The 144,179-nt window shown below is 40.8% G+C and overlaps 36 non-coding genes across 36 annotated transcripts; all 36 read right to left on the minus strand.

The window, feature by feature from the left end:
* Window positions 1–49,620: 49,620 nt before the first annotated feature.
* Window positions 49,621–49,706, minus strand: TRNAR-UCU (transfer RNA arginine (anticodon UCU)). The gene is given in 2 exon segments: window positions 49,621–49,656; window positions 49,670–49,706. It is a non-coding gene; the product is annotated as a tRNA-Arg (tRNA).
* A 1,319-nt stretch (window positions 49,707–51,025) lies between these two features.
* On the minus strand, window positions 51,026–51,111 carry TRNAR-UCU (transfer RNA arginine (anticodon UCU)). The gene is given in 2 exon segments: window positions 51,026–51,061; window positions 51,075–51,111. It is a non-coding gene; the product is annotated as a tRNA-Arg (tRNA).
* Window positions 51,112–52,245: 1,134 nt separating this feature from the next.
* TRNAR-UCU (transfer RNA arginine (anticodon UCU)) lies at window positions 52,246–52,331 on the minus strand. The gene is given in 2 exon segments: window positions 52,246–52,281; window positions 52,295–52,331. It is a non-coding gene; the product is annotated as a tRNA-Arg (tRNA).
* Window positions 52,332–54,058: 1,727 nt separating this feature from the next.
* On the minus strand, window positions 54,059–54,144 carry TRNAR-UCU (transfer RNA arginine (anticodon UCU)). The gene is given in 2 exon segments: window positions 54,059–54,094; window positions 54,108–54,144. It is a non-coding gene; the product is annotated as a tRNA-Arg (tRNA).
* A 1,533-nt stretch (window positions 54,145–55,677) lies between these two features.
* Window positions 55,678–55,763, minus strand: TRNAR-UCU (transfer RNA arginine (anticodon UCU)). The gene is given in 2 exon segments: window positions 55,678–55,713; window positions 55,727–55,763. It is a non-coding gene; the product is annotated as a tRNA-Arg (tRNA).
* Window positions 55,764–57,303: 1,540 nt separating this feature from the next.
* On the minus strand, window positions 57,304–57,389 carry TRNAR-UCU (transfer RNA arginine (anticodon UCU)). The gene is given in 2 exon segments: window positions 57,304–57,339; window positions 57,353–57,389. It is a non-coding gene; the product is annotated as a tRNA-Arg (tRNA).
* Window positions 57,390–58,707: 1,318 nt separating this feature from the next.
* TRNAR-UCU (transfer RNA arginine (anticodon UCU)) lies at window positions 58,708–58,793 on the minus strand. Its single transcript is given in 2 exon segments — window positions 58,708–58,743; window positions 58,757–58,793. It is a non-coding gene; the product is annotated as a tRNA-Arg (tRNA).
* Window positions 58,794–60,104: 1,311 nt separating this feature from the next.
* Window positions 60,105–60,190, minus strand: TRNAR-UCU (transfer RNA arginine (anticodon UCU)). The gene is given in 2 exon segments: window positions 60,105–60,140; window positions 60,154–60,190. It is a non-coding gene; the product is annotated as a tRNA-Arg (tRNA).
* A 1,123-nt stretch (window positions 60,191–61,313) lies between these two features.
* On the minus strand, window positions 61,314–61,399 carry TRNAR-UCU (transfer RNA arginine (anticodon UCU)). Its single transcript is given in 2 exon segments — window positions 61,314–61,349; window positions 61,363–61,399. It is a non-coding gene; the product is annotated as a tRNA-Arg (tRNA).
* Window positions 61,400–62,939: 1,540 nt separating this feature from the next.
* On the minus strand, window positions 62,940–63,025 carry TRNAR-UCU (transfer RNA arginine (anticodon UCU)). The gene is given in 2 exon segments: window positions 62,940–62,975; window positions 62,989–63,025. It is a non-coding gene; the product is annotated as a tRNA-Arg (tRNA).
* A 4,819-nt stretch (window positions 63,026–67,844) lies between these two features.
* On the minus strand, window positions 67,845–67,930 carry TRNAR-UCU (transfer RNA arginine (anticodon UCU)). Its single transcript is given in 2 exon segments — window positions 67,845–67,880; window positions 67,894–67,930. It is a non-coding gene; the product is annotated as a tRNA-Arg (tRNA).
* Window positions 67,931–71,755: 3,825 nt separating this feature from the next.
* On the minus strand, window positions 71,756–71,841 carry TRNAR-UCU (transfer RNA arginine (anticodon UCU)). The gene is given in 2 exon segments: window positions 71,756–71,791; window positions 71,805–71,841. It is a non-coding gene; the product is annotated as a tRNA-Arg (tRNA).
* Window positions 71,842–72,964: 1,123 nt separating this feature from the next.
* TRNAR-UCU (transfer RNA arginine (anticodon UCU)) lies at window positions 72,965–73,050 on the minus strand. The gene is given in 2 exon segments: window positions 72,965–73,000; window positions 73,014–73,050. It is a non-coding gene; the product is annotated as a tRNA-Arg (tRNA).
* A 1,741-nt stretch (window positions 73,051–74,791) lies between these two features.
* Window positions 74,792–74,877, minus strand: TRNAR-UCU (transfer RNA arginine (anticodon UCU)). Its single transcript is given in 2 exon segments — window positions 74,792–74,827; window positions 74,841–74,877. It is a non-coding gene; the product is annotated as a tRNA-Arg (tRNA).
* A 1,134-nt stretch (window positions 74,878–76,011) lies between these two features.
* On the minus strand, window positions 76,012–76,097 carry TRNAR-UCU (transfer RNA arginine (anticodon UCU)). Its single transcript is given in 2 exon segments — window positions 76,012–76,047; window positions 76,061–76,097. It is a non-coding gene; the product is annotated as a tRNA-Arg (tRNA).
* A 1,135-nt stretch (window positions 76,098–77,232) lies between these two features.
* Window positions 77,233–77,318, minus strand: TRNAR-UCU (transfer RNA arginine (anticodon UCU)). The gene is given in 2 exon segments: window positions 77,233–77,268; window positions 77,282–77,318. It is a non-coding gene; the product is annotated as a tRNA-Arg (tRNA).
* Window positions 77,319–78,648: 1,330 nt separating this feature from the next.
* Window positions 78,649–78,734, minus strand: TRNAR-UCU (transfer RNA arginine (anticodon UCU)). Its single transcript is given in 2 exon segments — window positions 78,649–78,684; window positions 78,698–78,734. It is a non-coding gene; the product is annotated as a tRNA-Arg (tRNA).
* A 1,311-nt stretch (window positions 78,735–80,045) lies between these two features.
* Window positions 80,046–80,131, minus strand: TRNAR-UCU (transfer RNA arginine (anticodon UCU)). Its single transcript is given in 2 exon segments — window positions 80,046–80,081; window positions 80,095–80,131. It is a non-coding gene; the product is annotated as a tRNA-Arg (tRNA).
* A 1,123-nt stretch (window positions 80,132–81,254) lies between these two features.
* TRNAR-UCU (transfer RNA arginine (anticodon UCU)) lies at window positions 81,255–81,340 on the minus strand. Its single transcript is given in 2 exon segments — window positions 81,255–81,290; window positions 81,304–81,340. It is a non-coding gene; the product is annotated as a tRNA-Arg (tRNA).
* A 1,540-nt stretch (window positions 81,341–82,880) lies between these two features.
* TRNAR-UCU (transfer RNA arginine (anticodon UCU)) lies at window positions 82,881–82,966 on the minus strand. Its single transcript is given in 2 exon segments — window positions 82,881–82,916; window positions 82,930–82,966. It is a non-coding gene; the product is annotated as a tRNA-Arg (tRNA).
* A 1,540-nt stretch (window positions 82,967–84,506) lies between these two features.
* On the minus strand, window positions 84,507–84,592 carry TRNAR-UCU (transfer RNA arginine (anticodon UCU)). The gene is given in 2 exon segments: window positions 84,507–84,542; window positions 84,556–84,592. It is a non-coding gene; the product is annotated as a tRNA-Arg (tRNA).
* Window positions 84,593–85,726: 1,134 nt separating this feature from the next.
* TRNAR-UCU (transfer RNA arginine (anticodon UCU)) lies at window positions 85,727–85,812 on the minus strand. The gene is given in 2 exon segments: window positions 85,727–85,762; window positions 85,776–85,812. It is a non-coding gene; the product is annotated as a tRNA-Arg (tRNA).
* A 1,135-nt stretch (window positions 85,813–86,947) lies between these two features.
* On the minus strand, window positions 86,948–87,033 carry TRNAR-UCU (transfer RNA arginine (anticodon UCU)). Its single transcript is given in 2 exon segments — window positions 86,948–86,983; window positions 86,997–87,033. It is a non-coding gene; the product is annotated as a tRNA-Arg (tRNA).
* A 1,330-nt stretch (window positions 87,034–88,363) lies between these two features.
* Window positions 88,364–88,449, minus strand: TRNAR-UCU (transfer RNA arginine (anticodon UCU)). The gene is given in 2 exon segments: window positions 88,364–88,399; window positions 88,413–88,449. It is a non-coding gene; the product is annotated as a tRNA-Arg (tRNA).
* A 1,343-nt stretch (window positions 88,450–89,792) lies between these two features.
* On the minus strand, window positions 89,793–89,878 carry TRNAR-UCU (transfer RNA arginine (anticodon UCU)). The gene is given in 2 exon segments: window positions 89,793–89,828; window positions 89,842–89,878. It is a non-coding gene; the product is annotated as a tRNA-Arg (tRNA).
* A 1,539-nt stretch (window positions 89,879–91,417) lies between these two features.
* TRNAR-UCU (transfer RNA arginine (anticodon UCU)) lies at window positions 91,418–91,503 on the minus strand. The gene is given in 2 exon segments: window positions 91,418–91,453; window positions 91,467–91,503. It is a non-coding gene; the product is annotated as a tRNA-Arg (tRNA).
* A 1,536-nt stretch (window positions 91,504–93,039) lies between these two features.
* On the minus strand, window positions 93,040–93,124 carry TRNAR-UCU (transfer RNA arginine (anticodon UCU)). Its single transcript is given in 2 exon segments — window positions 93,040–93,074; window positions 93,088–93,124. It is a non-coding gene; the product is annotated as a tRNA-Arg (tRNA).
* A 3,456-nt stretch (window positions 93,125–96,580) lies between these two features.
* Window positions 96,581–96,666, minus strand: TRNAR-UCU (transfer RNA arginine (anticodon UCU)). Its single transcript is given in 2 exon segments — window positions 96,581–96,616; window positions 96,630–96,666. It is a non-coding gene; the product is annotated as a tRNA-Arg (tRNA).
* Window positions 96,667–97,979: 1,313 nt separating this feature from the next.
* Window positions 97,980–98,065, minus strand: TRNAR-UCU (transfer RNA arginine (anticodon UCU)). The gene is given in 2 exon segments: window positions 97,980–98,015; window positions 98,029–98,065. It is a non-coding gene; the product is annotated as a tRNA-Arg (tRNA).
* Window positions 98,066–99,606: 1,541 nt separating this feature from the next.
* TRNAR-UCU (transfer RNA arginine (anticodon UCU)) lies at window positions 99,607–99,691 on the minus strand. The gene is given in 2 exon segments: window positions 99,607–99,641; window positions 99,655–99,691. It is a non-coding gene; the product is annotated as a tRNA-Arg (tRNA).
* Window positions 99,692–101,020: 1,329 nt separating this feature from the next.
* Window positions 101,021–101,106, minus strand: TRNAR-UCU (transfer RNA arginine (anticodon UCU)). Its single transcript is given in 2 exon segments — window positions 101,021–101,056; window positions 101,070–101,106. It is a non-coding gene; the product is annotated as a tRNA-Arg (tRNA).
* A 5,617-nt stretch (window positions 101,107–106,723) lies between these two features.
* Window positions 106,724–106,809, minus strand: TRNAR-UCU (transfer RNA arginine (anticodon UCU)). The gene is given in 2 exon segments: window positions 106,724–106,759; window positions 106,773–106,809. It is a non-coding gene; the product is annotated as a tRNA-Arg (tRNA).
* A 2,470-nt stretch (window positions 106,810–109,279) lies between these two features.
* TRNAR-UCU (transfer RNA arginine (anticodon UCU)) lies at window positions 109,280–109,365 on the minus strand. Its single transcript is given in 2 exon segments — window positions 109,280–109,315; window positions 109,329–109,365. It is a non-coding gene; the product is annotated as a tRNA-Arg (tRNA).
* Window positions 109,366–111,835: 2,470 nt separating this feature from the next.
* Window positions 111,836–111,921, minus strand: TRNAR-UCU (transfer RNA arginine (anticodon UCU)). The gene is given in 2 exon segments: window positions 111,836–111,871; window positions 111,885–111,921. It is a non-coding gene; the product is annotated as a tRNA-Arg (tRNA).
* Window positions 111,922–114,386: 2,465 nt separating this feature from the next.
* On the minus strand, window positions 114,387–114,472 carry TRNAR-UCU (transfer RNA arginine (anticodon UCU)). The gene is given in 2 exon segments: window positions 114,387–114,422; window positions 114,436–114,472. It is a non-coding gene; the product is annotated as a tRNA-Arg (tRNA).
* A 1,195-nt stretch (window positions 114,473–115,667) lies between these two features.
* Window positions 115,668–115,753, minus strand: TRNAR-UCU (transfer RNA arginine (anticodon UCU)). The gene is given in 2 exon segments: window positions 115,668–115,703; window positions 115,717–115,753. It is a non-coding gene; the product is annotated as a tRNA-Arg (tRNA).
* Window positions 115,754–144,179: the final 28,426 nt, after the last annotated feature.

Raw genomic sequence — 144,179 nt, forward strand, 5'->3', positions numbered from 1 at the left:
TTCCAGTAGCTCCGTGTAACCATCTTTCTTTTGATTCAATTGTTCACGGAGTAAATCACAGTCACGCCTGGCAATTTTCAGGGCGTCTTCAGGGCTGGTCAAGGGATCGTCACTCACTGGTTCTGGCTCCGCTTCCCTGGGATGACTGGTTGAGGGTTCCTCACTGTTGGCACCGGACAGACACTTCTTTGGGATACACGACTTCTGCCTTTGACCCTCTGGATATTCGGTTATACGCGGGACGAATTCTCCATTTTCTCTAGCCTGCAGGGCAACTCGGTCCCCTTTTTCTCCACAGGATCTGCCGACGTGTCTGTTACTTCCACGGTAAGTGAAGAACCGCTTTTCTTTTTCTTCCTTTTTGATTTGGATGACACCGTCCCTTCAAGGATACTGGGGTCTCCATCTTCATTTGAAGTTTTAGCAGCGTCACTGGATCCACCCGGCTTTTCTTGCAACTGTAATAGCTGACAGAAATATTCGGTGATCCACTGCTCCCACTCTGTCTCCTGCTGATCATATTCGTCATCAAAGGGAGCGGTCTTTTCTGTTCGTGCCGAGTTCAGGCACCCCCACCATTCTTGGGGTGTTTTGTGGGTGTGACTCGGTTCGGGTACCCGTAAGAGATGTCTTCCTCTTTATTGGACTGGAAGGGCAACTCTTCAGTGGGGTAGGATTCATTACAGGAACGCTGCATCTTGTCCTCCATTTTTAGGCTATCAGGTGTCATTTTCTTCCTGACCTCAGGAGGCGCTATTGCAGCTGTTGCCACTGTATTTGCTAGAACCCCCAATTGTGATAGTCCTACAGATGGGCATATTTTGCTTGTAGATCGTAGCTCTCACAGGCATCTCTGTAGATTTTTCTTTCTTGGGTAATTTTTTTTTTTTTCAATATCAGCAGTGCTGTGCATGCATTTTCTTTTATCAGGTATAAAAGATTGTGCAGTTGCTAGGTAAAAAAGTATATTTGCTATACACCATTTATTTGCTAGGTGCAATCCCTCCGCTTCAGCAACAGAATTTGGTTTTCTGCCTGAGTTCAGTAATTTTCAGTCTCATCTTTGGGTATTATGGCATTCACACTTCCCACTTTGGGTGTCTGTTTTGCTCCCAAGATAATAGGCATACTTTTTTACTTGCAGAAAAAAAAAAATTCTTTGCAGTGGACTCAACACTCAGCAATTGGCTTTGAAAAAACTTTTTCTTTATAAGACAATTTTAGACTCAGCATTTGTTTGCTAAAAATTCCCTTGCTTCAGCACAGTCTTGTATCAATTTTCACACTTTTCTGCATATACTCCATTCACAGCTGGTAGCCCTATGCGGTGTGGCAACCTTTATTTGCAAAATCAGTACCACTCGTGGGTCACCATCTGTTTTCACTGCTTCAGTTAAACTTTTGAAAACAAGAAAAACCTATCCCTTTTTAAGGGCTGACTCACTTCTTGAACCCTGACTATGGCTGAAAGGCAAAGACCCCTATTTCAATGACCATATTACGCTTTGTGATAGGCAAATAAAGTTTTAGCTGCTTCAGCAGTCTCTCTCCTCTTGGAATTGGGGTAAAGAGTCCATCTGTGTTTTTGTAAGTTTCAATGCAGTGTAAGTTTCAGTGCAGTGGTGTGTCCCTTTAATTCTGATCTCTGCTGCATGAGGTTTTTTTTTTTTTCCTCTAAGTTTCTCAGACTTGTTTGTAGGCAAAAAAGCATAACAAAAATTTCACATAAAACTCTCCGGTCCTTTTTAACTACAAAGACACCTCTTGTCCCACTTCTGACACCATATGTGGATGGACGTTCACAGAGGTACACAATTAGGAGGCTTTATAGTGTGAAATTATAATAGGCTTTATTGTGCCTGTTCCTTTTCATCAGGAAATTATCCAAACACAGGGGGGGGATCAAAGCTTCCATTCACTTGGGAGTATTTCTAGTGAAATCCTATGTAATTAGTTCACATCTCCCTTAGTCAAGCAGTTCTCGCAGCCCCAAAACATATAGCATGAAAATAAGCAGATATAAGCAGTCTCTTAAGACTAAAAGTCTTATCTGTTTCTTGGAGGGAAAATCTCACTTTCTGGTTCAGCTTCAGGTGCAGTAGTTTTCCCTGTGTCTTGAATTCAGCTCTGCTGTGCAGAGCTCAAGACCGCTCAGCTCCAGAGATCTGGGTTTCTTTTGGTCAGTCTCTCCTGGGACTCAAGAACCTCTGCTCTGTCTCTCCAAAGGTCAGCTCTCAATCAGAGCTAGGGAGGAGTTACTTCCTGTCTCAAAGGCAGGCTTTTTCTACTACCTGTAATCAGACAGGTGGTGCTAGTTAATTTGCTACCAGAAGTTAAACACCACACTGCTGGATTAGAGGCATCTTTGTGAACAGGGATAAGTCCCCTGTTACAAGGTGTTACGCACCCAGGGATACCTACATCCATAGTCTCGGACCGAGGCACGCAATTTATATCAAAATTTTGGCGGGCTTTCTCCAAGAGGCTTGGCATGGCGCTATCCTTCTCGTCAGGCTATCACCCCCAGACTAATGGGCAAACAGAAAGACTAAATCAAACGCTGGAACAGTACCTACGGTGTTTTATTTCCGATTCCCAGGATAATTGTGTTGACCTGCTACCTTGTGCAGAATTTGCAACCAATTCACTTCGAAATGAATCCACACATGAAACCCCGTTCTTCGTGAATTATGGTTTCCACCCAAGTCGACTGTCAATCTCAAACATTCCGATAGGAGTGCCGGCGGCTGATGAACGGGTAACTACTCTTCAGAAGTCATGGATCAAGATTCAGTCCGTGCTTCTTAGCGCCACTCAGAAATTCAAGTCTCAGGCAGACCACCGTCGTCAACAGGCCCCTAATTACAAGCCAGGGGACCGAGTTTGGCTTTCGTCCAAGAACATCAAGTTGAAGTCTCCGACCCCGAAATTGGCACCCCGATTCTTAGGGCCTTTTCTGATCCAGGAACATATCAATCCTGTGGTATTTCGTCTGCAACTTCCATCTTCCATGAGGATTCCAAACGTATTCCATGTTTCCTTGCTCAAGCCATTCGTCCAGAGCAAACGGTTCCCTGCTAAGACCCATAGACCCAAACCAGTCACGGTCCAAGGACAACCTGAATTTGAAATCCAGACAATCATGGATTCTCGTGTATCCAGAGGAAAGATACAATTCCTTGTTCACTGGAAGGGTTATGGCCCAGAGGAACGCTCTTGGGTACCCAAGGAGACATCCATGCTCCAGTTCTCTTGGACTGCTTCCACAAGAAATTTCCACAGAAGCAATGGATGGATCGTCCTGAGGTCGATCCTGTAGGGGGGGTACTGTAAGGAATCGGGGGCCACATCCCATGCGGCGTGACCCCTCCTTACCCACTACCAGTACTGCAGCGGCTGCTGCCACTGCCCCCCGTCGCTACCCATGCCGTCGCCCAGTGCATACCTTGAATTCTGCCGTCGCCATCTTGGATTCTGGCACTGGTGTTATAGACTCTCAGCTGGGCTCTACTATTTCCTGGTCTCTCAGCCACTCACGAGCAGCTCCTCGACACGCCTCCGCCATGCCCCTCATCCGGATTGGTCACTGTCGCTTTAAATATCCTGCTTTGCCTTCACATCCTTGCTCTGCATAGCTCCTTGCTTCCTGTGTAGCCTGGAAACTGTGTTGTGCTCCTGTTTGTCTTTACTCCTACAGATTTGAACCGGCTTGTCTGACTTACCTCTCTGGCTCCCGACTTCGGCTTACCAATCACGATTCTTACCTCTCAGACCCTTGGACACGGAAACGGATTTAACTACAGAACTCTCTATACTCCTGAACTCGGCAAGTACAACGACTATTCTAAATCTTAATCCAGGACTGGCCACGCTACAACCACATCCCGGACCCGCTCCCTCTGCTGTCGGTGTGTATATTCAACATCCCACCTCAATACAGGGGACTGGCCTGGTCTGCGGGCTGCACAGCCTGACACTCCCACAGCGAGACCCTTGTCCTTGACGCCATCCAGGCCCCAGGAACAACGGTAACCCTCGGCCTTCCTTGGTTGCAGAAGAACAACCGTCCAATTGACTGGGTCTCACCTACCCCCATCACATGGAAACAGAGGTCAGGGATGTCTCCAAAACTCTTGGCTAACACAATGACTCAGGATTCCATTCTTCCCCCCGTGTACCAGCCTTTCCGCAAGGTCTTTAACAAGGTCCGCTCAGAACAATTGCCTCCTCATCGGTCCTATGATTGCCCCATCGATTTGGTCCCAGGATACACCTTGCCCAAGTCCAAGACTTACCCATTGTCGATACCTGAGTCTCAAGCCATTGAAGACTACATAAAGGAGAATCTTGAGAAAGGATTCATACAGCCCTCCAGTTGCCCGGCGGGAGCGGGGTTCTTCTTCGTAAAGAAAAAGGATGGTACTCTGAGGCCATGTATTGATTACCGGGGCTTGAACGGTATCACCATCAAGAACCGCTATCCTCTCCCCTTGATCACAGAAATCTTTGATAAACTGCGAGGGGCTAAGATCTTTTCCAAATTGGATCTCAGTGGGGCTTACAACTTGGTCCGCATCAGGCAGGGCGACGAGTGGAAGACGGCCTTCAACACCCGCAGTGGGCATTATGAGTACCTCGTCATGCCTTTTGGTTTATGTAACGCCCCGGCCGTCTTTCAGGACTTTATTAATTACGTATTTCGTGAGGTGCTCAACATCTTTGTTATTGTCTACTTAGATGGCATTTTGATCTTCTCCAATAATCTCCAGGATCACATTCGTCACACCTCGTACATCCTCTCACATCTACTCAAACGTCACCTGTACGCCAAACTAGAGAATAGTACCTTCCATCAACGCTCTACCCAATTTCTGGGCTACATTATTTCGGACAAAGGCTTTTTGATGGATCAAGGTAAACTCCAGGCAGTTACGGAATGGCCCAGACCAGAAACTCTGAAGGCTATCCAGCGCTTTTTAGGATTTGCGAACTACTATCGGAAGTTCATTCGTAATTTCTCCACCCTCGTGGCCCCAATCACAAGGGGCTGACCCTACTTTCTGGTCCGCCGAAGCTAACTCCGCCTTCCAGGCCCTTAAAGAGGCATTCGTCACGGCACCGATCCTGCGCCACCCCAACACGGATCTTCCCTTTGTAATAGAAGTTGACGCATCGGACAGCGGTGCAGGGGCAGTACTATCACAGAGGTTCTCGCCCCAGGATAAACTTCACCCTTGTGCGTATTTCTCCAAGAAATTCTCCTACGCCGAGAGGAATTACGACGTCGGCAATAGAGAGTTATTGGCCATTAAGATGGCACTACAAGAGTGGAGAAATCTGTTGGAAGGGTCAAATGAGCAATTTTCTTTCTTAACGGACCACAAAAATGTACTGTACCTGTATATTGAAGGAGCATGTCGCCTCGGTCCTCGACAAGCTGTCTGGGCATTCTTCTTCTCTCGCTTCAACTATCACCTATCCTACATCCCTGGAACGAAGAACGTGAAGGCAGATGCGTTGTCCAGACAATACTCCTCGGAAGACAGGCCTGAGGCATCTTTGGAACACATCCTACCTCCCAAAAGAATTTTGGCTACTTCCACCTTCAAATCGCTAGATAAGATCAAAAGGGACCAGCAACAGATCCCTTCAAACACGGCGATCCCCTCTAACAGGCTCTTCGTCTCGCCCAGATTCATTCCAGAAGTCCGAGATTGGGGACACTCTTCTAAACCTGCAGGTCACCCAGGCTTCAGAAGGACGTTAGACTTAATTAGTCGGAACTTTTGGTGGCCCAGTATGTCTAAAGACATTGCGGAATACACTCGCGCTTGTCCTGTATGCGCCCAGAACAAGACACTTCCATAGAGACCTCAGGGACCACTCCTCCCATTGCCAATGCCTGCTCGTCCATGGTCCCATATCTCAATGGATTTCATAGTCGATCTCCCTAGGTCTAGGGGCTTCAACACGATTTTAGTTGTCGTAGACAGGTTTTCGAAGATGGCCCACTTCATCCCCCTCAAGGGACTGCCCTCCTCTCCTGCCCTAGCAGTCATTTTCCATGAGCATATCTTTAGGATCCATGGCATTCCGTCTTCCATTGTCTCTGACAGAGGATCCCAGTTCGTCTCCAAGTTCTGGAGGACCTTCACTAAAAGACTGGGAATTGTCTCTTCCTTCTCCTCTACATACCACCCCCAGTCCAATGGACAGACAGAGAGAACTAACCAGTCGCTGGAGAAATACCTCAGATGTTTCATCTCCGATTCCCAGGACGATTGGTCCCAACTCCTTCCATGGGCAGAGTACGCTGTCAATTCGGCCCGAATCGACTCCACCCGAGAATCTCCATTCTTTGTCAATTATGGGTTTCACCCTCCCTGCTTACCTATTTCCAATGTTGCTTCAGGGCTACCGGCAGTAGACGAACGGATTTCCACTCTCCAAGACGTTTGGTCCAAGGTACAATCGTCTCTCCACAAGGCTGCCAATACTGCTAGACTTCAGGCCAATCGCCACCGTCGGCCGGCACCCAACTACAAGCCAGGGGATTTAGTATGGCTCTCTTCAAGAAACATCCGCTTGAGAGTTCCTTCCCCTAAATTGGCTTCTGGGTTTTTGGGTCCCTTTCCCGTCATGGAGCAGATTAACCCAGTGGCATTTCGCGTTAAACTACCACCCTCCATGAGGATCCCAGACGTTTTTCATGCCTCGCTATTAAAACCCCACATTTCCAATCGTTTCTTTTCTAAACAGACCAGCAAGCCAGATCCAGTCACGGTACTCAATAACGAAGAAAACGAGGTACAAGCCTTACTGGAGTCCCGCATCTCCAGGGGTCTGCTTCAGTTTTTGGTCCACTGGAGGGGTTTCGGACCCGAGGAGAGGTCTTGGGTTCCGCTCAAAGACATCCATGCGCCCAGTCTCCTGAAGACTTTTAGGAGGAAATTTTCGGAGAAGCCGTTCTTGGATCATCCTGAGGCCGATCCTGAAGAGGGGGGTACTGTTAGGAATGTGAGCACACAGCGCCACAGGTGGAGCTCATGGCTCTCTCTTTACACTGCTCAGACCCTTCTGCTACAACCACGCAAGCCCCCTTCAGCTGCATCACTTACCCCTCGGCATGGTGGGCCGCTCCACGAGGTACTTCCTCCACGTTCTACGCCGCAGCCGTCGGCGCTGAATCGCCGCTCCTCACGCACACGTGCACCCCACTTTGCTTCCGCTCATGTGCACGTCGGACTTACAGCGCACACACAACAGCCCCTGAACTTATCCCCGCTCAGGCTCTGCCCCCAAACACTGCACGGTTACAATCTACCTCTTGCTGGGTGTCACCTGGGCTCTAAGAACAGCAGCCAATGCGCTGAAGCTCCCTGGGCTCCTCCAGGCACGCCTCCTCTCCTGGTTGGCTGTTCCAGCTTTAAATACCCTCTCTGTCCTGTGCTTCCTCGCTCGTCATAGTTTTTGTATGGGTGTTTCACAGTGCTTGTTCTTTGATTCTCTCGGTTTTGATGTGGCTTGGCAGACTTCCCCCTTTGGCTCTCGACTTCGGATTGTTCCTGTTTACGTACCTTCTGGCTCCCTTCGACCATGGCTCTTACCTCGATTCTTCCATACTTCTCCTACCGCTGATCTCGGTAACGGCAACGACCATTCTTCTTGAAAAAACGGTACCGGCAAGTATTCACGCAATACTCCCGATCTGGCCTGGCACCATCTAATACCACAACCCGGACACGTCCCTCGCTCTGTCGGTGTGTGTATTCATACCTGCCACCTCAGTTCTAGGGACAGGTCTGATCTGCGGGCTACTCCGGCGTAACAGTGAATCGTGTTCGGCGGAACATCATGTTCTAAGAGCACTTTGCGTTCTTAAAACGACTTATCACAGCTTAGTGCATAGCCCCCTTTGACTTTAGGAAGCATAAACAATTTGGCTGTTCTTCATAGCAAAGTAGTTGTTACTCAATACTTATACTGTAAGTACCCCGCTATTCAATACAGTTAGAAGTGGGGAAACACTCAGTTAAGGCATCACATTCTATTTATTGTGTATCACCCTGCTTCTTACTATATTGAATAGTTTATAAGGGTTCTTTGCAAGTGCTTTTTCAAGTTTGAGAAGTTAAACTGTGACATATTATTGTTTTATGAACATACTAATGATTACGAGCAGCCTTTAAGACATTGATAAAACCGGGAAAACAAGTGGCCTACAGCAAAACTCTGAGAACGTTGTGCATTAAATCCGATTGACTCGAATATCACACAACGGGACACAGACTGACACATGGAATCTCATGGTTCAATCAGGTTAAATAAACAAGAAGGTGAAAAGTAACAAGAAACAAATAACCAACATTAAAGCAGAATTTCCTCTTGCCCTTTTTGTTATATATAAATCCAGCAGTTCCTTTCATTTTCAGCAATTCAATTACTGATCTAAGCTGCCGATCAATGCCGTTTTCCTGTGATCGATTGTCGAAGATCCTGTTTCCCAGGGCATGTAATATGGCTGCCGATTTCAAAAGAGGAAGTGGTGTGGCTTTCCAGGTGGTTGCTATAGCAATATTAATACATTAAAAACGATCAAAAAGGGCATTGTGTCCAAATATAGAGTAACTAGTTGTACGATCTTTAAGCATCCAATTGGGCTATTTTCAGCCGAAATTCCCAACTGACTTCAATTAGTAATTTCGACTGCTAACCGGCCAAATGGCCACTTTGTCTGACATAGAATTCCGTTAAACTCACTCTTAAATGACTCCTTCTAGATGTAGCCAGGTCCCCCTCTGGTTATTACCTTTAGCTCTTCTGGCACTAACCTCCGCGGCGGTCGGGGATTCCCCGTGGGCTCCGGTGGGGAGGATGAGGTGCAGGGCAGCTGGGGGAAGAGAAGCGGCTGCATCTAGGGCGATCGTGTCGCCGTCGGCTTCCGTAGCAGGGTGTCGACATCTTGCGCAAGGTTCGCGCATGCGCAGGGCGGCGGCCATGTCAGGTTGCGCAGGGCGCTTGTGGCGGCCCAGAGAGACAGGTTTAGCAGGGAACTACAAGTCCCATGAGCCTGAGGAGCCTGAGACATGTGATGCATGGCAGCCAATCGCGCGACAGGATTCCGCTGGAGACAGTTGTAACAGTTTGGAACGCTGCAAGGGTGTGGCAGTTGATGCTGGGAGATAGAGAGGGGAGGAGGTGCATGTGCAGGGGTCAGTGACCCTCTGCACTAGGCCAGTATACCTCTAGGCCCCAGCTAAGTCCCTGAGTCACCACAAGTTTGTGGCTGCTGTAGGGAAAGGCCCCTTAGGTAGGGACCTTGCCCTTTTAGTGCTCAGTGACAATTAGGACACAGCTGCTGTGCTGAGTAACCTGATACTCCTAGTCTGGGACCAGACTATTGGACTGCGATAAAGACTATCTTCACGTTGGAGGCCCTCCCTGCGGTGGGAGCTCATCGCGGAGGACATCGTGGGATCGGCGGATCCGTTGTTTCTTCATTATCGTGCCCGTGTGTGGACACACCTGGCAGGTACCTCTCTATCTACGTGCAATAACAACTCTATACAGTACAGGCGCTGATCACACCTAGAGGGGTGGGCTCCGTTTTGGGACACTTGGTGGGTTAAGTGACCAAGGGGGTTTCACTGATACTGTGGACACAGTATGGGGTTGCACAGTGGTGGGATAAGGCCCTGCGAGGTGAAGGTATAGCTGTACTCAGTAGTGCACTGTTTATTCTATGCTAACTCAGTTCAAGAGAATCGTAAAGGTTGTTATTATCATCTGTGGATTGTTATTATTGATTCTTGTCCAGGGTAATCTCATACCCTAGGGATCCTGGGTAAGTGGAGGTGCTGCTAGTTATTATATTTGTTGCCCCAGGCTCCCAGTGGCAGAGGCTCAGATCTCTGTGAGTCAGCAGGTGAAGCTAGCACAAGTAGACCCTTTTATGTTAAAGGGAAAGAGGGCTACATACTATATGATTATATTCAGTTTTTGAAAAACGTAATGAGTGACTAGAAACAGATCAGATGATGTGCTATACAGAAAAACAAGATTGGAACATTTTGTTGTACAGAGCTTCTCAGCACACAACCCTCTTGGACAAATGAATTGGCAGCAAGGTTGCCGTGGCAGTACTGTATTAGTTTCAGCTGTAATGATCATCCTTAAAACAACTGTTAGGTCATGTATCTGTTAATGCCATCTGGAAATGAGACATTGAGCTACTTTTATTTGCTTATTAGCAGTTATAAGTAAGTTGTAGCAAGCAGACAAAGTACTATAGCAACAAGAAGAAAGTATAGTTTGCCAAAATAAAGCTGAATAATTGAAAAAATATATGAGAAAGCTATTGACTCAAAAATGAAGCTTTGAGATCCTTTCCAGCCACTGCATGCCGACATGATGTGAAATACTGTACATTGCAACAAACACCATGGAAATGTTGGAAATTAACATTCATTAACACAACACACATTTTTGTTTCTTGATATTATTCTTGCACAAAAAGATTGAGATTTTATAATTTGACCAAACAATTACGATGATCCACATGTCAGGATAAACCCTCTTATTCCATCATATGTCGTTTTAAGCAGCTGCCTCTAATTGTTAGTCTTCACTATCTCCTTTTAAACAAATCTCCAAAAGCTCTTGAAACAATTCTCTCAAGAATATCCAGAAATCACAGATGAATGTGAAGCATTTAATGCACAAAAAGAAGTAACGTCCATTTAAAAAGGGATAGCATGTGGGGAAGGGTGGACACGCAAAGCGTCTCATAGCATGGATGCATGTCAGTCTAGCTTTAGGTCAGGGCAATGCACTTCATGAGTTTTCAATTATAAATCACTTGGCACAGTTCAGAGATTTAACTCAGAGGATCTCTAAATATACTAGATATCCAGGATGCCTACAAAAAATAAGAAATATCCTTTCCGAGATGTACCCAATTTCTTTAGAAAGAGGCCCGAGCCTGAATGTGCGGTTAAAAAGGGGGCCTCACCACACGGTGGCTAAGAATCGGAACCCATGGACGAGCTTGGCCCACAACTCACCACAAAGAGAGACTGAGTTATATAAAAACCTCCTTTTCAAATGGAAATGCAAAAAGCTGTTAAAGATTTGATGGCAGACGTGAGTCACCTACAGTTGGATAAAGAATGAATGATCTTGAGACAAAAGTACTGTAAGTCTCTGTAACACAGAGCGCCCACATGGAGGAGATCCAGATTATGAATGGCAAGATTACTCAACTCAGAGATTCAATAACATCAAGAAAATAGATCGCTGTTACAATAAGACTGCAAAGACATGTGAGTGATTGGAGTAGACTTTTTATTCAGCCACAAAAATGCAACAAATAACAGAGCATTAACTTCAGCATATAAACAAATGAAAAATAAGTCTTTAGCAGGCCTTTTCCCCTTTCCCAGGGAGGGCAGTTGAGGATATACAAAGAGCAAAAGTATGTGTTTCAATGCTAACAGGCTATTCTTCTTCCACAGCTCCAGTGTGTGTCTTTAGTTTAGACAGGACCTCCGAACAAGTCAGAGCTCAGGGTTTTTAAAGCCCATTGAGGAACCTCAAGATGGGATTAACAAGGTCACTGCTGGACTCCAGAGCTAAGAATAAGACTCCCATGCCTGATATTGGGATGGTGCATAAACCCTGCACCTTATTCCCCTGTTTATGTGGATGGGGCCCCACACAGCTTAAACCCGACCTTCAACCCCTGTTCGAGACAGGAAATCTGAGTTTGTGTTTTCCTTCCCAGACCTGTGTTGAATTTCAAAAAAGAAGGGTTGGAGGGCAATATTCCACCTGGTTAGTCTAGCATTGGAGTCTTTCATTGAATTTAACCACTCTAGGGGAATGTGATCCATCTCCAGGGTAAAATGTACTCACAAAGACAGAAAAGCCCATACTAATACTTTAAATAGAGGGAAGGGGTGAGCTTAAATCCTGGGAGGAGGGGTCACTGACCTCCAGACAACTGATGCCAGTTGAAAATTCAAATGAACAAACACACAATACTAGCAAGCTCAGTCCCCCAAAACCCACCATATATGTATATGATGTGGTGGGGTTTGGGGTTCTGAGCTTGCTGGGATTGTGTGTTTGTTAAAATGGACTCCCACCAGGTTATGCCTTAAGGCCTCAATCACTCACTTTGTTGCTTTTTAGTGGAAAAATTCCAGCACTCCTACTAATTGGGCTAAAATATACTAGTGATAGTTTAACATTTAGAGCCTAACTCTGTGTAACAAAGGAGTCATTTGGTTGCATCTTTTGATCAAAACATGATCAAGCCTGCCAACCACATCAAGGTAGACTCTGTTTAGCAGGTACCTACAGTACACTGAATATATACCATTTCTTATTGCTCTATGCAGGGTCACAGACAGATTACCTGGGGCCCAAGACTAGAGTTATGACCACCCCCACCCTCCCCTGTTTAGGTCGTCTTGGGAGCCCCACCTTTTCCCACCTTGCAAGCCCTCTCTATTTCCCCCCTCTTCCCATGTATTTCTCTCCCCTCTTTCTCACTACCGCTCTTCCTCACTCACCCCCTCTCTCCTCTAACTATTCCCCTCTCCATCACATAACTCACTCTCACTCATTCCGTCCATCTCACACTCATTCACCTCCCCACCCACCTCCCATGTATTTCTCTCCCCTCCATCTCACTCTTACTCCCTCTTCCTCACTCACTCGCTCTCCATCTCTCTCCTTTCATTCTCCCGGTCTATTAATTACCCCACTCTCACTCAATCCCCCCACTCCCACCTCTACACACACAACCCCCCTCACAAAATATATCCCCCAAAAATCCCCACCCCCAAATATATACAAACCCACCCCTCAAATACATACACCCCACCACCCAAATACATAAAAAAAACTCCCTACCCTATAGTGATACCTCACAAGTCAGCATCTCTGCAGAGATGACACCACACAAATCACACATGTATGCACAAATGGGATGCACACTAATAGTGCTCTACCTTAAAAGTTCATGCAAATTGTACTCACAAATTGCACATTCTTTGATGCTTTACAGGTGGTGAAATTGTCTGGCACAGCTTTCAAGGTTGAGTCCCAGGTAACTCCGATCCAGCGAGATCATGTGCGGCTGGCATTCCTCCTCCAGCATCTCCTCCCGGGCTGTGTGACGTCACTTCTCTCTTGCACTTCCCTCCCGCCTACTGACATCACAAGGTTGATCCAGAAACTCAAACTAGCGTCCTCTCAAGCTGTATTGCTCTGGTCAACATCCAAGCCTCACAAATTCCACCTTACACAATGTTTTGGAAGCAATAACACCAAGAGCAGCAGTAACTGTGATATTGAACACCAACATGAGAGAAGAAATATTAAGGACAATGGGAGGAATGTAAGACTTTCTAAAATACTTATCAAAAATACTAGGATCCATATCCTTTTTTACTCTGCATACTAATTTTGTGGGTGAAGCAGGTTTTGATTTGGAGTTATTATCTGCCAAGTGTAGGATAAATTCGACCAATCCAAGCTATGGACTCCAGAGTAGAGGATATCCCGGAGGTAAATACTTGGTCAAGAGTGTGAACGACAAGTTGGGATGGACCTAAAAGTAACAAATCAAACTGGCTACACTTAAGTGCTTCTAGAAAAGTGTCATCCAGAGCAGTCAATTTGCTCTATCCAGAGATTGAAATATCCTGCAATAAGGCAGATGTAATTGACTAAGGATATAAACATTAATAAATCCAGGAATTTTTGAATAAATGTCTCGTTATTCCCTGGAAGGTTGTTACCACCAAAATGATGGCTGAGGTTTTAGCGTTGATCAATTTTGCGCCGAGGAATTCAAAGTTAATGGCTTTAAAGGAAGAGCCTTTGCCCAGAAATGGCGGTTCGGAGGAGATTTGTTAATGAGAGCAATTCCTCTTCCTATTTTGTCAATGGCTCTGGGGGTTTGAATGACTGAGTATTCTTGAGGAATGGCTTCATTGGCGGTACAAAAAGTTCTTTCCTTTAGCCAAGTCTCTGTCAAACAGAAATCTGGCTTATGCTCAGATAGGATTTTACACATTTCCATTTTGTGTGTGGGTACTGACCTGGCATGAGTAAAGCACAGGAAATTTCCCCCAGAGTGTTCCATATGATAGGTGGACAAAGAGTAGGAATAGCATCAAGAGAAAGGGGTGATCTAGAACCTAAAATGGTTACGTTCGATATTGAGGTTGGATTACCCTTTCTGTCCAATAATTTATTCATATTAAGGTAAGATGGTAGATTGAAAGGCAAGTTGATAAAAAGTGTACAGTAAGAGCATAATTAATGATTTACATATTACTGTCTGATACACGTGACTGTCAAATTCCTCCATACTCTTTCAAACCTCCAACCATCCCACCCAAACCCAAATGGTAAAACTTGACATAAGTTTGGATGTAAAACAGCCACAGCTTTTATTAACACAACATTAACCTTGTCAGCTAACCTCAACATAACACATTAAACTTGAAACCAAAATGCCAGCCATTAACAAAATAACCAGTTGGCATTAAAACCATAGACAGCCATAGGTTAACGCAAGCCCAAGTTGCAATGCTAAAGGTGTGTGTGGTTCCCTTCAACTGCCCCAAAACAACAGAAATATCCACCACATATGCCCTAGCTGGCAAGGACATCTCACCACTAGCGATGCAATTTTTCCCCTAAAATGTCCTCCGCTCCCCATCAAAGCCAGCACCCTCTCTATACCATCCTGTAAACCCGGATGAAAAATATCCAGACCTATGTTGGTTGAATGCACACCCTCATGCAACAGGACCCTATTGCCACCTTTGCAACTCCCTGTGCCTAGCAACCACATTTCCCACTATCCTTACAAAGCAAGAAATTGCCACACTCACTTTCCTTCTACATGTCTCCATTGCCATCCAATCCCTCGCATCCCTCCAAAAAACTCGTTACAGTTTTAGACCAAACCAAACATATCCTTAAGCAAAGCCAAAATCCTAGCAAGAGCATATCTAACCATACTGTAATTATCAACTCGGCCCTGGTATGAATAATTAAACTAATAAGGCCTCTAACTTAATCTATCAATTTGGGCAGCAAAAAAGTCCATCCTAAATCCCTAATCCTTCTCCACCATACCCTAATTATTCCCATCACGTGATTTCTACCATAAATTCTTCCTTCAGCTCATTTTGCTGCCTAATACTTTTTTGGGCAGTGGCCAATAATTCATACTGCTGGAGCTGGCGTTCCTGCTTAAAACACAACCAAACAAAAGGTCCACTCACATAACGAAATACAAGGAATATAAATCTTGTTACTTTTAGACTGCCAATGCCCAATTTTCATAACTTCTCGTTCATTCAACCCTAAATGGGTATCCTCTGTTGCTGCCCCGATTCTAAAAGAATGCATACCAAAGTTACCTGGGTGCATTCCCACTTTCTGCAAATCCATTTTAAAAATACTACTGGTACCTTTTTTAAGGTAAACCATGTACTAACAATAAACCCTCTATTTGCATTGTGAAATATAAAACTCTGTTATCAAAACAACTGGGCAGCACCTAAAGCAAATAATGTTTACCATATCCGTTTACCTTTCCTGTTTGATTTTGATCTCAGAATTAGAAAAGGCATATCCCCTCCGAGAATTAACACATCATCCTTCAGTAGTCCCCCTACTTTCACAGCACTTAAAGCCACAACTCACTAATTCTCATTGCCCCAAAGAATGCAAACAAAAAAGCAGCCCAAAACAGCGCCTCATAACATAAATAATGAACATTATTCAAAACGCCCCCAAATTTTCCAAGTAAATTTAACGCAACAGATATTAATTTCGCCGTAACATTTTCCCAACCCATAACAAGCCTTTGAATCAAAGATTATTTTAGGTATATCTTTCCATACCACTAATTTAAAAAAGAAAGCTAAACCCACATGTAAGAAATTGTCTTTTTCTAAAAAGAAGCTTAAGCAAGCATATGAATGAACGATTACAGGACAATTGAATTTCTACCATGAAGAGAAATTAAGATATAATTAACTATCGGGGTATGTTTCTGTGAGTTTATACGCAGACCCCTCCCTTAATTTTTATTCAATTGCATGTGATCAGAGTACTTAAGACAGAATATCTTGGCTTTGAAGCGATATGGCTGTGTCCCATCATAAATGTAACATCAAAAGTGTGTGGCAGAGTTAATTTTGGAGTTGAGATTGGAGGTGAAGAGTTGAGGAAGATCGGGACTCTGCCCAATAACTTTGCAACTGTGAGAACTTTACTTTCGATATGCTGTGATTCTTTGTACTCTTTCTATCTACCAGTACCTGGGAAGTCTTTCCTCATGCATCTCACTATGCCCTCCCTATTGCTTTTTCTGTTTACTGTTTCCTCACTTCTTTGTGAATGTCTCTCTTCTCTCCAACTTCCCCACTCCCCACTGCACCATTATTTATACACCTTTCTTCCATCAACTTCTTTACCCCTCAATAAAAAACACCCACACAAATCCTCTATTCACACCCTTTATCTACTCCTTCCTGCTGCTGGGGATCTCCCCTAATCCTGAAACCAGACATACACACCTTATTTCACCCATGCCTCCCTGCCATCTCTTCCCCTGTAAATTGTGTTAACCCTCTCATTTTAATACTGACTAACCTTAAAAAATTTTTTGTATGTAAGTACTTATTTTCAAAATAAAAATGTTGTTTTTGTGTGCAACGCAAGAATGCTGGATTCTGTTATCTTGGAGTAAATCTATAGAAAAGATGTAATTAAGGACATTTAACACCACCCATTTATATCCACTACGCCGCTTTAAAAACCCACCTACCTCAACTGATACAGGTACATCATCAACACTTGCAGCTGGGAATCATCATCCTTGAGACCATTTACCTGCTGTGCCAAAGCCAACCATTATTCCTATACCCTGCTGTAGCCACCCATATAACTGGGGCTAAAGAATCCTTGAACAAACTCATAATTCAGGTTCCACAGAAACCCTGGGCAACTCTAACCCTCTGCTGCTGCCACTGGATAAAATCTCCAAAACAGCTGGAACATGCCAAGCTATAAACCAGATGTTCCATTCCAAGCAATGAAGGACATGAAGCAGCTTAATTACCAGTAAGGAATAAGATGTCAGACCATTTACAACTTGACCTACACCTATGTTATATGGCTAAAAAAACACCTTTCTTTCCTTCAATATTCCACCCCATGTCTACATTGCTACTGTTATCGGGAATAGCTCCAACACCACCAAATTCCTTTTTTAAACCTTACTCTGCCCAAAACTGTGACCACTGTTCCGAGTACTATTCCGTGTACTATTCACATGTATAAAGTGATGCAGACTCTTTATCCCCTTAGTTGCTCAAGACAAACTCCTACAGAAAAAACTTGTTCAAGCAATGATTGTACAGTAACTGCTTCAGCATCACTTTTCTTGCTCCTTTCAAATTTCCAATCAATTCCACCAACATTCTTCTTTCTTCCAGAAACCTAGTAACCCTCTCGTTGGTATGAATCTCGATCCCAAGAAATGACAAAACAGCTGTAGATCTTTCAGGTCTTCTTTGCCAATAGCACCCCAAGATGTTTAACTATTGCGTGGAAAGTATTCAACAAATGAAAACATAGCTCCTTTCCTGCAGGACCAATGAAAAGAAAATCATCCATAATGCAAAAACGATTAATTTCAACGCATATAACGTGCTGAAAACGTTTAAATAATAACATGAAATAGAACACCCCATAGGCAAACACATCAACGAAAAACGGATTATTAAAATACCAAATTATCTAGAGCTGGATCCAGAATGGATCTGCCATTATAACCCAGTGAAACCTCCTTTAATAACTTGTCTTTCACTAACCTTTCATTCTGCCAGACTGATTTCAGATTCCCCACAAATATGTCTAGTGCTTTTCCTGAAACAGAAAACAAAAGCCTACTGTAAAACCTTCCATAATTTAAGCCTCCAGGTACGTGAAGTACAACTTTAATCAAGACTCCATTTCTCAAAAGCGCTCTGGCGTCCTTGCCCTTATTTGCAGTTTCTTTGCCCCCTGGTCTAACCACAACTCCTCTTTCTTTCTTGAAACACTGTAAGGCTGATGGTGCCCCCACAATGTGGACACTCATATCTGAACTTGCAGAAGTTGCAACACCTACAAGGGCTCTCGTTGAAGAACCAACAAATCCCTGCCCTTTGTCTCACAACACTCTTTGTCCAGAAGTGTTGGCCACCACAGGAAAGGGCAAAGGCCTTTGTGGCATCAATGACAGCCATAGGTCAATGTCTTGAACATCCCAATTACTGTTTTTTCAAACTGCCATTTTCTTACGAAACTGTACGTCATATTTCCATCATGCAAAACCACTGTATACATGATTTTTGCCCCAAATCTTATTCATATAGCAAAATAATGGCAAACTTTGGTAGGGGGACACTCTCACGAAGCACACTAGCCAATATTGCAAAACCTTGTGACAAATTACCAAATGTTTTTGGAAGCTGCTTTTTCTTTTCCGCACAAAATATATACTTGCTTCCCCTATCTGATCTCTCTAACAACTCACTAGCCACAGGTAACGACAGAATATCCATGAATTCCCCTCTCCAAATCCTTCCCTTCTACAGGTAAGTGCATTCCTAAAGGACTCACACAGCACACACAGGCCTCCTTATGCAATGTCTCTGATACATGCATTGCAATCATCTGACATCTACAGTATCTAACTGATTCTCTCTAGCCACTAACTCAACACCTGGCTCTTGTACATCATGCCAGTCTGCTGCAAAGTAGTTCAAACTTACTCAACAATGCCTGTAAAACTCTTACTAATTCCCCCATATTATTTTCATCTTCCCTACTCTGCTACCTTCTCTCTACAACCCCAGCAGCTACTGTATCTCCTCCCCCCTAGTACCTCTTGAAACCCTGGATAGGCCATACTTCTCTTTAGTTAATTTCTTCTGTCTTCATATGCTGTCTTGTCAATGCCTCTAGCTGACACGCTGTGTGCCAGAAGAAACTTACATACTCCACAGGTGCTCCTCTTCATCTTCTGCTTTACAGACCAGCTGCTTTTTTCTGGGCCTTCCTGCAAGATGTTTTCCAGTTCTGTAGCACCACATGGTACCGCTGAGCTGCTGTCACCCCAGCACACCTCATGTTATTATCCAGCACACCCAATGTGCATGTGGTCTCTCCCCTCTTTGTTCCTTAGGTGGGACGGCTGTGACTTACCTCCAGCCATCTTCTCAGGTGCTCCCTCAATGCCCATCTTCTCTTGGGTCGGGCCCGTCCAATATGTAAAAGCCTGGAATTCAGATGCTGCCTCCAAGAACAAGCGCAGTTTAAAGGAAATTCATTTTTTAGTGCTGAACTGGATGGAAAAAACGAAAGTTAAGAGATCAAATAAGGATTACAGAACTTTTTTGGGGGTTCAAGCTCCTGCAAAATGGAACAGAAGTTCAGTAAGGGTCCCAGAGGATATTTATCTTCCTTCAGGTCCAGATCATGGGAAAGATCTTGTTGACACCAGAATATTATTCAGAGCAGACACCAAACATGTAGGAGGAAGGTTGAACCATTTTATGTCCAGGTGGCAGCCGCATCAGATAACTCTCGATAGTTGGGTCCATCAACTAATCGAGAGGGATTACTCCATAGGATTTGTAGAGGTCCCTTCAAGAAGATTTATTGTGATGCCTACATCCATTTTTTCCAATCAAATGGAGAGCTTTGATAGAAATGAGCGGGCACCCTGCTGGAGGAGGGCAGAGGAGCGGAACGGAGCTACCAGGGAAGGTGAGGTACTAGCCGCGGGCACAGCGGGTGTCCGGGTGTGGGGAGCGTCACTGCAGGGGCTTGGGGACCGCACGGGCACGCGAGACCTGCGGGGCATGCGCTGAGGTAGTGGGAGAGAGGTAGACGGAATGGGACAGGAGTGGGAAAGGGTAGAGGGATTGGCAGGAGATGGGACAGAGGGAAAAGAAGGGGAAGGAATCCCCTGAATCGTGACAGTATCCCCCCCTTGAGGATCGATCTCCGAGTGATCCAACCATGGCTTCAAGGGGCATTTTTGGTGGAATTGAAGGAGTAGTCTTGGGGCATGACCGTTCTTCTGGGCCATAGCCCGTCCAGTGAACCAGGAATTGAAGTTTATCTTTGGACCAGCGGGAATCAATAAGTGATTGGACCTCATATTCCTGTTGTCTTTGGGTGGAGACTGGATCGGGTTTCCGAGCGGGGACAGGAAAATGAGGACTAGATACAAAAGGTTTAAGAAGGGAAGCATGGAAAACGGACGGAATCTTCATAGTAGGAGGAAGGTCGAGACGGGATTAATTTTCTCCAAAATTTTGAATGGATCTAGGAATCTAGGAGATAGTTTAGGCGATGGTGTTTTAAGCCTAATATTTTTTGAGGATAACCACACCCGGTCACCAGGTTTGAAGGAAGGACCAGGTTGACGATGACAATCTGCCTTGGACTTTTGTTTGGCAACCGCAGATTGTAAAGTCTTGAGGAGCCTTTTCCAAGATTCTTGGAGATTAACAACATGAGAGTCGGCCGCAGGAACGCCCGAAGGGGAGGGCGAGAGAGGAAGGCTACTGGGGTAGAAACCGAAGTTGTTGAAAAAGGGGGACACCTGAGTCTACTCATTTTTCAAAGAATTTATAGCAAATTCGGCCCATGCTAAGAGGTCCACCCAGTTGTCTTGTGAGTCCAATATGAAACATCTTAGATATTGTTCAAGGGATTGGTTCATCCTTTCCGTTTGACCATTGGTTTGAGGATGGTACCCTGAGGAAAACAAAAGAGAGATACCGAGTCTTTGGGAAAATGCCTGCCAGAATTTCGAGATGCACTGTGATCCACGGTCAGAGACAATAGAAATGGGTACGCCATGTAACCTGAAAATTACTTTGGAGAAGACATCAGCCAACGTGGCCGAGTTAGGAAGACCCTTGAGGGGAATAAAGTGTGCTTGTTTAGAGAACCTGTCTACTATGACCAGAATGGTGTTTATCCCTTTGGAAATGGGCAGTTCAACAATGAAATCCATTGAAATATGTTTCCAGGGTTGTTCCGGAATGGGGAGAGGCAAGAGAAGACCAGAAGGTTTGTGATGGAGTGTCTTACTCTGGGCACATACAGGACAGGCAGAAGTAAAGTTGAGAATGTCTTGGTTCATCTTTGGCTACCAAAAAGTCAGTTTAATGAGATCTGCTGTCCTTATGAAGCCTGGATGACCGACTGCTCTAGAAGAGTGACCCCAAAGTAAAACTTTATGGCAAAAGCATGGAGCTGCGTATAGGCGTCCTTCTGGTACCCTGAACCTGCTGGGAATGTGAGCTTGAGCTTTGTTGATCTCGTCCAGCACATTGAAGTTGTTAGCGGAAATTATACATTTGACAGGAAGAATAGGCTCTGTGGTTTCATTGGCTTCGGCTTCTGTGGTGAACTGACGAGAGAGAGCGTCCGCTTTGACATTTTTGGTACCAGGAATATATGAGATGGTGTAGTGAAAGCGGAAAAAGAAGAGTGACCAGCGAGCTTGGCGGGATCTCAGACGACGAGCCCCCTCAATATATAACAAATTTTTGTGGTCAGTGAGAATCGCAACTGGTTCTTTGGAACCCACCAAAAGGTGTCTCCATTCTTAAAGAGCCAGTTTTATGGCCAAAAGATCATGGTTACCGACATTATAATTCCTTTCGGCAGATGAAATTTTCCGTGAAAAAAAACCACAGTGGGGAAGTTTCTCTTGGGGAGAAGTCCTCTGGGAAAGGACTGCGCCGGCTCCTACGTCTGAGGCGTCGACCTCCAAAGTGAAGGGGAGGGAAGTATCTGGATGACGAAGGATGGGTGCAGAAACGAAAGCCTTCTTGACGACCTCAAATGCAAGAATAGTCTCAGGAGACCAGGAACAGATATCGGCGCCCTTCTTGGTCAGTGCGGTGATGGGAAGAGCAATAGAAGAAACCTTTTTGATGAATTTCCTGTAATAGTTGGCAAAGCAGAGAAAACGCTGTACAGCCTTAAGTGAATTCGGCAGCGGCCAGTTGAGAACAGCTTTCAGTTTCTCTGGATCCATGGAGAAGCCTTGGCTGGAGATGATATAGCCTAAGAAGGCAGTAGAGGACTGGTGGAATAAACACTTCTCCATCTTGGCATATAGGTGATTAGAACGGAGTCTAGAAAGCACTAGTTTGGTATGTGAAATGTGTTCCTCCAGATTTTTAGAAAAAATTAGAATGTCGTCTAGGTAGACTATGACAAATGTTCCCAATACATCGCAGAAGATGTCGTTCATAAACTCTTGAAAAACGGCAGGAGCGTTACATAAACCAAACGGCATAACAATATATTCATAATGTCCAGAACGTTTGTTAAAAGCAGTTATCCACTCGTTCCCCTCCCTTATACGAATGAGATTATAGGCACCTCTTAAGTTGAGCTTTGAGAAGATAGAGGCCCCCTGGAGATGATCGAACAGTTCTGAGAAAAGCGGAAGAGGATACCGATTCTTCACCGTGATCTTATTGAGTCCGCGGAAGTCAAGGCACAAAGAAGAAGCCAGCCCCGGCAGAGGAGGTAGAGTTGCGGATGAATCCCTTCTCCAAGTTTTCTTGAATGTAGAACGTCATGGCCTTGGTCTCCGGGACGGAGAGTGGATATGACTTAGACTTCGGCAGGATGGTCCCAGGAATGAGATCGATAGGACAATCGTACGGACGATGAGGAGGAAGAATCTCCTCTTGTACCTTGTTGAACACATCCAGGTACTCATGATGCACGGTAGGCAGGTTAAATAGATTGGAAGAAATGGAATCCAGGCCGGCAAGCACCACTATAGGAGACTCCACAGGAATGGCGTCTGCGGACGAAGGCCACTGGAAAGGGAGAGTGCCGGTCCAGTCAATGCGCGGATTGTGGAGTTGAAGCCAAGGCAATCCTAAAATAATTTACACCGTGGGAGATTGAAAAATATCGAAGGTGATTACCTCCTTATGACCATCAGCCAAGGTCAATGTAAGCGGAATAGACTCCCAAATGATAAATGCCGGCTGGAGTGGCCTGCGTCGATGGCCTCGAGGCCAATGGGGGTCTTCCTACTGACCATGGGGATGTAATTCTCCGACGCGAACTTCTGGTCCAGGAAGTTACCACCAGATCCTGAATCGACGAAAGCTTCAACCTTCAGGACAGGTTCGGACCCTCCAACGTGGCAGGAAGCAGAAACTTCTTTGGGAGAGCTTCGGGAGGAGAGGGGCAAGGAGAGACAGTACCCAGTAGAAGCCCCTCTACCTTTACTGGGTGTGCCCGTTTCTCGGCTTCAGGGGACAATTCTGGAGATGATGTTCCGGAGAAGCACAGTAGAAGCAAAGTCTATTCAGGCAACGCCGCGCTCTCTCCGTGGCCCGAAGTTGCTGACTGTCGACCTGCATCGGTTCCGGAGACTCCAGTGCCAGGAGAGGTGTTGTAGGCAACCTGTTAGAAGCAACAGAAGAAGGAGAGCGAGAACAGTGCCTTTCGTGCCGTCGCTCCTGAGTACGCTGATCCATGCGTACGCTCAGGGTAATCGGCTCCTCCAAAGAAGAAGGCCGGGCATGAGTAGCTAGATCGTCTTTCAACGCATCTGCCAGTACGCGGCGGCGAGTGCCTCATCATTCCATTGGACTTTGGCGGCCAGCGTACGGAACTCGATGGCGTATTTGGCAGCTGATCTTCGGGCCTGAGAAATGTGAAAAAGAGAGAAAGCGGCTGTCTCGCGCCGTGCAGGAGTATCGAATACAAGTTGAAACTCGCGTCTGAAGAGAGAGTAATCTTGCGTTAGCTCACTTTTGCGCTCCCATAGGGGGGAGGCCCAGGCGAGGGCGTCTCCGGTGAGCAAGGCGTAGACATATGCTACTTTAGCACGACCAGTGGGAAACAGGGAGGGGGACATCTCAAACTGCACCTCACATTGGTTTAAGAAACCGCGGCAGGCGAATGGGTCCCCATCGTAGCGATTTGGAGAAGGAATCCGTGGCGTTGGGTTGGCGTAGGTAGTAGCCACCGGTGGCATAGGAGCCATGGGGGAGAATTTAGCCAATTGCTGGGAGACCGCGGACAGCTGGTTACTAATGTATTGTAGGGCCTCAATGGAAATTCTGGTACCCACCTCAGGGGGGGTCTGCGTTTGTTGGGCTCTGCATAATGTCATGCCTGTATGCCCGCAGACCTGGCAAGACCCCAGTACTGAGGTGGGCACGGTATTACACCACACACCCACAGCAGTGGGAGCAAGCCCGTAGTGTGGTATTGCGTTGCTGGGCCTGTAGAGAGAGTTGTTAGATATACTTGCAACGTCAGATGGTGTAAGCGTAAGAATGGTCGTGTCCGTGTGCCAATGTCCAGGGATCCAGAGGGTAGAGTCGCCTGGGTACAAAGTCAGGTCCACGGATGCCAGAGGTAAGCGAGGTAGAGTTCGTAGCAAGGTTCAAACGGGTACCAGAGCGCAGAGTAGTCCAGAACAAGCAGGGGTCAAAAGCCAGGGAAATCCAAGATAAACACAGGAGCAGGATACAGCAGGGACACAGAGGGAGCACAGCATAGGTCAGCACACACAGGGAAACAGGAACTATGCAGAGCGAGGAAGAATTGGACAGACAGGGATTATAAAGGGAGACATACCAATAGGAGAGAGGGGAGGAGCAGAGAGAGAAGTGGGAGACAATAGAGATAGGTCAGGGAGAGAAGAGGAGGAGACAGGAGGGGCAGTCAGGGGAATGGCCTGAAGGGATTGGGAGGAGGAGTCAGAAACGTGACCGGCCAAACAAGAGGAGCGTGTGCGCGCGCCCTCTGTAAATTGAGGATGCGCGTGCACAGGCTGTGACAGGGAGATGGCCCACAGGGACTGAGAGGAGGGAGCAGAAGGGCGACAGGGCCTAGAGGAGGAGCGTGTGCGCGCGCCCTCTGCGAGCAGAGGGAGCGCATGCACAGGCCGCGTCACCAGGCGCGAGGAGCGCCGCGCCGCGGGCACCCCGCTGGAGGAGGGCAGAGGAGCGGACGGAGCTACCAGGGAAGGTGATATACTAGCCGCGGGCACAACGGGTGTCCAGGAGCAGGGAGCGTCACTGCAGGAGCTCGGGGACCGCGCGGGCGCTCGAGACCTGCGGTGCATGCGCTGAGGTAGTGGGAGAGAGGTAGACGGAACGGGACAGGAGTGGGAAAGAGTAGAGGGATTGGCAGGAGATGGGACAGAGGGAAAAGAAGGGGAAGGAATCCCCTGAATCGTCACACTCTCATTATCTCTGCCCCCTCTCATTATTTCCCCCTCTTCCCTCCCTCTCATTTCCACACCCTGCCTCTCTCTCTCTCCCCCCTCATGCCTCCCTCTCATTATCTCTCCCACCCTGCTCCCTCCATCTCATTCTCTCTCCCCCTCTCATTCTCTCTCCCCCTACCCATTCTCCTCCCCCCACTCATTCTCTCTCCCTCTACTCATTCTCTTCCCCCCACACATTCTCATTGTCTTTTCCCCTCCACCTGCTCCTTCTCCCTCTCATTCTCTCTGCCTCAGTCCCCACAAGACATACACCAGGACAAAATAGAACAGATACACACAGGACAGACACACAGACACCAAGCCTGAACTCTCTCCTTTCCATGCTGCTTGGCCACACACCCCATGCTCCTGACATCACCTCCTGGTTGACTGCATTATCCAGCAGCAGCCAATTGGAATGGAGGAAACAGTCAAGCCCCCTAGCAACTGCCCTGCTTTCTCCCTGCTCTGGAAACCTAGACAGCAAAATGTGCTGCCACCCTAGGTGGCCGTCTAGTTTACCTAGTGGTTAAACCGGCCTTGCCTCCACCAGTACCTCTTACATATTTTGGTTCTTGTGGAATATCTTTTTTTTTTTCAGCTCTGCACTGTCCAGGATACGCTGGATATGCGTTTACAGCAGCTATGTTCTCCTTCCATTTCTGTTTTTTCCTTACCCGTAGATTTTTTTTGGTTCCATGCTACCAAGAATCACATTATAGCAGGTGACTATTTCCCAGTCTAGCCAGTACTTTCAGAAGGAGCTCCTTGATAAAGTACAATACGCACGAAACATGCAGGAGGTTTTGACACCTTAGTTTTCTTTTTAATGGACGAAAAAAGATTGGATTTTTTTAAATCTAACTTTGACCCACTCTCTTTGCTGTGCGTGACACTTCCTTGGATACACACCCGTAAGGATTCTGCTCGATTCGTGTTGGGTTTTCACTATGGTCAAGGTTTTCTGTCTCTCCTGCCCTTTCTGCTCACTGTGGCCTTTTTTGTGTACTGGCAGCCTGCTTTATAAGTCTGCAGTTACTGTAGGGATTCGCAAAGAAAACTTCTACCATTTGCAGCTACTGTTGGTCTTTACAGTTACACCTTACCCTCTTGACTGTTTTATTCCCTGTTGTTGACCCGGACCGTGACCCAAACCTCGCTGCCTTCCACCTTCCCTGACCTCCACCTGTCTCCTGGACTTTGAAACTCAGCCGCTAGCCCTGACCCCTGCTTCCATACCGACTACGGATATTCTTAAATGACTCTGTCCCTGGGCTGTGGTCGGTTTATTTGCATCCCTACCTCAGCCCTTCGGGTCCGCTTCCTGATTTGAGATGAGCACCGTCACAAAACCATAAACATTAGGCAAGACACTCCAGATGGAGCTCGCCTCTCAAGGTGGATTAGGACAAGGCGTGAGGAGAACTTCGCAGACTCCGCATCGTGTGACCACAGATGTGGCACTGCTGATAGAGGATCTCCTCAATTCCCTGGTCATAGCCAGGAAGGTACCCACCGTGCACAATCACATCACAAGAGGGTAGCGCTACCTCATACTGTGGATGGGCATGGTCATGCGGACATGCGGGACATGGGCACCCTCTGTACTTTGGGGGACTCACTCTTGGTTGTGTGTGGGATTGCAGAGGGATATTGTTATTGTTAATGTTATTATATGCGTGTGTGACAGTTGTTATATACCTGTGTGTGTATTATTCAGCACTGTATTGGTTCTTGTGAGGGGTTATGCTGCCCACGCTGGGATCCCTCATAGGTGGAGGTGCTGTACCAAAAGAAGAAAGAGCTCACTCCAGACTCCCAGGGGCGGAGGCTTATGCCTCCTGTGGGCAACAGGTATATCAGCACGCTTATTTCACTTAGTCATAAGGAATGGGGACTACATTTGGAGGCGCTGCTGAAATTCAGACCTAGGGTGCCCGATCTAAATTGAAAGATAAATCCTCTTAAGCAGGGAACATGTCCCTACCATCCCGCCAGAGGGTACACGTGTTGGCCCTACAATGTCAAGCCTCTCCCCGCCATGGGTCAGGTTCCAATGTCACTGCCCTTATTTGACCTGTGAGACAGATTGCGGTGTTTGCTAAAGCCCGCATTCTAGATCTAAACTGGGATACAACCCTCCTGTAGAGTACGATTCTAGTCAACTGCCGCTGTGATATACCGGAGGACAATGTCCCAAGTTTCTGTAGCTCCCTGGAGCCCCACCCGGCGGATGTCCCCTCATATAACCCTCGATAATCATCAAAACAGAGATACCTAGTGTCATCCCTAACATGGAGGAGTGTCAGGTGCTTACATCATTACCTCTCCCAGGAAGTCCTATCTGAAGCAGAGCTGGCAGCCAATGGTCTGTTCGGAGCCATCGCAATTCCCGCAATTTGGATGGAGTTCATCTACTCTTTGGAGTCCTACAACAGCTGACCGAGAAGATAAGTCAGATGTCCCTGGCACAACCCTATCGCAAGCTGAAAGCCTTCTCTGGGGTGCGGCCCACGCTTCTGGGAGAATAGGCGTTTGCAGAATGGAGAGACCTTGCTGCGCAAGTGCTGCCAGAATGTATTTGCACGGACGCTATCAAGAGATGGCAAATTATGGAGTGTCTGCGTCCCCGGGATGCCAATATAGTGAGATTATATCGTGAGTGCCACACAGGGGCCGATGCCCAAGATCTGATTCAGGGTCTTAACCAAAACCTATGGCAAAAAGGATGCCCCATTGCTTTGCTGGCCCAGTTTCTGGAGAAGAAGAACGGATCTATTAGTCTATGCGTGGACTACCACACCTTGAACTGACGCACGGTCCCAGACCAGTATACCCTACCGCAGATCAAAGAGATCCTCAGCACCTTATCAGGAGGTCAGTGTTTCAGTGTACTGGACCTTAGGTCTAGATACTACCAGGAAGCGCAAACATGTGAAAACAAGATCATAATATGATGGTGCAGTATTGTAAAAATAACGTGAATAATGTGTTAGCAAAGTCTGTGATCAGAATACTCACAAACGTGAGATGAATAAAGACACGTAAGGGTATCTTTAGGTGGTGTGCTGCAAACGGTAACAGTCTGGTATGCACACCGTCCTCGAACAGGTAGGTCACTCCAATGGGCCTTTAGTATAAAGTAAAACCGGACATAGTGCAGACTGTACAAGATATTTTATAAAAGTAGAAAAAATCCAATAAACTCACATGGTACAAGGTTTAAACAAGCATTTAGATCTCACGCAGTGGATCTCTGCAACCGGATGAGTGATATCTCAGCTGTTCCTCTGTGCTGGCGTGCGTGTCACGGATGCGTCTCACCAAAGACCGGAAGTGACGACATCCGCTTCCAGAGGTTCCGGTTGGTTCAACAACGTCACTCTACGCGTTTCACCTTCTCGGTTTCTTCAGAGACGCATCCGGTGAGACGCATCCGTGACACGCACGCCAGCACAGAGGAACAGCTGAGATACCACTCATCCGGTTGCAGAGATCCACTGCGTGAGATCTACATGCTTGTTTAAACCTTGTACCATGTGAGTTTATTGGATTTTTTCTACTTTTATAAAATATCTTGTACAGTCTGCACTATGTCCGGTTTTACTTTATACTAAAGGCCCATTGGAGTGACCTACCTGTTCGAGGACGGTGTGCATACCAGACTGTTACCGTTTGCAGCACACCACCTAAAGATACCCTTATGTGTCTTTATCCATCTCACGTTTGTGAGTATTCTGATCACAGACTTTGCTAACACATTATTCACGTTATTTTTACAATACTGCACCATCAGATTATGTTCTTGTTTTCACATGTTTGCGCTTCCTGATGATCCACACCTCCCACTTGTCACGAGGATTGAGAGAGCAGTCCTACACCAGGTTACAGCGGCATTCGTTATATGTGTTTGTATAAGTATCACTATTGGTTTTTATTAAGTTGATTTCACACCACACTGTTGGTTTATTCACTACACTTTACTATACAGAGCGCCATATTTGGTAAGGTTTTTTCACATATAGATACTACCAGGTAACCATGAGCCCCAAAGACCAGGAGAAGACAGCGTTTGTCTGCCCCCTCAGGTTTTACCAGTTCACCCGGATTCCCCAAGGCATTTGTGGTGCGCCTGCAACATTTCAGAGGTTGATGGAAAAGAACATTGGTGATATGAAACCCCGGGAATGTCTCGTCTATCTAGATTATATCATTGTGTTTGGCAAAACACTACAGGAGCATGAAGAACGCCTTCTGAAAGTACTGGATAGACTGGGAAAAGAAGGCCTGAAGTTATCCCTGGACAAATGTTGTTTCTTCCGCACCTCGGTCACCTATGTGGGCCACATAGTGTCCACAGAAGGAGTGGCTACCGACCCCGCTAAGGTTGAAGCATAGTGAACTGGACCAGACCAGATAAAGTGATGGAGCTGCGATCCTTCCTGGGGTTTTGCGGATACTACCGCAGATTTGTGGAGGGGTACTCCAGCAAGGCCAAGGTTCTCAATAACCTATAAAAAATCTACCATGAGGAACCTCGGCAAAAGGCCACAACTCTGTAAGCACCATTCGGGGACAAATGGATGTCCGCCTGCGAAAAGGCATTCACAGGGCTCTATAAAAGCCTCACGGAAGCCCCTGTCTTGGCCAAGGCCGATCCAGAGCAGCCGTACATCCTGCATGTGGATGCCAGCTTCAACAGCTGGGAGCCATGTTGCACCAAAAAAGACCCTGCTGGCCTCTGCCCAGTGCCGTATGTGAGTCATAACTTGACGCCAAATGAACAAAACTATCCAGTTCACAAACTGGAATTTCTAGCACTCAAGTGGGTGGTAGTCGATAAATTACACAATTACCTGTACGGGGTCTCTTTCGAGGTATGGACCGACAACAATACTTTGACCTACATCCTGACTTCTGCAAAATTGGATGCCACCGGTCACAGGTGGTTGGCGGCCGTATCTTATTATCAATTTACCCTAAAATACAAGCCAGGGCCATTGAATATCGGAGCCAATGCTCTATCCAGAAGGTACAATGCCAGACGACGGCCAGTGGGAAGAGATTCCTGGCCCTGAAATTCGGGCCATGTACTCCATAACGGCTATTATGGAGAACAAAGTAGCCTTCTTCGAACTTAAGAGTAGCCGACTCACTGGGATGTCAGCTCAAGGCCCTCCCTGACGCATACTGCCTTCCAGAAGGCATGCCCACCTCACAAGATACTATCATGAGATGGAAAGAGTTGGTGATACACCAGATGTGAGATCTGGTGGCTAGAGCCATACGCCGGGCCATCCAGCAAAACAACCCCTCCTTAATGAAGCATGCTCATACCGACACGGTCGCTGTTATCATGAGGGAATGGGACAAGTTACGCATGGACCGTGGCCTTCTCTACCGGGTTGTCCCCTATCATAACCATCCCAATAAGAAACAACTTGTCCTGCCCAGAAGCTTGCAGTACACTGTCCTACGATCTCTGCATGATGATCAGGGACACCTGGGAGTGGACAAAACCTTCGGCCTAGTGAGAGACAGGTTCTTCTGGCCCAAAATGCAGGAATCAGTGGAGCGCCAATGTCGGAAGTGCCTGCGGTGCATACAGCGGAAAACACTGCCAAATGCGCAGCCCCAATGGGCCACTTAAATAGCTCCGGTCCCATGGACCTAGTCTGCATGGACTTTCTCTGCATCGAGGCAGACTCAAAGGGTATTGGGAACATCCTGGCAGTCACCGACCACTACACTCGATACACCCAAGCATTCCCTGTCACGGGAGACCAGGTTTATCAACACCTTTTAATACCGGGATCATTGAGTGAGCAAAGCAAGGAGGTAAAATAAATTGTAATTTATTTCAGGAAAAGACATACAGTACACACAATGTAACACAATTGAAACAGTTAACACACTTAATGGGAACGAGGCTAACGAATAAACTTGTCCTTTAAATGAGATTCACAAAAATGACCTATGTAGGAGCCCTTTCCAATGACCAGGAGGTACTCACGAAAGTCCTGGAACTAATTTTGCATGCAATGCCAGGGGCGACTGCTACATTCTCAAAAAGCGGGACTTAGAAAATTTCTTGCGTCAAAATCTTTGAAGCCGGCTCACATCTATTCAGCACAGAGCATCTTTGAATTTGCCGCTGTTGGTTTGGCGCTTGGAATCTGCGCTCCTGATTGGCTGCAAGGTTTCTTATGGGTTTCAGTGTCCCATTCACAAACCTCTACAGCCTATTAGAGCGTGGGCATTCTCCTGCCTGCCAATCAACGATTTGCCACTATTGAAACACCAGGTGGGCACCTTTTTTCATTGTGCAAAGGGGCATGCACCAACCTGGCACCTCTGCCTCTTTGCATAATGAGCCCCCCGTGACTCCAGGCTCCACAGAGTCTGGACTCTGGCAAATGGTGGCTGGAAAACCCTGTGTTAGCCCAGGATGCGGGTACTCAAGCATGACTGCAGTTTCCCTCCTTGTCTAACACCTTGGCATCCCTAGGCTTTCATGTCCGGACTCCGAACAGACCCATAGGCACCAAGCTTGGTAGCCATCTAGTCCCTCGGACTCCATGACTTGGAAATCCCACAGTTCACTCACAGGTGATCAGTACATATACCTATTAAATATCTCTTTAATAGAATATACTGTCCTGTATTTTATGTGATAAAAATGTGTAAGTCCCTGTTCTGGTGTCAGGGATGGAGTAAGGGGTTATATTGCCTACACTCACTAGCATCATACTTGGCACACTCTAGAAATAACTTTTAACTTTTTTACACACAAAAACAACTCTCAGTTTTATTATATAGCTGGAGCATCCCCTGAACCCCCATACCAGGTTCAGGGTGACTGGGCATGTACCTGGGCACCCCTCCTTATACTAGGGATCCCCATGTATGTTGCAGGTGTCTGGATTATCCTGCAGCAGGAATCTTGGCGGTAAGTCGCAAGAACGTTTTCAGGGTCGGAGTTTGCTTGGAGTAATGTTCTTGGTTGTATCCGAGAATCTCACTCGATTCCCAGATCCAACTCTTCGGGAATCCTATAACTCTGGAACCCCGATACATAGACACATTCTGTGAAGACTTTCTACGGCAAACCCACCCTGAAACTTACAGCCTAGAAATCTCCTGGTCCCAGCACCCAGAGAAAGACAAAACACAGAAAAATCTTTAATGTCGCAAAATTTGCACACAGTCACATTAATGCATATCTAACATCTGGGTCCAAGAGCTGACACTCTAGGATCTCGACACATGGATCAGGGGTACATAAGTGGGCTGAACCTTTATTAGTGAGCTTGGGTACTCCTTCACCATCACATTCCCTTCCAAGAAATAGAAAGCACTCACGGTAGCTAAAGTACTGTGGGAAAAGTACTTTATCCACTATGGGTTGCCTAATCTGATCCACTCCGATCAAGGGAGAGACTTTGAGAGCAAGTTGATCAAGGAGCTTCTAAGCTCGCTCAATATCGAGAAGTCTCGCACAACTCCCTACCACCCTGAAGGAGACGCCCTGCCAGAAAGGTTCAACCGAACCCTCCTAGATATGCTAGGCACTCTGAAGGGCTCCAAAAAGGCCAGCTGGAGCAAGCATGTCGAACATGCATACAATTGCACCAGGCATGAATCCACTTGGTACACACCCTATTTCATGATGTTCAGCAGAGAGGCGCGACTACACATAGATATTTGCCTACGAGTATCTACCGATGGAGTACCGAATATGACGCACTACAAGTATGTGAGATGGCTCCAGGATAACCTCCATACAGCATATTAGATGGCAGAGAAAGACACCACCAGACTGAATGAAAATAACAAGAAGAAGTATGACCATAAGGTCCGCCATCGGGAACTTCGGCCCGGAGACGCTGTTTTCCTGTGAAATGTAGGAATCCCAGGGAAGCACAAGTTAGCTGGCCGCTGGCGAGAAGCTCCCTTCGAGGTAGAGTCACAGATGCCGGGCCTCCCTGTATATCACAACCGCAATGTCGATGGCATGGGAACCACTTGCTACCCATTTCTCAAGAGGGGGAAAGCAAACCTGAATCAGCTTCAGTAGTACAGACAAGCGAGTCTGAAGTGTCCAACGACATCCCGGATTTCAGTGATGGACAATACTCAGGATCCTTTGGAAGGAACCTCCACCAATACCAATGGAGACTGGTGGACACCACCAGAAGAAGTAGTGGGTAATGGGCCTGCTCCCCATGTACCCTCCCCAGTGTCTTCAACAAGCCAACCACTCGACCCAAGAAGTCCAAGCTTCATTCCCAATAAAGACTATGTAGCTCCAAGTTCACACCTTATGAGAGGGTCAGGGCCGATGATAGCCTCTCCGACCAAGAAGAGACTTGCAGGATTCAGAGAGGGAGACACCCTCCAACTCGAGTGGCATATGATTAGTTAGGGACACCTCAATATGAGTTTCAGAAGCTGTCTCGGAACAGGTTTGCCTCTGTAATGACCATGCTCACTGAACAGTTCAATCTCGTTTGGATGCTTATTGTACCGTTAAGTTTTATGTATGATAAGCATTTTTATTATATAATATCCTGTTTATATATGTTGTTCCCAAGCGGGGACATTGGATTACGACCAGGGGCAGGATGTAGCAGAGCCCCCTCTTACCTCCGGTGTGGATGGGGAAGGATGCCGGGATGATCGGAGCCGCTTGAGCTCCACGGTGGACCCGGAGGGCAGGGGCCACCACTACAGGGCTCGCGCATGTGCAGTCTAATGCGTTGTGCATGCTCAATAGCAGAGCAGCGGTGGCCATCTTAAAATGGCTCCACAAGATGCAGCAAGGGACTACATGTCCCAGAGTCCTCAGGGACATGTGGAGAGTCCCAGTGGATAGGGCTCTAGGAGCTAGGATGAAGGGATTAGGTTTGGCGTGAAAATGGATCGCACGTCAACCTGACGGAGACAGCAAGGGAAGAGACAGTGTCAAGGGTGCCAGTATCTCCTGTACTAGGAAAGATGTCCTCTGCAGGCCCCAGTTAGGCCCAGAGTCACATCAAGAACAATACGGTAGGGAAGGCCCCAGATAGGGACGTTCCCCTTAGTATTGTTGTAGTGATATTTCATCGGTGACCGGATGGCCATGTGGTGCCCTGCGGTCTGGGACCAGGCCACAGGCCACACCATAGACATTAGGTGAGACACTCCAGCTGGAGCTCGCCTCTCAAGGCAGATCAGGACAAGACGTGAGGAGAACTTCACAGACCCCGCATCGTGGGACAACGGATGCAGCTCTGCTGATAGAGGATCTCCACAATTCCCTGGTTGTAGCAAGGAAGATACCCACCGTGCACCATCACATCACAAGAGGGGTAGCGCTACACTGGCGACACACTTTATTCGAGCTCGGCTAGTCCCACGAATTCGGGTATACCCGGGTGTATTGAGGTTTGTGACTGTTTTCTGCCCGAGTGCATTGAGGTATTTTCCAGGCAGGGATTGAAGCATTTTATTCCCGCTGGCTGCAATACTGCACAGTATATATATATATATACTGCATTACAATTCATGAATTTATGCCATCTGGTAGACACGCGAAGCATTGCAGCCTATTAAATCCTAATCATTATCATTTAACAGATCAGCCGCCCGTCAGCCAGGCATGAACCCAGGCTGGGAAGGCAAACGCAACGGGGCTTGTCAGAGGTGAGGAGCGGCGCATTCCAGGTATCTGCCAGGTACATACTGGGTATTTGCTCGAATAAAGTGTGTCGGTGCAGTACCTCACACTATGGTTGGGCCTGCTCGTGTGGACATCAGGTTACAGGTGCCCAAGGCACCCTCAGTACTTTGTGGGACTCACTCTTGGTTGTGTGTGGGATTGCAAAGGGATATTGTTATTGCTAATGTTATTATGTCTGTGTGTCAGTAAACTGTTGTTATATACCTGTGTGTGTATTATTCATCACTGTATTGGTTCCTGTGAGGGGTTATACCGCCCACGATGGGATCCCTCATAGGTGGAGGCACTGTACTGAAAGGAGAAAGAGCTCACCCTAGACTCCCAGTCGCGGAGGCTTAGGCCTCCTGTGAGCAAACAGATATATCAGCATGCACAGAGAGATGAGGGAGGAAAAAAAGAGACACGAGGGAGAATAAGATAAATACATGAGTTAAGAACAGCGAGAAAGAAAAATATAAAGGGAGTAAGAAGAGAGGAAGATAGTCTGTGGGTGAATGGAGAGAGAAATATATGCTGGGGGGGAGAGAAGAGAGACATTCTGGAGGGAGGGAGGGGAGAGAGAAAGACATGCTGGGGGAAAAAAGAGAATTACTGAAGAGGAAAATAAGAGTGGGGAGATAAAAGATAGATTAGGATAAAATGGATTTGAGAAACACCTTAGGGGAAGGGAAAGAAACAGACATTGGATGAAGGAAAAGAATGAAAGACATGAGGGGGAAAGAAGAGAAATAAACGAGGAGGAGAGCATAGAGTGACACAAAGGGAAATATGGAATTACATAAAGGGTGTAAGAGAGAAAGACATTAGGGCGAAAAGGAGAGAGAAAGACATGAGGGGGAGGGTGGAACAATGTGAGATGATAGGGCAAAATAGGCCAAATTTGATTGTTGTATTGCATTGTATGCCTTTATTTATATAGCGCCATAAATGTACATAGCGCTTCACAGTAGTAATACATATCATATAAATAACAAATAATATAAATAACAGGTCATGGGAATAAGTGCTTCAGACATAAAAGTAACATTAAGGAAGAGGAGTCCCTGCTCTGAGGAGCTTACAGTCTAATTGTTAGGTAGGGAGAACGTACAGAGACAGCAGGAGGGAATTCTAGTAAGTGGGTCTACAGGGGGCCAAGCTTTATGTATCATGTGTCCAGGATTATCCACAGTGCTATTCATATGCTTCTTTAAGCAGATGTGTCTTAAGGTGGATAAAGAGGGTTCTAGTCGGGTATTGAGGGTTAGGGCATTCCACAGGTGCGGGGCAGAAAGTGAGAAAGGTTTAAGGTGGGAGAGAGCTTTAGATACAAAGGGGGTAGAAAGAAGACATCCTTGAGAAGAACGCAAGAGTCGGGATGGTGCATAGCGAGAAATTAGGGCTGAGATGTAAGGAGGGGCAGAAGAATGTAAAGCTTTAAAAAGTGAGGAGGAGAATTGAGTGTGAGATACGGGATTTGATCGGAAGCCAGGAGAGGGATTTCAGGAGGGGAGATGCGGAGACAGATTTAGGAAAGAGTAGAGTGATTCTGGTAGCAGCGTTTAGGATAGATTGTAGGGGAGACAGGTGAGAGGCAGGAAGGCCGGACAGCAGGAGGTTGCAGTAATCGAGACGTGAGAGAATGAGGGCCTGAGTCAGAGTTTTAGCAGTCGAGTAACAGAGGAAAGGGCGTATCTTTGTGATATTGCGGAGGAAAAAGCGACAAGTTTTAGAAACGTTTTGAATATGAGAGGAGAATGAGAGAGAGGAATCAAGTGTAACCCCTAGGTAGCGTGCTTGGGCTACTGGGTGAATGATCGTATTTCCAATAGTTATGTGGAAGGAGGTAGCAGGGCCAGGTTTGGGAGGAAGTATAAGGAGCTCTGTTTTTGCCATGTTAAGTTTCAATCGGCGGATGGCCATCCAGGATGAAATTCCACAGAGAGGCATTCAGAAACTTTGGTCTATATAGAATGTGTAAGTGTGACGATAGTGAGGGTTTGGCCCGGGATTATCGGGGTTACTCCCCAAGGGCCCCCCTCTAACCTCGCCAGGGAGACAAGGGGTTAACTGGGGTGAGGTCCAGAAATGTGATTTAACCCTTGTTATAACATGAAAATGCTTATTCCCCTGTGTAAAATGTATTGTTGCTGGGTCAGTGTCTGCATAACCCACCCACTGGGACTTAAGGGGTTAATCTTATATGCAGTGCTGAATAAACAGTTACCTGAAAACTGGTAATTTGGTAACAGAGTAAGCCAGGACCCTGAGCCTTGGGGTACAGCCTCCGGGTCACCCCCCAAGTACACACATATTAAAAATATAACTTTGTCATAAGAGGAACATATATTTTTGATAAAGTGACTTTTTGCAGTCTTACACTGTACAGGCCAAATGCTAACTACCTCTGCCTGCCTTTGTAATGCATACCAGGACCAAATGGTTTGACTCATGATTCTTTTCACGTTTGATATGCAAGCTTCCTCTCTGGAAGTGCATATCCAAAAAGGAGGTGTGAATTGGCCAGTTGGATGCTAAATAGGACATCCTGCTAGAATTTAGCCTGGCTTCACAGGGGAATTGCTATGCAAGACCCAGGAAGGATCAACAGGTAATTACCTAGTTGGTTATGCGAGAAGCTACAAGCCTACTTCAAAAGGTTTTATTGATGGGGGTAGGGGTGGAGCTACCCAAGAAGGGAATCAAAAGGAGTAACCTTATTAAATATAAGAATATTATGAGATGTCCTTGGCTGAAATGGATAAGAATTACATATTTGTATTCGTGGGACTTTCCCGCCACCAACCATTACAAACACTTAATATCTGGCCCTTAGTGGCTGCCAGATATTAATATCTCTATTAATTTCCATATTACACTGTAATGTTTGGTCTCTCTGCGAGCGTCAGGTGGGATGGACTGTATTAATATATCTCACCTGACTGTATGTATTACTGAACTCAAGTTATGAGGTGATTTGCAGTAAATATGAAATTTTGGTTGAGTTCTGAGGAACCCCTGTTGTGATGAGCAGGAAAGGCTAGAATTTACAAGCCTGGTCATCAAAGGCTAATTTGCTAATTGCTTAAGCTTGGCCCAACGGACAAAAGGAATTAACCAGAGTAAGTGTAACTTTTCACACTGGACTCTGGAAGCCCAAAGTCAGCTTCAAAAGCATCAAAGGGGATTTTACTAGACGGCACGGCGCCGTAAACTGGAATGCAAGGGTTAAAATGATATATAAGTCAGAGGCACCCTTTTATCCATGTTGTTCATGTTCTTCATTGTCTTGATGCAAATGTCTTGATGCCTGCATGCAAAGGCTTCATGTCCTGCATGTGTCCTGCATGTATTGCTGTGATGTCAACTGAAATCTGGGAGAAGTGGCCAAGTCTGTGTCCTGATGGCCTTCTGTCCTAATCTTTAAGTAAGTGTCTATATTTTGCCTGTTATTTGTATGTATCTGTTGTGTTCACCTTTATCAAGGAATAAATTATATTTATCATATCTAAGTCTCGTCCCAGTTCAAACCCAGGTATATATATATTTATATATAGTTTTGGTGTAAATTACAACCTGTCACAAGCTACCGTGACAAGCTTGTAATTAACTGGTGGCAGCTGGCGGGACTGAACTGGACCTGGATTACAGTATTCTGCGGGGTACTGTGATCCAGTGGGAACTTGATGGTAATTGCAAGTTCCTGGGACTAAAGATATTGAACACACAGTGTACAACATATAACACAAGATATGGCACCTCCTCACTGTTCCCCTACTTGTGAGAAGCATTGCCTCCAGAACCAAAGTGCCGGCCATCCGTCTGACTGGAGCCGGGCACTGAGACCAGAGGAGTGCATCAAGTCGGCGCGGGGACCAGCAGCCAGCAAGGCTGAGAGAGAGACAGCAATCGGTGAGCATGAAACCCGGCAGGCTGAGCAAAGATCCACAGCTGCAGCTGCTGTAACCATCACACCGCCCGGAGAGCAGGGAAGGGACCCAGCTCCGGGACGGCAGAGACTTGTGGAGGGAGCGGGTGGTCTTGGAGACCATGGAAGTCTTGCACCAGGAGTGATATTGGCCGTTGCGGCGGCCAGTCCATTTTACCCAGAATTGCTGGCCCTGATGTTTGCGCAGGGAGAGATGTCCCCGGCAGAGCGGCTCGAGCAGCTGAAGCTGGCGATGATTTGACCCACTTATCCCCTCCCAGAGCCCGGCGCTCAAGCATCTCCGCTCTGGACTCCGTTGCCCCTTGCTGGGGTTAGTCCAATGGCGGCGGAGAAGCTCTGGAATGAGCCCGGCACTCCAGCAACTCCGCTCTGGACTCCGTTGCCCCTTGCTGGGGTTAGTCCACCGGTGGCGGAGAAGCACCGGCAGCTGCTACGGCACTGCCAACAAATGGGCCACAATAATGCCCAGTGCCCTGAACGTGCACGGTCAGACAAAGAAGCCCCTCAGGGCCAACGCTCACGAGCTGCGGAAAAGATGACCCAGTTAGCGGCATCCTCTGATGGCTCCCGCCCAGCCTGGGCGACAACCCTCCTCGGGACGTCTCCTGGAGAACCTGGACGGGCTGCATCAGCAACAGCGGCGGAGAGCAGCGGCCATCCACCTGATCCCGGCGGAGAACTAGCGGCGGCGGAGAAGAAGCCGCCACTCCGGCATCCTGCCGGCGGCAGTTTTATTTGGGGGGAGGGACAGGGTTTGCGGGAGGGGATTATTTTACCAAGTTTGCATGGAGCTGTGTTCCTCCACAAAGACCTGGGACCCTTGTCCTGCACCGTTTTACCTGTACCCAACCCGGGCGCTGTTGCGGCAGCGGCCTGGCGCTGCCCAGCCCAGATGGGGCTGGCGGCGGCCGCTCTAGTCCCCCTGCAATTGGGACCAACGAAAGTGGCGGTCTCTGCAGGGACCAGCAAGGTAAGCCAGACCAAGTCGCAGACTGACTCTGACTTATGTTTCCCTATGACTGTACCCTGTTGTTTCACTATAGGGGTGACCGGGGGGTGGCAGGAGATAGGGGTACCAGGGGAGGGGAAGGAAGGGCAGCTTGTAGGGCAGCTAGAATCCCCCATTACCCTGGTGGAGCAGCAAGGGGACTCTCAGTTAATAGCCCCACTGTTGCAGCCTTGCTATGGGCTGGAGGTATCCGGGGTTGTGGCAAAGTTAGACCACCCCCAGATTACCTGCCAGCCAGGAGCTAAGGTGGGTGCAGCTGCACCAGCAACCCTGAGCTCATCCCCAGTAATGGGGAGACAGTGTCAGGGATATGGCCTCACTCAGGTGTCCCTAGGATCCAGGTTAGGGTTAGCTAGGGAGAAGAAGGAGTGAGGGGAGGCTGCAGGTAGGTAGCCAGCAGCAAATCTCAGGGGGGGGAAGGAAGGGCAGCTTGTAGGGCCGCCAGGCTTCCCCATTACCTGGGCGGAGCAGCAAGGGGACTCTCAGTTAAGAGCCCCACTGTTGCAGCCTTGCTATGGGCTGGAGGTACTCCTTTCTGCACTTCTGTTTCACCCCCCCCTTTCCTCGCAGCCCTGCTTGTCAGCTTATTAGTGCCAGCTGTATGTGTTTGGTTCTGCACACAAACACAGTGCTTGTGTGATAAACACAGTGCCATTTCCCCTCTCCCAGTAGCTTGCTGTATTAAAGATGCAACATTATTGCTACATGTTGTAGCTCCCCCAGACACTCCTGTGAGTTGCCATAGCAGCCCCAGCCTTTCTCTCAAATGGGCTAATCTGCTTTCTCCCCCTCTGCTATGCCCACAGATGGTCTGTCCCCAGACTATCTTACTACCCAGCATACATTGCCATTTCCTTTCCACCATTCCTCTGGACTCGTGAGTACCTCGCTGTAATCCCTGTAATGGTGCTGCAGGATTATCTTTTCACCTCCCTTTACTACTAAGCACACACAGAGATATTTAGATCTACACCTCTACACAAGAAACTGTTTTTACCTGCTTTCTCCAAAATAAAGTAAGAAAAGAAACAGACCTTGTCGTGCTTGGAAAAGAGGGCGAGTTGACACTATCTGAGCTAAGTCATCACCACGTGACCCTCTGGCGTCCAGAATATTCAGGCTTTTCTCATGGTGTCAGCGCCTCCAGTCATAGCAGGCTCCAGCTGTACTGGAGACAGTTCCCACCATGACACTTCTCTTATACCTCTACCCAGTAGACTATAACTTTGGCAGAGTTATATAAAACAAGATCCTTTATTAAGGCAGCCATTGCAGTTGTTATTACAATGAATGCATAGATTCTTTAGGATAGGTCCCAGACCTCTGGTTGGTACCAGCCTTCTTGCAGTCTTGAGGCCTTGTGCTCTGCGCAGATCTTTGACTGCAGTCAGCCCCAAGAAGGAGAGACTAGAACTGCATGTCGCAACCCTCTGCGCAGATCTTTGACTGCAGTCAGCCCCAAGAAGGAGAGACTAGAACTGCATGTCGCAACCCCAGGAGGGGGAGACCTCAACTTTATGTCTCTACCCCAGGAGGGGGCGAGCTCAACTGCATGTCTCTACTCAAGGAGGGGGCGAGCTCAACTGCAATAATTTAGAACAAAGGAGGAGGGCACAAGGTCTGCACCATGAAGGAAGAGGGCACAAGGTCTGCACCATGACCCTATTCACATCCACCCCGGTCACTTAGAGAGGCAGCATGACGGGGGGGGGGGGGAGGTAAACCCCACAGGATAGTCTGTCACTGCCTGTAGCTACTAGAACTTACTTGACAGGAGACAGAAAGTATAGCCTGGACCAGCCATGGCTACAGTTGCAAGATTTGTGGGGGGCCCATTCTTCAAATTTGTCCTGCCCCCCCCCCCCCTTCCAAAAAAAAAAATCAGTTGGCAGCCCTGCTAAAGTTAATAACATTTTATATGACTTCAGTAGGTTGGGAGTGGAATATTCACATCCCGCAACAACAACAAAAAAAGCCATTTTGAGACACGCTATCCTGAGAAACATAAATCTATCAATCTTCCGATTCAGTAAAAAGAAAAAAAATAGAGAAGCCCCTTCTGCTATAGAAACAGGGTGGGAATATATAAAAGGTTTAATGAACCATTCTATGTCATATTGTCCATGCAGCAGAAGCTTACTTACAAGAGAAGATTAAATGCTATCAATTAATTTTTTTGTTTGAATCCACTCAGTATTGGAAGAGCTTGAGCACATAACATGCATTAAAAAAAAATTCAGAAAGGGTATATAATTTTTTCCCCCACAAACAAGATAGAAGCCACTGTCTTCAAAGTATCTTTTTTTTTTTTGCTGTGTGTTGAAGTTTAGCTAATCTAATCAATCTCTGTGGTCCAGCAAAGCTAGGGGAATCCCAAGGTTTTTGTTGACAAAGATCACTGTCCCTTATGCTCAGGGTTACAAAGAGTATTCTCTTTGAATACTGCATTTCTTAAGACACAGTAGAAGATTATTAATCAGTCAAACATATGGTTACATTTGACGTATTTCAAAAGTGTTATTTTTAAACATGTCAATACAATAGTTAAATATTTTGGAGTGTATTCATTTGATTGTTTTTTTTAATGATGCCCTTTAATTTTTCCAAAATAAAAGTCCCCATAGATGAAATGATCATTGTTTATGAAGAACTCCCATGTTGATTCCTTAAAAGGTATATTGACCTTTAACAAAGCTATACTTCTTAAGGACTATTAAAGGCTAAAGCTGTTAAATTTCGGGCATTATTGAAATCCCTGCTCTTTGATTGGTTAAAATTCCGGGCATTATCTAATCAGTAATGGCCCGGAACTTTTGGCATCTTGCAAAGTTTTTCAGCCAATCAGCTTTCAGTTCTCCTTCACAAAGAGTGAGATCAGCACTCAGACAGGGGAGGTGATTGAACAGGAGGCAGAGCCTCGCACAGGAGAGTGAAGGAAAAGGGTTGTGTGTCTGTTGTGTATTTTGTGGGTATAAGGGGGCCAGCAGAGTGTTTTATTGGTGTGTGTGTCTTCTGTTGGTGTGTGTTTTGTGGTTGTAGAGGGGGCAGCAGAGTCTGTTTTGTTGGTGTGTGTCTGCTGTGTCTGTGTAGGGGGGGGGGGTGCTGAAGTGTGTGTGTCTTCAGTTTGTGTTTTGTGGGTGGAGGAGAGGTGCAGACTGTTTTCTTGGTGTGTGTCTGCAGTGTGTGGGTTTACAGGGGGGCTGCAGTGGGTGTAGGGAGTAGGGTTGCCAGATGGCTTGTCCAAAAATACTGGACAGAATGGTAAAAGTTGCGACAACCCCAATACATATATATATATATAAATATATAAAAACAAGCTCCCGAATACATATAGAATATCCCCCCACCTCCCCAAAACATATAAAATATCCCCCCACCTCCCCAATACATATAGAATATACACCCACCTCCTCAATACATATAAAAATATACCCCCGCCTCCCCATTCATATCAAATATACCCCCACCTCCCCAATACGTATAAAATATACCCCCACCTCCACAATACATATAAAATATACCCCACCACCCACCATATACATCTAAAATATACCCCCACCACCCCCATATATATTAAATATACTCCTACCACCACAATACATATAAAATATACCCCGACCATCCATATTAAATATACCCCCACCTCCCCAATACATATAATATACCCCCACCTCCCCAATACATATAATATACCCCCCACGTTGTACTTTACCTATCTCGTGCAGGACACAGACAGCACAGAACATGTCTCTGGCTCGCCTGGGTGTGGGCTCCCTCCCCACTGTCCTCTGGTTGGCTGTTCTTTCCTCCAATCAGGGACAGCACACCAGTCCTCCTTGCTCTGCCCAGCCACCGTCCCGTCCCGCCCTCTCACTGCCTCCACCCGCCCTCTCAGCACTATGCTTGCCGCCACCCTCTCAGCACTTGCCTCTGACCATGCCAGCCCTCGCGCTGCCACTGCCGCAACAATCGTAATACTGGACACATAGGTGTCCGGTATTACCTCCAATTTTATACCGGACAGGCAGCAGAATTACCGGCCTGTCTGGATGAAAATCGGACACCTGGCAACCCTAGTAGGGAGGGTGCTGCTGGTGTGTTTTTGTGTCTGTAGAGGTGGCAGAGTCTGTTTCGTTGGTTTGTGTGTATCTGCAGTGTGTGTTTTGTGGGTAGAGGGGTGCAGAGTGTTTTGTGTGTGTGTGTGTGTGTGTGTGTGTCTACAGTGTGTGGGTTTACAGGGGGCTGCAGTGGGTGTAGGGAGGGGCTGATGATGTGTTTTTGTGGCTGTAGAGATGGCAGAGCCTGTTTTGTTGGTTTGTGTGTCTGTAGTGTGTGTTTTGTGGGTGGAGGGGTGCAGAGTGTTTTGTGTGTGTCTACAGTGTGTGGGTTTACAGGAGGGCTGCAGTGGATGTAGAGGGGGGCTGCTGGTGTGTGTTTTGTGGATATAGAGGGGGCAGAGTCTGTTTTGTTGGTGTAGAGGGGGGCTGGTGTGTGTGTGTGAGGGGGGGTGTAGATTGTGAAGGAGGGCTGCAGAGTGTGTTTTGGTGTGTGTCTGCAGTTTTGTGGGTTTACAGGGGGCTGCAGTGTGTGTTTGTGTTTGTGGGTGTAGAGGGGGGCTGCTGTGTGTGTTGTGAGTGTAGAGGGTGGAGGAGAACTGCAGTGTGTTGTGGGTGTAGGGGAGGGTGTTTGGTGGGCTGCAGAGTGTGTCGGGGGACTGCAGTGTGTTTGTGTGTATAGAGGGGGGGCTGCAGTGTGTGTGTTTGCGCGTGTGTGTATATAAAAGGGGATGTGTGTATGTACAATTTCCTTTTAATAAACTTGCTGTAAAAGCATAAGAATGTAGACAATCGTGCTGATAAAAATCAATATGACTACAAAAGTGTATCTTTTATAAAAAAAAAAGCCTACATTTAGCCTATAATAGTAATAATCCCCTCAGAACAGGGAATTACTGGCCAATAATGCCCTGGCTGCGTTAAAGTCCATTGGCTTCGCATTGGACCTTCAATTCTTCCAGCCAGTGCATTATTAGCCAGTAATGCCCTGTTCTGAGGGGATTATTACTTACTTAGAGGCTAAAGCTGTAAAATTCCAGGCATTATTGAAATCCCTTCTCTCTGATTGGTTAGAATTCCCGGCATTATTCATTCAGTAATGCCCGGAATTTTTTGAAATTTGCCAATTCACCTTTCAGAGATGCAGGGAGAGCGTGCTGAGAATTTGAATTAAAAAAAACTACCAAATTTAAAACTGCTAACAGTAAAAACCTCTCCCGGTCCAAGCTCCAGCTGCATCTCTGTTCCTCTCAAAGCATGGCATCATATGCAGTCTCTCACACAGCTGCTAGTGCTGTTAGAAACTGGTGGGTCCCAAATAGTAACTTTGTTACTTGCAACAAAGTAATATTTCTTCCACAACTTGTATAGCTTCTGCTAAGGTCATTTTTATTTGGCTTTTATTTAGTTTGTAGTTAAAATCACTGTCCCCCACTTCTCTTCTCTATCTCCCCTTCACCCACCTCTCCTCCACCCCTCTTCTCCCCCTCCACTCCCCCTCATACCCCACTTCTCCCCCCTCATCCCTTTCCCCCCTTACCTCCTCCCCCCTACCCTCACGCCTCTGTCTCCCCATCCCCTCTCTCCCGCTCACCTGTCTCTTTTACCCTCCTCCACCTCTATCTCCCCCATCTCCCTCCTCTCTCTCTTCTCCCCCCGTCACCTCTCTCTTCTCCCCCTCCTCACCTCTCCCTTCTCCCCCATCACCTTTCTCTATCCCCTCACCTCTCTTTTCTCCCCCCCACCTCTCTCTCCCCCTCACCTCTCTCTCTTCTCCCCTCGTCCACCTCTATTTCTCCCCTCGTCCACCTCTATCTCCCCCTCTCTATCGCCCCCTCTTCTCCCTCTCTTCTGCCCCCTTCACCTCTCTCTTCTCCCCCCCCTCACCTCTCCCTTCACCCCCCTCAGCTCTCTTCTCCCCCCACCTCTCTCTCCTCCCCCCATCTCACCTCTCTTTGCTCTCCCACCTCACCTCTCTCTTCCCCCCACCTCACATCTCTCTCCTCCCCTCCCTCACCTCTATCCTCCCCCCTCACCTCTCTTTTTTCCCCGCTCACCTCTCTCCTCCCGCCCTCACTTCTCTTTTCTCCACCTCACTCACCTCTCTCCTCCCCCCTCACCTCTCTCCTCCCACCCCTCATCTCTCTCTCCTCTCACCCCCTCACCTCGCTCTCTCCCCCCATACCCTTCACCTCTCTATCATCTCACCCACTCATCTCTCTCTCCTCTCATCCCCTCATCTTTCTCTCCCCCCTCACATCTCTCTCTGCTCTACTCCCTCACCTCTCTACCTTCTCCCCCCCCCCTCGTCACCTCTCTCTCTTCTCCCCCCCCCTCACCTATCTCCCCTCTCATTTGCTACTTTACTTCTTTTTCCTACACAGGTGAATCAGTGTAGTTCCGATTTATATATCTATACAAAAGTGTCTATTTTATGAAAAAACTGCATTTAGCCCATAATAGTAATAATCCCCTCAGAACAGGGCGTTACTGGTCAATAATGCCCTGGCTGGGTTAAAATCCCTCGGCTTCGCCTCAGGCCTTCAACTCTTCTAGCCAGGGCATTATTGGCCAGTATTGCCCTGTTCTTCGGAGATTATTACTTAAATATAGCTACAAGCACTTTGGGCCTCATGCAGAGAGCAGCGCTATTTAGAATTGGAGAGGGGAATAAAATTTAGCTTTAGTGGAGAGTTTTTTTCTCCATATGCAGAAAGGGCATAAAACTGCATTTACAATCCTTTCTGCATATGGAGAGTTTCAACCAGCGCTATGAGCGCTGTTGAAACTAGTGGGAAAGAAATCATTTTTTGTTTTTTTCTCCTCCACCGGCCGCGGAGCGCCAGCTTCATGGTGGAGAGAAAAAATGTTGAAAATCGCGCCATTTTTTTGGTGCGAACAGCCACTAGATGGCGTTTGCGGCTCTCTGCATACGGCGGTTTTAAACACTGGAGAGATTAGGATCTCTCCAGCCGCGCGGCGAGTTTCAAGAAAAAAAAAAAAAAATTGGCGCTTTTTTTAAAACTTGCCATTATCTGCCTTTCTCAAGGCAGAATTCGCCAAAACATGCCGCTTTCCCTGTTAGCGCTGCTCTCTGCATGAGGCCCTTTATTACTATTTTGTACCAGAACCAATCATTAATGAAAACCAAATTGTTGATTCAAAATTACAAAGTTAAAAATATGTTTTGACTTTAAAGTCCATGTTAAAAAATGCTGATCAGCAGGACTTGATCTGTGTTACTCAACTGAAATTGGCATTACTTCATTTGTGGGAACTGGTTGTATATTTAAAGCTGACAATTTATTATTATTTCAGTCCTTGAGCAGAGCAACAAAACAGCTAGTCAAATTTCTTCTTTGGGGGATAGTTTTGTACTGGTGTTTTTTGTTATAAGCAACTTTTATAGAGTGGTGGGTAACCACCAGACCTGATGTTTAAGTGAGCCAGCTGAATTTAATTGCATCCTTTGTGTAATGTGAGCCACCATTGAAAACAACTGGACTCAATCAGCTTATTGGAAAACAAGACTGAGGGCCTCATGCTATAAGCAGCGATAGGCCCCATTATCGCCAGCTTATCGCCAAAAAAACCTAAAGCGATTCAATAAACCCAGATAAGCTGGCGATAAGAGCAAAAATCGCTGTTTTTTTTCATCCGAGAAAAATAAATAAATTGGCAAACGCGCAGTGATAAACCACTTATCGCCGCTTATCACCAGCTTCTCAAACACGCTAAATTCTAGATTTGTGAGAAATATATCCCCAATCTGACCATGTGACAGAGTAATTCTTGGCAAGAGATGTGACGTCATCCAAAGGGAGTCACATGGTCTACTACAACCAATCAGATTGGGGATATAGTTCTCACAATCTGATTGGCTAAACTACCATGTGACTATGGCTATGTGGGTTTGGTGATGTCATGTTAAAGGGGAATGAAGCACACCCATTTTAATTGGCTGGCTCCATTCCCTCTCATGAACATCACATTTAAGAAAAAGGGCACATGGTTTTCACAGCCAATCAGATGGGGTGTGAACCCCAAAATGTGATGTCACAGGCCATATTTAAGGCTGTGACGTTTCATTTGAGCTCAAGAAGCCGACTAGTCAACATTGTGGATTTAACGTGGGGTTATTGGATTAACACATGAAGATAAAGACAGAAGATAAAGGAAAGCAAATAATCACAGATGAAGAAAGAAGAAGATGATGGAAGATTAAAGAAAGAAGAATTTTGTTACCTGTACTGGATCTCCACGGTGAATGGCATTGGATTGTGCTTTGTGACGTCACGGTTGTGATGTCATGACATGCCCTAAAGATCTTGTCTGATCTACGCAGATTACTCACCTTTTTTATTCATATATTTTTACTAAAGATAATACACTATGAGCGTTGTGCACTGTTTTTGTATTTTTTCTTATTTTTTCTCACATAACCGAATGCACCTAATTCCATGCATACATTTTTGATCTATTTTTGTATAACGGTATCAGGAAGTTTTATATGGCTGAGTGTTTCTTCCTCATTGCAACTACATACATTTTCCAATTAATATGAATGTTTTCCAACATGTAAAAATGAACACCAACAAATGATCAAAATTAACATAATACACTAAAATAGATACATAAAAAGATCCTTTTTGGCCACTGGTTCCCAATAGAGATGGGTGAAACTGGGTGTCTGAATTCAGAACCTGCCAGAAGCTTAATTCCAAAAACCAAATACAAAACCTAAACCCTTAAGATTTATAGAGCCAAAACCCAAACATTATTTAGCACCAAAATTAGAGCCTTATGCGTGTTTTTATCTCCAGGGGTTTCTCACCCTATCAGTTTTATTTTTATCAAGTTTTTACGCCATATTTTTTACTTTCTGAACTGTTTTTATGATCTTGCACTTCGTGTTAGCATTCTTAATGTTTTGTTACGCTATTTTACCATTTTCTTACCTATTTTTTCCACATGACTTAGGAAAATCAAACATCTAAAACAAACAAATTGAGCTTTTAAAAAAAAAAAACAGAACCAAAATCGTGCATATATTTGACAATCAAAATCACAACAAAACCAAAATACGAATTTAATTTACCAGCCCAAAACACAAAACAAATGAAAGTGCCCACCTTTTGTTCAGAATACACCGTTAATCAAAGGGGACCAATTAATATTTTTTCCAGTATTGAAATATAGCACCAATGCTATACAAATATGCTTTGACCAATAGAATTGACACATTTTTGTAAAATATTCCATTATATTCAATTCCATTAAATGTAAATGAAAAATGAATTAATGTTGAGATTCAAATGGAAAATTTCCTGAATACAAGGAAGTGCGCTGTAACCAGCTAAGATACATTCAAGATGGCAAGGCAGTAGTAATGAAAACTATGAATTTTTGTGAATAGTTGTATTCACACAAGTATACAGTACATACACTTATGACTTAGATTTTGTCAAATCTAAACATGTGTTTATTGCAAAATCAACAAAAACAGTTCCAAAATGTGGTAAATGCCCATGTAATGCATTACAAAAGCGACTCTGGTGGGACTCGAACCCACAACCTTTGAATATCTGCAACCACCTAGAAGTCCAATGCGCTATCCATTGCGCCACAGAGCCCATGAAAAGAAATCCGCTAACTCATAACCGGATGCATCTAATTCCATGCATACATTTTTGATCTTTTTTTGAATATCAGGATCAGGAAGTGTTTATATGGCTGAGTGTTTCTTCCTCATTGCAACTACATAAATTTTCCAAGTAATATGAGGGTTTTCCAACATGTAAAAATGAACACCAAAAAATTATCAAAATGAACATAATACACTAAAATAGATACATAAAAAGACCCTTTTTGGACACTGGTTATCAAAAAAGATGGGTGAAACTGGGTGTCTGAATTCAGAACCTGCCAGAATTCCAAAAACCAAATACAAAACCTAAACCCTTAAGATTTTCAGAGCCAAAACCCAAATATCATTTAGCACAAAAATTAGAGCCTTATGCCGTGTTTTTATCTCCAGGGGTTTCTCACCCTATCAGTTTTATTTTTATCAAGTTTTTCCGTTATATTTGACAATCAAAATCAAAACCAAACACAAATCGATTTTAATTTACCAGCCCAAAAAACAAAACAAATGAAAGTGCCCACCTTTAGAATTGACACATTTTGTAAAATTTTCCATTATATTCAATTCCATTAAATGTAAATGAAAAATGAATCAATGTTGAGATTCAAATGGAAAATTTCCTGAATACAAGCAAGTGCGCTGTAACCAGCTAAGATACATTCAAGATGGCAACGCAGTAGTAATGAAAACTATGAATTTTTGTGAATAGTTGCATTCACACAAGTATACATACACTTTTGACTTACTTTTCACACTTGAATAAACTGCCTACCCCCGGGCATTTTACCTTTATTTTTTTACGTTTCACTAGAATCATATTGTCAAATCTAAATCACAACCAAACCAAAATGCGAATTTAATTTACCAGCCTAAACACAAAACAAATGAAAGTGCCCACCTTATGTTCAGAATATACCGTTCATCAAAGGGGACCAATTAATATTTTTCCCAGTATTGAAACATAGCACCAATGCTATACAAATATGCTTTGACCAATAGAATTGACACATTTTTGTAAAATATTCCATCATATTCAATTCCATTAAATGTAATTGAAAAATGAATCAATGTTGAGATTCAAATGGAAAATTTCCTGAATACAAGGAAGTGCGCTGTAACCAGCTAAGATACATTCAAGATGGCAAGGCAGTAGTAATGAAAACTATGAATTTTTGTGAATAGTTGTATTCACACAAGTATACATACACTTATGACTTAGATTTTGTCAAATCTAAACATGTGTTTATTGCAAAATCAATAAAAACAGTTCCAAAATGTGGTAAATGCCCATGTAATGCATTACAAAAGCGACTCTGGTGGGACTCGAACCCACAACCTTTGAATATCTGTAACCACCTAGAAGTCCAATGCGCTATCCATTGCGCCACAGAGCCCATGAAAAGAAATCCGCTAACTCATAACCGAATGCATCTAATTCCATGCATACATTTTTGATCTTTTTTTGAATATCAGGATCAGGAAGTGTTTATATGGCTGAGTGTTTCTTCCTCATTGCAACTACATAAATTTTCCAAGTAATATGAGGGTTTTCCAACATGTAAAAATGAACACCAAAAAATGATCAAAATGAACATAATACACTAAAATAGATACATAAAAAGACCCTTTTTGGACACTGGTTATCAAAAAAGATGGGTGAAACTGGGTGTCTGAATTCAGAACCTGCCAGAAGCTTCATTCCAAAAACCAAATACAAAACCTAAACCCTTAAGTTTTTTAGAGCCAAAACCCAAACATTATTTAGCACCAAAATAAGAGCCTTATGCCGTGTTTTTATCTCCAGGGGTTTCTCACCCTATCAGTTTTATTTTTATCAAGTTTTTCCGCTATATTTTTTACTTTCTGAACTGTTTTTATGATCTTGCACTTCCTGTTAGCATTCTTAATGTTTTTTTACGCTATTTTACCATTTTCTTACCTATTTTTTCCCCATGACTTAGGAAAATCAAACATCTAAAACAAACAAATTGAGCTTTAAAAAAAAAAAAAACAGAACCAAAATTGTGCATATATTTGACAATCCAAATCACAACCAAACCAAAATACGAATTTAATTTACCAGCCCAAAACACAAAACAAATGAAAGTGCCCACCTTACAGTATGTTCAGAATACACCATTAATCTAAGGGGACCAATTAATATTTTTCTCAGTATTGGAACATAGCACCAATGCTATACAAATATGCTTTGACCAATAGAATTGACACGTTTTGTAAAATATTCCATTATATTCAATTCCATTAAATGTAAATGAAAAATGAATCAATGTTGAGATCCAAATGGAAAATTTCCTGAATACAAGGAAGTGCGCTGTAACCAGCTGAGATACATTCAAGATGGCAAGGCAGTAGTAATGAAAACTATGAATTTTTGTGAATAATTGTATTCACACAAGTATACATACACTTATGACTTAGATTTTGTCAAATCTAAACATGTGTTTATTGCAAAATCAACAAAAACAGTTCCAAAATGTGGTAAATGCCCATGTAATGCATTACAAAAGTGACTCTGGTGGGACTCGAACCCACAACCTTTGAATATCTGCAACCACCTAGAAGTCCAATGCGCTATCCATTGCGCCACAGAGCCAATGAAAAGAAATACGCTAACACATAACCGAATGCACCTAATTCCATGCATATATTTTTGATCTATTTTTGGATATCGGTATCAGGAAGTGTTATATGGCTGAGTGTTTCTTCCTCATTGCAATTACATACATTTTCCAATTAATATGAATATCTGCAACCACCTAGAAGTCCAATGCGCTATCCATTGCGCCACAGAGCCCATGAAAAGATATACGCTAACACATAACCGAATGCACCTAATTCCATGCATATATTTTTGATCTATTTTTGTATATTGGTATCAGGAAGTGTTATATGGCTGAGTGTTTCTTCCTCATTGCAATTACATACATTTTCCAATTAATATGAATATGAATATCTGCAACCACCTAGAAGTCCAATACGCTATCCTTTGCTCCACAGAGCCCATGAAAAGAAATCCGCTAACTCATAACCGAATGCATCTAATTCCATGCATACATTTTTGATCTTTTTTTGAATATCAGGATCAGGAAGTGTTTATATGGCTGAGTGTTTCTTCCTCATTGCAACTACATAAATTTTCCAAGTAATATGAGGGTTTTCCAACATGTAAAAATGAACACCAAAAAATTATCAAAATGAACATAATACACTAAAATAGATACATAAAAAGACCCTTTTTGGACACTGGTTATCAAAAAAGATGGGTGAAACTGGGTGTCTGAATTCAGAACCTGCCAGAATTCCAAAAACCAAATACAAAACCTAAACCCTTAAGATTTTCAGAGCCAAAACCCAAATATCATTTAGCACAAAAATTAGAGCCTTATGCCGTGTTTTTATCTCCAGGGGTTTCTCACCCTATCAGTTTTATTTTTATCAAGTTTTTCCGTTATATTTGACAATCAAAATCAAAACCAAACACAAATCGATTTTAATTTACCAGCCCAAAAAACAAAACAAATGAAAGTGCCCACCTTTAGAATTGACACATTTTGTAAAATTTTCCATTATATTCAATTCCATTAAATGTAAATGAAAAATGAATCAATGTTGAGATTCAAATGGAAAATTTCCTGAATACAAGCAAGTGCGCTGTAACCAGCTAAGATACATTCAAGATGGCAACGCAGTAGTAATGAAAACTATGAATTTTTGTGAATAGTTGCATTCACACAAGTATACATACACTTTTGACTTACTTTTCACACTTGAATAAACTGCCTACCCCCGGGCATTTTACCTTTATTTTTTTACGTTTCACTAGAATCATATTGTCAAATCTAAATCACAACCAAACCAAAATGCGAATTTAATTTACCAGCCTAAACCCAAAACAAATGAAAGTGCCCACCTTATGTTCAGAATATACCGTTCATCAAAGGGGACCAATTAATATTTTTCCCAGTATTGAAACATAGCACCAATGCTATACAAATATGCTTTGACCAATAGAATTGACACATTTTTGTAAAATATTCCATCATATTCAATTCCATTAAATGTAATTGAAAAATGAATCAATGTTGAGATTCAAATGGAAAATTTCCTGAATACAAGGAAGTGCGCTGTAACCAGCTAAGATACATTCAAGATGGCAAGGCAGTAGTAATGAAAACTATGAATTTTTGTGAATAGTTGTATTCACACAAGTATACATACACTTATGACTTAGATTTTGTCAAATCTAAACATGTGTTTATTGCAAAATCAATAAAAACAGTTCCAAAATGTGGTAAATGCCCATGTAATGCATTACAAAAGCGACTCTGGTGGGACTCGAACCCACAACCTTTGAATATCTGTAACCACCTAGAAGTCCAATGCGCTATCCATTGCGCCACAGAGCCCATGAAAAGAAATCCGCTAACTCATAACCGAATGCATCTACTGCACCGACACACTTTATTCGAGCAAATACCCGGTATGTACCTGGCAGATACCTGGAATGCGCCACTCCTAACCTCTGACAAGCCCCGTTGCATTTGCCTTCCCAGCCTGGGTTCATGCCTGGCTGATGGGCGGCTGATCTGTTAAATGATAATGATTAGGATTTAATAGGCTGCAATGCTTCGCGTGTCTACCAGATGGCATAAATTCATGAATTGTAATGCAGTTTATATATATATACTGTGCAGTATTGCAGCCAGCGGGAATAAAATGCTTCAATCCCTGCTTGGAAAATAACTCAATGCACTCGGGCAGAAAACAGTCACAAACCTCAATACACCCGGGTATACCCGAATTCGTGGGACTAGCCAAGCTCGAATAAAGTGTGTCGCCAGTGTAATTCCATGCATACATTTTTGATCTTTTTTTGAATATCAGGATCAGGAAGTGTTTATATGGCTGAGTGTTTCTTCCTCATTGCAACTACATAAATTTTCCAAGTAATATGAGGGTTTTCCAACATGTAAAAATGAACACCAAAAAATGATCAAAATGAACATAATACACTAAAATAGATACATAAAAAGACCCTTTTTGGACACTGGTTATCAAAAAAGATGGGTGAAACTGGGTGTCTGAATTCAGAACCTGCCAGAAGCTTCATTCCAAAAACCAAATACAAAACCTAAACCCTTAAGTTTTTTAGAGCCAAAACCCAAACATTATTTAGCACCAAAATAAGAGCCTTATGCCGTGTTTTTATCTCCAGGGGTTTCTCACCCTATCAGTTTTATTTTTATCAAGTTTTTCCGCTATATTTTTTACTTTCTGAACTGTTTTTATGATCTTGCACTTCCTGTTAGCATTCTTAATGTTTTTTTACGCTATTTTACCATTTTCTTACCTATTTTTTCCCCATGACTTAGGAAAATCAAACATCTAAAACAAACAAATTGAGCTTTAAAAAAAAAAAAAACAGAACCAAAATTGTGCATATATTTGACAATCCAAATCACAACCAAACCAAAATACGAATTTAATTTACCAGCCCAAAACACAAAACAAATGAAAGTGCCCACCTTACAGTATGTTCAGAATACACCATTAATCTAAGGGGACCAATTAATATTTTTCTCAGTATTGGAACATAGCACCAATGCTATACAAATATGCTTTGACCAATAGAATTGACACGTTTTGTAAAATATTCCATTATATTCAATTCCATTAAATGTAAATGAAAAATGAATCAATGTTGAGATCCAAATGGAAAATTTCCTGAATACAAGGAAGTGCGCTGTAACCAGCTGAGATACATTCAAGATGGCAAGGCAGTAGTAATGAAAACTATGAATTTTTGTGAATAATTGTATTCACACAAGTATACATACACTTATGACTTAGATTTTGTCAAATCTAAACATGTGTTTATTGCAAAATCAACAAAAACAGTTCCAAAATGTGGTAAATGCCCATGTAATGCATTACAAAAGTGACTCTGGTGGGACTCGAACCCACAACCTTTGAATATCTGCAACCACCTAGAAGTCCAATGCGCTATCCATTGCGCCACAGAGCCAATGAAAAGAAATACGCTAACACATAACCGAATGCACCTAATTCCATGCATATATTTTTGATCTATTTTTGGATATCGGTATCAGGAAGTGTTATATGGCTGAGTGTTTCTTCCTCATTGCAATTACATACATTTTCCAATTAATATGAATATCTGCAACCACCTAGAAGTCCAATGCGCTATCCATTGCGCCACAGAGCCCATGAAAAGATATACGCTAACACATAACCGAATGCACCTAATTCCATGCATATATTTTTGATCTATTTTTGTATATTGGTATCAGGAAGTGTTATATGGCTGAGTGTTTCTTCCTCATTGCAATTACATACATTTTCCAATTAATATGAATATGAATATCTGCAACCACCTAGAAGTCCAATACGCTATCCTTTGCTCCACAGAGCCCATGAAAAGAAATACGCTAACACATAACCGAATGCACCTAATTCCATGCATATATTTTTGATCTATTTTTGTATAACGGTATCAGGAAGTTTTATATGGCTGAGTGTTTCTTCCTCATTGCAACTACATACATTTTCCAATTAATATGAATGTTTTCCAACATGTAAAAATGAACACCAACAAATGATCAAAATTAACATAATACACTAAAATAGATACATAAAAAGATCCTTTTTGGCCACTGGTTCCCAATAGAGATGGGTGAAACTGGGTGTCTGAATTCAGAACCTGCCAGAAGCTTAATTCCAAAAACCAAATACAAAACCTAAACCCTTAAGATTTATAGAGCCAAAACCCAAACATTATTTAGCACCAAAATTAGAGCCTTATGCGTGTTTTTATCTCCAGGGGTTTCTCACCCTATCAGTTTTATTTTTATCAAGTTTTTACGCCATATTTTTTACTTTCTGAACTGTTTTTATGATCTTGCACTTCGTGTTAGCATTCTTAATGTTTTGTTACGCTATTTTACCATTTTCTTACCTATTTTTTCCACATGACTTAGGAAAATCAAACATCTAAAACAAACAAATTGAGCTTTTAAAAAAAAAAAACAGAACCAAAATCGTGCATATATTTGACAATCAAAATCACAACAAAACCAAAATACGAATTTAATTTACCAGCCCAAAACACAAAACAAATGAAAGTGCCCACCTTTTGTTCAGAATACACCGTTAATCAAAGGGGACCAATTAATATTTTTTCCAGTATTGAAATATAGCACCAATGCTATACAAATATGCTTTGACCAATAGAATTGACACATTTTTGTAAAATATTCCATTATATTCAATTCCATTAAATGTAAATGAAAAATGAATTAATGTTGAGATTCAAATGGAAAATTTCCTGAATACAAGGAAGTGCGCTGTAACCAGCTAAGATACATTCAAGATGGCAAGGCAGTAGTAATGAAAACTATGAATTTTTGTGAATAGTTGTATTCACACAAGTATACAGTACATACACTTATGACTTAGATTTTGTCAAATCTAAACATGTGTTTATTGCAAAATCAACAAAAACAGTTCCAAAATGTGGTAAATGCCCATGTAATGCATTACAAAAGCGACTCTGGTGGGACTCGAAGCCACAACCTTTGAATATCTGCAACCACCTAGAAGTCCAATGCGCTATCCATTGCGCCACAGAGCCCATGAAAAGAAATCCGCTAACTCATAACCGAATGCATCTAATTCCATGCATACATTTTTGATCTTTTTTTGAATATCAGGATCAGGAAGTGTTTATATGGCTGAGTGTTTCTTCCTCATTGCAACTACATAAATTTTCCAAGTAATATGAGGGTTTTCCAACATGTAAAAATGAACACCAAAAAATGATCAAAATGAACATAATACACTAAAATAGATACATAAAAACACCCTTTTTGGACACTGGTTATCAAAAAAGATGGGTGAAACTGGGTGTCTGAATTCAGAACCTGCCAGATTCCAAAAACCAAATACAAAACCTAAACCCTTAAGATTTTTAGAGCCAAAACCCAAATATCATTTAGCACAAAAATTAGAGCCTTATGCCGTGTTTTTATCTCCAGGGGTTTCTCACCCTATCAGTTTTATTTTTATCAAGTTTTTCCGTTATATTTGACAATCAAAATCAAAACCAAACACAAATCGATTTTAATTTACCAGCCCAAAAAACAAAACAAATGAAAGTGCCCACCTTTAGAATTGACACATTTTGTAAAATTTTCCATTATATTCAATTCCATTAAATGTAAATGAAAAATGAATCAATGTTGAGATTCAAATGGAAAATTTCCTGAATACAAGCAAGTGCGCTGTAACCAGCTAAGATACATTCAAGATGGCAACGCAGTAGTAATGAAAACTATGAATTTTTGTGAATAGTTGCATTCACACAAGTATACATACACTTTTGACTTACTTTTCACACTTGAATAAACTGCCTACCCCCGGGCATTTTACCTTTATTTTTTTACGTTTCACTAGAATCATATTGTCAAATCTAAATCACAACCAAACCAAAATGCGAATTTAATTTACCAGCCTAAACACAAAACAAATGAAAGTGCCCACCTTATGTTCAGAATATACCGTTCATCAAAGGGGACCAATTAATATTTTTCCCAGTATTGAAACATAGCACCAATGCTATACAAATATGCTTTGACCAATAGAATTGACACATTTTTGTAAAATATTCCATTATATTCAATTCCATTAAATGTAAATGAAAAATGAATCAATGTTGAGATTCAAATGGAAAATTTCCTGAATACAAGGAAGTGCGCTGTAACCAGCTAAGATACATTCAAGATGGCAAGGCAGTAGTAATGAAAACTATGAATTTTTGTGAATAATTGTATTCACACAAGTATACATACACTAATGACTTAGATTTTGTCAAATCTAAACATGTGTTTATTGCAAAATCAACAAAAACAGTTCCAAAATGTGGTAAATGCCCATGTAATGCATTACAAAAGTGACTCTGGTGGGACTCGAACCCACAACCTTTGAATATCTGCAACCACCTAGAAGTCCAATGCGCTATCCATTGCGCCACAGAGCCAATGAAAAGAAATACGCTAACACATAACCGAATGCACCTAATTCCATGCATATATTTTTGATCTATTTTTGGATATCGGTATCAGGAAGTGTTATATGGCTGAGTGTTTCTTCCTCATTGCAATTACATACATTTTCCAATTAATATGAATATCTGCAACCACCTAGAAGTCCAATGCGCTATCCATTGCGCCACAGAGCCCATGAAAAGATATACGCTAACACATAACCGAATGCACCTAATTCCATGCATATATTTTTGATCTATTTTTGTATATTGGTATCAGGAAGTGTTATATGGCTGAGTGTTTCTTCCTCATTGCAATTACATACATTTTCCAATTAATATGAATATGAATATCTGCAACCACCTAGAAGTCCAATACTAAAATAGATACATAAAAAAAACCTTTTTGGACACTGGTTATCAAAAAAGATGGGTGAAACTGGGTGTCTGAATTCAGAACCTGCCAGAAGCTTAATTCCAAAAACCAAATACAAAACCTAAACCCTTAAGTTTTTTAGAGCCAAAACCCAAACATTATTTAGCACCAAAATAAGAGCCTTATGCCGTGTTTTTATCTCCAGGGGTTTCTCACCCTATCAGTTTTATTTTTATCAAGTTTTTCCGCTATATTTTTTACTTTCTGAACTGTTTTTATGATCTTGCACTTCGTGTTAGCAGTCTTAATGTTTTGTTACGCTATTTTACCATTTTCTTACCTATTTTTTCCACATGACTTAGGAAAATCAAACATCTAAAACAAACAAATTGAGCTTTTAAAAAAAAAAAACAGAACCAAAATCGTGCATATATTTGACAATCAAAATCACAACAAAACCAAAATACGAATTTAATTTACCAGCCCAAAACACAAAACAAATGAAAGTGCCCACCTTTTGTTCAGAATACACCGTTAATCAAAGGGGACCAATTAATATTTTTTCCAGTATTGAAACATAGCACCAATGCTATACAAATATGCTTTGACCAATAGAATTGACACATTTTTGTAAAATATTCCATTATATTCAATTCCATTAAATGTAAATGAAAAATGAATTAATGTTGAGATTCAAATGGAAAATTTCCTGAATACAAGGAAGTGCGCTGTAACCAGCTAAGATACATTCAAGATGGCAAGGCAGTAGTAATGAAAACTATGAATTTTTGTGAATAGTTGTATTCACACAAGTATACAGTACATACACTTATGACTTAGATTTTGTCAAATCTAAACATGTGTTTATTGCAAAATCAACAAAAACAGTTCCAAAATGTGGTAAATGCCCATGTAATGCATTACAAAAGTGACTCTGGTGGGACTCGAACCCACAACCTTTGTATATCTGCAACCACCTAGAAGTCCAATGCGCTATCCATTGCGCCACAGAGCCCATGAAAAGAAATCCGCTAACTCATAACCGAATGCACCTAATTCCATGCATACATTTTTGATCTTTTTTTGAATATCAGGATCAGGAAGTGTTTATATGGCTGAGTGTTTCTTCCTCATTGCAACTACATAAATTTTCCAAGTAATATGAGGGTTTTCCAACATGTAAAAATGAACACCAAAAAATGATCAAAATGAACATAATACACTAAAATAGATACATAAAAAGACCCTTTTTGGACACTGGTTATCAAAAAAGATGGGTGAAACTGGGTGTCTGAATTCAGAACCTGCCAGAAGCTTAATTCCAAAAACCAAATACAAAACCTAAACCCTTAAGTTTTTTAGAGCCAAAACCCAAACATTATTTAGCACCAAAATAAGAGCCTTATGCCGTGTTTTTATCTCCAGGGGTTTCTCACCCTATCAGTTTTATTTTTATCAAGTTTTTCCGCTATATTTTTTACTTTCTGAACTGTTTTTATGATCTTGCACTTCCTGTTAGCATTCTTAATGTTTTTTTACGCTATTTTACCATTTTCTTACCTATTTTTTCCCCATGACTTAGGAAAATCAAACATCTAAAACAAACAAATTGAGCTTTAAAAAAAAAAAAAACAGAACCAAAATTGTGCATATATTTGACAATCCAAATCACAACCAAACCAAAATACGAATTTAATTTACCAGCCCAAAACACAAAACAAATGAAAGTGCCCACCTTACAGTATGTTCAGAATACACCATTAATCTAAGGGGACCAATTAATATTTTTCTCAGTATTGGAACATAGCACCAATGCTATACAAATATGCTTTGACCAATAGAATTGACACGTTTTGTAAAATATTCCATTATATTCAATTCCATTAAATGTAAATGAAAAATGAATCAATGTTGAGATCCAAATGGAAAATTTCCTGAATACAAGGAAGTGCGCTGTAACCATTCAAGATGGCAAGGCAGTAGTAATGAAAACTATGAATTTTTGTGAATAATTGTATTCACACAAGTATACATACACTTATGACTTAGATTTTGTCAAATCTAAACATGTGTTTATTGCAAAATCAACAAAAACAGTTCCAAAATGTGGTAAATGCCCATGTAATGCATTACAAAAGTGACTCTGGTGGGACTCGAACCCACAACCTTTGAATATCTGCAACCACCTAGAAGTCCAATGCGCTATCCATTGCGCCAGAGAGCCAATGAAAAGAAATACGCTAACACATAACCGAATGCACCTAATTCCATGCATATATTTTTGATCTATTTTTGGATATCGGTATCAGGAAGTGTTATATGGCTGAGTGTTTCTTCCTCATTGCAATTACATACATTTTCCAATTAATATGAATATCTGCAACCACCTAGAAGTCCAATGCGCTATCCATTGCGCCACAGAGCCCATGAAAAGATATACGCTAACACATAACCGAATGCACCTAATTCCATGCATATATTTTTGATCTATTTTTGTATATTGGTAACAGGAAGTGTTATATGGCTGAGTGTTTCTTCCTCATTGCAATTACATACATTTTCCAATTAATATGAATATGAATATCTGCAACCACCTAGAAGTCCAATACGCTATCCTTTGCGCCACAGAGCCCATGAAAAGAAATACGCTAACACATAACCGAATGCACCTAATTCCATGCATATATTTTTGATCTATTTTTGTATAACGGTATCAGGAAGTTTTATATGGCTGAGTGTTTCTTCCTCATTGCAACTACATACATTTTCCAATTAATATGAAGGTTTTCCAACATGTAAAAATGAACACCAACAAATGATCAAAATTAACATAATACACTAAAATAGATACATAAAAAGATCCTTTTTGGCCACTGGTTCCCAATAGAGATGGGTGAAACTGGGTGTCTGAATTCAGAACCTGCCAGAAGCTTAATTCCAAAAACCAAATACAAAACCTAAACCCTTAAGATTTATAGAGCCAAAACCCAAACATTATTTAGCACCAAAATTAGAGCCTTATGCGTGTTTTTATCTCCAGGGGTTTCTCACCCTATCAGTTTTATTTTTATCAAGTTTTTCCGCTATATTTTTTACTTTCTGAACTGTTTTTATGATCTTGCACTTCCTGTTAGCATTCTTAATGTTTTTTTACGCTATTTTACCATTTTCTTACCTATTTTTTCCCCATGACTTAGGAAAATCAAACATCTAAAACAAACAAATTGAGCTTTAAAAAAAAAAAAAACAGAACCAAAATTGTGCATATATTTGACAATCCAAATCACAACCAAACCAAAATACGAATTTAATTTACCAGCCCAAAACACAAAACAAATGAAAGTGCCCACCTTACAGTATGTTCAGAATACACCATTAATCTAAGGGGACCAATTAATATTTTTCTCAGTATTGGAACATAGCACCAATGCTATACAAATATGCTTTGACCAATAGAATTGACACGTTTTGTAAAATATTCCATTATATTCAATTCCATTAAATGTAAATGAAAAATGAATCAATGTTGAGATCCAAATGGAAAATTTCCTGAATACAAGGAAGTGCGCTGTAACCAGCTGAGATACATTCAAGATGGCAAGGCAGTAGTAATGAAAACTATGAATTTTTGTGAATAATTGTATTCACACAAGTATACATACACTTATGACTTAGATTTTGTCAAATCTAAACATGTGTTTATTGCAAAATCAACAAAAACAGTTCCAAAATGTGGTAAATGCCCATGTAATGCATTACAAAAGTGACTCTGGTGGGACTCGAACCCACAACCTTTGAATATCTGCAACCACCTAGAAGTCCAATGCGCTATCCATTGCGCCACAGAGCCAATGAAAAGAAATACGCTAACACATAACCGAATGCACCTAATTCCATGCATATATTTTTGATCTATTTTTGGATATCGGTATCAGGAAGTGTTATATGGCTGAGTGTTTCTTCCTCATTGCAATTACATACATTTTCCAATTAATATGAATATCTGCAACCACCTAGAAGTCCAATGACTATCCATTGTGCCACAGAGCCCATGAAAAGAAATCCGCTAACACATAACCGAATGTACCTAATTCCATGCATACATTTTTGATCTTTTTTTGAATATCAGGATCAGGAAGTGTTTATATGGCTGAGTGTTTCTTCCTCATTGCAACTACATAAATTTTCCAAGTAATTTGAGGGTTTTCCAACATGTTAAAATGAACACCAACAAATGATCAAAATGAACATAATACACTAAAATAGATACATAAAAAGACCCTTTTTGGACACTGGTTCCCAAAAAAGATGGGTGAAACTGGGTGTCTGAATTCAGAACCTGCCAGATGCTTAATTCCAAAAACCAAATACAAAACCTAAACCCTTAAGATTTTTAGAGCCAAACCCTAACATTATTTAGCACCAAAATTAGAGCCTTATGCCGAGTTTTTATCTCCAGGGGTTTCTCACCCTATCAGTTTTATTTTTATCAAGTTTTTCCGTTATATTTGACAATCAAAATCAAAACCAAACACAAATCGATTTTAATTTACCAGCCCAAAAAACAAAACAAATGAAAGTGCCCACCTTTAGAATTGACACATTTTGTAAAATTTTCCATTATATTCAATTCCATTAAATGTAAATGAAAAATGAATCAATGTTGAGATTCAAATGGAAAATTTCCTGAATACAAGCAAGTGCGCTGTAACCAGCTAAGATACATTCAAGATGGCAACGTAGTAGTAATGAAAACTATGAATTTTTGTGAATAGTTGCATTCACACAAGTATACATACACTTTTGACTTACTTTTCACACTTGAATAAACTGCCTACCCCCGGGCATTTTACCTTTATTTTTTTACGTTTCACTAGAATCATATTGTCAAATCTAAATCACAACCAAACCAAAATGCGAATTTAATTTACCAGCCTAAACACAAAACAAATGAAAGTGCCCACCTTATGTTCAGAATATACCGTTCATCAAAGGGGACCAATTAATATTTTTCCCAGTATTGAAACATAGCACCAATGCTATACAAATATGCTTTGACCAATAGAATTGACACATTTTTGTAAAATATTCCATCATATTCAATTCCATTAAATGTAATTGAAAAATGAATCAATGTTGAGATTCAAATGGAAAATTTCCTGAATACAAGGAAGTGCGCTGTAACCAGCTAAGATACATTCAAGATGGCAAGGCAGTAGTAATGAAAACTATGAATTTTTGTGAATAGTTGTATTCACACAAGTATACATACACTTATGACTTAGATTTTGTCAAATCTAAACATGTGTTTATTGCAAAATCAATAAAAACAGTTCCAAAATGTGTAAAATGCCCATGTAATGCATTACAAAATCGACTCTGGTGGGACTCGAACCTACAACCTTTGAATATCTGCAACCACCTAGAAGTCCAATGACTATCCATTGTGCCACAGAGCCCATGAAAAGAAATCCGCTAACACATAACCGAATGTACCTAATTCCATGCATACATTTTTGATCTTTTTTTGAATATCAGGATCAGGAAGTGTTTATATGGCTGAGTGTTTCTTCCTCATTGCAACTACATAAATTTTCCAAGTAATTTGAGGGTTTTCCAACATGTTAAAATGAACACCAACAAATGATCAAAATGAACATAATACTGTACACTAAAATAGATACATAAAAAGACCCTTTTTGGACACTGGTTCCCAAAAAAGATGGGTGAAACTGGGTGTCTGAATTCAGAACCTGCCAGATGCTTAATTCCAAAAACCAAATACAAAACCTAAACCCTTAAGATTTTTAGAGCCAAACCCAAACATTATTTAGCACCAAAATTAGAGCCTTATGCCGAGTTTTTATCTCCAGGGGTTTCTCACCCTATCAGTTTTATTTTTATCAAGTTTTTCCGCTATATTTTTTACTTGACCAGGGAGGTTGCCAGGCAGTTCCCCCCCCCCCCCCTCCACCCGCTTCGGCCCCGAAATACCCCAAATAACGACAGGAGACAAGACTGGAGGTAAAATGGCCGCGGCTATTTATTTAAATTAAGAGGGGTAAATGCTACTCCCCGCCAGAGTGTACATTGACAGGAAGGGGAGGGTCAGCCGGCCCCCACGCCGCTGCCGTCTGAGCGAGCGGGTTATCGACGTCATGAATATCTGACCTCGCCCACTCGTGCTCCCCCCGGGCTCAAACGGCCCAGCTCCCGGTCTGGCAAGAACAAGCACCTACCCCCCACGAGCCGCCGCGACAAAGGCAAAGCCGGTCAAAAAACCCTCCTGCTTGGAACCTTGTTCCTTTCAAGATCAGCAGAGTAACAGAATTCCGTACTGCAACAGAACAGAGAAGCATTAACAACACATAACAGCTTTATTCCCAGCTACCTACCGAGCATACCCCGCTCACATTGTCTGATGGTTACCATCAGATTGCCCTATCGTAACTAAAGGGGATGTGTGGGTGGGATTTGGCTGGCGGGAGGCAAAGAGGACAAGCCCCCGCCAGCTTGGCCTTAAATTAGGTGTGCTTGGACCCCTCCCCTGTAACGGGGAGGTCGGTGCGGGGGCGGGCCAGCGGGGGGGAAGGCCGGCTCCCCCTAGTCATGAAACCCCCCCACCAATGGCTGGGGGAGGTCGCTTTCTGAACTGTTTTTATGATCTTGCACTTCGTGTTAGCATTCTTAATGTTTTGTTACGCTATTTTACCATTTTCTTACCTATTTTTTCCCCATGACTTAGGAAAATCAAACATCTAAAACAAACAAATTGAGCTTTAAAAAAATAACAGAACCAAAACCAAAATTGTGCATATATTTGACAATCAAAATCACAACCAAACCAAAATACGAATTTAATTTACCAGCCCAAAACACAAAACAAATGAAAGTGCCCACCTTATGTTCAGAATACACCATTAATCAAAGGGGACCAATTAATATTTTTCCCAGTATTGAAACATAGCACCAATGCTATTCAAATATGCTTTGACCAATAGAATTGACACGTTTTGTAAAATATTCCATTATATTCAATTCCATTAAATGTAAATGAAAAATGAATCAATGTTGAGATTCAAATGGAAAATTTCCTGAATACAAGGAAGTGCGCTGTAACCTGCTAAGATACATTCAAGATGGCAAGGCAGTAGTAATGTAAACTATGAATTTTTGTGAATAGTTGCATTCACACAAGTATACATACACTTATGACTTACTTTTCACACTTGAATAAACTGCCTACACCCGGGCCTTTTACCTTTATTTTTTTACGTTTCACTAGTAACATATTGTCAAATCTAAACATGTGTTTATTGCAAACTCAACAAAAACAGTTCCAAAATGTGTAAAATGCCCATGTAATGCATTACAAAAGCGACTCTGGTGGTACTCGAACCCACAACCTTTGAATATCTGCAACCACCTAGAAGTCCAATGCACTATCCATTGCGCCACAAAGCCCATGAAAAGAAATCCGCTAACTCATAACCGAATGCACCTAATTCCATGCATACATTTTTGATCTTTTTTTTGAATATCAGAATCAGGAAGTGTTATATGGCTGAGTGTTTCTTCCTCATTGCAACTACATACATTTTCCAAGTAATATGAGGGGTTTCCACATGTAAAAATGAACACCAACAAATGATCAAAATGAACATAATACACTAAAATAGATACATAGAAAGACCCCTTTTGGCCACTGGTTCCCAAAAGAGATGGGTGAAACTGGGTGTCTGAATTCAGAACCTCCAAGAAGCTTAATTCCAAAAAACAAATACAAAACCTAAACCCTTAAGATTTTTAGAGCCAAAACCCAAACATTATTTAGCACCAAAATTAGAGCCTTATGCCGAGTTTTTATCTCCAGGGGTTTCTCACCCTATCAGTTTTATTTTTATCAAGTTTTTCCGTTATATTTTTTACTTTCTGAACTGTTTTTATGATCTTGCACTTCATGTTAGCATTCTTAATGTTTTGTTACGCTATTTTACCATTTTCTTACCTATTTTTCCCCATGACTTAGGAAAATCAAAGATCTAAAACAAACAAATTGAGCTTTAAAAAAAAAAAACAGAACCAAAACCAAAATTGTGCATATATTTGACAATCAAAATCACAACCAAACCAAAATACGAATTTAATTTACCAGCCCAAAACACAAAACAAATGAAAGTGCCCACCTTTTGTTCACAATACACCGTTAATCAAAGGGGACCAATTAATATTTTTTCCAGTATTGAAACATAGCACCAATGCTATACAAATATGCTTTGACCAATAGAATTGACACATTTTTGTAAAATATTCCATTATATTCAATTCCATTAATTGTAAATGAAAAATTAATCAATGTTGAGATTCAAATGGAAAATTTCCTGAATACAAGGAAGTGCGCTTTAACAGCTAAGATACATTCAAGATTGCAAGACAGTAGTAATGAAAACTACTGTATGAATTTTTGTGAAAAGTTGCATTCACACAAGTATAGATACACTTATGACTAACTTTTCACACTTGAATAAACTGCCTAAACCCGGGCCTTTTACCTTTATTTTTGTACGTTTCACTAGTAGCAAATTGTCAAATCTAAACATGTGTTTATTGCAAAATCAACAAAAATAGTTCCAAAATGTGTAAAATGCCCATGTAATGCATTACAAAAGTGACTCTGGTGGGACTCGAACCCACAACCTTTGTATATCTGCAACCACCTAGAAGTCCAATGCGCTATCCATTGCGCCACAGAGCCCATGAAAAGAAATCCGCTAACTCATAACCGAATGCACCTAATTCCATGCATACATTTTTGATCTTTTTTTGAATATCAGGATCAGGAAGTGTTTATATGGCTGAGTGTTTCTTCCTCATTGCAACTACATAAATTTTCCAAGTAATATGAGGGTTTTCCAACATGTTTATTTATTTATTTATAAAATATTTTACCAGGAAGTAATACATTGAGAGTTACCTCTCGTTTTCAAGTATGTCCTGGGCACAGAGTAAAACAAATAATACATGGTTACAAATACAGTTACATAAATGAACAAGGTATACATTTATATACAAGACATTGCATGCACAGTTAAAGAAAATATATATTATGAGCGTGTGAAACAGTTACAGACCAGATTAAAGTGTGAGACAGCCTTAGATTTGAAAGAACTTAAGCTGGTGGTGGATATGAGAGTCTCTGGTAGGTTGTTCCAGTTTTGGGGTGCACGGAAGGAGAAGGAGGAACGTCCGGATACTTTGTTGAGTCTTGGGACCATGAATAGTCTTTTGGAGTCTGATCTCAGGTGATAGGTACTGCATGTGGTAGGGGTGAGGAGCTTGTTCAGGTAGCTGGGTAGCTTGCCCAGAAAGTATTTGAGGGTGAGACAGGAAAGGTGAACTTTGCGCCTAGACTCTAGTGATGACCAATCTAGTTCTTTGAGCATTTCGCAGTGATGTGTGTTGTAGTTGCATTGGAGAACAAAACGACAAATTGAATTGTAGAGGGTGTCAAGTTTGCTAAGGTGGGTTTGAGGAGCCGAGCCATATACTATGTCTCCATAGTCAATAATTGGCATTAGCATCTGCTGTGCAATACGCTTTCTGACCAGGAGACTTAGGGAGGATTTGTTCCTGTAAAGTACCCCTAGTTTGGCATAGGTCTTGGTTGTCAGGGTATCAATGTGCATCCCGAATGTTAAGTGGGAGTCAAACCATAAGCCCAGGTATTTAAAACTAGTGACAGGTGTTAGGGTGGTTTTAGCGTTGGTTCTAATCAGGAGCTCAGTCACTGGAAGCTTTACAAATTTAGTCTTGGTCCCAAATACCATTGTTACAGTCTTGTCAGTGTTTAAAAACAGTTTGTTTTGGGAAATCCAGTTTTCGAGTCTCAAAAAGTCAGACTGAAGTATGTGTTGAAGGTCAGAGAGGCTATGGCTGTGTGCATACAGGATTGTGTCATCTGCATACATGTGTATTGAGGCTTCCTTACAAGCTGTGGGAAGATCATTAATGAACACTGAGAAGAGTAGGGGCCCCAGAACAGAGCCTTGCGGGACACCACAGGTGATATCCAGGGGGTTGGAGTTAGAGCCTGAGATGGACACATGTTGGGATCTTCCTGATAGGTAGGACTGAAACCAGTTTAAAGCATGTTTCCCTATTCCAGAGCTCTGGAGTTTGTTAAGCAGGATAGCATGATCAACTGTGTCAAAAGCCTTTGCAAAATCTAGGAATACTGCACCAGTGAGTTGTCCCCGTTCCATTCCACACTGGATTTCATTGCAAACTTTTAGCAGGGTAGTTACGGTGGAGTGTTTGGGACGAAACCCAGACTGGAATTGGCTAGGGAAATTTGTCTTGGTGTAGAACTCGCTTAATTGGGAGTGGACACATTTTTCCATAACTTTGGATAGAATTGGGAGAAGTGAGATTGGCCTGTAGTTTGAGACAGTGTTTTTGTCCCCACTTTTGAAGATTGGGACAACTCTGGCAGTTTTCCAGGTCTTAGGGATATGGCCTGCAGACAGGATAGAGTTGACTATGGACGCAATTGGTTTGGCAATGGCTGGGGCACCAAGTCGTAGGAACCTAGATTGTAGTAAGTCGGGTCCACATTGGCTGCTTAGTTTTAGTTTGAGGAGCGCTTGTGTAATCTCCTCTTCAGATACTGGGCTAAATTGAAAATTGTGGGCAGTGTTGGGAGGGGGTGGGACTATAGGGGTACTCCCAGGATGAGATTCAGGTTTGGGGTTTGTGCTGCGTTTCGCTAATAAGTTAGTGGCACACCCCACAAAGTAATCATTGAATGCATTTGCAATGTCAGTGGGGTTTGTCAGAGTAATATCCCCCTTAGTGATATTACTTGGTTGTTGATGGTTAGGAGGCTGGAATATATTGTTGATAACCTTCCAGAAATTAGCTGGGTTTGATGTATTCTGGAGGAGATTGTCAGAGTAATATTGTGCTTTTGCATGCCTTGTTTGCCTTGTGCACACGTTCCGCAGGCATCTGTAGTGATTGAGATCCTTGGTAGTGCCAGTTACTTTGTAGCTTTTCCACAAGGCATCCCTGAACTGGTAGAGTGCTATAAGGTCAGGTGTAACCCATGGAAGGTGGGCCCCCCGTATCCTTATTTTGCGTAGTGGAGCATGGGTATCGCAGAGTTTTAAGAACTCGGATTGGAAATAGTCAAGCGCAGAATCAGGGTCGGGAATTAAATCGATTCTGTGCCATGGGCAGTTGGTAAGGTCATCCAGAAACTGTTGTGGGTTAAAGTTTTTAAATGTTCTAGTGAGGAGAACTTTGGGGCTTGAATGGGGCGGTTTAATTTTCCTTACACAGTACACTATTGCATGGTCACTGAAAATGTCAGGAAGGATGCCAGAGGATTGGATTCTGCTGGGGTTTGAGGAGAGAATCCAGTCTAGCAAGGAATGGTTATGCGACTTCAGGTTTATTCGTGTGGGTTGGGAAATGAGTTGCGAAAGGTTAAGTGACTTGAGTTGTATCTGGATTTTGTGGTTTTTAGGGTCAAGCCAATTGAAGTTGAAATCCCCAAGAACTAGCAGCTCACTCTTCTCATTCAGAGAGGAAATGGAGGCAAGAAATTGGGTAAAAATGAACACCAAAAAATGATCAAAATGAACATAATACACTAAAATAGATACATAAAAAGACCCTTTTTGGACACTGGTTATCAAAAAAGATGGGTGAAACTGGGTGTCTGAATTCAGAACCTGCCAGAAGCTTAATTCCAAAAACCAAATACAAAACCTAAACCCTTAAGTTTTTTAGAGCCAAAACCCAAACATTATTTAGCACCAAAATAAGAGCCTTATGCCGTGTTTTTATCTCCAGGGGTTTCTCACCCTATCAGTTTTATTTTTATCAAGTTTTTCCGCTATATTTTTTACTTTCTGAACTGTTTTTATGATCTTGCACTTCGTGTTAGCAGTCTTAATGTTTTGTTACGCTATTTTACCATTTTCTTACCTATTTTTTCCACATGACTTAGGAAAATCAAACATCTAAAACAAACAAATTGAGCTTTTAAAAAAAAAAAACAGAACCAAAATCGTGCATATATTTGACAATCAAAATCACAACAAAACCAAAATACGAATTTAATTTACCAGCCCAAAACACAAAACAAATGAAAGTGCCCACCTTTTGTTCAGAATACACCGTTAATCAAAGGGGACCAATTAATATTTTTTCCAGTATTGAAACATAGCACCAATGCTATACAAATATGCTTTGACCAATAGAATTGACACATTTTTGTAAAATATTCCATTATATTCAATTCCATTAAATGTAAATGAAAAATGAATTAATGTTGAGATTCAAATGGAAAATTTCCTGAATACAAGGAAGTGCGCTGTAACCAGCTAAGATACATTCAAGATGGCAAGGCAGTAGTAATGAAAACTATGAATTTTTGTGAATAGTTGTATTCACACAAGTATACAGTACATACACTTATGACTTAGATTTTGTCAAATCTAAACATGTGTTTATTGCAAAATCAACAAAAACAGTTCCAAAATGTGGTAAATGCCCATGTAATGCATTACAAAAGTGACTCTGGTGGGACTCGAACCCACAACCTTTGTATATCTGCAACCACCTAGAAGTCCAATGCGCTATCCATTGCGCCACAGAGCCCATGAAAAGAAATCCGCTAACTCATAACCGAATGCACCTAATTCCATGCATACATTTTTGATCTTTTTTTGAATATCAGGATCAGGAAGTGTTTATATGGCTGAGTGTTTCTTCCTCATTGCAACTACATAAATTTTCCAAGTAATATGAGGGTTTTCCAACATGTAAAAATGAACACCAAAAAATGATCAAAATGAACATAATACACTAAAATAGATACATAAAAAGACCCTTTTTGGACACTGGTTATCAAAAAAGATGGGTGAAACTGGGTGTCTGAATTCAGAACCTGCCAGAAGCTTAATTCCAAAAACCAAATACAAAACCTAAACCCTTAAGTTTTTTAGAGCCAAAACCCAAACATTATTTAGCACCAAAATAAGAGCCTTATGCCGTGTTTTTATCTCCAGGGGTTTCTCACCCTATCAGTTTTATTTTTATCAAGTTTTTCCGCTATATTTTTTACTTTCTGAACTGTTTTTATGATCTTGCACTTCCTGTTAGCATTCTTAATGTTTTTTTACGCTATTTTACCATTTTCTTACCTATTTTTTCCCCATGACTTAGGAAAATCAAACATCTAAAACAAACAAATTGAGCTTTAAAAAAAAAAAAAACAGAACCAAAATTGTGCATATATTTGACAATCCAAATCACAACCAAACCAAAATACGAATTTAATTTACCAGCCCAAAACACAAAACAAATGAAAGTGCCCACCTTACAGTATGTTCAGAATACACCATTAATCTAAGGGGACCAATTAATATTTTTCTCAGTATTGGAACATAGCACCAATGCTATACAAATATGCTTTGACCAATAGAATTGACACGTTTTGTAAAATATTCCATTATATTCAATTCCATTAAATGTAAATGAAAAATGAATCAATGTTGAGATCCAAATGGAAAATTTCCTGAATACAAGGAAGTGCGCTGTAACCATTCAAGATGGCAAGGCAGTAGTAATGAAAACTATGAATTTTTGTGAATAATTGTATTCACACAAGTATACATACACTTATGACTTAGATTTTGTCAAATCTAAACATGTGTTTATTGCAAAATCAACAAAAACAGTTCCAAAATGTGGTAAATGCCCATGTAATGCATTACAAAAGTGACTCTGGTGGGACTCGAACCCACAACCTTTGAATATCTGCAACCACCTAGAAGTCCAATGCGCTATCCATTGCGCCAGAGAGCCAATGAAAAGAAATACGCTAACACATAACCGAATGCACCTAATTCCATGCATATATTTTTGATCTATTTTTGGATATCGGTATCAGGAAGTGTTATATGGCTGAGTGTTTCTTCCTCATTGCAATTACATACATTTTCCAATTAATATGAATATCTGCAACCACCTAGAAGTCCAATGCGCTATCCATTGCGCCACAGAGCCCATGAAAAGATATACGCTAACACATAACCGAATGCACCTAATTCCATGCATATATTTTTGATCTATTTTTGGATATCGGTATCAGGAAGTGTTATATGGCTGAGTGTTTCTTCCTCATTGCAATTACATACATTTTCCAATTAATATGAATATCTGCAACCACCTAGAAGTCCAATGCGCTATCCATTGCGCCACAGAGCCCATGAAAAGATATACGCTAACACATAACCGAATGCACCTAATTCCATGCATATATTTTTGATCTATTTTTGTATATTGGTATCAGGAAGTGTTATATGGCTGAGTGTTTCTTCCTCATTGCAATTACATACATTTTCCAATTAATATGAATATGAATATCTGCAACCACCTAGAAGTCCAATACGCTATCCTTTGCGCCACAGAGCCCATGAAAAGAAATATGCTAACACATAACCGAATGCACCTAATTCCATGCATATATTTTTGATCTATTTTTGTATAACGGTATCAGGAAGTTTTATATGGCTGAGTGTTTCTTCCTCATTGCAACTACATACATTTTCCAATTAATATGAAGGTTTTCCAACATGTAAAAATGAACACCAACAAATGATCAAAATGAACATAATACACTAAAATAGATACATAAAAAGATCCTTTTTGGCCACTGGTTCCCAATAGAGATGGGTGAAACTGGGTGTCTGAATTCAGAACCTGCCAGAAGCTTAATTCCAAAAACTAAATACAAAACCTAAACCCTTAAGATTTATAGAGCCAAAACCCAAACATTATTTAGCACCAAAATTAGAGCCTTATGCGTGTTTTTATCTCCAGGGGTTTCTCACCCTATCAGTTTTATTTTTATCAAGTTTTTACGCCATATTTTTTACTTTCTGAACTGTTTTTATGATCTTGCACTTCGTGTTAGCATTCTTAATGTTTTGTTACGCTATTTTACCATTTTCTTACCTATTTTTTCCACATGACTTAGGAAAATCAAACATCTAAAACAAACAAATTGAGCTTTTAAAAAAAAAAAACAGAACCAAAATCGTGCATATATTTGACAATCAAAATCACAACAAAACCAAAATACGAATTTAATTTACCAGCCCAAAACACAAAACAAATGAAAGTGCCCACCTTTTGTTCAGAATAAACCGTTAATCAAAGGGGACCAATTAATATTTTTTCCAGTATTGAAACATAGCACCAATGCTATACAAATATGCTTTGACCAATAGAATTGACACATTTTTGTAAAATATTCCATTATATTCAATTCCATTAAATGTAAATGAAAAATGAATTAATGTTGAGATTCAAATGGAAAATTTCCTGAATACAAGGAAGTGCGCTGTAACCAGCTAAGATACATTCAAGATGGCAAGGCAGTAGTAATGAAAACTACGAATTTTTGTGAATAGTTGTATTCACACAAGTATACAGTACATACACTTATGACTTAGATTTTGTCAAATCTAAACATGTGTTTATTGCAAAATCAACAAAAACAGTTCCAAAATGTGGTAAATGCCCATGTAATGCATTACAAAAGCGACTCTGGTGGGACTCGAAGCCACAACCTTTGAATATCTGCAACCACCTAGAAGTCCAATGCGCTATCCATTGCGCCACAGAGCCCATGAAAAGAAATCCGCTAACTCATAACCGAATGCATCTAATTCCATGCATACATTTTTGATCTTTTTTTGAATATCAGGATCAGGAAGTGTTTATATGGCTGAGTGTTTCTTCCTCATTGCAACTACATAAATTTTCCAAGTAATATGAGGGTTTTCCAACATGTAAAAATGAACACCAAAAAATGATCAAAATGAACATAATACACTAAAATAGATACATAAAAAGACCCTTTTTGGACACTGGTTATCAAAAAAGATGGGTGAAACTGGGTGTCTGAATTCAGAACCTGCCAGAAGCTTAATTCCAAAAACCAAATACAAAACCTAAACCCTTAAGTTTTTTAGAGCCAAAACCCAAACATTATTTAGCACCAAAATAAGAGCCTTATGCCGTGTTTTTATCTCCAGGGGTTTCTCACCCTATCAGTTTTATTTTTATCAAGTTTTTCCGCTATATTTTTTACTTTCTGAACTGTTTTTATGATCTTGCACTTCGTGTTAGCAGTCTTAATGTTTTGTTACGCTATTTTACCATTTTCTTACCTATTTTTTCCACATGACTTAGGAAAATCAAACATCTAAAACAAACAAATTGAGCTTTTAAAAAAAAAAAACAGAACCAAAATCGTGCATATATTTGACAATCAAAATCACAACAAAACCAAAATACGAATTTAATTTACCAGCCCAAAACACAAAACAAATGAAAGTGCCCACCTTTTGTTCAGAATACAGCGTTAATCAAAGGGGACCAATTAATATTTTTTCCAGTATTGAAACATAGCACCAATGCTATACAAATATGCTTTGACCAATAGAATTGACACATTTTTGTAAAATATTCCATTATATTCAATTCCATTAAATGTAAATGAAAAATGAATTAATGTTGAGATTCAAATGGAAAATTTCCTGAATACAAGGAAGTGCGCTGTAACCAGCTAAGATACATTCAAGATGGCAAGGCAGTAGTAATGAAAACTATGAATTTTTGTGAATAGTTGTATTCACACAAGTATACAGTACATACACTTATGACTTAGATTTTGTCAAATCTAAACATGTGTTTATTGCAAAATCAACAAAAACAGTTCCAAAATGTGGTAAATGCCCATGTAATGCATTACAAAAGCGACTCTGGTGGGACTCGAAGCCACAACCTTTGAATATCTGCAACCACCTAGAAGTCCAATGCGCTATCCATTGCGCCACAGAGCCCATGAAAAGAAATCCGCTAACTCATAACCGAATGCATCTAATTCCATGCATACATTTTTGATCTTTTTTTGAATATCAGGATCAGGAAGTGTTTATATGGCTGAGTGTTTCTTCCTCATTGCAACTACATAAATTTTCCAAGTAATATGAGGGTTTTCCAACATGTAAAAATGAACACCAAAAAATGATCAAAATGAACATAATACACTAAAATAGATACATAAAAAGACCCTTTTTGGACACTGGTTATCAAAAAAGATGGGTGAAACTGGGTGTCTGAATTCAGAACCTGCCAGAAGCTTCATTCCAAAAACCAAATACAAAACCTAAACCCTTAAGATTTTTAGAGCCAAAACCCAAACATTATTTAGCACCAAAATAAGAGCCTTATGCCGTGTTTTTATCTCCAGGGCTTTCTCACCCTATCAGTTTTATTTTTATCAAGTTTTTCCGCTATATTTTTTAGTTTCTGAACTGTTTTTATGATCTTGCACTTCGTGTTAGCATTCTTAATGTTTTTTTACGCTATTTTACCATTTTCTTACCTATTTTTTCCCCATGACTTAGGAAAATCAAACATCTAAAACAAACAAATTGAGCTTTAAAAAAAAAAAAAACAGAACCAAAATTGTGCATATATTTGACAATCCAAATCACAACCAAACCAAAATACGAATTTAATTTACCAGCCCAAAACACAAAACAAATGAAAGTGCCCACCTTACAGTATGTTCAGAATACACTGTTAATCTAAGGGGACCAATTAATATTTTTTCCAGTATTGAAACATAGCACCAATGCTATACAAATATGCTTTGACCAATAGAATTGACACATTTTTGTAAAATATTCCATTATATTCAATTCCATTAAATGTAAATGAAAAATGAATCAATGTTGAGATTCAAATGGAAAATTTCCTGAATAGAAGGAAGTGCGCTGTAACCAGCTGAGATACATTCAAGATGGCAAGGCAGTAGTAATGAAAACTATGAATTTTTGTGAATAATTGTATTCACACAAGTATACATACACTTATGACTTACATTTTGTCAAATCTAAACATGTGTTTATTGCAAAATCAACAAAAACAGTTCCAAAATGTGGTAAATGCCCATGTAATGCATTACAAAAGTGACTCTGGTGGGACTCGAACCCACAACCTTTGAATATCTGCAATCACCTAGAAGTCCAATGCGCTATCCATTGCGCCACAGAGCCCATGAAAAGAAATACGCTAACACATAACCGAATGCACCTAATTCCATGCATATATTTTTGATCTATTTTTGTATAACGGTATCAGGAAGTTTTATATGGCTGAGTGTTTCTTCCTCATTGCAACTACATACATTTTCCAATTAATATGAATATCTGCAACCACCTAGAAGTCCAATGCGCTATCCATTGCGCCACAGAGCCCATGAAAAGAAATACGCTAACACATAACCGAATGCACCTAATTCCATGCATATATTTTTGATCTATTTTTGTATATCGGTATCAGGAAGTTTTATATGGCTGAGTGTTTCTTCCTCATTGCAACTACATACATTTTCCAATTAATATGAGGGTTTTCCAACATGTAAAAATGAACACCAACAAATGATCAAAATTAACATAATACACTAAAATAGATACATAAAAAGATACTTTTTGGCCACTGGTTCCCAATAGAGATGGGTGAAACTGGGTGTCTGAATTCAGAACCTGCCAGAAGCTTAATTCCAAAAACCAAATACAAAACCTAAACCCTTAAGATTTATAGAGCCAAAACCCAAACATTATTTAGCACCAAAATTAGAGCCTTATGCCGTGTTTTTATCTCCAGGGGTTTCTCACCCTATAAGTTTTATTTTTATCAAGTTTTTCCGCCATATTTTTTACTTTCTGAACTGTTTTTATGATCTTGCACTTCGTGTTAGCATTCTTAATGTTTTGTTACGCTATTTTACCATTTTCTTACCTATTTTTTCCACATGACTTAGGAAAATCAAACATCTAAAACAAACAAATTGAGCTTTTAAAAAAAAAAAAACAGAACCAAAATCGTGCATATATTTGACAATCAAAATCACAACAAAACCAAAATACGAATTTAATTTACCAGCCCAAAACACAAAACAAATGAAAGTGCCCAACTTTTGTTCAGAATACACCGTTAATCAAAGGGGATCAATTAATATTTTTTCCAGTATTGAAACATAGCACCAATGATATACAAATATGCTTTGACCAATAGAATTGACACATTTTTGTAAAATATTCCATTATATTCAATTCCATTAAATGTAAATGAAAAATGAATCAATGTTGAGATTCAAATGGAAAATTTCCTGAATACAAGGAAGTGCGCTGTAACCAGCTAAGATACATTCAAGATGGCAAGGCAGTAGTAATGAAAACTATGAATTTTTGTGAATAATTGTATTCACACAAGTATACATACACTAATGACTTAGATTTTGTCAAATCTAAACATGTGTTTATTGCAAAATCAACAAAAACAGTTCCAAAATGTGGTAAATGCCCATGTAATGCATTACAAAAGTGACTCTGGTGGGACTCGAACCCACAACCTTTGAATATCTGCAACCACCTAGAAGTCCAATGCGCTATCCATTGCGCCACAGAGCCAATGAAAAGAAATACGCTAACACATAACCGAATGCACCTAATTCCATGCATATATTTTTGATCTATTTTTGGATATCGGTATCAGGAAGTGTTATATGGCTGAGTGTTTCTTCCTCATTGCAATTACATACATTTTCCAATTAATATGAATATCTGCAACCACCTAGAAGTCCAATGCGCTATCCATTGCGCCACAGAGCCCATGAAAAGATATACGCTAACACATAACCGAATGCACCTAATTCCATGCATATATTTTTGATCTATTTTTGTATATTGGTATCAGGAAGTGTTATATGGCTGAGTGTTTCTTCCTCATTGCAATTACATACATTTTCCAATTAATATGAATATGAATATCTGCAACCACCTAGAAGTCCAATACTAAAATAGATACATAAAAAAAACCTTTTTGGACACTGGTTATCAAAAAAGATGGGTGAAACTGGGTGTCTGAATTCAGAACCTGCCAGAAGCTTAATTCCAAAAACCAAATACAAAACCTAAACCCTTAAGTTTTTTAGAGCCAAAACCCAAACATTATTTAGCACCAAAATAAGAGCCTTATGCCGTGTTTTTATCTCCAGGGGTTTCTCACCCTATCAGTTTTATTTTTATCAAGTTTTTCCGCTATATTTTTTACTTTCTGAACTGTTTTTATGATCTTGCACTTCGTGTTAGCAGTCTTAATGTTTTGTTACGCTATTTTACCATTTTCTTACCTATTTTTTCCACATGACTTAGGAAAATCAAACATCTAAAACAAACAAATTGAGCTTTTAAAAAAAAAAAACAGAACCAAAATCGTGCATATATTTGACAATCAAAATCACAACAAAACCAAAATACGAATTTAATTTACCAGCCCAAAACACAAAACAAATGAAAGTGCCCACCTTTTGTTCAGAATACACCGTTAATCAAAGGGGACCAATTAATATTTTTTCCAGTATTGAAACATAGCACCAATGCTATACAAATATGCTTTGACCAATAGAATTGACACATTTTTGTAAAATATTCCATTATATTCAATTCCATTAAATGTAAATGAAAAATGAATTAATGTTGAGATTCAAATGGAAAATTTCCTGAATACAAGGAAGTGCGCTGTAACCAGCTAAGATACATTCAAGATGGCAAGGCAGTAGTAATGAAAACTATGAATTTTTGTGAATAGTTGTATTCACACAAGTATACAGTACATACACTTATGACTTAGATTTTGTCAAATCTAAACATGTGTTTATTGCAAAATCAACAAAAACAGTTCCAAAATGTGGTAAATGCCCATGTAATGCATTACAAAAGTGACTCTGGTGGGACTCGAACCCACAACCTTTGTATATCTGCAACCACCTAGAAGTCCAATGCGCTATCCATTGCGCCACAGAGCCCATGAAAAGAAATCCGCTAACTCATAACCGAATGCACCTAATTCCATGCATACATTTTTGATCTTTTTTTGAATATCAGGATCAGGAAGTGTTTATATGGCTGAGTGTTTCTTCCTCATTGCAACTACATAAATTTTCCAAGTAATATGAGGGTTTTCCAACATGTAAAAATGAACACCAAAAAATGATCAAAATGAACATAATACACTAAAATAGATACATAAAAAGACCCTTTTTGGACACTGGTTATCAAAAAAGATGGGTGAAACTGGGTGTCTGAATTCAGAACCTGCCAGAAGCTTAATTCCAAAAACCAAATACAAAACCTAAACCCTTAAGTTTTTTAGAGCCAAAACCCAAACATTATTTAGCACCAAAATAAGAGCCTTATGCCGTGTTTTTATCTCCAGGGGTTTCTCACCCTATCAGTTTTATTTTTATCAAGTTTTTCCGCTATATTTTTTACTTTCTGAACTGTTTTTATGATCTTGCACTTCCTGTTAGCATTCTTAATGTTTTTTTACGCTATTTTACCATTTTCTTACCTATTTTTTCCCCATGACTTAGGAAAATCAAACATCTAAAACAAACAAATTGAGCTTTAAAAAAAAAAAAAACAGAACCAAAATTGTGCATATATTTGACAATCCAAATCACAACCAAACCAAAATACGAATTTAATTTACCAGCCCAAAACACAAAACAAATGAAAGTGCCCACCTTACAGTATGTTCAGAATACACCATTAATCTAAGGGGACCAATTAATATTTTTCTCAGTATTGGAACATAGCACCAATGCTATACAAATATGCTTTGACCAATAGAATTGACACGTTTTGTAAAATATTCCATTATATTCAATTCCATTAAATGTAAATGAAAAATGAATCAATGTTGAGATCCAAATGGAAAATTTCCTGAATACAAGGAAGTGCGCTGTAACCATTCAAGATGGCAAGGCAGTAGTAATGAAAACTATGAATTTTTGTGAATAATTGTATTCACACAAGTATACATACACTTATGACTTAGATTTTGTCAAATCTAAACATGTGTTTATTGCAAAATCAACAAAAACAGTTCCAAAATGTGGTAAATGCCCATGTAATGCATTACAAAAGTGACTCTGGTGGGACTCGAACCCACAACCTTTGAATATCTGCAACCACCTAGAAGTCCAATGCGCTATCCATTGCGCCAGAGAGCCAATGAAAAGAAATACGCTAACACATAACCGAATGCACCTAATTCCATGCATATATTTTTGATCTATTTTTGGATATCGGTATCAGGAAGTGTTATATGGCTGAGTGTTTCTTCCTCATTGCAATTACATACATTTTCCAATTAATATGAATATCTGCAACCACCTAGAAGTCCAATGCGCTATCCATTGCGCCACAGAGCCCATGAAAAGATATACGCTAACACATAACCGAATGCACCTAATTCCATGCATATATTTTTGATCTATTTTTGTATATTGGTAACAGGAAGTGTTATATGGCTGAGTGTTTCTTCCTCATTGCAATTACATACATTTTCCAATTAATATGAATATGAATATCTGCAACCACCTAGAAGTCCAATACGCTATCCTTTGCGCCACAGAGCCCATGAAAAGAAATACGCTAACACATAACCGAATGCACCTAATTCCATGCATATATTTTTGATCTATTTTTGTATAACGGTATCAGGAAGTTTTATATGGCTGAGTGTTTCTTCCTCATTGCAACTACATACATTTTCCAATTAATATGAAGGTTTTCCAACATGTAAAAATGAACACCAACAAATGATCAAAATTAACATAATACACTAAAATAGATACATAAAAAGATCCTTTTTGGCCACTGGTTCCCAATAGAGATGGGTGAAACTGGGTGTCTGAATTCAGAACCTGCCAGAAGCTTAATTCCAAAAACCAAATACAAAACCTAAACCCTTAAGATTTATAGAGCCAAAACCCAAACATTATTTAGCACCAAAATTAGAGCCTTATGCGTGTTTTTATCTCCAGGGGTTTCTCACCCTATCAGTTTTATTTTTATCAAGTTTTTCCGCTATATTTTTTACTTTCTGAACTGTTTTTATGATCTTGCACTTCCTGTTAGCATTCTTAATGTTTTTTTACGCTATTTTACCATTTTCTTACCTATTTTTTCCCCATGACTTAGGAAAATCAAACATCTAAAACAAACAAATTGAGCTTTAAAAAAAAAAAAAACAGAACCAAAATTGTGCATATATTTGACAATCCAAATCACAACCAAACCAAAATACGAATTTAATTTACCAGCCCAAAACACAAAACAAATGAAAGTGCCCACCTTACAGTATGTTCAGAATACACCATTAATCTAAGGGGACCAATTAATATTTTTCTCAGTATTGGAACATAGCACCAATGCTATACAAATATGCTTTGACCAATAGAATTGACACGTTTTGTAAAATATTCCATTATATTCAATTCCATTAAATGTAAATGAAAAATGAATCAATGTTGAGATCCAAATGGAAAATTTCCTGAATACAAGGAAGTGCGCTGTAACCAGCTGAGATACATTCAAGATGGCAAGGCAGTAGTAATGAAAACTATGAATTTTTGTGAATAATTGTATTCACACAAGTATACATACACTTATGACTTAGATTTTGTCAAATCTAAACATGTGTTTATTGCAAAATCAACAAAAACAGTTCCAAAATGTGGTAAATGCCCATGTAATGCATTACAAAAGTGACTCTGGTGGGACTCGAACCCACAACCTTTGAATATCTGCAACCACCTAGAAGTCCAATGCGCTATCCATTGCGCCACAGAGCCAATGAAAAGAAATACGCTAACACATAACCGAATGCACCTAATTCCATGCATATATTTTTGATCTATTTTTGGATATCGGTATCAGGAAGTGTTATATGGCTGAGTGTTTCTTCCTCATTGCAATTACATACATTTTCCAATTAATATGAATATCTGCAACCACCTAGAAGTCCAATGCGCTATCCATTGCGCCACAGAGCCCATGAAAAGATATACGCTAACACATAACCGAATGCACCTAATTCCATGCATATATTTTTGATCTATTTTTGTATATTGGTATCAGGAAGTGTTATATGGCTGAGTGTTTCTTCCTCATTGCAATTACATACATTTTCCAATTAATATGAATATGAATATCTGCAACCACCTAGAAGTCCAATACGCTATCCTTTGCGCCACAGAGCCCATGAAAAGAAATATGCTAACACATAACCGAATGCACCTAATTCCATGCATATATTTTTGATCTATTTTTGTATAACGGTATCAGGAAGTTTTATATGGCTGAGTGTTTCTTCCTCATTGCAACTACATACATTTTCCAATTAATATGAAGGTTTTCCAACATGTAAAAATGAACACCAACAAATGATCAAAATGAACATAATACACTAAAATAGATACATAAAAAGATCCTTTTTGGCCACTGGTTCCCAATAGAGATGGGTGAAACTGGGTGTCTGAATTCAGAACCTGCCAGAAGCTTAATTCCAAAAACTAAATACAAAACCTAAACCCTTAAGATTTATAGAGCCAAAACCCAAACATTATTTAGCACCAAAATTAGAGCCTTATGCGTGTTTTTATCTCCAGGGGTTTCTCACCCTATCAGTTTTATTTTTATCAAGTTTTTACGCCATATTTTTTACTTTCTGAACTGTTTTTATGATCTTGCACTTCGTGTTAGCATTCTTAATGTTTTGTTACGCTATTTTACCATTTTCTTACCTATTTTTTCCACATGACTTAGGAAAATCAAACATCTAAAACAAACAAATTGAGCTTTTAAAAAAAAAAAACAGAACCAAAATCGTGCATATATTTGACAATCAAAATCACAACAAAACCAAAATACGAATTTAATTTACCAGCCCAAAACACAAAACAAATGAAAGTGCCCACCTTTTGTTCAGAATAAACCGTTAATCAAAGGGGACCAATTAATATTTTTTCCAGTATTGAAACATAGCACCAATGCTATACAAATATGCTTTGACCAATAGAATTGACACATTTTTGTAAAATATTCCATTATATTCAATTCCATTAAATGTAAATGAAAAATGAATTAATGTTGAGATTCAAATGGAAAATTTCCTGAATACAAGGAAGTGCGCTGTAACCAGCTAAGATACATTCAAGATGGCAAGGCAGTAGTAATGAAAACTACGAATTTTTGTGAATAGTTGTATTCACACAAGTATACAGTACATACACTTATGACTTAGATTTTGTCAAATCTAAACATGTGTTTATTGCAAAATCAACAAAAACAGTTCCAAAATGTGGTAAATGCCCATGTAATGCATTACAAAAGCGACTCTGGTGGGACTCGAAGCCACAACCTTTGAATATCTGCAACCACCTAGAAGTCCAATGCGCTATCCATTGCGCCACAGAGCCCATGAAAAGAAATCCGCTAACTCATAACCGAATGCATCTAATTCCATGCATACATTTTTGATCTTTTTTTGAATATCAGGATCAGGAAGTGTTTATATGGCTGAGTGTTTCTTCCTCATTGCAACTACATAAATTTTCCAAGTAATATGAGGGTTTTCCAACATGTAAAAATGAACACCAAAAAATGATCAAAATGAACATAATACACTAAAATAGATACATAAAAAGACCCTTTTTGGACACTGGTTATCAAAAAAGATGGGTGAAACTGGGTGTCTGAATTCAGAACCTGCCAGAAGCTTAATTCCAAAAACCAAATACAAAACCTAAACCCTTAAGTTTTTTAGAGCCAAAACCCAAACATTATTTAGCACCAAAATAAGAGCCTTATGCCGTGTTTTTATCTCCAGGGGTTTCTCACCCTATCAGTTTTATTTTTATCAAGTTTTTCCGCTATATTTTTTACTTTCTGAACTGTTTTTATGATCTTGCACTTCGTGTTAGCAGTCTTAATGTTTTGTTACGCTATTTTACCATTTTCTTACCTATTTTTTCCACATGACTTAGGAAAATCAAACATCTAAAACAAACAAATTGAGCTTTTAAAAAAAAAAAACAGAACCAAAATCGTGCATATATTTGACAATCAAAATCACAACAAAACCAAAATACGAATTTAATTTACCAGCCCAAAACACAAAACAAATGAAAGTGCCCACCTTTTGTTCAGAATACAGCGTTAATCAAAGGGGACCAATTAATATTTTTTCCAGTATTGAAACATAGCACCAATGCTATACAAATATGCTTTGACCAATAGAATTGACACATTTTTGTAAAATATTCCATTATATTCAATTCCATTAAATGTAAATGAAAAATGAATTAATGTTGAGATTCAAATGGAAAATTTCCTGAATACAAGGAAGTGCGCTGTAACCAGCTAAGATACATTCAAGATGGCAAGGCAGTAGTAATGAAAACTATGAATTTTTGTGAATAGTTGTATTCACACAAGTATACAGTACATACACTTATGACTTAGATTTTGTCAAATCTAAACATGTGTTTATTGCAAAATCAACAAAAACAGTTCCAAAATGTGGTAAATGCCCATGTAATGCATTACAAAAGCGACTCTGGTGGGACTCGAAGCCACAACCTTTGAATATCTGCAACCACCTAGAAGTCCAATGCGCTATCCATTGCGCCACAGAGCCCATGAAAAGAAATCCGCTAACTCATAACCGAATGCATCTAATTCCATGCATACATTTTTGATCTTTTTTTGAATATCAGGATCAGGAAGTGTTTATATGGCTGAGTGTTTCTTCCTCATTGCAACTACATAAATTTTCCAAGTAATATGAGGGTTTTCCAACATGTAAAAATGAACACCAAAAAATGATCAAAATGAACATAATACACTAAAATAGATACATAAAAAGACCCTTTTTGGACACTGGTTATCAAAAAAGATGGGTGAAACTGGGTGTCTGAATTCAGAACCTGCCAGAAGCTTCATTCCAAAAACCAAATACAAAACCTAAACCCTTAAGATTTTTAGAGCCAAAACCCAAACATTATTTAGCACCAAAATAAGAGCCTTATGCCGTGTTTTTATCTCCAGGGCTTTCTCACCCTATCAGTTTTATTTTTATCAAGTTTTTCCGCTATATTTTTTAGTTTCTGAACTGTTTTTATGATCTTGCACTTCGTGTTAGCATTCTTAATGTTTTTTTACGCTATTTTACCATTTTCTTACCTATTTTTTCCCCATGACTTAGGAAAATCAAACATCTAAAACAAACAAATTGAGCTTTAAAAAAAAAAAAAACAGAACCAAAATTGTGCATATATTTGACAATCCAAATCACAACCAAACCAAAATACGAATTTAATTTACCAGCCCAAAACACAAAACAAATGAAAGTGCCCACCTTACAGTATGTTCAGAATACACTGTTAATCTAAGGGGACCAATTAATATTTTTTCCAGTATTGAAACATAGCACCAATGCTATACAAATATGCTTTGACCAATAGAATTGACACATTTTTGTAAAATATTCCATTATATTCAATTCCATTAAATGTAAATGAAAAATGAATCAATGTTGAGATTCAAATGGAAAATTTCCTGAATAGAAGGAAGTGCGCTGTAACCAGCTGAGATACATTCAAGATGGCAAGGCAGTAGTAATGAAAACTATGAATTTTTGTGAATAATTGTATTCACACAAGTATACATACACTTATGACTTACATTTTGTCAAATCTAAACATGTGTTTATTGCAAAATCAACAAAAACAGTTCCAAAATGTGGTAAATGCCCATGTAATGCATTACAAAAGTGACTCTGGTGGGACTCGAACCCACAACCTTTGAATATCTGCAATCACCTAGAAGTCCAATGCGCTATCCATTGCGCCACAGAGCCCATGAAAAGAAATACGCTAACACATAACCGAATGCACCTAATTCCATGCATATATTTTTGATCTATTTTTGTATAACGGTATCAGGAAGTTTTATATGGCTGAGTGTTTCTTCCTCATTGCAACTACATACATTTTCCAATTAATATGAATATCTGCAACCACCTAGAAGTCCAATGCGCTATCCATTGCGCCACAGAGCCCATGAAAAGAAATACGCTAACACATAACCGAATGCACCTAATTCCATGCATATATTTTTGATCTATTTTTGTATATCGGTATCAGGAAGTTTTATATGGCTGAGTGTTTCTTCCTCATTGCAACTACATACATTTTCCAATTAATATGAGGGTTTTCCAACATGTAAAAATGAACACCAACAAATGATCAAAATTAACATAATACACTAAAATAGATACATAAAAAGATACTTTTTGGCCACTGGTTCCCAATAGAGATGGGTGAAACTGGGTGTCTGAATTCAGAACCTGCCAGAAGCTTAATTCCAAAAACCAAATACAAAACCTAAACCCTTAAGATTTATAGAGCCAAAACCCAAACATTATTTAGCACCAAAATTAGAGCCTTATGCCGTGTTTTTATCTCCAGGGGTTTCTCACCCTATAAGTTTTATTTTTATCAAGTTTTTCCGCCATATTTTTTACTTTCTGAACTGTTTTTATGATCTTGCACTTCGTGTTAGCATTCTTAATGTTTTGTTACGCTATTTTACCATTTTCTTACCTATTTTTTCCACATGACTTAGGAAAATCAAACATCTAAAACAAACAAATTGAGCTTTTAAAAAAAAAAAAACAGAACCAAAATCGTGCATATATTTGACAATCAAAATCACAACAAAACCAAAATACGAATTTAATTTACCAGCCCAAAACACAAAACAAATGAAAGTGCCCAACTTTTGTTCAGAATACACCGTTAATCAAAGGGGATCAATTAATATTTTTTCCAGTATTGAAACATAGCACCAATGATATACAAATATGCTTTGACCAATAGAATTGACACATTTTTGTAAAATATTCCATTATATTCAATTCCATTAAATGTAAATGAAAAATGAATCAATGTTGAGATTCAAATGGAAAATTTCCTGAATACAAGGAAGTGCGCTGTAACCAGCTAAGATACATTCAAGATGGCAAGGCAGTAGTAATGAAAACTATGAATTTTTGTGAATAATTGTATTCACACAAGTATACATACACTAATGACTTAGATTTTGTCAAATCTAAACATGTGTTTATTGCAAAATCAACAAAAACAGTTCCAAAATGTGTAAAATGCCCATGTAATGCATTACAAAAGTGACTCTGGTGGGAGTCAAACCCACAACCTTTGAATATCTGCAACCACCTAGAAGTCCAATGCGCTATCCATTGCGCCACAGAGCCCATGAAAATAAATACGCGAACACATAACCGAATGCACCTAATTCCATGCATATATTTTTGATCTATTTTTGTATATCGGTATCAGGAAGTGTTATATGGCTGAGTGTTTCTTCCTCATTGCAATTACATACATTTTCCAATTAATACAGTATGAATATGAATATCTGCAACCACCTACAAGTCCAATACGCTATCCTTTGCGCCACAGAGCCCATGAAAAGAAATACGCTAACACATAACCGAATGCACCTAATTCCATGCATATATTTTTGATCTATTTTTGTATAACGGTATCAGGAAGTTTTATATGGCTGAGTGTTTCTTCCTCATTGCAACTACATACATTTTCCAATTAATATGAGGGTTTTCCAACATGTAAAAATGAGCACCAACAAATGATCAAAATTAACATAATACACTAAAATAGATACATAAAAAGACCCTTTTTGGCCACTGGTTCCCAATAGAGATGGGTGAAACTGGGTGTCTGAATTCAGAACCTGCCAGAAGCTTAATTCCAAAAACCAAATACAAAACCTAAACCCTTAAGATTTATAGAGCCAAAACCCAAACATTATTTAGCACCAAAATTAGAGCCTTATGCCATGTTTTTATGTCCAGGGGTTTCTCACCCTATCAGTATTATTTTTATCAAGTTTTTCCGCCATATTTTTTACTTTCTGAACTGTTTTTATGATCTTGCACTTCGTGTTAGAATTCTTAATGTTTTGTTACGCTATTTTACCATTTTCTTACCTATTTTTTCCACATGACTTAGGAAAATCAAACATCTAAAACAAACAAATTGAGCTTTTAAAAAAAAAAAACAGAACCAAAATCGTGCATATATTTGACAATCAAAATCACAACAAAACCAAAATACGAATTTAATTTACCAGCCCAAAACACAAAACAAATGAAAGTGCCCACCTTTTGTTCAGAATACACCGTTAATCAAAGGTACCAATTAATATTTTTCCAGTATTGAAACATAGCACCAATGCTATACAAATATGCTTTGACCAATAGAATTGACACATTTTTGTAAAATATTCCATTATATTCAATTCCATTAAATGTAAATGAAAAATGAATCAATGTTGAGATTCACTTGGAAAATTTCCTGAATACAAGGAAGTGCGCTGTAACCAGCTAAGATACATTCAAGATGGCAAGGCAGTAGTAATGAAAACTATGAATTTTTGTGAATAGTTGTATTCACACAAGTATACAGTACATACACTTATGACTTAGATTTTGTCAAATCTAAACATGTGTTTATTGCAAAATCAACAAAAACAGTTCCAAAATGTGGTAAATGCCCATGTAATGCATTACAAAAGTGACTCTGGTGGGACTCGAACCCACAACCTTTGAATATCTGCAACCACCTAGAAGTCCAATGCGCTATCCATTGCGCCACAGAGCCCATGAAAATAAATATGCTAACACATAACCGAATGCACCTAATTCCATGCATATATTTTTGATCTATTTTTGTATATCGGTATCAGGAAGTGTTATATGGCTGAGTGTTTCTTCCTCATTGCAATTACATACATTTTCCAATTAATATGAATATCTGCAACCACCTAGAAGTCCAATGCGCTATCCATTGCGCCACAGAGCCCATGAAAAGAAATACGCTAACACATAACCGAATGCACCTAATTCCATGCATATATTTTTGATCTATTTTTGTATATCGGTATCAGGAAGTGTTATATGGCTGAGTGTTTCTTCCTCATTGCAATTACATACATTTTCCAATTAATATGAATATCTGCAACCACCTAGAAGTCCAATACGCTATCCTTTGCGCCACAGAGCCCATGAAAAAAATACGCTAACACATAACCGAATGCACCTAATTCCATGCATATATTTTTGATCTATTTTTGTATATCGGTATCAGGAAGTTTTATATGGCTGAGTGTTTCTTCCTCATTGCAACTACATACATTTTCCAATTAATATGAGGGTTTTCCAACATGTAAAAATGAACACCAACAAATGATCAAAATTAACATAATACACTAAAATAGATACATAAAAAGACCCTTTTTGGCCACTGGTTCCCAATAGAGATGGGTGAAACTGGGTGTCTGAATTCAGAACCTGCCAGAAGCTTAATTCCAAAAACCAAATACAAAACCTAAACCCTTAAGATTTATAGAGCCAAAACCCAAACATTATTTAGCACCAAAATTAGAGCCTTATGCCGTGTTTTTATCTCCAGGGGTTTCTCACCCTATAAGTTTTATTTTTATCAAGTTTTTCCGCCATATTTTTTACTTTCTGAACTGTTTTTATGATCTTGCACTTCGTGTTAGCATTCTTAATGTTTTGTTACGCTATTTTACCATTTTCTTACCTATTTTTTCCACATGACTTAGGAAAATCAAACATCTAAAACAAACAAATTGAGCTTTTAAAAAAAAAAAACAGAACCAAAATCGTGCATATATTTGACAATCAAAATCACAACAAAACCAAAATACGAATTTAATTTACCAGCCCAAAACACAAAACAAATGAAAGTGCCCACCTTTTGTTCAGAATACACCGTTAATCAAAGGGGACCAATTAATATTTTTTCCAGTATTGAAACATAGCACCAATGCTATACAAATACTGTATGCTTTGACCAATAGAATTGACACATTTTTGTAAAATATTCCATTATATTCAATTCCATTAAATGTAAATGAAAAATGAATCAATGTTGAGATTCAAATGGAAAATTTCCTGAATACAAGGAAGTGCGCTGTAACCAGCTAAGATACATTCAAGATGGCAAGGCAGTAGTAATGAAAACTATGAATTTTTGTGAATAGTTGTATTCACACAAGTATACAGTACATACACTTATGACTTAGATTTTGTCAAATCTAAACATGTGTTTATTGCAAAATCAACAAAAACAGTTCCAAAATGTGTAAAATGCCCATGTAATGCATTACAAAAGTGACTCTGGTGGGAGTCGAACCCACAACCTTTGAATATCTGCAACCACCTAGAAGTCCAATGCGCTATCCATTGCGCCACAGAGCCCATGAAAAGAAATCCGCTAACACATAACCGAATGCACCTAATTCCATGCATATATTTTTGATCTATTTTTGTATATCGGTATCAGGAAGTGTTATATGGCTGAGTGTTTCTTCCTCATTGCAATTACATACATTTTCCAATTAATATGAATATCTGCAACCACCTAGAAGTCCAATGCGCTATCCATTGCGCCACAGAGCCCATGAAAAGAAATACGCTAACACATAACCGAATGCAACTAATTCCATGCATATATTTTTGATCTATTTTTGTATATTGGTATCAGGAAGTGTTATATGGCTGAGTGTTTCTTCCTCATTGCAATTACATACATTTTCCAATTAATATGAATATGAATATCTGCAACCACCTAGAAGTCCAATACGCTATCCTTTGCGCCATAGAGCCCATGAAAAAAATACGCTAACACATAACCGAATGCACCTAATTCCATGCATATATTTTTGATCTATTTTTGTATATCGGTATCAGGAAGTTTTATATGGCTGAGTGTTTCTTCCTCATTGCAACTACATACATTTTCCAATTAATATGAGGGTTTTCCAACATGTAAAAATGAACACCAACAAATGATCAAAATTAACATAATACACTAAAATAGATACATAAAAAGATCCTTTTTGGCCACTGGTTCCCAATAGAGATGGGTGAAACTGGGTGTCTGAATTCAGAACCTGCCAGAAGCTTAATTCCAAAAACCAAATACAAAACCTAAACCCTTAAGATTTATAGAGCCAAAACCCAAACATTATTTAGCACCAAAATTAGAGCCTTATGCCGAGTTTTTATCTCCAGGGGTTTCTCACCCTATCAGTTTTATTTTTATCAAGATTTTCCGCCATATTTTTTACTTTCTGAACTGTTTTTATGATCTTGCACTTCGTGTTAGCATTCTTAATGTTTTGTTACGCTATTTTACCATTTTCTTACCTATTTTTTCCACATGACTTAGGAAAATCAAACATCTAAAACAAACAAATTGAGCTTTTAAAAAAAAAAAAACAGAACCAAAATCGTGCATATATTTGACAATCAAAATCACAACAAAACCAAAATACGAATTTAATTTACCAGCCCAAAACACAAAACAAATGAAAGTGCCCACCTTTTGTTCAGAATACACCGTTAATCAAAGGGGATCAATTAATATTTTTTCCAGTATTGAAACATAGCACCAATGCTATACAAATATGCTTTGACCAATAGAATTGACACATTTTTGTAAAATATTCCATTATATTCAATTCCATTAAATGTAAATGAAAAATGAATCAATGTTGAGATTCAAATGGAAAATTTCCTGAATACAAGGAAGTGCGCTGTAACCAGCTATGATACATTCAAGATGGCAAGGCAGTAGTAATGAAAACTATGAATTTTTGTGAATAATTGTATTCACACAAGTATACATACACTAATGACTTAGATTTTGTCAAATCTAAACATGTGTTTATTGCAAAATCAACAAAAACAGTTGCAAAATGTGTAAAATGCCCATGTAATGCATTACAAAAGTGACTCTGGTGGGACTCGAACCCACAACTTTGAATATCTGCAACCACCTAGAAGTCCAATGCGCTATCCATTGCGCCACAGAGCCCATGAAAAGAAATACGCAAACACATAACCGAATGCACCTAATTCCATGCATATATTTTTGATCTATTTTTGTATATTGGTATCAGGAAGTGTTATATGGCTGAGTGTTTCTTCCTCATTGCAATTACATACATTTTCCAATTAATATGAATATCTGCAACCACCTACAAGTCCAATACGCTATCCTTTGCGCCACAGAGCCCATGAAAAGAAATACGCTAACACATAACCGAATGCACCTAATTCCATGCATATATTTTTGATCTATTTTTGTATATCGGTATCAGGAAGTTTTATATGGTTGAGTGTTTCTTCCTCATTGCAACTACATACTTTTTCCAATTAATATGAGGGTTTTCCAACATGTAAAAATGAACACCAACAAATGATCAAAATTAACATAATACACTAAAATAGATACATAAAAAGACCCTTTTTGGCCACTGGTTCCCAATAGAGATGGGTGAAACTGGGTGTCTGAATTCAGAACCTGCCAGAAGCTTAATTCCAAAAACCAAATACAAAACCTAAACCCTTAAGATTTATAGAGCCAAAACCCAAACATTATTTAGCACCAAAATTAGAGCCTTATGCCGTGTTTTTATCTCCAGGGGTTTCTCACCCTATCAGTTTTATTTTTATCAAGTTTTTCCGCCATATTTTTTACTTTCTGAACTGTTTTTATGATCTTGCACTTCGTGTTAGCATTCTTAATGTTTTGTTACGCTATTTTACCATTTTCTTACCTATTTTTTCCACATGACTTAGGAAAATCAAACATCTAAAACAAACAAATTGAGCTTTTAAAAAAAAAAAAACAGAACCAAAATCGTGCATATATTTGACAATCAAAATCACAACCAAACCAAAATACGAATTTAATTTACCAGCCCAAAACACAAAACAAATGAAAGTGCCCACCTTTTGTTCAGAATACACCGTTAATCAAAGGGGACCAATTAATATTTTTTCCAGTATTGAAACATAGCACCAATGCTATACAAATATGCTTTGACCAATAGAATTGACACATTTTTGTAAAATATTCCATTATATTCAATTCCATTAAATGTAAATGAAAAATGAATCAATGTTGAGATTCAAATGGAAAATTTCCTGAATACAAGGAAGTGCGCTGTAACCAGCTAAGATACATTCAAGATGGCAAGGCAGTAGTAATGAAAACTATGAATTTTTGTGAATAGTTGTATTCACACAAGTATACAGTACATACACTTATGACTTAGATTTTGTCAAATCTAAACATGTGTTTATTGCAAAATAAAAAAAAACAGTTCCAAAATGTGTAATATGCCCATGTAATGCATTACAAAAGTGACTCTGGTGGGAGTCGAACCCACAACCTTTGAATATCTGCAACCACCTAGAAGTCCAATGCGCTATCCATTGCGCCGCAAAGGCCATGAAAATAAATACGCTAACACATAACCGAATGCACCTAATTCCATGCATATATTTTTGATCTATTTTTGTATATCGGTATCAGGAAGTTTTATATGGCTGAGTGTTTCTTCCTCATTGCAACTACATACATTTTCCAATTAATATGAGGGTTTTCAACATGTAAAAATGAACACCAACAAATGATCAAAATTAACATAATATAGCTAAACCCCGTTATAGCGCGGTCCTCGGGGGCCACCCGATACGACTGCGCTAGAACCGGAGACGCGCTAATTTTTTTTAAAAATGGCCGCCACGCGCCTGATCGTAAATTTTCCAAGTAATATGAGGGTTTTCCAACATGTACAAATGAACACAAACAAATGATCAAAATGAATATAATACACTAAAATAGATACATAAAAAGACCCTTTATGGACACTGGTTCCCAAAAAAGATGGGTGAAACTGGGTGTCTGAATTCAGAACCTGCCAGATGCTTAATTCCAAAAACCAAATACAAAACCTAATCCCTTAAGATTTTTAGAGCCAAACCCAAACATTATTTAGCACCAAAATTAGAGCCTTATGCCGAGTTTTTATCTCCAGGGGTTTCTCACCCTATCAGTTTTATTTTTATCAAGTTTTTCCGCTATATTTTTTACTTGACCAGGGAGGTTGCAAGGCAGTTCCCCCCACCCCCCCCCCCGCTTCGGCCCCCGAAATACCCCAAATAACGACAGGAGAATAGACTGGAGGTAAAATGGCCGCGGCTATTTATTTAAATTAAGAGGGGTAAATGCTACTCCCCGCCAGAGTGTACCTTGACAGGAAGGGGAGGGTCAGCCGGCCCCCACGCCGCTGCCGTCTGAGCGAGCGGGTTATCGACGTCATGAATATCTGACCTCGCCCACTCGTGCTCCCCCCGGGCTCAAACAGCCCAGCTCCCGGTCTGGCAAGAACAAGCACCTACCCCCCACGAGCCGCCGCGACAAAGGCAAAGCCGGTCAAAAAACCCTCCTGCTTGGAACCTTGTTCCTTTCAAGATCAGCAGAGTAACAGAATTCCGTACTGCAACAGAACAGAGAAGCATTAACAACACATAACAGCTTTATTCCCAGCTACCTACCGAGCATACCCCGCTCACATTGTCTGATGGTTACCATCAGATTGCCCTATCCTAACTAAAGGGGATGGGTGGGTGGGATTTGGCTGGCGGGAGGCAAAGAGGACGAGCCCCCGCCAGCTTGGCCTTAAATTAGGTGTGCTTGGACCCCTCCCCTGTAACGGGGAGGTTGGTGCGGGGGCGGGACAGCGGGGGGGTAAGGCCGGCTGCCCCTGGTCATGAAACCCCCCCACCCATGGCTGGGGGAGATCGCTTTCTGAACTGTTTTTATGATCTTGCACTTCGTGTTAGCATTCTTAATGTTTTGTTACGCTATTTTACCATTTTCTTACCTATTTTTTCCCCATGACTTAGGAAAATCAAACATCTAAAACAAACAAATTGAGCTTTAAAAAAAAAAAAAAAACAGAACCAAAATTGTGCATATATTTGACAATCCAAATCACAACCAAACCAAAATACGAATTTAATTTACCAGCCCAAAACACAAAACAAATGAAAGTGCCCACCTTACAGTATGTTCAGAATACACCGTTAATCTAAGGGGACCAATTAATATTTTTCTCAGTATTGAAACATAGCACCAATGCTATACAAATATGCTTTGACCAATAGAATTGACACGTTTTGTAAAATATTCCATTATATTCAATTCCATTAAATGTAAATGAAAAATGAATCAATGTTGAGATTCAAATGGAAAATTTCCTGAATACAAGGAAGTGCGCTGTAACCAGCTGAGATACATTCAAGATGGCAAGGCAGTAGTAATGAAAACTATGAATTTTTGTGAATAGTTGTATTCACACAAGTATACAGTACATACACTTATGACTTAGATTTTGTCAAATCTAAACATGTGTTTATTGCAAAATCAACAAAAACAGTTCCAAAATGTGGTAAATGCCCATGTAATGCATTACAAAAGTGACCCTGGTGGGACTCGAACCCACAACCTTTGAATATCTGCAACCACCTAGAAGTCCAATGCGCTATCCATTGCGCCACAGAGCCCATGAAAAGAAATACGCTAACACATAACCGAATGCACCTAATTCCATGCATATATTTTTGATCTATTTTTGTATATTGGTATCAGGAAGTGTTATATGGCTGAGTGTTTCTTCCTCATTGCAATTACATACATTTTCCAATTAATATGAATATCTGCAACCACCTAGAAGTCCAATGCGCTATCCTTTGCGCCACAGAGCCCATGAAAAAAATACGCTAACACATAACCGAATGCACCTAATTCCATGCATATATTTTTGATCTATTTTTGTATATCGGTATCAGGAAGTTTTATATGGCTGAGTGTTTCTTCCTCATTGCAACTACATACATTTTCCAATTAATATGAGGGTTTTCCAACATGTAAAAATGAACACCAACAAATGATCAAAATTAACATAATACACTAAAATAGATACATAAAAAGACCCTTTTTGGCCACTGGTTCCCAATAGAGATGGGTGAAACTGGGTGTCTGAATTCAGAACCTGCCAGAAGCTTAATTCCAAAAACCAAATACAAAACCTAAACCCTTAAGATTTATAGAGCCAAAACCCAAACATTATTTAGCACCAAAATTAGAGCCTTATGCCGTGTTTTTATCTCCAGGGGTTTCTCACCCTATAAGTTTTATTTTTATCAAGTTTTTCCGCCATATTTTTTACTTTCTGAACTGTTTTTATGATCTTGCACTTCGTGTTAGCATTCTTAATGTTTTGTTACGCTATTTTACCATTTTCTTACCTATTTTTTCCACATGACTTAGGAAAATCAAACATCTAAAACAAACAAATTGAGCTTTTAAAAAAAAAAAAACAGAACCAAAATCGTGCATATATTTGACAATCAAAATCACAACAAAACCAAAATACGAATTTAATTTACCAGCCCAAAACACAAAACAAATGAAAGTGCCCACCTTTTGTTCAGAATACACCGTTAATCAAAGGGGACCAATTAATATTTTTTCCAGTATTGAAACATAGCACCAATGCTATACAAATATGCTTTGACCAATAGAATTGACACATTTTTGTAAAATATTCCATTATATTCAATTCCATTAAATGTAAATGAAAAATGAATCAATGTTGAGATTCAAATGGAAAATTTCCTGAATACAAGGAAGTGCGCTGTAACCAGCTAAGATACATTCAAGATGGCAAGGCAGTAGTAATGAAAACTATGAATTTTTGTGAATAGTTGTATTCACACAAGTATACAGTACATACACTTATGACTTAGATTTTGTCAAATCTAAACATGTGTTTATTGCAAAATCAACAAAAACAGTTCCAAAATGTGTAAAAAAGTGACTCTGGTGGGAGTCGAACCCACAACTTTTGAATATCTGCAACCACCTAGAAGTCCAATGCGCTATCCATTGCGCCACAGAGCCCATGAAAAGAAATCCGCTAACACATAACCGAATGCACCTAATTCCATGCATATATTTTTGATCTATTTTTGTATATCGGTATCAGGAAGTGTTATATGGCTGAGTGTTTCTTCCTCATTGCAATTACATACATTTTCCAATTAATATGAATATCTGCAACCACCTAGAAGTCCAATGCGCTATCCATTGCGCCACAGAGCCCATGAAAAGAAATACGCGAACACATAACCGAATGCACCTAATTCCATGCATATATTTTTGATCTATTTTTGTATATTGGTATCAGGAAGTGTTATATGGCTGAGTGTTTCTTCCTCATTGCAATTACATACATTTTCCAATTAATATGAATATGAATATCTGCAACCACCTAGAAGTCCAATACGCTATCCTTTGCGCCATAGAGCCCATGAAAAAAATACGCTAACACATAACCGAATGCACCTAATTCCATGCATATATTTTTGATCTATTTTTGTATATCGGTATCAGGAAGTTTTATATGGCTGAGTGTTTCTTCCTCATTGCAACTACATACATTTTCCAATTAATATCAGGGTTTTCCAACATGTAAAAATGAACACCAACAAATGATCAAAATTAACATAATACACTAAAATAGATACATAAAAAGATCCTTTTTGGCCACTGGTTCCCAATAGAGATGGGTGAAACTGGGTGTCTGAATTCAGAACCTGCCAGAAGCTTAATTCCAAAAACCAAATACAAAACCTAAACCCTTAAGATTTATAGAGCCAAAACCCAAACATTATTTAGCACCAAAATTAGAGCCTTATGCCGAGTTTTTATCTCCAGGGGTTTCTCACCCTATCAGTTTTATTTTTATCAAGTTTTTCCGCCATATTTTTTACTTTCTGAACTGTTTTTATGATCTTGCACTTCGTGTTAGCATTCTTAATGTTTTGTTACGCTATTTTACCATTTTCTTACCTATTTTTTCCACATGACTTAGGAAAATCAAACATCTAAAACAAACAAATTGAGCTTTTAAAAAAAAAAAAACAGAACCAAAATCGTGCATATATTTGACAATCAAAATCACAACAAAACCAAAATACGAATTTAATTTACAGTACCAGCCCAAAACACAAAACAAATGAAAGTGCCCACCTTTTGTTCAGAATACACCGTTAATCAAAGGGGATCAATTAATATTTTTTCCAGTATTGAAACATAGCACCAATGCTATACAAATATGCTTTGACCAATAGAATTGACACATTTTTGTAAAATATTCCATTATATTCAATTCCATTAAATGTAAATGAAAAATGAATCAATGTTGAGATTCAAATGGAAAATTTCCTGAATACAAGGAAGTGCGCTGTAACCAGCTAAGATACATTCAAGATGGCAAGGCAGTAGTAATGAAAACTATGAATTTTTGTGAATAATTGTATTCACACAAGTATACATACACTAATGACTTAGATTTTGTCAAATCTAAACATGTGTTTATTGCAAAATCAACAAAAACAGTTGCAAAATGTGTAAAATGCCCATGTAATGCATTACAAAAGTGACTCTGGTGGGACTCGAACCCACAACTTTGAATATCTGCAACCACCTAGAAGTCCAATGCGCTATCCATTGCGCCACAGAGCCCATGAAAAGAAATACGCTAACACATAACCGAATGCACCTAATTCCATGCATATATTTTTGATCTATTTTTGTATATTGGTATCAGGAAGTGTTATATGGCTGAGTGTTTCTTCCTCATTGCAATTACATACATTTTCCAATTAATATGAATATCTGCAACCACCTAGAAGTCCAATACGCTATCCTTTGCGCCACAGAGCCCATGAAAAGAAATACGCTAACACATAACCGAATGCACCTAATTCCATGCATATATTTTTGATCTATTTTTGTATAACGGTATCAGGAAGTTTTATATGGCTGAGTGTTTCTTCCTCATTGCAACTACATACATTTTCCAATTAATATGAGGGTTTTCCAACATGTAAAAATGAGCACCAACAAATGATCAAAATTAACATAATACACTAAAATAGATACATAAAAAGACCCTTTTTGGCCACTGGTTCCCAATAGAGATGGGTGAAACTGGGTGTCTGAATTCAGAACCTGCCAGAAGCTTAATTCCAAAAACCAAATACAAAACCTAAACCCTTAAGATTTATAGAGCCAAAACCCAAACATTATTTAGCACCAAAATTAGAGCCTTATGCCATGTTTTTATGTCCAGGGGTTTCTCACCCTATCAGTTTTATTTTTATCAAGTTTTTCCGCCATATTTTTTACTTTCTGAACTGTTTTTATGATCTTGCACTTCGTGTTAGCATTCTTAATGTTTTGTTACGCTATTTTACCATTTTCTTACCTATTTTTTCCACATGACTTAGGAAAATCAAACATCTAAAACAAACAAATTGAGCTTTTAAAAAAAAAAAACAGAACCAAAATCGTGCATATATTTGACAATCAAAATCACAACAAAACCAAAATACGAATTTAATTTACCAGCCCAAAACACAAAACAAATGAAAGTGCCCACCTTTTGTTCAGAATACACCGTTAATCAAAGGGGATCAATTAATATTTTTTCCAGTATTGAAACATCGCACCAATGCTATACAAATATACTTTGACCAATAGAATTGACACATTTATGTAAAATATTCCATTATATTCAATTCCATTAAATGTAAATGAAAAATGAATCAATGTTGAGATTCAAATGGAAAATTTCCTGAATACAAGGAAGTGCGCTGTAACCAGTTAAGATACATTCAAGATGGCAAGGCAGTAGTAATGAAAACTATGAATTTTTGTGAATAATTGTATTCACACAAGTATACATACACTAATGACTTATATTTTGTCAAATCTAAGCATGTGTTTATTGCAAAATCAACAAAAACAGTTCCAAAATGTGTAAAATGCCCATGTAATGCATTACAAAAGTGACTCTGGTGGGACTCGAACCCACAACCTTTGAATATCTGCAACCACCTAGAAGTCCAATGCGCTATCCATTGCGCCACAGAGCCCATGAAAATAAATACGCGAACACATAACCGAATGCACCTAATTCCATGCATATATTTTTGATCTATTTTTGTATATCGGTATCAGGAAGTGTTATATAGCTGAGTGTTTCTTCCTCATTGCAATTACATACATTTTCCAATTAATATGAATATGTATATCTGCAACCACCTACAAGTCCAATACGCTATCCTTTGCGCCACAGAGCCCATGAAAAGAAATACGCTAACACATAACCGAATGCACCTAATTCCATGCATATATTTTTGATCTATTTTTGTATATCGGTATCAGGAAGTTTTATATGGTTGAGTGTTTCTTCCTCATTGCAACTACATACTTTTTCCAATTAATATGAGGGTTTTCCAACATGTAAAAATGAACACCAACAAATGATCAAAATTAACATAATACACTAAAATAGATACATAAAAAGACCCTTTTTGGCCACTGGTTCCCAATAGAAATGGGTGAAACTGGGTGTCTGAATTCAGAACCTGCCAGAAGCTTAATTCCAAAAACCAAATACAAAACCTAAACCCTTAAGATTTATAGAGCCAAAACCCAAACATTATTTAGCACCAAAATTAGAGCCTTATGCCGTGTTTTTATCTCCAGGGGTTTCTCACCCTATCAGTTTTATTTTTATCAAGTTTTTCCGCCATATTTTTTACTTTCTGAACTGTTTTTATGATCTTGCACTTCGTGTTAGCATTCTTAATGTTTTGTTACGCTATTTTACCATTTTCTTACCTATTTTTTCCACATGACTTAGGAAAATCAAACATCTAAAACAAACAAATTGAGCTTTTAAAAAAAAAAAAACAGAACCAAAATCGTGCATATATTTGACAATCAAAATCACAACCAAACCAAAATACGAATTTAATTTACCAGCCCAAAACACAAAACAAATGAAAGTGCCCACCTTTTGTTCAGAATACACCGTTAATCAAAGGGGACCAATTAATATTTTTTCCAGTATTGAAACATAGCACCAATGCTATACAAATATGCTTTGACCAATAGAATTGACACATTTTTGTAAAATATTCCATTATATTCAATTCCATTAAATGTAAATGAAAAATGAATCAATGTTGAGATTCAAATGGAAAATTTCCTGAATACAAGGAAGTGCGCTGTAACCAGCTAAGATACATTCAAGATGGCAAGGCAGTAGTAATGAAAACTATGAATTTTTGTGAATAGTTGTATTCACACAAGTATACAGTACATACACTTATGACTTAGATTTTGTCAAATCTAAACATGTGTTTATTGCAAAATAAAAAAAAACAGTTCCAAAATGTGTAAAATGCCCATGTAATGCATTACAAAAGTGACTCTGGTGGGAGTCGAACCCACAACCTTTGAATATCTGCAACCACCTAGAAGTCCAATGCGCTATCCATTGCGCCGCAAAGGCCATGAAAATAAATACGCTAACACATAACCGAATGCACCTAATTCCATGCATATATTTTTGATCTATTTTTGTATATCGGTATCAGGAAGTGTTATATGGCTGAGTGTTTCTTCCTCATTGCAACTACATACATTTTCCAATTAATATGAGGGTTTTCAACATGTAAAAATGAACACCAACAAATGATCAAAATTAACATAATATAGCTAAACCCCATTATAGCGCGGTCCTCGGGGGCCACCCGATACGACTGCGCTAGAACCGGAGACGCGCTAATTTTTAAAAAAAATGGCCGCCACGCGCCTGATCGTAAATTTTCCAAGTAATATGAGGGTTTTCCAACATGTACAAATGAACACCAACAAATGATCAAAATGAATATAATACACTAAAATAGATACATAAAAAGACCCTTTATGGACACTGGTTCCCAAAAAAGATGGGTGAAACTGGGTGTCTGAATTCAGAACCTGCCAGATGCTTAATTCCAAAAACCAAATACAAAACCTAATCCCTTAAGATTTTTAGAGCCAAACCCAAACATTATTTAGCACCAAAATTAGAGCCTTATGCCGAGTTTTTATCTCCAGGGGTTTCTCACCCTATCAGTTTTATTTTTATCAAGTTTTTCCGCTATATTTTTTACTTGACCAGGGAGGTTGCCAGGCAGTTCCCCCCCCCCCGCCCCGGCCCCCGAAATACCCCAAATAACGACAGGAGACAAGACTGGAGGTAAAATGGCCGCGGCTATTTATTTAAATTAAGAGGGGTAAATGCTACTCCCCGCCAGAGTGTACCTTGACAGGAAGGGGAGGGTCAGCCGGCCCCCACGCCGCTGCCGTCTGAGCGAGCGGGTTATCGACGTCATGAATATCTGACCTCGCCCACTCGTGCTCCCCCCGGGCTCAAACAGCCCAGCTCCCGGTCTGGCAAGAACAAGCACCTACCCCCCACGAGCCGCCGCGACAAAGGCAAAGCCGGTCAAAAAACCCTCCTGCTTGGAACCTTGTTCCTTTCAAGATCAGCAGAGTAACAGAATTCCGTACTGCAACAGAACAGAGAAGCATTAACAACACATAACAGCTTTATTCCCAGCTACCTACCGAGCATACCCCGCTCACATTGTCTGATGGTTACCATCAGATTGCCCTATCCTAACTAAAGGGGATGGGTGGGTGGGATTTGGCTGGCGGGAGGCAAAGAGGACGAGCCCCCGCCAGCTTGGCCTTAAATTAGGTGTGCTTGGACCCCTCCCCTGTAACGGGGAGGTTGGTGCGGGGGCGGGACAGCGGGGGGGTAAGGCCGGCTGCCCCTGGTCATGAAACCCCCCCACCCATGGCTGGGGGAGATCGCTTTCTGAACTGTTTTTATGATCTTGCACTTCGTGTTAGCATTCTTAATGTTTTGTTACGCTATTTTACCATTTTCTTACCTATTTTTTCCCCATGACTTAGGAAAATCAAACATCTAAAACAAACAAATTGAGCTTTAAAAAAAAAAAAAAACAGAACCAAAATTGTGCATATATTTGACAATCCAAATCACAACCAAACCAAAATACGAATTTAATTTACCAGCCCAAAACACAAAACAAATGAAAGTGCCCACCTTACAGTATGTTCAGAATACACCGTTAATCTAAGGGGACCAATTAATATTTTTCTCAGTATTGAAACATAGCACCAATGCTATACAAATATGCTTTGACCAATAGAATTGACACGTTTTGTAAAATATTCCATTATATTCAATTCCATTAAATGTAAATGAAAAATGAATCAATGTTGAGATTCAAATGGAAAATTTCCTGAATACAAGGAAGTGCGCTGTAACCAGCTGAGATACATTCAAGATGGCAAGGCAGTAGTAATGAAAACTATGAATTTTTGTGAATAATTGTATTCACACAAGTATACATACACTTATGACTTAGATTTTGTCAAATCTAAACATGTGTTTATTGCAAAATCAACAAAAACAGTTCCAAAATGTGTAAAATGCCCATGTAATGCATTACAAAAGTGACTCTGGTGGGACTCGAACCCACAACTTTTGAATATCTGCAACCACCTAGAAGTCCAATGCGCTATCCATTGCGCCGCAGAAGCCATGAAAAGAAATACGCTAACACATAACCGAATGCACCTAATTATTGCATATATTTTTGATCTATATTTGTATATCGGTATCAGGAAGTGTTATATGGCTGAGTGTTTCTTCCTCATTGCAACTACATACATTTTCCAATTAATATGAGGGTTTTCAACATGTAAAAATGAACACCAACAAATGATCAAAATTAACATAATACAGCTAAACCCCGTTATAGCGCGGTCCTCGGGGGCCACCCGATCCGACCGCGCTAGAACCGGAGACGCGCTAATTTTTCCAAAAAATGGCCGCCACGCGCCTGATCGTAAATTTTCCAAGTAATATGAGGGTTTTCCAACATGTACAAATGAACACCAACAAATGATCAAAATGAATATAATACAATAAAATAGATACATAAAAAGACCCTTTATGGACACTGGTTCCCAAAAAAGATGGGTGAAACTGGGTGTCTGAATTCAGAACCTGCCAGATGCTTAATTCCAAAAACCAAATACAAAACCTAAACCCTTAAGATTTTTAGAGCCAAACCCAAACATTATTTAGCACCAAAATTAGAGCCTTATGCCGAGTTTTTATCTCCAGGGGTTTCTCACCCTATCAGTTTTATTTTTATCAAGTTTTTCCGCTATATTTTTTACTTGACCAGGGAGGTTGCCAGGCAGTTCCCCCCCCCCCGCCCCGGCCCCCGAAATACCCCAAATAACGACAGGAGACAAGACTGGAGGTAAAATGGCCGCGGCTATTTATTTAAATTAAGAAGGGTAAATGCTACTCCCCGCCAGAGTGTACCTTGACAGGAAGGGGAGGGTCAGCCGGCCCCCACGCCGCTGCCGTCTGAGCGAGCCGGTTATCGACGTCATGAATATCTGACCTCGCCCACTCGTGCTCCCCCCGGGCTCAAACAGCCCAGCTCCCGGTCTGGCAAGAACAAGAACCTACCCCCCACGAGCCGCCGCGACAAAGGCAAAGTCGGTCAACAACCCCTCCTGCTTGGAACCTTGTTCCTTTCAAGATCAGCAGAGTAACAGAATTCCGTACTGCAACAGAACAGAGAAGCATTAACAACACATAACAGCTTTATTCCCAGCTACCTACCGAGCATACCCCGCTCACATTGTCTGATGGTTACCATCAGATTGCCCTATCCTAACTAAAGGGGATGGGTGGGTGGGATTTGGCTGGCGGGAGGCAAAGAGGACGAGCCCCCGCCAGCTTGGCCTTAAATTAGGTGTGCTTGGACCCCTCCCCTGTAACGGGGAGGTCGGTGCGGGGGCGGGCCAGTGGGGGGGAAGGCCGGCTCCCCCTGGTCATGAAACCCCCCCGCCCATGGCTGGGGGAGGTCGCTTTCTGAACTGTTTTTATGATCTTGCACTTCGTGTTAGTATTCTTAATGTTTTGTTACGCTATTTTACCATTTTCTTACCTATTTTTTACCCATGACTTAGGAAAATCAAAGATCTGAAACAAACAAATTGAGCTTTAAAAAAAAAAAACAGAACCAAAATTGTGCATATATTTGACAATCCAAATCACAACCAAACCAAAATACGAATTTAATTTACCAGCCCAAAACACAAAACAAATGAAAGTGCCCACCTTTTGTTCAGAATACACCGTTAATCAAAGGGGACCAATTAATATTTTTTCCAGTATTGAAACATAGCACCAATGCTATACAAATATGCTTTGACCAATAGAATTGACACATTTTTGTAAAATATTCCATTATATTCAATTCCATTAAATGTAAATGAAAAATTAATCAATGTTGAGATTCAAATGGAAAATTTCCTGAATACAGGGAAGTGCGCTGTAACCAGCTGAGATACATTCAAGATGGCAAGGCAGTAGTAATGAAAACTATGAATTTTTGTGAATAGTTGCATTCACACAAGTATACATACACTTATGACTTACTTTTCACACTTGAATAAACTGCCTACACCCGGGCCTTTTACCTTTATTTTTTTACGTTTCACTAGTAGCATATTGTCAAATCTAAACATGTGTTTATTGCAAAATCAACAAAAACAGTTCCAAAATGTGTAATATGCCTATGTAATGCATTACAAAAGCGACTCTGGTGGGACTCGAACCCACAACCTTTGAATATCTGCAACCACCTAGAAGTCCAATGCGCTATCCATTGCGCCACAGAGCCCATGAAAAAAAATCGGCTAACTCATAACCGAATGCACCTAATTCCATGCATACATTTTTGATCTTTTTTTGAATATCAGGATCAGCAAGTGTTATATGGCTGAGTGTTTCTTCCTCATTGCAACTACATACATTTTCCATGTAATATGAGCGTTTTCCAACATGTAAAAATGAACACCAACAAATGATCAAAATGAACATAATACACTAAAATAAATACATAAAAAGACCCTTTTTGGACACTGGTTCCCAAAAAAGATGGGTGAAACTGGGTGTCTGAATTCAGAATCTGCCAGAAGCTTAATTCCAAAAACCAAATACAAAACCTAAACCCTTAAGATTTTTAGAGCCAAAACCTAAACATTATTTAGCACCAAAATTAGAGCCTTATGCCGAGTTTTAATCTCCAGGGGTTTCTCACCCTATCAGTTTTATTTTTATCAAGTTTTTCCGTTATATTTTTTACTTTCTGAACTGTTTTTATGATCTTGAACTTCGTGTTAGCATTCTTAATGTTTTGTTACGCTATTTTACCATTTTTTTACCTATTTTTTCCCCATGACTTAAGAAAATCAAAGATCTAAAAAAACAAATTGAGCTTTAAAAAAAAACCAGAACCAAAACCAAAATTGTGCATATATTTGACAATCAGAATCACAACCAAACAAAAATCCAAATTTAATTTACCAGCCCAAAACACAAAACAAATGAAAGTGTCCACCTTTTGTTCAGAATACACCGTTAATCAAAGGGGACCAATTAATATTTTTTCCAGTATTGAAACATAGCACCAATGCTATACAAATATGATTTGACCAATAGAATTGACACATTTTGTAAAATATTCCATTATATTCAATTCCATTAAATGTAAATGAAAAATGAATCAATGTTGAGATTCAAATGGTACATTTCCTGAATACAAGGAAGTGCGCTGTAACACTAAGATACATTCAAGATGCCAAGGCAGTAGTAATGAAAACTATGATTTTTTGTGAATAGTTGCATTCACACAAGTATAGATACACTTATGACTTACTTTTCACACTTGAATAAACTGCCTACCCCACGGCCTAATACCTTTATTTTTTAAGTTTCACTTGTAGCAAATTGTCAAATCTAAACATGTGTTTATTGCAAAATCAACAAAAACTGTTGCAAAATGTGTAAAATGCCCATGTAATGCATTACTAAATCGACTCTGGTGGGACTCAAACCCACAACCTTTGAATACCTGCAACCATCTAGATGTCCATTGCGCCACAGAGCCCATGAAAAGAAATCCGCTAACTCATAACCGAATGCCCCTAATTCAATGCATACATTTTTTATCTATTTTTGAATAATAGAATCAGGAAGTGTTATATGGCTGAGTGTTTCTTCCTCATTGCAACTACATACATTTTCCACGTAATATGAGGGGTTTCCACATGTAAAAATGAACACCAACAAATGATCAAAATGAACATAATACACTAAAATAGATACATAGAAAGACCCTTTTTGGCCACTGGTTCCCAAAAGAGATGGGTGAAACTGGGTGTCTGAATTCAGAACCTGCCAGAAGCTTAATTCCAAAAAACAAATACAAAACCTAAACCCTTAAGATTTTTAGAGCCAAAACCCAAACATTATTTAGCACCAAAATTAGAGCCTTATGCCGAGTTTTTATCTCCAGGGGTTTCTCACCCTATCAGTTTTATTTTTATCAAGTTTTTCCGCTATATTTTTTACTTTCTGAACTGTTTTTATGATCTTGCACTTCATGTTAGCATTCTTAATGTTTTGTTACGCTATTTTACCATTTTCTTACCTATTTTTTCCCCATGACTTAGGAAAATCAAAAATCTAAAACAAACAAATTGAGCTTTAAAAAAAAAAAAAACAGAACCAAAATTGTGCATATATTTGACAATCCAAATCACAACCAAACCAAAATACGAATTTAATTTACCAGCCCAAAACACAGAACAAATGAAAGTGCCCACCTTTTGTTCAGAATACACCGTTAATCAAAGGGGACCAATTAATATTTTTTCCAGTATTGAAACATAGCACCAATGCTTTACAAATATGCTTTGACCAATAGAATTGACACATTTTTGTAAAATATTCCATTATATTCAATTCCATTAAATGTAAATGAAAAATTAATCAATGTTGAGATTCAAATGGAAAATTTTCTGAATACAAGGAAGTGCACTGTAACAGCTAAGATACATTCAAGATTGCAAGACAGTAGTAATGAAAACTATGAATTTTTGTGAATAGTTGCATTCACACAAGTATACTGTAGATACACTTATGACTTACTTTTCACACTTGAATAAACTGCCTACACCCGGGCCTTTTACCTTTATTTTTTTACGTTTCACTAGTAGCATATTGTCAAATCTAAACATGTGTTTATTGCAAAATCAACAAAAACAGTTCCAAAATGTGTAATATGCCTATGTAATGCATTACAAAAGCGACTCTGGTGGGACTCGAACCCACAACCTTTGAATATCTGCAACCACCTAGAAGTCCAATGCGCTATCCATTGCGCCACAGAGCCCATGAAAAAAAATCGGCTAACTCATAACCGAATGCACCTAATTCCATGCATACATTTTTGATCTTTTTTTGAATATCAGGATCAGCAAGTGTTATATGGCTGAGTGTTTCTTCCTCATTGCAACTACATACATTTTCCATGTAATATGAGCGTTTTCCAACATGTAAAAATGAACACCAACAAATGATCAAAATGAACATAATACACTAAAATAGATACATAGAAAGACCCTTTTTGGCCACTGGTTCCCAAAAGAGATGGGTGAAACTGGGTGTCTGAATTCAGAACCTGCCAGAAGCTTAATTCCAAAAACCAAATACAAAACCTAAACCCTTAAGATTTTTAGAGCCAAAACCTAAACATTATTTAGCACCAAAATTAGAGCCTTATGCCGAGTTTTAATCTCCAGGGGTTTCTCACCCTATCAGTTTTATTTTTATCAAGTTTTTCCGTTATATTTTTTACTTTCTGAACTGTTTTTATGATCTTGAACTTCGTGTTAGCATTCTTAATGTTTTGTTACGCTATTTTACCATTTTCTTACCTATTTTTTCCCCATGACTTAAGAAAATCAAAGATCTAAAAAAACAAATTGAGCTTTAAAAAAAAACCAGAACCAAAACCAAAATTGTGCATATATTTGACAATCAGAATCACAACCAAACAAAAATCCGAATTTAATTTACCAGCCCAAAACACAAAACAAATGAAAGTGTCCACCTTTTGTTCAGAATACACCGTTAATCAAAGGGGACCAATTAATATTTTTTCCAGTATTGAAACATAGCACCAATGCTATACAAATATGATTTGACCAATAGAATTGACACATTTTGTAAAATATTCCATTATATACAATTCCATTAAATGTAAATGAAAAATGAATCAATGTTGAGATTCAAATGGTACATTTCCTGAATACAAGGAAGTGCGCTGTAACACTAAGATACATTCAAGATGCCAAGGCAGTAGTAATGAAAACTATGATTTTTTGTGAATAGTTGCATTCACACAAGTATAGATACACTTATGACTTACTTTTCACACTTGAATAAACTGCCTACCCCAGGGCCTTATACCTTTATTTTTTAAGTTTCACTTGTAGCAAATTGTCAAATCTAAACATGTGTTTATTGCAAAATCAACAAAAACTGTTGCAAAATGTGTAAAAAGCCCATGTAATGCATTACTAAATCGACTCTGGTGGGACTCAAACCCACAACCTTTGAATACCTGCAACCATCTAGAAGTCCATTGCGCCACAGAGCCCATGAAAAGAAATCTGCTAACTCATAACCGAATGCCCCTAATTCAATGCATACATTTTTTATCTATTTTTGAATAATAGAATCAGGAAGTGTTATATGGCTGAGTGTTTCTTCCTCATTGCAACTACATACATTTTCCAAGTAATATGAGGGGTTTCCACATGTAAAAATGAACACCAACAAATGATCAAAATGAACATAATACACTAAAATAGATACATAGAAAGACCCTTTTTGGCCACTGGTTCCCAAAAGAGATGGGTGAAACTGGGTGTCTGAATTCAGAACCTGCCAGAAGCTTAATTCCAAAAAACAAATACAAAACCTAAACCCTTAAGATTTTTAGAGCCAAAACCCAAACATTATTTAGCACCAAAATTAGAGCCTTATGCCGAGTTTTTATCTCCAGGGGTTTCTCACCCTATCAGTTTTATTTTTATCAAGTTTTTCCGCTATATTTTTTACTTTCTGAACTGTTTTTATGATCTTGCACTTCATGTTAGCATTCTTAATGTTTTGTTACGCTATTTTACCATTTTCTTACCTATTTTTTCCCCATGACTTAGGAAAATCAAAAATCTAAAACAAACAAATTGAGCTTTAAAAAAAAAAAAAACAGAACCAAAATTGTGCATATATTTGACAATCCAAATCACAACCAAACCAAAATACGAATTTAATTTACCAGCCCAAAACACAGAACAAATGAAAGTGCCCACCCTTTGTTCAGAATACACCGTTAATCAAAGGGGACCAATTAATATTTTTTCCAGTATTGAAACATAGCACCAATGCTTTACAAATATGCTTTGACCAATAGAATTGACACATTTTTGTAAAATATTCCATTATATTCAATTCCATTAAATGTAAATGAAAAATTAATCAATGTTGAGATTCAAATGGAAAATTTTCTGAATACAAGGAAGTGCACTGTAACAGCTAAGATACATTCAAGATTGCAAGACAGTAGTAATGAAAACTATGAATTTTTGTGAATAGTTGCATTCACACAAGTATACTGTAGATACACTTATGACTTACTTTTCACACTTGAATAAACTGCCTACACCCGGGCCTTTTACCTTTATTTTTTTACGTTTCACTAGTAGCATATTGTCAAATCTAAACATGTGTTTATTGCAAAATCAACAAAAACAGTTCCAAAATGTGTAATATGCCTATGTAATGCATTACAAAAGCGACTCTGGTGGGACTCGAACCCACAACCTTTGAATATCTGCAACCACCTAGAAGTCCAATGCGCTATTCATTGCGCCACAGAGCCCATGAAAAAAAATCGGCTAACTCATAACCGAATGCACCTAATTCCATGCATACATTTTTGATCTTTTTTTGAATATCAGGATCAGCAAGTGTTATATGGCTGAGTGTTTCTTCCTCATTGCAACTACATACATTTTCCATGTAATATGAGCGTTTTCCAACATGTAAAAATGAACACCAACAAATGATCAAAATGAACATAATACACTAAAATAAATACATAAAAAGACCCTTTTTGGACACTGGTTCCCAAAAAAGATGGGTGAAACTGGGTGTCTGAATTCAGAACCTGCCAGAAGCTTAATTCCAAAAACCAAATACAAAACCTAAACCCTTAAGATTTTTAGAGCCAAAACCTAACATTATTTAGCACCAAAATTAGAGCCTTATGCCGAGTTTTAATCTCCAGGGGTTTCTCACCCTATCAGTTTTATTTTTATCAAGTTTTTCCGTTATATTTTTTACTTTCTGAACTGTTTTTATGATCTTGAACTTCGTGTTAGCATTCTTAATGTTTTGTTACGCTATTTTACCATTTTCTTACCTATTTTTTCCCCATGACTTAAGAAAATCAAAGATCTAAAAAAACAAATTGAGCTTTAAAAAAAAACCAGAACCAAAACCAAAATTGTGCATATATTTGACAATCAGAATCACAACCAAACAAAAATCCGAATTTAATTTACCAGCCCAAAACACAAAACAAATGAAAGTGTCCACCTTTTGTTCAGAATACACCGTTAATCAAAGGGGACCAATTAATATTTTTTCCAGTATTGAAACATAGCACCAATGCTATACAAATATGATTTGACCAATAGAATTGACACATTTTGTAAAATATTCCATTATATTCAATTCCATTAAATGTAAATGAAAAATGAATCAATGTTGAGATTCAAATGGTACATTTCCTGAATACAAGGAAGTGCGCTGTAACACTAAGATACATTCAAGATGCCAAGGCAGTAGTAATGAAAACTATGATTTTTTGTGAATAGTTGCATTCACACAAGTATAGATACACTTATGACTTACTTTTCACACTTGAATAAACTGCCTACCCCAGGGCCTTATACCTTTATTTTTTAAGTTTCACTTGTAGCAAATTGTCAAATCTAAACATGTGTTTATTGCAAAATCAACAAAAACTGTTGCAAAATGTGTAAAATGCCCATGTAATGCATTACTAAATCGACTCTGGTGGGACTCAAACCCACAACCTTTGAATACCTGTAACCATCTAGAAGTCCATTGCGCAACACAGCCCATGAAAAGAAATCCGCTAACTCATAACCGAATGCCCCTAATTCAATGCATACATTTTTTATCTATTTTTGAATAATAGAATCAGGAAGTGTTATATGGCTGAGTGTTTCTTCCTCATTGCAACTACATACATTTTCCAAGTAATATGAGGGATTTTCAAAATGTAAAAATGAACACCAACAAATGATCAAAATGAACATAATACATTAAAATAGATACATAAAAAGACCCTTTTTGGCCACTGGTTCCCAATAGAGATGGGTGAAACTGGGTGTCTGAAATCAGAACCTGCCAGAAGCTTAATTCAAAAAACCAAATACAAAGCCTAAAACCCTTAAGATTTTTAGAGCCAAAACCCAAACATTATTTAGCACCAAAATTAGAGCCTTATGCCGAGTTTTTATCTCCAGGGGTTTCTCACCCTATCAGTTTTATTTTTATCAAGTTTTTCCGCTATATCTTTTACTTTCTGAACTGTTTTTATGATCTTGCACTTCGTGTTAGCATTCTTAATGTTTTGTTACGCTATTTTACCATTTTCTTACTTATTTTTTCCCCATGACTTAGGAAAATTTAAGATCTAAAACAAACAAATTGAGCTTTAAAAAAAAAAAACAGAACCAAAATTGCGCATATATTTGACAATTCAAATCACAACCAAACCAAAATACGAATTTAATTTACCAGCCCAAAACACAAAACAAATGAATGTGCCCACCTTTTGTTCAGAATACACCGTTAATCAAAGGGGACCAATTAATATTTTTTCCAGTATTGAAACATAGCACCAATGCTATACAAATATGCTTTGACCAATAGAATTGACACATTTTTGTAAAATATTCCATTATATTCAATTCCATTAAATGTAAATGAAAAATTAATCAATGTTGAGATACAAATGGAAAATTTCCTGAATACAAGGAATTGCGCTGTAACCAGCTAAGATACATTCAAGATGGCAAGACAGTAGTAATGAAAACTATGAATTTTTGTGAATAGTTGCATTCACACAAGTATACATACACTTATGACTTACTTTTCACACTTGAATAAACTGCCTACACCCGGGCCTTTTACCTTTATTTTTTTACGTTTCACTAGTAGCAAATTGTCAAATCTAAACATGTGTTTATTGCAAAATCAACAAAAACAGTTCCAAAATGTGTAAAATGCCCATGTAATGCATTGCAAAAGCAACTCTGGTGGGACTCGAACCCACAACCTTTGAATATCTGCAACCACCTAGAAGTCCAATGCGCTATCCATTGCGCCACAGAGCCCATGAAAAGAAATCCGCTAACTCATAACCGAATGCACCTAATTCCATGCATACATTTTTTATCTTTTTTTGAATATCAGGATCAGGAAGTGTTATATGGCTGAGTGTTTCTTCCTCATTGCAATCTCTTACATTTTCCAAGTAATATGAGCGTTTTCCAACATTTAAAAATGAACACCAATAAATGATCAAAATGAACATAATACACTAAAATAGATACATAAAAAGACCCTTTTTGGACACTGGTTCCCAAAAAAGATGGGTGAAACTGGGTGTCTGAATTCAGAACCTGCCAGAAGCTTAATTCCAAAAACCAAATACAGAACCTAAACCCTTAAGATTTTTAGAGCCAAAACCCAAACATTGTTTAGCACCAAAATTAGAGTCTTATGCCGAGTTTTTATATGCAGGGGTTTCTCACCCTATCAGTTTTATTTTTATCAAGTTTTTCCGTTATATTTTTTACTTTCTGAACTGTTTTTATGATCTTGCACTTCATGTTAGCATTCTTAATGTTTTGTTACGCTATTTTACCATTTTCTTACCTATTTTTTCCCCATGACTTAGGAAAATCAAAGATCTAAAACAAACAAATTGAGCTTTAAAAAAAAAAAACAGAACCAAAATTGTGCATATATTTGACAATCCAAATCACAACCAAACCAAAATACGAATTTAATTTACCAGCCCAAAACACAAAACAAATGAAAGTGCCCACCTTTTGTTCAGAATACACCGTTAATCAAAGGGGACCAATTAATATTTTTTCCAGTATTGAAACATAGCACCAATGCTATACAAATATGCTTTGACCAATAGAATTGACACATTTTTGTAAAATATTCCATTATATTCAATTCCATTAAATGTAAATGAAAAATTAATCAATGTTGAGATTCAAATGGAAAATTTCCTGAATACAAGGAAGTGCGCTGTAACAGCTAAGATACATTCAAGATTGCAAGACAGTAGTAATGAAAACTATGAATTTTTGTGAATAGTTGCATTCACACAAGTATACATACACTTATGACTTACTTTTCACACTTGAATAAACTGCCTACCCCCGGGCCTTTCACCTTTATTTTTTTACGTTTCACTAGTAGCATATTGTCAAATCTAAACATGTGTTTATTGCAAAATCAACAAAAACAGTTCCAAAATGTGTAAAATGCCCATGTAATGCATTACAAAAGCGACTCTGGTGGGACTCAAACCCACAACCTTTGAATATCTGCAACCACCTAGAAGTCCAATGCGCTATCCATTGCGTCACAGAGCCCATGAAAAGAAGTCCGCTAACACATAACCGAATGCATCTAATTCCATGCATACATTTGTTATCTATTTTTGTATATCGGTATCAGGAAGAGTTATATGGCTGAGTGTTTCTTCCTCATTGCAATTACATTAATTTTCCAAGTAATGTGAGGGTTTTTCAACATGTAAAAATGAACACCAACAAATGATCACAATGAACATAATACACTAAAATAGATACATAAAAAGACCCTTTTTTTGCCACTGGTTCCCAAAAGAGAAAAGTCGTGTAAAGATGTGCGGGCTATGGAATGCCGATGGACGGTTGGACAAAGGAACAGCTGGAGCAAGACCTGGATGACTACGAAGCCAGAATGGATCCACCGTAGGGGCATGGCCCCTCAGTCACTGTTGCAGCGGGTGGCTGACAGTCCGGAGTGCAGGAGGTTAATCCGGCTCCGGAGTTGCAAGAACATGGAGAGGGAGCAAGTGACCACCTGAATATTGGTGTCTTGGCACCAGTGGATGGACGGGGTGTTGCAGCGACCGGACTAGTCACCCCTGCGCTCACCGCACTCCTGACCACATGGGGATAGGGGGCTATGGCAGTGAAGCGAATCCAGCTGCTAGGCGTGGCATTGGGAAGACAACCCACTCCCACCTTGGCAACAGGGAACAGGACATTCCCAGAATAAACCATTACAGTTTCTTCAAATTCGTGGATGGTACTGACCAGATTGATCTATTCTTAAAGGACTTCGAGATGCAATGTCAACGGTACAGAGTACCACAACGGGACTGGATTATGCGACTTAAACCCTTGTTGTCTAGTCTTGCCAAACAGATTCTACAGGCTATCCCAGACGAGGATGGCGATGACTACGGTCATGTGAAAAACATGTTGCTGGCTCAGTACTCCCTCACCCCAGAAGCGTACCGAGGCAAGTTCAGGACTGGCGAGAAGAAGCCTCAAGAGTCCTTTGTCAATTACGATGCCCTCATAGCATTGCATTGGGCACAGTGGGTGGAGGGTTGTGGGGTCACTACATTTCCCGCGTTACTGGACTTAATGTATCAGGAACAATTGCTGCAGCAGTGTCCCCCGGAATGAGGGCATGGGTGTTTGACAGAAAACCCAAAACCCATGTGGATGAAGCAAAGCTGGCAGACGACTATGTATCCAGCAGGGCATTGATCTACCCAAAACTAGCTCACAGAGGAGTGGCCACTCCGGCCCAGGGAGCCAAGATGACGCCGCAATGGACTCACAAGCCTGTAGCGGGAGGTAAACCACCTACCCCTACAGAATTTAAACATAAGAGGTGGTGGTACAACTGCAATAAGGTTGGTCACATCAGGCCAGACTGCCCGGACGTGCCCGGTCCGGGGAAGCCCAGCCGGGCCACCGTTTCCAAGCTGTGGCCTGGTCGCCCGTGTGCGACTGGTACACACAGAGGAACCACTCCCAGCCATGGAATCCAACCCAGAGGGACATCCACGGAAGAGCCTGTCCTTGTCACCTCAGGACCAGCAGTGGAGATCGGAGGACATCAGGTGGCGCCAGTCGGCATGCAGACCAATGATATCCAGCAGAAGCACCTGAGAAAAGTGACCATCGGAGACCGGCAAGCCACTGTTACCCTGGTTCGCCCTGATATGGTTCGGCCAGAGAATTTTCTCCCGGGCCCTGGAATGCAAGTGACCATGCCTGATGGAAGACTGCGGTCAATCCAGGTTGCCCGGGTGTGACAGGGTGAAGTCAGCCACTAACCGGTATGCCTGGGAGACATACGTCTGAGTGCTTCATCCAGCACTCAGAGGGTTAACCCAGGAGGGTTGAGTAATCAGAAGGGAGCCAACACACCTTATAACCAGGATGACATATACGGAAGTCATTGCTGGTAGTCAGGTGGCTCTCTCAGAAACTATTCTAGACAAGCTGCTATGCAGACAGATTCAAAACTACAGCTCTAAAGTCAGAGTAAGAACTGATCACATTATTTTTCTGACTTTTTATGTATTTAAGTTTAAGTTTAAATGAGGTATGGACGGGTAGACGACAGCTGGTAGTGCCCACGGAGTATAGGCAGCAGTTGTTGCGGGTAGCCCACTCCATTCCACTAGCGGGGCATCAGGGGGTCACTCGGATGAGAGCCCGGCTGTTGCAGCATTACCACTGGCCGGGGGCATCAAGGGCAGTTGCAGATTTCTGCCGGTCCTGTGATGCCTGCCAGCGAGTGGGTAAGGTGGGTGTTCATGTGAAGGCACCCCTGAATCTGTTACCGGTGATAGGGGAACCCTTCCGGAGGGTAGCAATGAACCTTGTTGGACCCCTTATGATACCCAGTTGGTCTGGGAAGCGCTACATCCTCACGATGGTGGACTTTGCCACCCGGTACCCTGAGGCTGTAGCGCTTGCCACTATAGACGCGAGGGAAGTAGCTAAGGCTTTGCTTAGTATTTTTACCAGGGTAGGTTTCCCTAGCGAGATCCTAACCGACCAGGGCACACAATTCATGAGTGCATTGTTGCAGTGTCTCTGGGATGCGTGCGGGGTGAAGCACCAGTGCATGACCCCTTTCCACCCCAAACCAACGGACTGTGTGAGAGGTTCAACGGGACCCTGAAGCAGATGCTTCAGACCTTTATAGAGGCAGAGGGGAAAGACTGGGAGATTCACCTGCAGCACTTGCTGTTTGCGTACCGAGAGGTCCCGCAAGAATCTACCAGCTTTTCTCCCTTTGAATTGCTATATGGCCGCAGGGTCCGGGGACTTCAGGACCTATTCCGTGAGGGATGGGAAGGGGAGGCTACTACTACTGATGCTTCTGTGCTTCAATATGTAGTAGATCTCAGGGACCGGTTAGAGATGCTCATGGGGTTGGCACAGGACAACCTTAGGGCCGCTCAGACCAAGCAGAAGCATTGGTATGACCTGGAATGCCCGTAATATGGAGCTCATCCCAGGTCAGCAATTACTTTTTCTCAAGCCTACTCGGGAGAACAAGTTAATGGCTGACTGGACAGGACCGTATTCGGTACTCCGGAAGATGAACGAGTGCAATTACATTGTACAGATAGATACGGATAGGAATAAGACGTTTCAAATAAATATGCTCAAGGAGTATATAGCGCCGAGTGTGGCATCGGTGCTGGTCATTTGTAGCCCACCGATGGGAGATTGGGCGAGCGATGCTCTGCCGGACCTCTTAGGGGAGGCTATGCAGGGAGGTACAGTGGAGCAGGTGGAGGTCGGGACTCAACTGAGTGTTAGTCAGAGAGTAGATGCTAGGAATATGCTAGAGCAGTATAGGGTTCTGTTCAAGGACAAGCCAGGCAGAACCCATATCACAGATCATCCTGTACTCACAGGTGATCTGCGTCCTCTGCATAAGCATGTCTATCGCGCATTAGCAGAGGTTAAGGGCAATAGAGAGAGGATAGTGGAAGAAATGCTGGCCCTAGGGGTAATTGTACCATCCCAGACACTCACTTAGTGCATGTAGCTGCGGTGCTAGCTAGGATTAGGGAAGCGGGGCTCACTTTAAAACCCACCAAGTGTCTCGTGGGGATGGCAGAAGTCCTTTACCTGGGGCACAGAGTGGGGGGCAGGCACCTTAAACTGGAGCCGGCAAAAGTGGAAGCCTAAGTGCAGTGTCCCGTTCCCAAAACTAAAAAGCAAGTCATGGCATTTCTAGGCTACTACCGCAAGTTTGTTCCCCAGCATAGCGCCGTGGCCAAACCCATGACGGACTTAACTCAGAAGCGACTGTCTGCACTGGTCGTCTGGTCTCCCGCCTGTGAGGTTGCTTTCCAGGGTCAAAAGACTGCAGTGGCCCGTGGCCCGATACTGGCTGCCCCAGACTATGCCAAGACGTTCCTGGTTCAGACCTATGCCTCGGACTATGGCTTCGGCGCAGTACTCAGCCAGGTCGGGGAGGATGGCAGTGACCACCCGTGGTATATCTGAGTCGCAAACTATTACCCAGAGAAGTGGCTTATGCCACCATTGAAAAAGAATGTCTGGCGATCGTGTGGGCCCCAACCGAGCTACATCCCAACCTATATATATATATATATATATATATATATATATATATATATATATATATATATATATATATGTAACGGGTATTCCCTCCTGTCTGACCCACCCAATCTCCCATTCAACGTGGCCACGGACCACAACCCCTTGAGTTGGCTTCAGAGGGTGTCAGGTGAGAATGCCAAACTGCTACATTGTAGTCTAACTTTGCAAGAGTTTGATTTCACTATACAGCATAAAAAGGGCAGTGAACACGGCAATGGCGATGGCCTATCCCGGCAGGACAGTCCATGTGAACTTTTTACCTCAAGAGCTGACAGGTTAGCCCAACCACCGGACGAGGTGGCAGGGCACAATCTGCACTCTGAGGTAGGGGAGGTGTGATGATAAGGGGTAATCTGGCCTGTAATAAAGGGTTATACCCGGCTAGTTACCCCTAATTCATGTGGGGGGAGAAAGGGTTAATGTATAATGTACTATGTATGTTTATTCCAAAGCACTTTTCTTCCATGTGAATTCAATTCCCAAGTCTAGTTGAGCAGGCAATATGAGGTAAAGTGTTTTGTGATCTATGGGTAAGCACTGTGATGTAATTTGGGAGTCAGCCCTGTAAAGTGTTAATTGGATTATGTGACTGTCTGTACTAATTTCTAATATAGCAGACTTGTAAAGGGATTTGCATGTGGGTTACATTTGTATGGAGGGGACTCTGATTTAATCAGGTGAGGTTCCTGCAGATAAATGTCTATTGAGGATGAGCTGGGAGCTTTGGGTGTCCCTCAATTCAAAGGGCATCCCGTGGCTTTGTTGCCAAGGTGTCTGGAGATATTCAAGACTATCATGCCGCAGAGCCATAAGGAGTTGGGATGGGCCAGATAACATTAAGGGGGTCATGCAGTAAGTGGTGCAAAGGCACTTTTCGCCCATTTTTCGCCAAAAATGCATACCCCGATTCAGTAAGGGGCGAAAACTTGGCGAAAAGCAAAAAAAAAAGCGAAGTTTTTTGGCTGTTATTTTTTTCCGCCATCGGCGCAGCGAAAAGGCACTTTGCGCCGCAACTAGCCATGTTTTGAAACCTGCTCAATTCCAGTAGCGGCGAGTAGCTTTACACCACTCTAGAATTGAGATTTTCACGGCAATCTGTCTCGCCCCAAAAAGTTGGCAAGTTGCTGGGGAGAGGCTGCGGATGAGCGGCAGAATGGCACTTAGAAAAAATCAGGCTTTTTTCCTGCCTGGGATTGATGCCGGAGGTCTCTGGAGCTGATACCATTAATACCAGCACTGGAGCCCCCCGGCATACATCCGCGGCAGGAAAAATGCATTTAAAGGCCCCTTCATTATCTTAGATAAGGCAATGAAGGGGTTAACCAGTTGTGCCAGGTTTATTGTGGGTAGCGGGGGTGGGTGAAGGGGGTATTTGGCCCTTGGTGGTTGTTTAGGGCTTGCGGGGGGGTTGCGGGTGCACTTAACCCGTTCATGACCTTAGCGTTTAATACCGCTACGGTCAAGAAGGGGTTAAGCCCTCCCGCTACCCACCCGCAAGCCCTAAACAACCACCGTTGGGGCTAATACCCACTTCGGCCACCCACACTACCCACAATAAATAAAATACACACACAAGAGCCCCACACTAAGTAAATAAATAAATAAATAAATATATATATATATATATATATATATATATATATATATATATATATATATATATATATATATATATATATATATACACACAGTGGTTGACAAATCACCAAAAAATCTACTCGCCACACAAAAAAATCTACTCGCCACCTAGTACCAAACGTATGCTGCTTGGGCCAATATTTACTCGCCCGGGGGTTAAATCCACTCGCCCGGGGCGAGCAAATGTATAGGTTTGTCGAACACTGTATATATATATATATGTAACGGGTATTCCCTCCTGTCTGACCCACCTAATCTCACATTGGCCCGTGTGGTCTAACCGGTCCCCATTACGTGATCGTGTATGGTGGTGCACCTGCAAGTAACAGGACTCCTGAGTCTCCCGCACGATGGTATTAGGGGATGTCATCAGGAACAGGTAGCTGAGGTAGTGGGTGCGAGTCCTACCTATATCATGTGCAGCGCCTCCACCTCATCAGGATCTATGCTTCTGCAGGGAGATGGTCCTTGTGAGGAACTCCTTCTCGGTGGTGACTGCCACTGTAGAGTAATCTCACACTCACACAGTGGGGGTATATTTGAACAGGGCATCTTATTGACGATCTTACTGTAGTAGACTGCCCCATGCAGCTTTCAGCTCTAGCTGCACATTTCTCCGTGCTGTCCCTTTGCCAGGTACTGCCCTCCTAATTGGAGTGGGATCCCCTCTCCCCGTAGAGAGATCACCCCTGTGCCAGGTCCCTGGACACAGTGTGGCCTAGACCGGCTTGATTTGGATATTCATGCCACTAGTTACAGCACTAGGGTCACAAAACTATCCTGCAATCCCTTTCACAGGAGCCAAACACATCAGCAACAACCACACTAACTTGACAGTGTTGTACCTTATATACCTCAGGGGGCAGGCACATCTCTGATGTAACTAACCAGGGACTCAGAGCATTCAGCCACTCCCATCCAAACATAGGGCACCTCACCAGGGTGTGAGGGAAAACCTCCATAACTACTGCTGGCATTCCTGTACTAACCATGGTTTACTGCCAACAGGGAAGATGTCTGCAGTCCATTATTATGCATGGCTACATACTCCCCCTGGTGAATCCCCACCGACCCGGCTGGGACCTAAATTTGGTGTACCTTGCGCCAGGAAACACTGCAAAAGAACACACAAATTACATTTCAAACATCATTGATTTTTCATAATATTGCAATGTAGAGCACACTCTGACCAGCAGGGAGCGCTAGATTAAACACAGACTCTATCTAGTTAGGCAACCTAATAATAGTGTCTAGGGTCTGGCTTCTTCATGTCCCTTCCCGCTGCATCAGTCACCGTAACGCTGTACTCTCGGGGCAGACCTCGCTCGTTGCGGTACACTACTTTATGCATGTAGATACTGCGCCCAATTGTCCAAACCCTCATTAGCTGAGAAACTCGCTGCTCGGCCTGAACTCCCGTAATGGCACCCCCTTTCTGGACAATATAGTACTCAATGTCAGCTCTGAGCCACCTTTCCCGGTTATCTTCGATCTTCCTCATCAGAGGTTCTGGGACATAAGGGTACTCAAGCCCATGAGACCTCTTATATTTAGCTGCGATGGCTCGCTCGGCCTGGCAGGACCGGGTCAACCTAGCATAGCCCGCCCTCCCCGGCAACACCCATGACAGGGGCTCTTCTGCTTCCACGGGATCCTCTAATCCCTCGGGACCCTTGGGCGTATTTAAACCTTGCTTGATCTTACCCCACCTTACTCGTAACTCTTTGAGGTAAGCATCATCATCGAACTCCCCTGTAGCCCACCAATGATCCACCACCCCATCCCTTTCCAGAATGAATCGGGTGCGGTCAATCCACGCTACATATCCCTCATACAGAGGCGCCCACCATCTGGTCTCCCTAAGCTCTTCCTGACCTGACTCTAGGGATTCCTCCTCCTCGGGCCCCCCAGAAGATAACCCCGAGGTACCCTCAGATGGTGCTGCAATTCCCCGGTGCTGTGACTTATTCCCAATGGTAACACTCATGGCACTAGGACAGTCACTAGACACCGACACTTGTCGGGAAATCCACCTCCTCCCACCGATCCATCATCGGACGTTCCCCAGTCCAGGCTGCCAGTCCATTCCTCAGAAGGGCCCTGGTACTCCCCTGACATCCCTAGACTGAAAGTTAACCCAAACGTGAAAACGACTGGGGCAGGGACTTTGTCTAGAGCCTTGGGGCTAACTTTGGGAGTGGATGGGGTTTGGGGACGGTACCGGACAGTAGGTATCGGCAGGGTTACGACCTGCTCCTCGACAATACCTGACTCCGCTCCACAACAAAGTCTCTCCTCTTCACCAGTGCTGGGGCTTTTTACCCTCCGACTCGATCGCCCATTCCTCCTTGCAGTCGGCGACCGGCTTCCGTTGCTTGACCGCAGAGGAGCGATCATTTCCCACTCGACCCCGCTCTGGTCACCGGAAATCATCTCCGTGTACACACGTGCCTCGCCGCCATCTTGGGTTGGGTCCCCAATCGAGACCTCTTCTTCCACCAGGACATCCGGCAACGCCCTGCTCCGGCGCGATCCCGTCTGGGCCTGGCTCCACTCTTCTTTAATCACCACTACCCCCGGAGCCTGCGATAAATACTGCTTTGGCTTACTACCTCGTAGTGTCGGGGTGGATCGCCCTCCTTCCGACCCGCTAGTCACCACGGCCATGGGACTCTGCTGCTCGGGTTGTAGCGGTACTGGTGACACTCGACTCCATGTCTCCACACCACGAGGGATAGCATCTCGCCAAGGCGTACCAATAGTATGATAGTCTGTCTTTAGATCCATCTCACTCTACAGCCTGGCACACTCCTCGTCCGAGGACTCTAGTTTCGCATTTGGGCAGGGCATCCCGTTAGGTGATCGCCGATGTGCCCCTCTCTTGTCACCCCGTCAGTGACTTGTTTTCTCTTTCTTGAGAACTGGACCCGGTTCTTCGGGACCTGTGGTTTCTCGCCATAATGCACCCGGAATTTCCGCCGCCAGCATAGGGACATCTTCCTTGGCTTCCATGGCTTGCACTGGCACAAAAGTCGGCATGAGCCACAGATATTGCAGTCCACAATGAGGGCATCGGGCCTCACTGCCCACGGCTCCGCCCGGCAGTCTGCACTGCAGGCAGAGACAAGCCACAGTCTCTACACCCTCTACCCGGAGGATCAGGAAGCCTCCTGGAGCCGAGTAGGGATGTATCGTAATCAGAGGACTCTGTTCGACTTGCTCAGAGACACCAGCCATATTCACCAGTGGAGGGACTCGCTTCAGGGGTCTGTACTGGTCAATGACTCTTCGCAACTGGAGTGCAGGGGCTGGTTTGGCAACCCCTCCTCCTACCTTCTCCATCTGCATCCGGTGGAACTGCAGACCACTCCCCCTGGTTGAAACTAGGGGGAGGTCTCGTAGACTTGTAGGCTGACCCAGCACAGGGGCGGAGTGAGTCATAGTCCATGAGGGCGTGGCTCCAGCTTTCGCGCCACATTCCCCAACAGGGTGGGGTCTTCTCGTTGGCGTCAATCCTGGCCAGCAATTAGCAAACTGCAAAGTTGCAAGACTTTCTGCAGCTGGCCAACGCGGTGACCCAGGAACACGGGAACCGCCATTTTGGTTCGTACTGTCTTTTTGCATCACATTTGAGGTAGCGTTTGGTTGTTTGTGTATCGAATGATAAGCAAGTCCATTTCGTTCATCCCATCAGATAACACTGTCGTCCTCACTGTCCTCGGGGTTACTATCCCAAGAGCATAAGCAGGACAAACATAGCGCAGCCACGGCTTTCACGCCAGTCCACAACAGGCTCACAAAAGTCTCTTCTGTAGCTTGTTTTTCATACTCGCACAGAACAGGTGCGATCTCTTCCTCTGTCCGCCATCCTGGACCTTCTGCGCTTTGCAGATCCTCTAATCTTGCGGTTCTCTCTCGATCACTGAACATAGGATTCTTGTACAGGAGGCTCCGCTCTGCGGGGCAGCTACCACATCGATACAATAAAAATGCCTTGTGTACCTAACGTAGATCTGACTCGTGTTTGCAGTACCTCAGTCTAGGCTCACTCTCTCAGTGTCTACTGTATCTCCTTCCTCCCAGTCTGTGCTCCTCTCTTGGTAAGTGGTCTGGAATGGAGACTAGAGTACTCTGGCTCTTCCATGCAGTACATTGGGCGTCGACCTACTGTTGGCTAGCCTAGCGCGGACCCCTCCAGAATTCCTGCCCTAAGTTACCAATTTACCCCTTCAGGCATCCCCCACCAGCGCTACCTCAAGGCGACTAGAACAGCAATAGCCCCCTTCTCCAGACCCACTAACCCCTTACAGGATCCCAAGGCGTCTGTGTGGTCTGCAGCTCCAGCAGCTCCCTGACTACCCTTGGCTCCATCCCACGCAGCACACAGTGGTAGCAGACACTCTCCCTGTTTCCTAGGGTGTGCCTAGCAAAAGCCTGTCCTGTTGACAGGTATCTCAGCAGCGCCTCCAAATGTAACGGGTATTCCCTCCTGTCTGACCCACCCAATCTCACATTGGCCCGTGTGGTCTAACCGGTCCCCATTACGTGATCGTGTATGGTGGTGCACCTGCAAGTAACAGGACTCCTGAGTCTCCCGCACGATGGTATTAGGGGATGTCATCAGGAACAGGTAGCTGAGGTAGTGGGTGCGAGTCCTACCTATATCATGTGCAGCGCCTCCACCTCATCAGGATCTATGCTTCCGCAGGGAGATGGTCCTGGTGAGGAACTCCTTCTCGGTGGTGACTGCCACTGTAGAGTAATCTCACACTCACACAGTGGGGGTATATTTGAACAGGGCATCTTTATTGACAATCTTACTGTAGTAGACTGCCCCATGCAGCTTTCAGCTCTAGCCGCACATTTCTCCGTGCTGTCCCTTTGCCAGGTACTGCCCTCCTAATTGGAGTGGGATCCCCTCTCCCCGTAGAGAGATCACCCCTGTGCCAGGTCCCTGGACACAGTGTGGCCTAGACCGGCTTGATTTGGATATTCGTGCCACTAGTTACAGCACTAGGGTCACAAAGCTATCCTGCAATCCCTTTCTTAGGAGCCAAACACATCAGCAACAACCACACTAACTTGACAGTGTTGTGCCTTATATACCTCAGGGGGCAGGCACATCTCTGATGTCACTAACCAGGGACTCAGAGCATTCAGCCACTCCCATCCAAACATAGGGCACCTCACCAGGGTGTGAGGGAAAACCTCCATAACTACTGCTGGCATTCCTGTACTTACCAGGGTTTTCTGCCAACAGGGAAGATGTCTGCAGTCCATTATTATGCATGGCTACATATATATATATATATATATATATATTACACCAACAACCCCTATACCCCCCTAACATACACATATATGCACATCAATGATACTACAGGCTGGCGGGGGCCCTCGGGTGTTACCCGCGGGTCTACAGTACCAATTCTGTGCCCCACAAATTAATGTCAAAACACATACATACTTAAAGAAAAAAAAAACACAGCCCCCCCTAACACATATAGTATAGTAATGGGCACAATTACTATTATCCACAAATGGATAATAGTGCATTTGCCCATTTAAAATACATAAAGAACAATAAATACAATAAATACATATTGCACTCACCCTTGTCCGGCTGCCATGATGAAGGCCATCCTCATCTCCATCACCGTCCATGCCCCTCCGATGCCGCAAAACATAAACAAGAATAAAAACAGCCAATGTAATGTCCCCTAACCCCTTAATCACCATAGCGGTTATTAACCGCTACAGTCATTAAGGGGTTAAACCACCCTCACACACCACTCAGGAGGCCTACATACCCTCCCACACTACCCCCCCCACCCCGTGAGGCCTAACTACCCTCACACACTACCCATCCGGGAGGCCTACCCACATACCCTTGGGGCCAAATCCCCCTTCCCCCACCCCCAGAACTCACAATAAAAACAATGCACAGCCCCACAATAAATATCATTATATTTATCAAATACATAACCCACCCCCTGTGCCCCCCATAAATACATGATTTATTATTTTACATCCAGGGTTAATACCCCAGGCCCACGGGAATCCATTTGTGGATAATAGTAATTTTGCACATTACTATACTGTATGTGTTGGGGGGGGGGGTGTATTTTTTTATAAGTATTTGTGTTTTTTAATTATTTTTGGGGGGCACTGAATTGGTACTGCAGGCCCATGGGGGACACCTGCGGGTAACACCCGAGGGCCACCGCCGGCCTATAGTATCATTGCTGTGCATATACTGTATGTACTGTATGTTAGGGGGGTATAGGGGTTGTTGGTGTAATATATAGCTCAGCCCCGTTGTAGCACGGTTCTCGGGGGCCACCCGATCCGACCGCGCTACAAACGGGGTCGCGCTAATTAAATAAAATAAATGAATTAAAAAAATTAAAAAATTGCCGCCGCGCCCGGGGTTTTGTGTCTACAGAGGGGGGAAAGCTGGGATCGCACTGTGCTGCACTGTGCTGCACCTCCTCCTCCCAACTCCCCCCTCCCTTCTCCTCCCTCCCCCCTCCCCCCTCCCCCTCCTCCTCCTCCCTCCTCCTCCTCCCGCCTCTCCAGCAGTCAGAGAGCTGCAGGCAGTGCTAGGAGATTGTGAGGCTCAGGACTGCAGCCTACTCTCCATGGCAATTTTACTCACATGTCCCTGGCCACTGATCACCCCGCACAGCAGCTTCTCCTGCTGTCACTGGCAAACTTTTCAGGGACGCCGGGGGAGCCTGCCCTGTATAGGGAGAGAGGTGTGTGTTCGTGTGTCTGTCTGTCTGTGTGTATGTGTATGTTTGTATATCTGTCTGTGTGTGTGTGTGTGTCTCTCTGTCTGTGTGTGTGTGTGTGTCTCTGTCTGTGTGTGTGTGTGTTCTCTTGTTCCTGATAGCTTCTCCTGCTCTACACCACAGACATTCTATCCTTCTGTGTGCATGAGTGATTTAGGAGATAGCAGCTGACACCAGAGATAGGGGGGGAGGTTGTGTGCAGTGTACTGTGAGTGTGTGCAGTGTGCAGTGAGTGTGTGCAGTGTCCTGTGAGTGTATGCATTGTGCTGTGAGTGTGTGTAGTGTGCTGTGAGTGTGTGTAGTGTGCTGTGAGTGTGTGTAGTGTGCTGTGAGTGTGTGTAGTGTGCTGTGAGTATGTGTAGTGTGCTGTGAGTGTGTGCATCGTGCTGTGAGTGTATGCAATGTGCAGTGAGTGTGTGTAGCGTGCTGTTAGTGTGTGCAGTGACCTGTGAGTGTGTGCAGTGAGTGTGTGAGTGTGTGCTGTGAGTGTGTGCAGTGTCCTGTGAGTGTATGCAATGTGCAGTGTGCTGTGAGTGTGTGCAGTGTGCAGTGAGTGTGTGCAGTGTGCTGTGATTGTATGCAGTGTGCAGTGAGTGTATGCAGTGTGCAGTGAGTGTATGCAGTGTGCAGTGAGTGTATGCTGTGTGCTGTGTGTGTGCAGTGTATGCAGTGTGCAGTGTGCAGTGTGCAAAAAAAATGTAAAAAAAAAATTTGGAAAATTTTTTTTTGAAACATTTTTTTTTTTTACATTTGGGGTCCATGCTCAAACCGCATTATAAGCGGATCCGCGTTATAGTGGATCGCGCTATAACAGGGTTGAGCTGTGTATAAATATATATACACAGTGGTCGACAAATCACCCAAAAATCTACTCGCCGAACAAAAAAATCTACTCGCCACCTAGTCCTGCCCCCATACCCGCCCTGGTCCCGCCCCCAACCCAGCCCTGGTCCCGCCCCCAACCCCACCCTGGTCCCGCCCCCAACCCCACCCTGGTCCCGCCCCCAGGCGCGCTTTAAAAAAAATTGAATAAATTCCTAGTAAGAACAAGATATATATATAAACGGATACAATCTGCAAATTGTGGTATAGCTGACATACTGCACTGACACACTTTATTCGAGCAAATACCCAGTATGTACCTGGCAGATACCTGGAATGCGCCGCTCCTCACCTCTGACAAGCCCCGTTGTGTTTGCCTTCCCAGCCTGGGTTCATGCCTGGCTGACGGGCAGCTGATCTGTTAAATGATAATGATTAGGATTTAATAGGCTGCAATGCTTCGCGTGTCTACCAGATGGCATAAATTCATGAATTGTAATGCAGTATATATATATATATATATATATATATATATACTGTGCAGTATTGCAGCCAGCGGGAATAAAATGCTTCAATCCCTGCCTGGAAAATAACCCAATGCACTCGGGCAGAAAACAGTCACAAACCTCAATACACCCGGGTATACCCGAATTCGTGGGACTAGCCGAGCTCGAATAAAGTGTGTCGCCAGTGTACCCTGCTCAAGCGAATGAAGAGGGACTAATGCACCAAACAGTGTAGAAGAGGGGTGGTGCTCACAGGGAGTAGATAATAGACTAAGTGAGAGGAAAGACATAATCCCTACATTGTGGCAATAAGAGAATACACCCTAATTAAAACTTAATATTTATTGTATAATCTTAAAATAAAACTGTTTGGAGTAACCATAAATGCAGGACAAAAAGTTAATTAAAATAATAAAAGACCGGAGAGGTGGGGTAGTACATAGGGTAATTATATATAAACCCTATTGTCAGTCTATTTAACCCTTTGATGGTCTATAAGTGTAGGAGAAGTGTCACACAGGTAAGTATAGTGAGGATATTATTATATCACTAGTCCCTTGCAATCAAATCCTAGAAAGAGGCTGAATGGGGATAACTATAAGCTTACAAGGAGTAAGAGGAGGGAAAAATGAATCCTAGCTGTATAGATAAATATCTATGTCTAGAGCAGCCATGTAAATAGCTCTAGCTCTATCTAGGTAGCTAACCTCTTACTAAATAAACATGAACACAGACACTTTATTGAAACAAACTGACACTAAAGTCTGGGTGCACTTGCTGCTCACGAATGCAGTCTACGAAGCACCCAGATGGTACACAAGCCCACACCTCTCCGATGAGCCGACGTCACGTGATGATGACGTCAGACGTACCCTACGTACGTTTCACCGTGACGGGCTTCATCGGGGGTGGGTTCCAAGTGAATTTGGTAGGTTTTTATTGGCTCTTGTTGCCGAGGTAACCGATTGATGCCCTCTTTCAATTGGAGGTGACTGACAACCAATCACAGCTCATTGCGTGTAGCCGCTCCCTCTAGAGGGGAGGGAGGTAAGAGGAATTAATTCCTCTGGATTGGCTGTAACTGTCAGCCAGTAGTAAACATGTAAATTGCATTCCTTGTTCACAGCAGCGCATATAAAGGTATAATGATAGCGCAAACTAACTGATATTGCATAGCACACCAGGGGTATGTACATATAGTGGGGATGTCTCAGTTAGGGACAATAAACTAGTACTAATCAAATATAGATGCTATATAAGAGATGTTAGCATGATGTTTACGCATTGATAGGTTAACCTGTTATAGATAAATGTCTTAACAACAGGTAGCCAAATAAACATCTTATATTGATGATCTCAAAAAATGGAGACAGTGTCTGGAGTTATTACAGAAAGGGAGTGTAAAGAAAACCCTCATTCATATCATTAGGAGTCAAGGTGGACAAAGTGAAAATCCACCTTGACTCCTTTTGCAGAAGTGTTTTATCCCAGTTGCCCCCTCTACTAGTAGGTACAACTCTATCAATGCCTTGGAATAATAGGGATTTGGTATTGCCTTGATGATACTCTCTCACATGTCTGGAGACCGGGGTGTCCGCACAGTTTTTTATGGAGCCAATATGCTCCAAAATGCGGCGACCGAATTCCCTACCGGTACCTCTAGTACGTAGAAAAAATTATGTTGCTTGTATACCAACCGGATGTTGTATACTGGTATACAGCGATTCTACATCTAGACTGCAGAGGAGGGTGCCTTTTTCAACCGTTACCCCCTCTAATCTGCGCAGCACATCTTGAGTATCCCTGACATAAGATGGTAGGGTTAGAACAAAGGGTCTTAGGACCTTATCCAGATACACACTAGGTCCCTCTGTTATATTTCCTATTCCGGATACAATTGGTCGTCCGGGGGGATTGGACCTATTCTTGTGTACCTTGGGGAGTGTATAAAAGGTTGCCGTTTGTGGTGTCTGGTTAAACATGAATTGATGTTCATTTTTCAGAGAACATGAGATTACTTAGTGATGTTACCTGTTACCGTGTTCTTGATAAAGATCCTACGATTGAATTTCAAAGGGATTTGAAAGCAATTCTAGACAAAGCCCTAGAAGAACAACTAATATCAAAAAATGAACATCAATTCATGTTTAACCAGACACCACAAACGGCGACCTTTTATACACTCCCCAAGGTACACAAGAATAGATCCAATCCCCCCGGACGACCAATCGTATCCGGAATAGGAAATATAACAGAGGGACCTAGTGTGTATCTGGATAAGGTCCTAAGACCCTTTGTTCTAACCCTACCATCTTATGTCAGGGATACTCAAGATGTGCTGTGCAGTTTAGAGGGTGTAACGGTTGAAAAAGGCACCCTCCTCTGCAGTCTAGACGTAGAATCTCTGTATACCAGTATACAACATCCGGTTGGTATACAAGCAACATCCTATTTTCTACGTACTAGAGGTACTCTACATTCGAATCACAACCAATTTGTATGTGACCTCTTGAATTTCGTACTTACACATAATCATTTTTTGTTTAATGATAAAATCTACCTCCAGGTACAGGGTACCGCTATGGGGACAACATGTGCCCCCACGTATGCGAACCTGTACCTGGGGTGGTGGGAGAAACAAACTATCTTGAGTGACACATTACAGGAGTATACGGATAACATCATTTTATGGCTGCGTTACATTGATGACGTGTGTATTCTCTGGAAAGGAAGTCAGACCCAACTAAACAAGTTTGCAGACATCCTTAATACCAACACACACAATTTGAGACTTACACACGAAATCAATGACAAAAGCATAATTTTCCTGGATCTGGGCATTAGCATTAATGCAGATGGATTAATCACTACGATACCCACACTAAGAAAACAGCTACAAATAGCTATCTTAGAGCAGATAGTCATCACCCTGTGTCCCTTATTAAGGGGATACCCACAGGACAGTTCCTACGCATTAGGAGAAACTGCTCAGATTGCAATGATTTTAAATCACATGCAGAATTAATGCGTCAAAAATTTCTCCAAAGAGGGTATAGTCATAAGACCATCAAAAAGGCATACCATAGAGCATTAATGACACCAAGAGAATCACTTCTGCAGTGTAAGACAAAATCTGAGGACAAAAAACTTGTACGTTTCATAGGTACCTATAATGCACAATGGAGAAATATTAAAGACATCTACTCCAAACATTGGCACATATTACTTCAAGATCCTGACTTGAATGAAGTTTTGAATAGCGAGCCATCCATGGTGAGCAGATGGTCACGTAACCTCAAAGATGTGTTGGTTCATAGCCACTTCACTAAGAATAAAATCAATTCTCCTTATACATGGCTTCCACCCAAACCACAGGGAACTTACACATGTGGTTCATGTAAGGCTTGTCAGTACATCAAAGTCAGTAAAAAACACACCAGCAATGGCAAGGAATATATCACTAGGGGTTTCTTTAATTGCAAATCCACTAAAATTGTCTATTTGATCACATGTTGGGGCAATTTACAATATGTTGGTAAAACCGGTAGGGAATTCCGTCGCCGCATTTTGGAGCATATTGGCTCCATAAAAAACTGTGCGGACACCCCGGTCTTCAGACATGTGAGAGAGTATCATCAAGGCAATACCAAATCCCTATTATTCCAAGGCATTGATAGAGTTGTACCTACTAGTAGAGGGGGCAACTGGGATAAAACACTTCTGCAAAAGGAGTCAAGGTGTTTTTTCACTTTGTCCACCTTGACTCCTAATGGTATGAATGAGGGTTTTCTTTACACTCCCTTTCTGTAATAACTCCAGACACTGTCTCCATTTTTTGAGATCATCAATATAAGATGTTTATTTGGCTACCTGTTGTTAAGACATTTATCTATAACAGGTTAACCTACAGTATCAATGCATAAACATCATGCTAACATCTCTTATATAGCATCTATATTTGATTAGTACCAGTTTTTGTGCATTAGTGAGCTTTCCCATCACCTGTGTTTATACACATACAATATGGCCATTTATTGTCCCTAACTGAGACATCCCCACTATGTGTACATACCCCTGGTGTGCTATGCAATATCAGTTAGTTTGCGCTATCATTATACCTTTATATGCGCCGCTGTGAACAAGGAATGTAACTTACACGTTTACAGCTGGCTGACAGTTCCAGCCAATCCAGAGGAATTAATTCCTCTTACCTCCCTCCCCTCTAGAGGGAGCGTCTACACGCAATGAGCCGTGATTGGTTGTCAGTCACCTCCAATGGAAAGAGGGCATCAATCGGTTACCTCGGCAACAAGAGCCAATTAAAAACCTACCAAATTCACTTGGAACTCGCCCCCGATGAAGTTCGTCACGGTGAAACGTACGTAGGGTACGTCTGACGTCATCATCACGTGACGTCGGCTCATCGGAGAGGTGTGGGCTTGTGTACCGTCTGGGTGCTTCGTAGACTGCATTCGTGGGCAGCAAGTGCACCCAGACTTTAGTGTCAGTTTGTTTCAATAAAGTGTCTGTTCATGTTTATTTAGTAAGAGGTTAGCTACCTAGATAGAGCTAAGGCTATTTGCATGGCTGCTCTAGACATAGATATTTATCTATATAGCTAGGATTCATTTATCCCTCCTCTTACTCCTTGTAAGCTTATAGTTATCCCCATTCAGCCCCTTTCTAGGATTTGAGTGCAAGGGCCTAGTGATTTAATAATATCCTCACTATTCTTACCTGTGTGACACTTCTCCTACACTTATAGACCAACAAAGGGTTAAATAGACTGACAATAGGGTTTATATATAATTACCCTATGTACTACCCCACCTCTCCGGTCTTTTATTATTTTAATTAACTTTTTGTCCTGCATTTATGGTTACTCCAAACAGTTTTATTTTAAGATTATACAATAAATATTAAGTTTTAATTAGGGTGTATTCTCTTAGTGCCACAATATAGGGATTCTGTCTTTCCTCTCACTTAGGGCTCTATGCAGTAAGCGCCGAAAAAGTGCAATCGCGAAGGGTACCTTATCGGCATGATTCTGGCGATTTTTCCTCTCCGTATGCAATAAGTGCCGAATCCCTTCCGAATCAAGCCGAAAAATTTGCTCCCACTCTGCCGATGATTTGCCGATCACACACAGGTGTATCGGCGTGCATGGCGAGGTGGTGTTAGGTTCCCCAATGAAAGTTCTTGCTGAATATGCCGAAGCAAGCATGTTTTGGATTGAGTGGCCCATTTAAAGGCAGCGTGTATTTTTATTCATTCTCTGTGTTGTTGGGAGTGAAAGAGAGAGAGAGAGAGAGACACAGAGCTGGCCGATTTACATATTTCATATTGACTGATACAGTTGTGGTGTATTGTGAGAGGTTTGTCCTGTGTTGTTTTGTTTACATCTTTGTCTTGTTTTCACTTTGTAAGTGTTCAATGCGATTGTCTTGAAATTTATTTTCTGTTCTTTGTGAGTGCTAGAGATATGGCCGCAAGGCGTGGGAAGAGTGATGCTGGTGTGAGTGGTACTGGTAGTCGTGTGTGTACGCATCTGAGTGAACGTAGGATTCAGGGGAGTGCTGTTGCTGCGAGTGCGAATGGTGTTGCTGGGAGTGCGAGTGGTGTTGCTGTGAGTGCGAGTGCTGTTGGTGGCTCTGTTGCTGGTGCTGCTGGGGTGTCTGGTGGTGGGGTGGTTGCTGGTGGCCCGCTTTTGGAGTCTCTTCCATTGGAAGAAGGAGAGTCCAGTCAGCAGCAGCCAAGCTCTGGGCCTGCACGTATTCGGAAGAAACGTGTGGAGCGGCCACGTAATCCTCGGTTCAATGAAGAGGAAAACACAGTTCTTGTCACAGGGATTCTGGAGCACTATGACTGTCTGTATGGCCATTTACTAGGTAAGTCTATCTTTGCATTGATTCTTCAAAGACATGTTATCCTAGGTCATGTGAGATGTCTTAATATCAAAATATTATTCTATAATATCTATCAATTAAACTTAATTGTTATACACATATTCCTTCATGCTTTAGAACGACCATAACAATCAGTCTAAAAATTTTGCCAAAGTTCATACAATATTCATGCAAGCTTCCTTACATTTGTATGTTTACACGTAAATGCTCATGTGGTACACATATTACACCTAAACCAGCATGTTTGGTATCTCTTGGAACAGGTAGCAGTTTAGGAAACTGATCGTTTTTATAATAATAATTAACGTCATATATTTTGTATGTATTTCAAGGGTCGACAAGTTCAGCATCAAAAAAAGAAATGTGGGATCAAATAAACTTGGCTGTGTCTGCATGTGGGAATCATGTCAGGGACCGGGCGAATTGTCGGAAGAGATTCGATGATATCAGGGCAAACTTAAAGAAAAAAATACAAGCACAACGGATGCATGCTTCTGGCACTGGAGGTGGGCCGCCAGCACAATCTCTAATCTTAACACCATTGGAGGAGCAGATACGGGAAAAATTTCTGCCTGTCGTCGTGGAGGGTTTGCCCGGGGACAGAGATATCGGAATTTATTCTGCTCCATTTCCACCAGGTGACAAATGTTACTGTACTAGGCGTGTCGTAGGTTACAGTTCTTATCTATATTTCTGCTGCAACTTATACTTTCTTCCCAATATAAGCATACCTACATATATATCTGTATATATGTCTCTCTCTCTATATCTATATATCTATCTATCTATATATATTTATATCTAGTTGTCCGAAAAAAGTAACAATTAATATATATGGTGGCAAAAGGTGGCACTGAGTGCTCATTTGCATGTCATTTCCCAGAATCCCTTGCTGCAGTGGAAGCGCTGTATGCTGGGCGATGATGGGGAAAGACAGGGTTGCAGACCTATCTAAGACATGCAAATGAGCATACAGTAATATTTACAGTTGCTATATATATATATATATATATACATAAATTAGTGATAATCTATGTTACACCTATAAACAGGCCATTAGTGCCTCATCAAGTCTTGCATGGAAGATAGTGCATTCAAAGGCGAACATTCATAATTTGCACAAACACATTTCGTTATGTTTAATTAAAGCTCTTTTTTTGCTTCATGTAGTATACTGAGAGCATAAATAGGAACATGTACCATATGGTATTTAATTGTGTTCATGTGTAGCTCACTTCAGATTTGTCTTTCGCTCATGTACCAGTGTGTGAAACCAGCTGCAATTAATATGTAATCACAGTATAGAGGAGAACACAGGGGCTGGGGTTGGGCACCGAGCCAGATCACAGGGTCATGTTACGGTCAAGGCTTGTGGGACGCCTTACAGGTGGTAGAAACAAATAAAAGGTCAGGGTGCCGTCATGTCTTGGGGGAGGGACTACAGTTGTTAGAAGCTGACAAGGTGAACAGAAGTTAATCACATTAATTTGAAATGGTAATTCTATGAAGACTTTCACCCACCAGGCCACTATATATGAAAACTTACGTAAGTCATTCGTTCACTCATATCATCTTTTTACCTTATAGAAACGCCACATTATCACACCAGTAGCATCTGTGATCGACACACTGCAAGTGTTGATGAGTGTCAGCCACATTGAGCGCTACACCTGCTTCTCTTAAATGTTCCCACAGATCACTAAAAACATTCATTCACATTTCCACAATTAGGTACTGAATTATAAGCAGAGTCAACTTTGCTGTCATGGTAGTGATGTACATTATTATTGTTAGATTACTACACAACATATGCAGTGTATGTACAACAGAACACTTAATTTTACAATGCATTCCTGCATGAACATTGTATGTTGTATGGTTTTTACAATAAATGTGCCAATTAGGTTCACATGTACATTGATGTTAAGATGGATAATGTACAGCTTGGCAGAAACATATTGTCATTTCCTTATGTGATGCTGATATTTAGCCATAAATACTCCCACTACACAAACTTTATGTTAATTATGTACACATGTCAATAAAATTCTTATGTTATTTTTCTATATAGTTGCTCCTGAAGCTCATGTCACTGAACATGTCTCATCACCTGGGTCATCCAGCTCATCATCAAGATTGGAAGATGAGTGTATGAGGTGCAGGACATCTAATGTGTACATTTCTAGATGTTAATTTGCCATGCTAAATAAATGCCTTTCACATGTAATTAACTTCACATCAGTTATTGTCACAGAAGATGTAGTTTTTCATGACAACATGTATTGTGTGTGTTGTAAACTATCAGCTACGAGTTGTGAGGTTACAACAACCTTTCATTCATTCTTCTTTCACACTGAGTCGAAACATAATTGTTACTCCAAGCATAAACTTTTAATTTGACACAAATGAAAAATTATGGAAACATGTTATGTGTTACACTGTGAGAACAACTCTCATTATATTGATAAACAAGTGAAAGTTCCATGGCAGTTCATAATGTCTTTCTTTATTTGTAGAAGCAGATGTTGCCACTCAAGGACAAATTCACTCAAGTGACCATGAAGATGTTCCCACTCGTGGATTAACCCAGCATTCAAGTCCTCCTGCTCGTGACACCTACTCAGCTATTGCAGCTTCTGAAGAAAGAATCTTGGGTGAAGAAAATCGTCGCCAATCAGAAATGATGTCAGTGCTTGAAAGGATGATATCACTGCAGGAAAGGACAATATCACAAATGTCACAAATTGAAAGAGTCATCATCCAAGTTCCTAAAGAAATACAAAATGTAAACAGGACATTACAAGCAATAGTTGTGAATCTATTCCACTATTCCACTTTACCCCATCTGATGATGGATCTTTACATGCTGCTACTTTTTCTCCAGAGTCATCAGTTCTTCATTCCCCAGTTGTGGATGATACCGGTACAGTAGGTGCAAGTTCTGTGCAGGTCCCTGTCAACATCCAACCGTTTACATCTGTTCAAAATCAAGAACGGACACCTACAAATGAGACACGAAAAAGAAAGTTAGGGCAACAATTACTACTAACCAGCTTTTGGAAAAAGATTAAAACACCAAAACAAGAAACTGCTCCAACCTCAGTCGTGCAATGTTTAGCAACTGGTTCACAACTGCCAAAGGCCACACCCAGTGCCCCTGAAGTGCAACAGCCCACACCCAGTGCAACTGAAGTGCCACAGCCCACACCCAGTGCCACTGAAGTGCCACAGCCCACACCCAGTGCCACTGAAGTGCCACAGCCCACACCCAGTGCCACTGAAGTGCCACAGCCCACACCCAGTGCCCCTGAAGTGCCACAGCCCATACCTAGTGCCACTCAAATGCCACAGCCCACACCCAGTGCCCCTGAAGTGCCACAGCCCACACCCAGTGCCTATCAAGTGCCACAGCCCACACCCAGTGCCCCTGAAGTGCCACAGCCCACACCAAGTGCCACTCAAGTGCCACAGACCACACCCAGTTCCCTTGAAGAGCCACAGCCCACACCCAGTGCCCCTGAAGTGCAACAGCCCACACCCAGTGCCACAGAACTGGCGCAGGCCAGTACAAGTCGTACAGTTAAGGCCAAAGTACTTGGCAAAGGGAAAGGCAAACACAACAGGCAACAAGCAGGCCTGTGACTCGCTCTCAAAAGGATAACCAAAAATAAATAATCACATTCACTATATGTGTTGGTGTCCTAGTGATGTTTACTGCAGACTATTTCATGCATAGTGTATGTATGATCATGTACAGATGCTTGCTAACATTCAAGTATGTCCTTGTACACATGAATGTTTAGAAATGTTCACTGACTGAATGAAGGCATATTTAATAAGTATATACTGTAATGAAGTGTTAATAGAATTACAACAAGGCCTGTTAGCACACAAGGCCTTCAATGTACAGATAGAGATATATATATCTAGATATAGATATATCTATATATATATCTATATATCTATCTATATATATATATCTACATATCTATATACATATATATATCTACACACAATATATAGTTAATTATATATAGATAAATATATATATCTAATTAAATATCAAATAGAGAGAGAAACAGAGAGAGAAAGAGAGAGAAAGAAAGATAAACAGACAGAGAAAAAAACAGAAAAAGAGACAAACATACAGATGTGTGTGTATGGTTACATCTAGCTAAGTGTAACTAGAAATGTGTTCAGCATAGCACTGTAGATAATTTCACACACATTGTTATTGTAATTCAAAGAGTCTACTTGTTTTGCACATGTTGATTGCCTAAGCCGAAAGTAAAGTTTCGATTCCTGTGAAAAGAGTATATTACCCAAAGAATTCTAGCCAATGATTGTAACAAATTTCTTGTGGGAGAAAACCTAGGCGTATAACTGCTATGTTGTATTATAACCTTGGAAGAAACCGCGAAGATAACATGTAACTATTCACACATTCAGCAGACATCCGTATGCGTTCAACTTCACACAATGTACACTTGAAGAGAGAAGAAACGGCAGAAGCTTCCACATTGCACAGCCATCCACATAAATCATACAAATTTATGATTTATGAAGCAATCGAATCAACGCCAGAGAAAAGTGCAAACGTGGCCAAAATCTATGACTTGATCGAAAAGAAATATCCATACTACCAACAACCTGACATACAACGAAATTTTAAAACTTCTGTACGATTCACTTTATCCGCAAATGAATGTTTTGAGCATGTCCATGATCGGCTAGATCAACGATATGGATGCTGGCATGTTGCGCCATCATTTAAACTTACCATGGAACATGGAACACGGAACATATCTTCTGTTAAATAGCATATTTTTGCCTAATACCAGTGACACTGAAGCCGCACCGACTATCGCGTCTGCTGATCTACCTGCACCCTCCATTCAGCCAGACCAGATGCAAGATGGACATAACTACTATGATATGTATCCAAACTCATATGGGCAATACCAATGTGGATGGGAAAACAACCAACAACTGTACGTATCTCCGGACGTCTTGTTTGAAGAAGCCACTACAGATCCATATGACACCCTCATGGAGATGTGTGTGATTCAGCATTCAACAGTTGCCTCAACCATGGATGATACTGTTGTGCCTTCCTGCAGCGAGCAGTTGCAGCCAAATCAGTTTTGACTTCTACAAGAATGGTAAATACAAATTTCGTTATGCCTTTACTCAAATTATATATGTCTACATTAATAATATACACCATTTGTTAGCCAAATGAATGGATACAGCTTAACATTGCAGACAGGCTTACATGTAGCGTGCACAAAGACATTATTTCCTATAACAATATACTACATGACGAACCATTAGTACACATTGGTGACGGAGTCCTAAATCCTAGATTATTATCGCTTTTAAAGTATCATTTCAACATGTTACACTAACTCTAACACACACGCACACCTCATTGTTTAGCATTCAACATATAAAAACAAAGTGTCACCCACATATGACGTGGGACCGTGGTCATGTCCCAAAGCGTCCTTAAAAAGGTTTACCGATGCAAGCCCCACCCCCAACCGACGTGCGTGCGTGAAACCGTATTGGCTGTGCCCGTAGCTTATTGTTACGGTCAGTGCAGTGTGTTATGCACACGCGTCGGTGGGGCGGTGCGTGCACAGCGCTGGAGGCCAATGTTAATTCAGTGGGAGGGGTGTTTGCGTGCATTTCACGGTGCCTTAACATGACATCACACGTCTTTTGTTCACTCATTGGCTGATCGTCCGTTTTTTCCGTGGGCACACGTCCGTTTACAAAGTTTAGATATGTACATGTGAAGAAGTGATTTTGTTTCACTTCCATATCATAACTTCCAGCCATGATATGCGTACTGCTAGCAGCACCATGGAGGGACATGTATTGAACGTACAGCGTACACATCGTTTTGCGCATGCGCTAAGACTTAGTCCACACATTCGTGACATGCGCGCGCAACAGACGTTGTGCGCACACATTATTATGTATACAGGCACCGGAAAAATCATATCCGTAGTAATGCCAGCAACGCCATTTGAAAAATGACACAGTTCTGTATCTATAGTTTTATCCTTGCAGTTTAAACATATACGTTACTTATGCGTGAATATCCACAATCATATAGAGATGTGTTAAGCGTTGTCATGCTGAGACATATATAAATGTGCCATCTTTGAACATCATGTGTTTGCTGTATTTCACAGATGTCGCGGATGAATACATGGGCCCAATGTATGATTTCAGATGAGCCAATGATTGTGATGACGAGCGAACAACTATTATAATAAATATGTAACAATGCTTTCAATGATTGGTGCGCAGATTAACAATCACTACATAATGTTATCCTCTTATGCAAAGATTTACTATGCACTTAATTAACATAATGATGTTGCTAAGCACTGAAGTTAGAACTTATATTGTTTTTTGGTTATTTTCTACTAACATTATATGTATTGCCATGTGATATTTGCAACCAACATTATCACTCAGCAAACACGTTAATCTACTATATATTATAATCTCACGTGTGACTTGTCAAAGAATGTAAATGCTACATAACAACTCGTAGACATTGTATCTGAACGTACACAATAACAATAGGGAGGTGATAGAAACTGTTTAGTCATGTACATTTTATATTTTCACCTAAGTTGTAGTGCTAACCTAACATGCATGAGCTAATGAATGTTAGTTAAAGATCATGAAACCATGAACATTTGTGTGTAAATTTTATTCACACGACTAACTATAGTTTAGTGTTATTATTAAACGTTCAACACATACATAGCTAAGTGAGGCCGATGATAAAAGCAACATTATTATGTTTGTTTATATTATTTCACGTAGAAATACATGCATCACACAAAAACTACAACACACACACACACACACACACTGTTGCTGAAATGTGTGCGTATGCAAATGTCCACTTGATTTATGTTCATATGTTGACATTAGTTATAAAGGATCATGATCATTATGAATAACTAACGTGAATGAAATAAAAATTATATTAACAACATTGTCATTGTGTTGAATGAATTAGGAAAAGTTGAGAATCCAAATAACTATACTTTGGAATGGTGTTAACATTTTGACACATGTTACATGTACATCAAATCAACACACATCTTTGACTTATACATACACATGTGACAATGTAGTAATCAACATGAAGATGAAGTGATACAACAACTAATCACATACATTGCAATGTTAATGATGTTTAAAACATTGGTGTCTTTTCATACAAACATGCATTGAGTGTTAAGATCGCTCATGTGCATCAATGGATGTTCTCCTCCCATAATCAACAGCTGAACAGGGTTTATCCCCTTCTCTCCCCCCACCCCTATATTCCATGAATGGATGTTGTTACGTTTGCTAAATTACATGTTATGTAATGTCCCTAATGATTTTAAAAGACACTGCACAATAACCACCAAGTGTAGCTAAACGCACGTACACAATACAGAAACGACATGTTTCAATTGTCACATCTTTTTCATTACGTTCTGTTTATACATCCTGTAACTATACCTGTATCGAGGTTTGCACATCTTATGACAGATGTGAATTGAAATACATACCATGAGCAGTCATTGAAGTGATATACCTTGAAAAAGAAAACATGAATGAATATAAATCATTGTCATGACATGTTCATTAAGGTAAGCAACACACAAAATTGACCATTTTGTGTGTGATATGAAACAACATATATAATACGTCAAATATGATCTGAAATACACAATAGTGTACACATCATTGTGACTCACATGTCACACTGCAAAAGAAACATTGTATGTAACCATACTGCACTAGCTATTGACTATGGACATAGTAGGTTTATTGTGTATGCATAACCAAAAAGAGCATGTACATAAATTATAGATTTAGTACACATTATTTCTTCACGTACACACAACACCTTTTATTGGTAAGAAGTATAATACAACCTGTTGATGAAAGACATACCGGTGCCACATGCAATTGTCCACACAGCAGAGAAGAGAAAGGTGTGCGAACCATATTCATCTGTTTCCTAAGTGAATGGTATTTGGACAAATGTATTTATCATAACAAAGAATGAATACATCTATGTAGTACTATGAACATATATGTATTTGCTTACATGAAAAATAGGTGTTTATGACATTCAGACGTGTCTCAACACCACTGGCTGTTTGGTCATTGTCATCTGGTATATTGACGGGATGCTCCTCCTCCAAACCCTGACATATGTCTGTTTGTACATTATTGCGGAGTGCCACATTGTGCAAAATGCAACATGCAATTATAATATCAGACACTTTAGCAGGCTTATATTGAAGTGCCCCACCAGTTCTATCGAGACACCTAAATCTTGTCTTGAGAAGCCCAAAAGTCCTCTCTATGACGGATTGCGTAGATATATGGGCAACATTGTACCTCTCCTCTGCTTCACTTTGAGGGTTTGCCACAGGGGTCAACAACCATGGCCTAATTCCGTATCCTGAGTCACCTATAATCTATCGTGCACAAATATGAAACAATTAGTGTTAACATTATTACATACAACATTTCCTAGAAAACCAAGAGTTGTTTGTTAACACATCATAATATGTACTCACCCACCAGCCAATCAGGTCCAAAATAGCCTTGTTCGAAAGCATGGAAGACTGATGAGTTTCTCAGGATAGAGGAATCG

The sequence above is a fragment of the Ascaphus truei genome, chromosome 1 (genome assembly GCF_040206685.1).
Source record: "Ascaphus truei isolate aAscTru1 chromosome 1, aAscTru1.hap1, whole genome shotgun sequence".
Lineage (NCBI taxonomy): Eukaryota > Metazoa > Chordata > Amphibia > Anura > Ascaphidae > Ascaphus > Ascaphus truei.